Genomic DNA, 143227 nt, shown 5'->3' on the forward strand with positions numbered 1-143227 from the left:
CAGACATGGATGTTGGTGGAAGGCAGCAAGCAGCTGTTTTTTTTGTTACCTTGTCTTAAGGATGCAACTGTGTTCTGAGTTAAAGAAAATGTCTTTAGTTTTAGAGGCCTGTCTAATTAATCATCACTAAACAATTCCCTCTTTTAAATAACAGAAATCCACACAGTTTTCAACACAATCAAAGCCTCCTCCTGGTATTTGTTAGCAATGGTTTTGCATGATTTATGATTTCATAGTATCCCTGGTATTTTTTAATTTTATGGGCCTATAACTTATGTAAGTTTCTTGGAAAGAACAATGTGATTTGGTGTTGTTTAAAGGGAAAATGTCTAGAAAAGGCACCTGTTACATTTAAACCCAAGTAAAATATTCATGCATTAGTCTATTATTGGAAACTTAACTCTCCATATATGCTGGATTGTATGCTGACACACATGTTCAGCTGTTCTGCTGTGACTCTTACAGACCCTAGCAATAAATTGAAGTGCACTAATTGAATCCATATCCATAAATAGTATGAAACTACATTGTTCTTTCCAGGACACGAGGAAATTACAGACCTGTAATATAAAGTGTTTCCTTTGTCCTAAATCAATAATATGGAATTGAAATTCTTGTATAAAACTGTAAGAGTTAATGGAGTCAGGCCCTCACTGAATTGCCAACATTTTAGTTGCTTAAAAGAGTATCAAAATATATCAGTTCAGCTATCAGTGGGCATTATTAGTGATCAGTAGGGCTTTGTATTGGCAAGAATCTGGTGATATGATAAATATCACGATACAGAGGTTACAATTCAATATATTGCAATACTGTAAGCAAGGTAATATATTTTGATTTCTTTCTAATTTAATTGTTGGAAAACTTTCATTGTATAAAGAACACACCACCTAACCCTCCCATCTGCTATCTAGCAGCTGGGGGTTTAACAGAAGATGAATGTCATGGTTCAGTCATTGTAGGTTGTCTTATTTTGAAGTTATGTTTGTATGTTTCCTGTTTTATTTTGTACCTTTCTTTCCCTCTTGTTTCTGATCCTCTCACTTCCTTTTCCTTGTGCGTTTCCCACCAGTGGTAATTTTTTGCTCTGCCCTCAGTCACCTGCACCTGCATCTGATTACCTTACACCTGCTCACTATATAGTCTCTGTATTTTCTTGGCTCCTGTGCCAGTTCGTCTTTGTCTACGCAGTCAAATGTACCAGCAGTATTTCTCTTGTTCTTATACTTTGGTTTTCTGTTTTTTTGCCTGCTGTTTGACTGACCTTTTTGGACTTGTTTGCCTGTTTTGTGGATTACCCGTGTACCGAACCTTGCTTCAGTAAAAAGGAACTGATTTACCTTTGAACCCTGTTTGTGTTTTGAGTCGTGCATTTGAGTCCAGTTTCCAACAATAAATGCATGTAATTGTCTGACCAAAAAAGTTTTTTGCTAAATATTTGTTTGGAGATACTCTGGTAATGTCGATATGTGAGTGATATGTGCGATATGATATGTGTGCATTGTGCAAGTAATCAAGTTAAATGTTCAAATAAAGACACTGAGAGCATGTAATGAATCTACTGTTTATTTTGGACTTTAAATGTACCGCAGCAAAAACTAAATGAAAATAAAAAGTCTGTTTAATACAAGCCAGTCAAATAGATACATAACAGTATGCCTATCCAATTCAGCTTACATCAATGTCATCTAAACCAACCATTCATTCTACACGTGTAAAACATGCAAATATTATTATTGTCCAGTAAAATGAGATAACTCACCAGCAGAAACACTATCTATCTGTTTGATACACTGTGAAATAGCAGCTCTACAAGGAATCCTACCCTCCTGGTCGCATTGATTTCCATCAGTCATCAGATTAGGCAGCAATCAATAAACGATTTGACTTCCAAATTACATTCTTTGTTCTGTCTTCATGCAGAAATGCCCAACCTTCTTCCATATCATGCAACTGAAAGGGTTTAGAATTAGAATAGAAGAAAAGATGGTTTAGTCCAATATGTCAGTTTTAGCAAATGAGGCAGTTGCTCACTATCTTTACAGATAGAATTGGCACATTGGTGGTTAGCGTCACTGAGGTGCGCACCAAGGCACGACTTTGGTTTTCATAGTAAATGTATAGAAAACTTAATTTTCCTCTGACTAACACTGATTTAATCTATAACTGGTTCAACTCAAACTTCTCACTATTTTTATATTGGTTCCTCTCCAGATGACCAGGATTCACCCTCAACTTCAGACTCCTCAGAATGGACCAACTCCCCCTCAACAACATTTCTACACAACACCTGCTTCACCTCCGAATGCATCTGCTCCTGCTCCTTCTTAACGGCTAGGGCTTTAGATGAGTCAATATCTACCCTGGAGTTCCAGTTAACCACATTCGGGTTTTCCAAATCCCCCCAAACCATGTTGTCAGCAAAACCTATATTCTGATTAGTTTGCTCAGGTGCCTCATTACAGGCATCATCTGGTTGATAGGTGGCACCGGTCTCCAAGGAGGACACCCAGAAGTCATTATTTACACCAGAGCTAAAGAAGTCATGGAGGCTGTTGTCTTTGCCATTTGTGTTCAATAGTTCTGTTGAGTCCTTCACCACAAAGATATTATTTTCATCAGGGACAGTGTCGGGGGATATCTCGAGGGGCTCCTCTTTACATGTCATTACATCCTCACCAGAGCCTCCATCAGCTTGGTGATAACTTTCAACTGATTTAGGCACATTATCACATTCTTCATAATCTTCATTCTGATCTCTAATTTCAAAGTCCTCACTTGGGTTCTCTAGGACTTCCCATTCTGCTGTTTCTGGTACTTCCTGACAGTCTGAAACATCTTCAATGAGAGGTTCTTCAGATACAGTGGATGGTTCCACAGGTACAACCTCTTTCATCTCAGTGGTGACAGCCACATCCTGCAGGTTTCCCTGATCTGTTGAAACCTGACTGATGAAGTCACTAAAGAGAGAGTGATCTTCTGTTACATCAGCATGTGTCACCATGGACACATTGTTTTCAATCTCTTCCTCTCTTTTCTCTAGTGCTTCTTGTTCTTTAAGCTGGACAGACTCATCAGCCAGAGTGTCTGTTTGAGGCACTACCACTAATGAATCACTGAAATATAGGTTCTCATAATCTCTAATTGTAGTGGAAGACGCAAGTTCGTGGTTTCTCACTTCGGGCTCTACACAGGGAGTCATGTCCTCTGTTTTTGTTTTACCAGCCTCTTCTTGCTCTGTCATTTCCTCAACAGACCTGCGCTGCTGTAGCATCTCCTCACTCTCATGGGCCTGCTGCTGTGCAAAGTGAGCGCTGTAGCTGTCTGTGGCTAGGTTTTCTAATTCCTGTTCCACAAGTCTGTCTGTCTCCAACTCCTCATCGTAGTCCACATTTGTGGGTACCATGGGTTTGGTAAGTTTTTCGGTTTCTTCATCCGAAAGTCCCTCGCTGACCATTTCTTCTGCATTTTCTGTATCATTCACCATTGTAGCATGCTCATTTAGAGTCATACCATGTCCAACATCTCTGTCCTCAATATGAGTGTATCCCAGATCATATTCCACATCCAATGCTTCCCCTTCAACTTCTTCACACAGATCTTCCATAGTTCCAAATCTCTTTGACTTGTCTTCGCTCCACGTTCCAGTTCCCGTCTCTCCAACCTTCTTTTCCTGTTCACCTTCACTAGACTCGCTCTCGTCCAAGTGTGACGCTAGAGTATTGGCGTCAGTTTCATCACTCTTGTATCGAATCAGAGGACGAGTGTCAGCAAGAGTGTTATCCTGAGCATAGCTGTCGCTCTCCAGCTCTGTCCTCCATGACACAGAGACATTTTGAGAATCCTCCTCTTCATTGTCTTCTTCGTTATCAGGAAGCATGGCATGCTCTTGGTCTAACACAGCATGCTGTCCATCATAATCTACTTGTTTGTCCATGATTGAAGAGGCCACGTTGTCGTCTTGCACTACATCTGTGGCAACATCCTGCCCAATTTTTCTCTTTTCGTGCTCTTGTTCTCTTGCTGATATGTCTTCCTCTGGTTCAGCATGCTGTCGTTTTTCTTCATCCTCTTTTATGTCATCGTCTGTCTTCAGATCAACCTTCCTTTCTATCACACTGTCCCATGTATCCATCTCTTCCCCATCAGGGTACAACTTATCCTCAACATCTGTCTCATTTGTTCCTACTATAGAACAGCTAATTTCTGGCATTATCTCAACTGCATCCTCCTTTAACATGTTTTCATCTTGACTAGAGTCTGTCACTTTGTTAAACACTCTTTCTTCAGGCTCATATTCAGACACTGGACTGCTTGTCCTGGATTCGAAGTCTGGTCCAAGTACTGCCTCAGTTTCAGAATCTGAGGTTTCATCTTGCACATGCTCTACATCTTTGCCTTTACTCTCTTTCTCTACCCAGGCATCAACTGGCACATGTAGTTCTTGCATATCTTGTTTTATGGCAGGTATTACAAAAGACACCTCCTTATCAGATTCATCTGAGAAACCACAGGGCTGCTCTGTCATTCTGACATGATAAGGTGTAAGGCTGTGTGAGGTAAACTGATGCTGATTCACTTCATCATTGAAGGGTGTCTCGGTGCTGAGGCTAGACTCAACCTGACAACTGACAACTGACTCAACATCTGGTCTTTCCTCAGGAGGTTCATCACTAACATTGCTCCAATCCTCTTTACCTTCTTTGTCCCCTGATGTTTCATCCAGAGCCTCCTGCTCATTGGGAGGTGAGAGAGGCTCAGCATAGGTGACTTTCTCATGAACCTCCTGTGGTCGGAAATGTTCAATGGCTCCATCCTGCAGTATTTTTGGATAAGGGGTTTCCCATGTTGCTGACTTTGTTGTGTCTTGATATTCAGATTTCATGGAAATCTTTGGAGTTTCACTGAGGGTTACAGGTTTTCTACTCCAGACTGGCACTGCAGTTATCACTGATGGCCCTTTTCCTGTTATGTTACGGACAGATGAGAGGGAAGTGGTCTTGTGGCTAGCAAACAACTGGGTCTGGTAATTCTTTTTTACCCCTCGGGGACTGAAAGCTGCATCTATGGAGGACAAAGAGCAGAGCTCATGAATACACAATGAACAAAGCTACTGTAATAATAATGACTTGAATTGATGTCTTAAATAAAACCAACACATTTCTAAACTACAATTCTGCCAAATATACTGTGTCCTAAGATATTCTCCACACAGCATTGACTAGTATTTTAAATTACCTGTTAATCTTAATGTGACAGAGATACTGTGGAGAACCTGCCTCCCCAAAGCATTATTAAAACATATGTTCTCAATGGAGGTTGGACACTAATGGGGAGATATTGATCGTCATTTCCTTTCACTGTTGTCTAAGTTACTGGAAAGCAGAGCCATATGGTTCAATAACCTTTGGGGACTGTCTTCGGTGGCTTACATTACAGGACCCAAAGTGCCTACCTCAGCTACCTCAGCCACGCCAACCACCCACCCAGCCCAGTTAAACTAATGTCATTACAAATTGTATCAACCATGTCCCCCACTCTGAGGGGTTTTACTTGAACCAGTGAAATTATACCCTTACAAAGGGGGAGATTAATGTAGCAAGATAAAGGAGAGTATTTATGCAACATTTTGAGGTTTTAAACACTGCAGTAGTGAAGGCACTGCTGATGGATTAATGTCATTTACTTTAATTACCTGTGATGGAAATGTTTCTTGGCTGATTTAACAAAGAGATGTCTCCCCTGAGGCTTTCACTGTCCAGCAAAGCTCTGTAGAGACAGACAACAAGAGAAGCTGGTTAGATTCTGTAACAACATGTGAATATTGTGATGCTGACCATTTGGATGAGCCATAAATGGGTGAATGCCGATATGATGCTGCACACAGAGCAGTGGGCGGGGAGAGGAGAGAAGGGCGACTTTTGTTGCTCTTAAGCAGCAGGGACAGACTGAGGTCTGTTGTTATGGTAATGAAGGAAAGGCCCCGCCATTGAGGAGCCATCTGCAGCGCACAAACCTCTGCAATCAATTCCTCACACACACACACACACACACACACACACACACACACACACACACACACACACACACACACACACACACACACACACACACACACACACACACACACACACACACACACACACACACACACACACACACACACACACACACACACACACACAACACACACACACACACACACACACACACACACACACACACACACAAAAACACGCACACACACACACACACACATACACACACACACACACACACACACACACACACACACAGAGGGGACACTTTTGCACACTGACACACATAATGACAGCAGATATTATGAGCAGTCCATGCAGCACTAATACCACTGTCTCCTTTCACACATGTGAACCACACCAGTCTCCATTCCAACACATTCTCTTATAATTAGCTGCATGTCTAGCAGTTTAACACATTTGTGTGTGCATTTCCTGACAAGATAAAATATCAAGCTCCATTTGCAGTGAATGACATTGAAATTTGTCCTTTACTTTTTCCTCCCCCTTCCCTCTCCCCTTTGCTGTTATTCTAGACTCCCATAGCTCATAAATTGGTAGCTTCTAACTGAAGGGTGAGGGTCAATATTGTGAGGAGGGGGGAAAGGAGAAAGGAGACACCACTATAGAGCTCCATAATGGATAAATTGCTCTGTCTAAGACATCAGAGGTTGCTGTTTCAATGAAATGACCTTTAGTCCAGACGGCTGCACCCACTGTGAACGGCTCTTGATATTTTAGCTTCTCTCACAGACGCAAGGGTGTTTGTCTACAATGTTACTGAGTAGCAGTGTTAGAACGGGTTAAACTAATCATTTAAATCAGTGTTGACATAATAGTGATGATAGTTAAGATATATGCTTGTGAGGTTTCACCCAGCTTGTTTTTATAACAATTGTTCATAATTTCAATATCATATACACTTGTGATTTGATATTCTGTAATCTGTATGGATGACAAAAACGTGTCCATACTGCTTACTGATCCTACTAACATTTCCAGTCTGAGCCACATGGTGAACTAATATGTAGAACCAAATTTAATCTTGAGGCATCATGGAACGTCTATATCTGATTCTAATGAGATTTCCAACAAAGGAAAACAGCAAATCAGCCTATATCCATTACGTGTTTAGTTTAGCTGAGCATAAATACTAGAAGGGAAACTGTTTGCCTCTGTTAGAAGTTGCAACTCCAAAACTGCTTTATTTACATCCTGATACCTTGTAAGCTAGTCACCAATAAGGCTGCAATTTGTGCAATGCATGAGGAAGACTTATACAATAATAGAGTGTCAGAACGAGTTAAAAACTCCTTGTAGCATGTTGGATCTGAGCATTAAGGATTGCCATGTGAGCGTGAGCATAAATTGAATTAATGATTTTTTCACAGTAGTTTTAAAGACAAAGGATGTTGATTTAGTCAGCTCCCATGACGTTGTGAGTGAGGTGGCTTTAAACAAACATCAAAAACAGTGCCAGACTTGATTTTTAGCATGTGAAATTAACATTAAATGCAACATTCACCCCACACCTGCCTGACATCAAACAGGTGGGTTTCTTGGATCACTAACTCTGGTGAAGTTTTTATGCTTTTGCAGTTTTTACTGTGTTAGGCCAAAGTTTCTCCTTTTTCACAGCAAATTGACTGACACTAATATAAAAAGTTCCTTTTTAGGAAAAGGTTGACTTCTAAAACAGAAATCTCTATCAATGCTCCATCTGCTGTTTCATTTTATATGACAATGATCAAAACAGTAGTTATAATGGATATGGATTTTTCACCCATTGGTCACAATACTTTTGAACGGAAATGTTAGAACAGAGGATACAAAGCTGACATCTTAGACAGTCAATACCTGAATTGCTTTTTACTGGGAATGGAGAGAGTATATATTTAGAGCTATGAGATTCCGCCTGCCCTTGTTTTTAAAAGCAACAGATGCAGTATTACATAAGTAATAGTACATAATGCAATGTATGTTGAAGCATGTTAAAAATGTGTTCGGATACAGTAAATTCAGTCTGCCGAAACAGAAAATTCCAAATTTAAGCAAGTCAAGTTTTTTTCACAATCTGATAAGAATCCCTTAAAAATAACAACCCCAGACGTCATTAGGGAATGGACAAAAAATCAATATCTTATTGTAATAGATTGTCACCATCTGGCTCTAATATAATATCTTCTGCTCTGTTACTGAGGCACATGTGCTTTATTCTTTCATGTAGGTCAAACGTTGGCCTATTTATGGCAATTAGACCAGGAAATGATGTTGCTAGGCTAATGTTGCTGTATGTGTCGAAAAGGTGTGAAAAGACTCTGCCCTTTGTTACACACTGTTTCTTCTCAGCTGTGCATAACTGTGCTTCCACAATGTTCAGTCTTTATGCTAAGCTGGACTAAATAAACATGTCATCTCCAGCTTCGTACTTAATACACAGAGATAAGATTGATTGCCTCATCTTGTTAATTTTCCCCGAATACAAACAAATGGAATCATGTACCTATTTTCTTAGTATTGATCAATGGCTGGTCAGCCCTGGATCAATATATGTAATTATAAATGTACAAGGGGGCAGAGATAGTAACTGCTTTGCTCAGGGACCTTGCCCTGTATCTTGGAAAAGTCAGGATATGTGATTTGCCTCCTCTACTCTCCTCTCACCCAGTGCATGTTGGGATAGGCTCCAGCCCATTTCACCCTGCAGAGGATAATCAGCTATGGAAAATGGACCGTACTGACAGTGTAGCGTACCTGTACGTGGCGACCTCCAACCCCAGAGACATCTTTATCTGCAGCAGCCCTCTGTTCTCCAGGAGGAGACTATCAATCTGCTGGCCCAGCTCCTCTTTCTCCGCCTCCAGGCCCTCCAAGTGCTCCTGCCAAAACAGGAAGTGTAAAAGGAAAAGGAAGTGGTTTAAAAGAAGCATTCTCACAGTGAAGTATATGGAGTAAAAATAAACAGCATTTGTGCTACTGTGTGTGTTGTTCAAATGCTGCTAGAGAACTTGCAAATAATTACAGTCCATGCAACCTTGCTGCTAGCTGTTCAGGACCACACTGGGAGAAAGCGGCATTGTCTGAAAAAGTGCTTAATTTGAGTGCTTAACCCCTCAGACTTCACTGTGACCCAGTACTAATCCCAACAGACCCAACCTATAAATATGTAGCCCCCCACGTCCCTTTCAGACCCATAGGTTTTCATTCCATCAGAATATTAAGTGAGCATGCTGAGGGAGGAAAGCCCCTGGGGGACGAACTCTCAAATGCTCCTTAAAGCCTTTAGTGGGACATCTGGCATATTACTAAAGGCCTTAAATATTTTCAGAAAATTAAATATTACTTAAAAGTTTAAAAAATATCAAACATTTCTGTGATTATTTGATCTTTTAAAACTTGACCAGTCATGTAATTGACATGCAATAGCACGACAGTAAACTCCATTTTGTGTGCAGATGATGATCAACTGTTCATATTCCCCTGTGGTTTGACACTTTCATCATCTGTGTCTATTTGTGCAATGTAAAACTATAGATCGCACGTTCTCAGAGCAACTGCGAATGACCTTATAAACTTACTCAACAGAAGTTCCTCAATTTGCAAGAATTATTTTTTACAGCTTCTCTAAAAAAAGCTAAATTACAAAGTTTCAATCCGTTGTTAGGGGCATTTGTTATTTAGCATAATAAACAATAAAAATATTTAGTTATTTATTTACAACCTTTGTTCACTGCAAGTTAAAGTATGGGGCCCACGTTTTAGGATGTATCCAAGTACAGTGAATACGTGAATATCTGTAGCATCCCGGTAGGTATGGATGTTCTGCTCTCACCTGGAGTTGCTGGATCTCCTGGCTGTATTTGTGTCCCTGTTGGGCTGCAGTCTTCTCCAGATGCAGCCTGACGTCCTGAGCTGAGGCGATCTCCTTCTCCAGGGATTGGAGCTTCAGCTGGCTCTCTCTCTTCTCCTGACCCACTTGGGTTAAATGGCTCTTGGTCTGGTTAAGGGACTCCTCTAGCCGGGTTAACTGCACCTGATAGGCCTCTGCTGCCTCCTGCCATGCCTTGGTGGCCCTCTGGGAGTACTCCTGTCCCAGCTGTAGGAGGTTTGGTGTCTGGTTGCTCCTTTGAGCCAGTGTGGGTGGCATTGTGACTCTGGAATGGGTCAAAGTGGCCTCCAAGTGAGCCATATCCTCCTGATGGGTTTCAGTTAGGTGCCTCATCTCATGCTCCAGCTGACTGACCTTCTCCCTCAGCCAGATCTGTGCCCTCTGTTCCTCTTCCAGCTCCTTCCTGCTGTGCTCAAGCTTTGTCTTGGCTGTCACTTCGGCCTGAGCCTCCCTCTGCCTCTGCGTGTCCAGGGCTTGGAGCTCCTCGGTCAGCCTGCCAACCTCCAGCTCTGTGTGGACCCTGTCCCTCCAGGCCGCATCCACCTTCAGTCTCGCCTGCCGCAGCTCTTCTTCTAGGCCCTTCCTTCGTGTCGAGGCTCCGTGATTGCTGCGCCTCAAAGCTTGGATCTCTTTTGCAAGCATCGCATTTTCCTCCTCCAGGAGTTTGACCCGGCTCAGGTAGGTCTCCAGGCGTTGGTTCAGGTTCAGCATCTGGTGCTTTTCTTCACCCAGGTGGCTGTGGTGAGAGGTTTTATGCGCCCGGTGGAACTCCATGTCAGTGTTAGAAATAAGAGAGATTAGACAAACTGAGGCCTCACTCAGAGGTATGCTGATTGTGATTTGGCAGCCAAACTCCGTGTCCAGGCCTGAGCCAGTGTTTGTGGCAGATCTTTTTTTTTGTCTGAGTGAGGCTCCTGTGAAGCTCTGGTAGTGTGACTGCCAGCCAGAGTCTTCCCTTTCATACTAGAGTTAATGAAGGGGCCGGGCACATGGAGAAGAGGGGAGGAGGGATGGAGAGGGAGGAGACTGAATGCTGGAGAGGGAGGGGAGAGGAGATGAGGAAGGATGGAGAGGGAGAGAGTGGGCTGAGGGAGAGAGAGCAGAATGGCGAAGAAGAGATGAGATTAGAGGGGTGGAATAGGAGGGGTGGAAGAGATTGGAAAGGGCAGAGAGAGGCAGTGATGTAATTTCCAAGGTTAACTCTTTCCCCACTGGCACTTTTTCCAGCTGAGGAAATATCTCTGCTGGACCGAAAGATTTTACACACAAACAATTCAAACGTCATTAACAGGAAGCCCTGCGTAAAAGAAATCAGATTACCATTCATTGACAGTATATCCAGAAATGAAATGAAAGAGTCGTAGAGGTTAAAGACTCTAAGACCAGGACGAAGACCAGGGAGCTTTGTTGATGTCATCACTCCTCTCCTCTCATTTCCTTTCATGCGTGCTCTGCTAGGCTCACATAAAGGCAAAAATGCCTGTAAAATACATCTAAAATTTAAAAAAAGATCAGAAATAAAAGCAATAAGAAACAAATATATATTGATCAAGATGTCTAGGTGCAAGGTGGGAATGGGTTAATGCCAGAGGTTCAGTCAAAGGCAGTGAGAACGTGAAAGCTTTGGTATGTTAAAAGACAATCGGAGATGTATTTTGATCCTAAACCAGAGCGTTATCAACAAGCAGTAGTAATTTAAACTCTATTAAATATGAAACCTGACAAATGGTGTCACCTTTCTTTGTCTTTGTGGGACTTTAGCAGCAGCTAAAGCTGAAGAGAGTTTTTAAAGCTAGACATGACAAATAAATATTACAGTAACCTAACCTTCCAGAAATGACAGCGTGGTTAGTTGATTGAGAAAAGTAGAAAAATTAAGTAATGCAAATGATTAATGATGATTTTAATGATTAATGATAAAAAAGGAATATAATGCAATTAGGACAAATCATGCTGACAATCAGTAATGTGGTGTTCTACTCAAATGTAACAAAACAACTGTAGATAAAGTGAGAATTCACTGATCTTCTAAACATATGGTATGAAATTCAGCTTGACACTTGAAACTTGAAAAGCAAGCAAACCTCTTTACCTGTAACTTAACGGTGTTTTTGGAAACCATAGTCACAAACAAGCAGACACAATAACAGTTTCTACCCACAGGCCATCACTCTGAAACCACCTGTTAACTCCGACAGTGTCAGGAACAGTCCCTGTGCAATAACCCGCATCCACTGTTCCTGTAAATGATTTATTCTCGTTGTTTAAATACATCACCCAGACACAAATCTATGCATGCCATGCCTACTGTCATATCCACCAACCTCATGTATATAAAGTAAAAGATGTTTATCCCAGCATCCTTTGCACTCTGCACTGTTGCACTATTGTCTTACTGTCTACAAGTGTGATGATTGTTGTTGTTTATATAATTTATATCTGTAAATCTGTTCTTGTATGTATGCCTAATTCTGTACACTGAAAGCAAAATTAAACCAGAGTGTGTACACATACCTGGCCAATAAATGTGATTCTGAAGTTAGAATATGTTGGGAAAGAAAGAGACCACCAACTCTGGTGGAACTGCATTTAGAAATGTTAGTTAATGAGTAAGCCAAATAATGAAAAGTGTTCCATAACCTTATCAGCACACCTCAGCAAACAAATTTTATTTTTATGTGCGTTTCACTAAGGATGGGCACATGCCAGGGGAAGGTTATAGCTTGACCTCCTCATCTCCCTCTAGTGGGCATCGCTCAACACTACAAAAGCCTGCTGTTAGCCAGTATTACAAGTTGACACTGCTAAGTGCATCTTAGTCTGAAATAACAATGGATCTTTACAAATGTGTGCTAAAATCTATAAAGGTATGAAATAACTTCCAGTGCTCTGACATTGTCAATGCTTGCGTACTACCTGTGCTTTTTTTGCATTTATTGCATCAGTCAGAGATACAGAAAAAACCTTTGTATATTAGTTTCAAGGAAGCATAAAGGTTGTAAGCAGATTGATTTGAAGTCCCCAAATCTATCATAATCAGCTACATTTACCAAGCTGAAGTACCTTTGGGTAAGGCCTGCCCCAGAGCTCTTCTTACATGACTGGGCCTCAATAGGTACCACAAAATGTTGAAACTTCCTCTACTTCACTGCACAGATGAGCCAAAGCTGAGCTGTCACAAAGTTCTGCTTTTATTAGTTATGTACTCGTAAAATGCAAACTTTATTGTCCCTTGATGATCTGAATGCTGTTTGACAGGCCATGTCAAATTGAAACAGCATATAAACAGTTCATTATGATATAATGATATTAAGATATTGGTAGCAGCTTTCTAAAACTCATAACAGTCAAATCAGAAAGATGAATTACGAAGCTGTACTGTACATAACCAGGGACTACATCTCATCTTCACCAGCTGTGTATAACCGGTATGTTCATCTACAGAGAGGTATCTAACCAAACTGGAAATTAAATCTTAATACTATGTCACATTTTTAGTTTACTATGCAAGACTGTCAGCAGAATTTATACTGAGGGATTTAATATTTCAGGTATAAAAGCAAACAAGACAAAACAACACATTAACAAGTTTAGGAAACTGCTTTTGCATATTTTACTTCCTCTTTGAAAGCAGAATCACTCACTTTGAAATTGATATTTGTAACTGGAATCCACTTCCATGTTACTGTATACAGATAACAAAGCGAAGGTCACCAAAACAAATCCAATGTATGTTCTAGTCACTTTACATTCAAACTGGAAATCAAACTTTTGAGATACTTAATCATAGAGAAAGGTGTTCATTAAGGGGATATTCTGACCTATAAGTAGTGCTATACATGAAAAATAACAAAATCATTATGAATCATCACTTGAAGACCAAGAATATCCATTTCATAGTATTGTGGCCAGTAGTTACCTTAATGTTTTGCCCTGTAGAAGATTGGAGGGGGGATTCTCTTCCCATATGTAAATGTTGTTATACATTTTGGTTTAAGATCTAATTAGGGAAGTCATACTGACCACTCTCAACGGAGACCTGGCCTAGAAAACTGCAACATGACAAGCCACAAAAAGTAAAAAATAAGATAATATCCAGTTAAAATCTCATAGTAGGAACGATCAAAGTCCAAATTTGCTCTGTAAGCACTCATACAGCCATTAGCTCGCTAGCAAGCTCAACAAGGGACCAAATATACTGAATATAAACTTGGCTGAACAAAGCAGACACAAACCGTACACACAGACCACAGGCACAAACTGGACTTTCTTTAATGACATTTGATATGAGCACTGATGAGTACAAATATTAGCTCATATTGGAGCAGTCACGCTTGAAGTGTGAGAAAATGCGAGTTGCAAATTTCCAGAAGTTACGTCAGTCAAGTGTCAAAAGCACTACAAGGACACTGTGTGTGGGTTGATTTGGTTGTGGTATGAATTGTGTTTCCTGATACTACACAAAGCAAACATGCAAAGTTAAATATTAGCAGACCTCTTTCTGTAAGTACACTGTTTGCTGGCACTTCTTTATCAATTTTGTTGATGTTTCCTTCACACAGGAGCACACTGTATATGGTCTGAAGTTCATAACCAGCCATTCGTGTATGCAAATGATTTTTTCAGCAAAAAAGCAGAAGTTCTTAATTACAAGGCAGTGAGTGACAGACTCAACACAACAGAGGAAACAACCACTTCTCGTATAGGGATGCTCCGTGGTTCAATTACAGTGGTACTTCTCTGTCTACAAGTCACAGAGCACTCAAGAGAACGACTGTAGCGATGGCAGAGGAGGAGGTTAACTACGCTTCAGTTGTATTCAAAGCTAAAAATAATTCCCCACCTGAAGGTAAGTTTAGTTTGTCAAATTGTGCAAACTTGTCACTTTACTGGTTTGTTTGTGTGATCATCCTCATAAGCAATGTTCATTTCTTGGACTGATATTTTCTTCAATAATCTCAGAATGTGAATTTGATTTTTTTTACCGATCAGAATGTTAAATCCGAATAAGTTTAAATTTGTAGTGTCCTGTGAAAGAGACATTTGTGGTGCAACCAGGGTTTAAAACAGGAACATCTGTAAAACTCTGTAGCATGACGTTGTTGAATTGCAGCTTTTTTTAAACTGCAGGAAGACAGTGGAAATTAGATGTTGAGCTAACCCTGCACATTGGCACTGATGTTCAAAATGTTGATTATTATTAGACAAAGAAAACCAGTAAAGTAGTACATGCATCACTGTTAAACTGTTAAACTGTTAAACTCTGATCTCACACTTTGAATCCTTTTACCAACTGTTATTACCACTTCCTCAATGTATATTCCAAAATGTAAAATGATGATGTTATATTGGAATTAGGTTCCTAAAACTCGTATTACAGTTATATAGGTTGAAGTTATATATTAAATTGTTGCAATCTGCTGCCCCCCAACGTGTTTTTTATTTATTTTTTTTGACATATTGGATGTAAACTGATGGTCTTTTGTTTAGTTTTGCACATTTCTGCAACCCACAATAGAGAATCCACTCTGACCACAGCTAGCTAAAACCAGTCAGGCAAATGGAAAATGAAATAGTTGCTTTAAAGTGTTTTCTTTTTAAAAAGGGAGAGTTTCCCTTTTCACAGGATGTGCTCACTGCAACTGTGACAATGTCATCATCTTGTGTTTGGCTTTTGTTACTTTTAAATAATATAATAAACTTTTAAAGTCCCTTGTCATTTGAACACTGTATAGAATTTAATGATTATGTCCTTCAACCTTTCAGCAAAAAAGGAGGAGGACATTGTGTACGATGAAGTGAAGGTACGAAGTGAAACAACCCAACAAACTGGTGACACAGACGGTAAGTTGAACAAAAAACATAGTGTGCAGTGGACTCTCTGGGACGATCTAGTGAAAACATGCTATCACATTGTATTATGGGGTGTTTAACCCATATTAGGAAATGAATATGTCTAGTCATTTTGAATCTGTCTTTGTCAGCACAGTGTTAGACGAGTGCTTCAATTGCAACTAATGTTACAGCCACTACTACAGAAGTACTGCTGTAACTACCACCAACACTTCCTAATAGGGATGCTCCATATTGGCTTTTCTGCCGATATCCGATATTCCGATATTGTCCAACTCTCAATTTCCGATACCGATATATGCAGGCTTTTTACACCAAAACTGTTCTTAGATAACAACATAACATATCTCCTATTGTGGAATTAACACATTATGCCTAATTTTATTGTGATGCCTCACTGGATGCATACATAAATGCAACATGGCTTTCCAAATGTAAACACTGTCTGTGCAAAATAAGAGAACAACGTCAACTTTCATTGTATTAATACTGAAAAGAGCGCTAATGCTAATCACTAGCTGAGCACTAGCTTTGGTTAATGTGTTTAATTGTATTATGCACCTGAAGGAGTGCTAATGTAAATTAAGGAACAGCTCATAGCAGGGTCAAATATTTAAGGTGCATTGCACTTATTTTGTGTTAATATTAAAATCATTCAGCTTTAAATTGTTTGCTTGTTAGCCACGGTTAGCAACCAACCAGTCTAGTGTAGTTGTTGTTATTATACGTCATCTAGCGCTCGCCAGTAAACGTCCCATGCTGCGTTCATGCAGGCTCTGAATTGCTGAAGCCTACAGAACAAACATCGGTTATAAAAACCCGATACCGATAATTCCCGATATTACATTTTTTAGTGAATATCTGCCGACAATATCGGAGAGCCGATATTATCGGACATCCCTTCTTCCTAACACTTCCACTATTACCGCTTCTACTTTAAGCAGTGGCGGTTCTATCTTGAATGACACTCTGGGCTAGACCCCCTTCGAGTTATTTAGAAGAAAGTCGAGGTGTGACTGACTTACAGTTGATCCCCCGTTCCCCCCCTTGTCCGTTCCATTAGGAGACCCAGAGGTGAACTGTCTAACTCTTATATTTTGTTGTTTAGCCTCAACAGGAATCTTGCCAGACAAGAAAGCAAACAACAGACGTCGCCGCTATCAGCAGTTGGCTTGTTGTTTGGGGGTTCTTTGTGTCATTTTGCTGTTGGGCGTCATAGCAGTCTGCGTCTACCGTAAGTATACAGAACAGGAAGTCCGTGCATTAACTGTATTATCTATAGGCAGTTTGTTTTATTCACATAATCTGCCTCAAATTGTTGTTTTAATCTTTTAGGAACAGAGTTAATTTCTAGAGACAAAATCTGATGTAGAAATGTCTGCAGAGAGTAAAGGATTCATAAGACAGGGTTCTTATTTACATGATTTCTATTTTCAATGTGCAACCATTTATTTATTCTTGGAGAAGCCCACTGTATCACACTGTAAAGCATATTGTTGTGTTGTTGTTGTTGTATGTAATCTTAATAACTTTTATTCCCATGTTTTATAGCTTTGTGGTTATTTAACCAAAATGAAACAAAATGAACAAATATAAATTTAATGTTTATTTTTTCCCACTTAAATTTGACTTCAGAATAAAGCCTTTTATCGATCATATAGTTGGTTGAATATGTGAATTCATTTGAAGGCACATAACAGCAGTGAAAGGTTGGTGACAGAATTAGTAGAAACAGGAAGGCATTAAAGGATAAGTTAAATTATGGTATATATTTCTTCTTATTGCGAACATATCCCATGATCAGACCCAAACCAACACAGCACTGATCCTTGGAGCTCCAATGTTATCTGTCAGCTTCTGACTCAGTCCCACACACACCATCCTGCTGCCAGAAAATCATCCCAGACAAATGCACGGTCCACTCCTGTTTGAGTAATGTTTACTTAAAACTACAGTGCCCAGCTGATTTAGGCAACGTTAAATGTTGACTTAAGTAAGAACCAATTGGGCTCTGAGTGTCACAGAGGAAGTTCGAAAGTACTGAGATTCAGATTAACACGTTTGTTTTAGTCTTTTCATGGGATTTGTTGATCTTGTACATTGAAGAAACACATTGAGAGTCAACGACTTCCAAACGCTGGAAAACCTGAAGGAGAGCAGACAGGAATTGGCTTCCAAATGTGAAAAATTACAAAACAAATGGACGGGAAAAATTGTGTTATTATTTTCGTTTTGCAGTCACTACATTAAATCATGAGGGTGAGCTGAACCAATTAAAAGAAAACCAAACGTCTCTACTGGCTGACAATTACAACCTGACAAACCTCAACCGCAATCTGAGCTCAGAAAATGAAAACTTGAGGAGGGACCACAACAACCTGACTAAATCCTATACTGCCTTAGAAAGCAAGATCACAAACCTGACTGCAGAAAACCAGAACCTGAAGACAAAAAACCAGAACCTGACGACACAAAACCAGAACCTGACGACACAAAACCAGAACCTGACGACACAAAACCAGGAGCTGAAGACGCAGAAGAAGAACTTAACAGAATTAATACAAGACATGGAGACAAAGCAGAATGAGCTCAATGTCAGTCGAGCTCAGTGGAGCATTAATGCCTACTGCCCTGTAAGAAATGGAGGTATGTTCAGAACCCATTAATTAGTTCCAAAAATAACCAATAACAATAATATCAGAATGCACTAATGCTGTTTATTGGTTGGTCTCTGTAGGTTCAGAAAGACAGTGTAAACGTTGTCAGAACGGCTGGGAAAACTTCCAGTCTGGCTGCTATGTGTTTCATAACGCTGAGCCTGATAAACAGATAACCTGGGATGAAGCTCGAGAAAACTGCAAAGGAAAGAGTTCAGATTTGGTTGTTATAACTGATGAAGAAGAGAAGGTAATGAGAAAACTGTGGGAATGTATTTGACAGTCTATATGAGATTCAAAATATTTTCTGTTAGTCTGAGCACACTGTGAGTCTGTAGGCCACAGTGTGTTTATTTAAGTCCAGTCTTTAAATGTCTGATAACTGTCTCTCTGCTGTCAGAGCTATATCAGTGAATGGAATCACAGGAATAACGTGTTCTGGATTGGACTGAGAGTTGAAGATGGGCAATGGAAGTGGGTCAATGGAAGTGATCTGACTGAAGAGTAAGAGACACATTCCTAAAAATTTGAATCATAAAATCTATCAGCCTTGATCTAAACATCATGTTCTTCCCTCAGATCCTGGAAACCACAACCTCCTCCTACTGAAGGTCTCTGTGCAACTTTTGTCCAGAACAGAAGACTGATCAAATCAGTGAACTGTAGTGAAAAACGACAATGGATCTGTGAACAGAAAGCTTTAACTGTTTAAACACTGCAGTCAAACTTGAGAATGTTACTGGATCCTCTGTAAAGATTGATTACATGTAAGATAATATCAACTGGTTTATAAATACCAAACTTCACAATTTAAATTAAATTTTTTAAAAAGATGTGAGGGCTGGGATAAAGAGTGGGTTAAGTTATAATTAGGATCATATGAGGTTTAAATGGAGTTTGGAAAACATTTATAATTATAATTTAATTGTATTTGAAGGTTTTGCAAAGGGCTTAGAACACCAATGTGCTTATCTTGAGTTCTCCTGGTTAGACAGTACTTTTTGTAGATTTCACACCGATTGTATTTCAGTCCATGTCACTATGTGAATGTAACTTTATGTATATTTATAAAATATATGTGATTACCTTGGTGAGTAGCTGTTTAGATGTGTTATGCAATGTCTACATAATATTTTAGTTACTTGATTTTTATAAATAATGTCTTCTTCATAATAAATGCATAAGGGATCATTTTTTTAAAAGTTCTATGTATGGTTACTTTAGCTGTTTGTTGCTGGTAAAAACAGATCTACTGTATATGTGCAGTTATACAGAAGAAAATAGAGTAACTGGCCTAAAGGGGATTTAAGTGTTAATCATTAATAACTCTGATGTGCTTTTCTTCTACTTAGAGATGCAGTTCTTACAGTTTGTATATCAGCAGATTGATGAAAGAGACCAACAAAAGTGCTCAAAGTTTCTTATTTGTTATTGTCATGTAACATTTGAAATGGTTGCTGCTGATTGGCCAACAGGGGGCGCTGCATCACTTGTTCTCAACAGAGTGATCCCAGAGCTGTTTTCTTAAGCATTTGTGTTCTGATGTAAAGAATATTATTATGTAGAGGAGACAGTTAAGTGTTATTGATCTATCTAGAAGCAAATTCCTGTTTCAGTCCATTATATTAAATAAAAATACTGTCACACATTCTTGTTGTCTGTTTTTAACATATTGCTCATTGAAAATATCAGTAAGATTTCATCAAGTGTGAAAGAATAACATTATTCAGGATGTTGTAACATGTTTGAACCTGAACAGGATGAGACAGAGGCAGATCTGGCCTCAGTTCAGTCCATCTGAAGCTCACACATCAGTTACACACACAGTCAACATCAGCACAAATACAGCATCATAGCTCGGTGCAGTGAGTCTCAGTTATCAGGGAAGTGTCATATTGTGTGTTTTACAAGGAGGAATTTCATGGTTTTATTTGTGATATCTTTAACTTCTTCGTTTTGTAAAGAAAGAACTAAAAGAAGGTTGTGAAATGTCCATGTGATAAGACAGAGACTGTTCATTGGTGCATTTTTTATCATAGCTTGTGATTCATGATTAGATCTTTCTGATATGTCAAACAGTGTTGGAGCACAACAGAAGGAAACACAACTTCAGAAGCAAAACTAACTGTTTAATTTAATAATTACTGAATTACTAAATCAATGAATATATGCACTCAAACACTACATAGCCATAACCAACAGAACAAACACACTCTCATTCGGCAGCAGAAGTCACAGCGTAGTAGTGGCAGTGGGCCCCCACCACCTTATTCCCCTATAGCAGAGCCCTGGAGCTCTTCTACCAAAGGCCCAGAAGAATAGAATAAAAAATCTACTGTTCACTTTTAAACAGTAAACAGTATTTTCGTGTTTCAAATTTAAATTTTTCATATTAATATCTACAGTTAATGTCGAAGCGTAAATTAAGTCACTTAAGACACACGTGAATAATCGAATAATCAATAGGATAATGATTCGAGGTCATTTAGAGAGTATTTCTCCTATCATTATACAGCACTAGCCAAATGAAAGAAAATCAATGTGGAAAGCATCAAAACGACCTAAGCATATAAAACTACTATATTGAGCATAGCGTTAGTTCAGGCAGGGCACGAAGTCAGGCTTAGCTTTCAGTTACAGCTATACAACGATCAAGCTAGTCATAAAATACATCAGATTCTCAAGCTTCCCATGGATACCATGCACAGTCATGACAGCTCACCTGATTTCCAAGCATCCAATTGGCTAACATCACAGGCGCCTTATTTAACGCTTAGCCTGCCGCCTATCTCGCTGCCCTCACAAGCCTTTGCACCCACCTCCACCCCAGCTCCTCCTTTTATATTTCTAATTAATCAATGTCATTTTCGATTGCCATTGATGCTTGCTCTGTTCTGTACCCTGGGGGTCTCTGCTGCCGCTCTCCTTGTCTTAAACTTTCCATGTATGCACATGGAAGGGCAGGGAGGTGTGCTCTCCTGCCTTAAGGTTTTCCACGTAGGCACGCGAAGGACAAGGAGGTCCCAGAACAGAGCCATACCGCCAAATGTAATTCTGCTTGGGATATAAGATATTTTGACGAAAGTGGTCCTGACTGAACTAATAGTTGTGTAGTTGGTCCCCAGTGGGCCTCCCCAACCACTTTTGTCTTCAGGCTTTTGGGTGTTTTTTTTATTTACTCTGGCTTTTCCAACTTCTGTACACAGACAAGGTAATAATAATGGTCAGAAATGATGTGAAAATGCATATTTGTATTGAAAAACATGATATTTGTGTACGCAAATGACTTTTTTCAACTAAAAGCAGAAGTTCTTAATTACAAGGCAGTGAGTGACAGACTCGACTTACCAGAGGAAACAACCACTTCTCGTATAAGGATGCTCAGTGGTTTACTTACAGTGGTACTTCTCTGTCTACAAGTCACAGAGCACTCAAGAGAACGACTGTAGTGATGGCAGAGGAGGAGGTAAACTACGCTCCAGTTGTATTCAAAGCTAAAAATAATTCCCCACCTGAAGGTAAGTTTAGTTTTTCAAATTGTGCATTAAGAAAAGATAACTTAAAATTGTCACTTTACTGGTTTGTTTGTGTGATCATCCTCATAAGCAATGTTCATTTCTTGGACTGATATTTTCTTCAATAATCTCAGAATGTGAATTGGATTTTTTTTACCGATCAGAAGGTTAAAACTGAATAAGTTTACATTTGTAGTGTCCTGTGAAAGAGACATTTGTGGTGCAACCAGGGTTTAAAACAGGAACATCTGTAAAACTCTGTAGCATGACGGTGTTGAATTGCAGCTTTTTTTAAACTGCAGGAAGACAGTGGAAATTAGATGTTGAGCTAACCCTGCACATTGGCACTGATGTTCAAAATGTTGATTATTATTAGACAAAGAAAACCAGTAAAGTAGTACATGCATCACTGTTAAACTGTTAAATTGTTAAACTCTGATCTCACACTTTGAATCCTTTTACCAACTGTTATTACCACTTCCTCAATGTATATTCCAAAATGTAAAATGATGATGTTATATCGGAATTAGGTTCCTAAAACTCTTATCACAGTTATATAGGTTGAAGTTATATATTAAATTGTTGCAATCTGTGATCCCTTTTTTTTTTTTTTTTTTTTTTTTGACATATTGGATGTAAACTGTTGGTCTTTTGTTTAGTTTTGCACATTTCTGCAACCCACAATAGAGAATCCACTCTGACCACAGCTAGCTAAAACCAGTCAGGCAAATGGAAAATGAAATAGTTGCTTTAAAGTGTTTCCTTTTTAAAAAGGGAGAGTTTCCCTTTTCACAGGATGCGCTCACTGCAACTGTGACAATGTCATCATCTTGTGTTTAGCTTTTGTTACTTTTAAAATAATATTATAAACTTTTAAAGTCCCTTGTTATTAGAACACTGTATAGAATTGAATGATTATGTCCTTCAACCTTTCAGCAAAAAAGGAGGAGGACATTGTGTACGATGAAGTGAAGGTACGAAGTGAAACAACCCAACAAACTGGTGACACAGACGGTAAGTTGAACAAAAAACATAGTGTGCAGTGGACTCTCTGGGACGATCTAGTGAAAACATGCTATCACATTGTATTATGGGGTGTTTAACCCATATTAGGAAATGAATATGTCTAGTCATTTTGAATCTGTCTTTGTCAGCACAGTGTTAGACGAGTGCTTCAAATGCAACTAATGTTACAGCCACTACTACAGAAGTACTGCTGTAACTACCACCAACACTTCCTAACACTTCCACTATTACTGCTTCTACTTTTAGCACAATGGCAAAAAGCCTTTTTCTTAAAGTCTGTTTTAAACAACAGTCTGTTGCCCATATGAATATATATTGAAATGTGTTTTACTTGCTGTAATCACTCCTCCTGTTTATAGTGGCCCTTAGGAGATCAGTTTCTAATGTGCATCCAACTTAAGAGATGGTGGACAAACTGTTCAGTCCTCGTTCTGTGTAAAAATCTAATTTTCTGCTGAAGCCGTCCACCTGCCAGCCAGCTCCCTGCCTCTCCGGCCCGCTTCTGTTCCAGTTTTGTTTTGGATTACTATTAAAGTATCTTCAGTTCCCACTCACCAGTTAGTGTGTGTCTGTGCTTTGGGGTCCTAGTCCTAAAAGAATGTAACAGTTGAGCTGCCGTTGAGGGATAGAAACACCAGAGATGGTATATCTTTGAAAGATGGTCTTAACTAACTCCTATATTTTGTTGTTTAGCCTCAGCAGGATTCTTGCCAGACAAGAAAGCAAACAACAGACGTCGCCGCTATCAGCAGTTGGCTTGTTGTTTGGGGGTTCTTTGTGTCATTTTGCTGTTGGGCGTCATAGCAGTCTGCGTCTACCGTAAGTATACAGAACAGGAAGTCCGTGCATTAACTCTATTATCTATAGGCAGTTTGTTTTATTCACATAATCTGCCTCAAATTGTTGTTTTTTTATTTTTTAGGAACAGAGTTAATTTCTAGAAACAAAATCTGATGTAGAAATGTCTGCAGAGAGTAAAGGATTCATAAGACCGGGTTCTTATTTACATGATTTCTATTTTCAATGTGCAACCATTTATTCTTGGAGAAGCCCACTGAATCACACTGTAAAGCATGTTGTTGTGTTGTTGTGTTGTTGTTGTATGTTATCTTAATAACCTTTATTCCCATGTTTTATAGCTTTGTGGTTATTTAACCAAAATTAACAAATATAAATTTAATTTTCATTTTTTTCCCACTTAAATTTGACTTCAGAATAAAGCCTTTATTATCGATCATATAGTCGATTGAATATGTGAATTCATTTGAAGCCACATAACAGCAGTGAAAGGTTGGTGACAGAATTAGTAGAAACAGGAAGGCATTAAAGGATAAGTTAAGTGATATTATATATTTCTTGTTATTGCGAACATATCCCATGATCAGACCCAAACCAACACAGCACTGATCCTTGGAGCTCCAATGTTATCTGTCAGCTATTAAAAACACATCAGTGAGCCAACCTTGTGCTTCAATTCATTTTTATTTGTATAGCACCAATTCATAACAGAAGTTGTCTCAGGACACTTTTCAAATAGAGCAGGTCTAGACCGAACACCTTTTATAACATTATTTACAGAGACCCAACAGTACCACCATGAGCAAGCACTTGGTGACGGGGGCAAGGAAGAGAGGAGCTCAGTGCACCATGGGAAATCCCCCGATAGTCTAGGCCTATAGCAGCATAACTAAGGGATGGTTCAGGACTCACCTGATCCAGCCCTAACTATAAGCTTTATCAAAGAGGAATGTCTTAAGCCTAGTCTTGAATGTGGAGAGGGTGTCTGCCTCCCGAACCACAACTGGAAGCTGGTTCCACAGGAGAGGAGCTTGGTAACTGAAGGCTCTGGCTCCTGTTCTACTTTTAGAGACTATAGGAACCACAAGTAGCCCAGCATTCAGAGAACGTAGTGTTCTAGAAGGGTAATAGGGTACTATGAGCTCTTTCAGATATGAAGGGGCCTGACCATGAAGAGCTTTATAGGTGAGGAGGAGGATTTTAAATTCTATTCTACATTTTACAGGGAGCCAGTGCAGAGAAGCTAGTACAGGAGAGATGTGATCTCTTTTTCTAGTTACTGTCAGTACTCGTGCTGCAGCGTTCTGAATTAATTGGAGCGTCCTTATGGACTTATTGGGGCAGCCTGATAATAAGCAATTGCAGTAATCCAGCCTAGAAGTAACAAATGCTTGGATTAGTTTTTCTGCATCTGTCTGTGATAGTATGTGTCTAATTTTTGTAATATTACGGAACCTGTTCCTTTAGAACAAAGAACATGGCTACTGTAGCTTCTGACTCAGTCCCACACACACCATCCTGCTGCCAGAAAAACATCCCAGACAAATGCACGGTCCACTCCTGTTTGAGTAATGTTTACTTAAAACTACAGTGCCCAGCTGATTTAGACAACGTTAAATGTTGACTTAAGTAGGAACCAATTGGGCTCTGAGTGTCACAGAGGAAGTTAGAAAGTACTGAGATTCAGATTAACACGTTTGTTTTAGTCTTTTCATGGGATTTGTTGATCTTGTACATTGAAGAAATACATTGAGAGCCAACAACTTCTAAAAGCTGAAAACCTGAAGGAGAGCAGACAGGAATTAGCTTCCAAATGTGGAAAATGACAAAACAAATGAAGGGGGAAAAAATTGCATTATTATTTTCGTTTTGCAGTCACTACATTAAATCATGAGGGTGAGCTGAACCAGTTAAAAGAAAACCAAACGTCTCTACTGGCTGACAATCACAACCTGACAAACCTCAACCGCAATCTGAGCTCAGAAAATGAAAACTTGAGGAGGGACCACAACAACCTGACTAAATCCTATACTGACTGCAGAAAACCAGGAGCTGGAGATGCAGAAGAAGAACTTGACAGAATTAATACAAGACATGGAGACAAAGCAGAATGAGCTCAATGTCAGTCGAGCTCAGTGGAGCATTAATGCCTACTGTCCCCTAAAAAGTGGAGGTATGTTCAGAACCCATTAATTAGTTCCAAAAATAACCAATAACAATAATATCAGAATGCACTAATGCTGTTTATTGGTTGGTCTCTGTAGGTTCAGAAAGACAGTGTGTACCTTGTCAAAATGGCTGGGTTAACTTCAAGTCTGGCTGCTATGCGTTTAATAACCCTGAGTCTGCTGGTCAGAAACCCTGGGATGAAGCTCGAGAAGACTGCAAAGGAAAGAGTTCAGATTTGGTTGTTATAACTGATGAACAAGAGAAGGTAATTAGAAAACTGTGGGAATGTATTTGACAGTCTATATGAGATTCAGAATATTTTCTGTTAGTCTGAGCACACTGTGAGTCTGTAGGCCACAGTGTGTTTATTTAAGTCCAGTCTTTAAATGTCTGATAACTGTCTCTCTGGTGTCAGAATTATATCAGTAACTGGTATACAAAAAGTGGTCATTTCTGGATTGGACTGAGAGTTGAAGATGGGAAATGGAAGTGGGTCGATGGAAGTGATCTGACTGAAGAGTAAGAGACACATTCCTAAACATTTTGAATCATAAAATCTATCAGCCTTGATCTAAACATCATGTTCTTCCCTCAGATCCTGGAAACCACAACCTCCTCCTACTGAAGGTCACTGTGCAACTTTTGTCCAGAACAGAGGACTGAGATCAGTGAACTGTAGTGAAAAACATCAATGGATCTGTGAACAGAAAGCTTTAACTGTTTAAACACTGCAGTCAAACTTGAGAATGTTACTGGATCCTCTGTAAAGATTGATTACATGTAAGATAATATCAACTGGTTTATAAATACCAAACTTCACAATTTAAAGTTTTGTTTATAAATATATTTTTTTAAATGATGTGAGGGCTGGGATAAAGAGTGGGTTAAGTTATAATTAGGATCATATGAGGTTTAAATGGAGTTTGGAAACATTTATAATTGTGATTTAATTGTATTTGAAGGTTTTGCAAAGGGCTTAGAACACCAATGTGCTTATCTTGAGTTCTCCTGGGTAGACAGTACTTTTTGTATATTTCACACCGATTGTATTTCATTCCATGTCACTATGTGAATGTAACTTTATGTATAATTATAATATATATGTGATTACCTTAGTGAGTAGCTGTTTAGATGTGTTATGCAATGTCTACACAATATTTTAGTTACTTGATTTTCATATAAAATGTTTCTTCCATAATTAATGCATAAAGGATATTTTTTCTTATAAAAAATATTTTTTAAGTGAATTATTTTAAAAAACTGTATGTATGGTTACTTTAGGTGTTTGTTGCTGGTAAAGACAGATCTAATGTATATGTAGAGTTATACAGAAGAAAATAGAGTAACTGGCCTAAAGGGGATTTAAGTGTTAATCATTAATAACTCTGATGTGCTTTTCTTCTACTTAGAGATGCAGTTCTTACAGTTTGTATATCAGCAGATTGATGAAAGAGACCAACAAAAGTGCTCAAAGTTTCTTATTTGTTATTGTCATGTAACATTTGAAATGCTTGCTGCTGATTGGCCAACAGGGGGCGCTGCATCACTTGTTCTCAACAGAGTGATCCCAGAGCTGTTTTCTTAAGCATTTGTGTTCTGATGTAAAGAATATTATTATGTAGAGGAGACAGTTAAGTGTTATTTATCTATCTAGAAGCAGATTCCTGTTTCAGTCCATTATATTAAATAAAAATACTGTCACACATTCTTGTTATTGTCTGTTTTTAACATATTGCTCATTGAAAATATCAGTAAGATTTCATCAAGTGTTAAAGAATAACATTATTCAGGATGTTGTAACATGTTTGAACCTGAACAGGATGAGACAGAGGCAGATCTGGCCTCAGTTCAGTCCATCTGAAGCTCACACATCAGTTACACACACAGTCAACATCAGCACAAATACAGCATCATAGCTCGGTGCAGTGAGTCTCAGTTATCAGGGAAGTGTCATATTGTGTGTTTTACAAGGAGGAATTTCATGGTTTTATTTGTGAAGACTTTATCTTTTCTGTTTTTTCAACACAGAGACTGTTCAGTAGTGAATATTTTATCATAGCTTGTGATACATATCATATCATATCATATCATTCTCATGATATGTCAAACACTGTTGGAGCACAACAGAAGGAAACACAACTCATAAATGTTTAAATTGATAATGACTGAATTATTGAATCAATGAATACACATACTCAAACACTACATCACAAACCAGAAAGACATATTTTATATCTTGTTTTTCTTGACCACCTGTTGTTGTGCTGCCATCCTCATTTTTATTAATTAGACTAAACGATACAACCGACAGACCAAACACAATCATTTCCCTGTCTGCAGTCTCACTGAACAAAGCTAATGATGACGCTTTGGTAAGAACACACAAGCACACACAAACTAAATGTCATACAGGACTGAAGATTCAGCATCAGCAGCAGCTACAGTTCATCAACAGTTTTAACTATTTATACATTTATTTATAATATCAACCAGCATCTTTATAATATCTATTAGAATATGTTCATGCAGGGGAAAACCTACAAAAGGACCCCACACTCTGGTACAAACACAGGACCCAGTTCATGAGACATGTGTGGCACACAGTGGAGATCAATGAGGCCTCCACAGTCTGACACAATTGTACTGGAGTCCTTACACCCCCACTGGCTTTACATCATGTAAAAGGGTTCAGGCTGGGTGGGCACAAATTAAATAAAAACATAACTTTCCATGAATAGACTGTATTAAGCAAACATGTGTGTATTAACATGTGTGTATTTTAGGCCAGTAGAACAATGGTATGTACATTTCTGACTCATGAGTATCACCAGAGACAGTGTGCCAACAGCAACAAAAACCACTAGACTTCTCTTCACAGCAACACATTATTAGCTTCTAAGGTGCAAAAACAACACTGTCACAGCCTCAAAGCAGAAGTACAGTAAAGACCATCACAGTGGACCAGAGAGGTTCCCACACCAGTTACACTCTGAGACTTTCCTTAAAGCCTTCATACAGGACTGCAGCAAGATTTTAAATCTTTATTCAGGATGGACAGAAAACCACAGGATGAAACTGGTATTTTAAACCATTCTAATGTTTACGTGTCTGCATGTAACACTTTGTCTGCTCTATCTTTTTATTGGCCAGTATTCTGTCTACATTTGTTCTTTTTTGCAATATTTGATGTTTCTGATGATTGACAACACCTTCATTTCTAATTATATCTTTTGCATCAGGATTGTTCCTCTCTGCTCAACACATTGGGAATAATAAGATTTAATGATGTTTTCATTAATAATTAGAAAATCCATGTTTTATATCACGGTTTCCCAACATGGTGGGAGTCAGTCTGTAAATAACATTCAGTTATAGAGACGTTTGTGTTTGATCTGGATATCTTTCAGAGCAAATCGAGGAAGAAGCTGACTATCTTAATGCAGCAGTACGCACTGTGGATAAAAAGGAAGCCACATCAGGTGCATTAAGAACACAGTAACTGTCACACATGTTATATTGTTAAACATAAAATATATGATCAGTTATGATGTTAAATATAATTAATAGTTCCTTTTTCTTTATTGTAAAATGTATTCAAAGCGCCATCTACTGTTAATCAAGTTGTTGACGTGCTTTAACTGAATTCTTATTTTTCTTTCAGGTCAGAAGTTTCTCTCCTTCACTCAGTCTTTTCTACCAATGGCAGCGTGTTGGGTGATACTGTTAGTAATCATGTCCCTTCATATTTACTGTGAGTACCTTCTATGTCAATCTTATATCAAATTAAAGCTTTTTTTCTTCTTTACTTGCTGTTGTTAGTCCACATTTAAAGGACAGGTTCACATTTTATCAAGTCTGTAATAAAGCAATAGTCAGCTGCCCATATGTACACTGTAACAGTTTTTGCTTGGTGTAATCCTTCCTCCTGTTCATGCTGGCCCTGTGCAAACATGTATTCCAATGTTTATTTGAAGGTAATAGGAGGCTTCAGCAGTCTGACTTACAGAAATCAAATGTGAATCATCTGAACTTACAGTAGTTTTACTACAAAGTTGGAGTACTTTCTTTTTGGCTGTTATTGCCCTCTAGGAGATAGTGACAGCTTAAGAGTGACGGGGGGGGGGGGACACGCAGCAAAAAGCCACAGGTCTGACTCGAACCCTGAGCCGCTGCAGTAGGGACTCACCCTTGGCACATGGTGCACAAGCTCTACAAGGCGAGCTATTAAGGCCCCAGAAAGAGGACATTTTGAAACAGTTGACTTAACAAAGTTAGAGCACTGAAACTTCATATTAGCTTCAGGTAAAGTTTGGGATCTGTGTTGCACAGAATGAGGACTGTGGACTGTGTGTCCCATCTCTTACAGTGGAGGTGCATCAGGAAGAGATTTCTGATTTGCAAAAATAAAGAGGATGACAGCAAAAAAAAACATCAGTTAAACACAGTTTCAATGCTCATAGGGGCACCTGACTATTGTTTTAAGATTGATTGGAAACATGTGAACCTTTCTTTATCATGTTTTTGTGTTATATAAGTAAATCTGAATTTGAAGTCTTAAAGTCTTAAAGCCCAACACCTTCCTCTATCTGTCACTGTAGTTACCTCAGTCATTTCTGAAAACAACGCCAAGCTGACTGCAGAAAACCAGAACTTGAAGACACAAAACCAGGAGCTGGAGACACAAAACCAGAACCTGACGACACAAAACCAGAACCTGATGACACAAAACCAGAACCTGACGACACAAAACCAGAACCTGATGACACAAAACCAGAACCTGACGACACAAAACCAGAACCTGACAACACAAAACAACCAACTTGAGACACAAAACAAAAACCAGGAGCTGTCGACACCAGGATACAAGGATTTTAGTATATTTATTACAGCCAATACCAATACTAGTAAATGGTAAATGGTAAATGGACCTGTACTTGTATAGCGCCTTTATAGTCTTTTGACCACTCACTGTCCCAATCCAGTTTTTTTTGCCCCTGAGCCACATTTAATATCTGCTGATACTGAGTCCTGATCCAATACTTGTATTTTCTTTAATAATATAGGTGAATGGCTCTGCATTACTTTAAGAAAAGAAATGCACTCAACCAAGCTGTTCCTTAATGTTTTTTATATTTAAAATATTAATATAGTACATTATATACATATATTTTATACTGAATAACTAATAAACAAAGTAGGCTATGAAATAGCTCTATATAAACTCTCTCTGTAATATTTTTTGATCTTGTCGATCTTGTCTTGTTGCTGTCTACAGGGAATTTCTCTCTCCCTTAAAAGTGTCCTGCAGAATCGTTGCTTCAGTGCAGTCTTTACCTGAGTTACCTAAATTAACTATATTCTGCTGAATGCTACTTTTCCTTCTCTGTACATCTTTTGCATGGATTACATTAATAAATGATTCCTTTTCTCTTTATGTACGTGGGGCTTTTGTTGCACTTGCAGTGGCGTGGTGAGTGTGAGAACATTGTTTTTAAAGGGATTTATTTCAATTCAAATTTTTCGTGGTTTACTTTTTTTTCGAGTGATGTAAGCGCTGGGATAAAGAGTGGGTTAAGTTCTAATTAGGATGAGGTTTAAATTGAGTTTGTATTGGGATTTAACTGTATCAGAAAGTTTTGCCAAGGACATAAAACACCAATATGCTTATCTTGGGTTCTCCTGTGTAGACTAGGTTATTTCTATATATTATTAACAGTGATTCATTTTGTATTTCATTCTATGGCACTATGTGAATGTAACTTTATGTATACTTATAATATATATATGATTGCCTTTGTGAGTAGCTGTTTAGATGTGTTATGCAATGTCTACACAATATTTCACTTGCTTGATTTTCATATGTAATGTCTCCTTCATAATTAATGCATAAGGGATCATTTTTCTTATAAAAAACATTTATTTTAAGTAAATTATTTCAAAAAGCTGTATGTATGGTTACTTTAGCTGTTTGTTGCTTGAAAAAAACTGAGTTACTGTATATGTGCAGATATCCAGAAGAAAATTGAGTGACTGGCCTAAAGGGGATTTAAGTGTTAATCATTAATAACTCTGATGTGCTTTTCTTCTACTTAGTTAGAGATGCAGTTCTTACAGTTTGTATATCAGCAGATTGATGAAAGAGACCAACAAAAGTGCTGAAAGTTTTTTATTTGTTATTGTCATGTATCATTTGAAATGGCTGATTGGCCAACAGGGGGCGCTGCATCACTTGTTCTCAACAGAGTGATCCCAGAGCTGTTTTCTTAAGCATTTGTGTTCTGATGTAAGGAATATTATTATGTGGAGGTGACAGTTAAGTGTTATTCATCTATCGAGAAGTAAATTCCTGTTTCAGTCCATTATATTAAATAAAAATACTGTCACACATTCTTGTTATTGTCTGTTTTTAACATATTACTCATTGAAAATATCAGTAAGATTTCATCAAGTGTTAAAGAATAACATTATTCAGGATGTTACAACATGTTTGAACCTGAACAGGATGAGACAGAGGCAGATCTGGCCTCAGTTCAGTCCATCTGAAGCTCACACATCAGTTACACACACAGTCAACATCAGCACAAATACAGCATCATAGCTCGGTGCAGTGAGTCTCAGTAATCAGGGAAGTGTCATATTGTGTGTTTTACAAGGAGGAATTTCATGGTTTTATTTGTGGTATCTTTAACTTCTTCGTTTTGTCAAGAAAGAACTAAAAGAAGATTGTGAAATGTCCATGTGATAACACAGAGACTGTTCACTGGTGCATTTTTTATCATAGCTTGTGATACATGATTAGATCTTTCTGATATGTCAAACAGTGTTGGAGCACAACAGAAGGAAACACAACTCCAGAAGCAAAACTAACTGTTTAATTTAATAATTACTGAATTACTAAATCAATGAATATATGCACTCAAACACTACATAGCCATAACCAACAGAACAAACACACTCTCATTCGGCAGCAGCAGTCACGGCGTAGTAGTGGCAGTGAGCCCCCACCACCTTATTCCCCTATAGCAGAGCCCCGGAGCTCTTCTACCAAAGGCCCAGAAGAATAGAATAAAATAAATTGCTACTGTTCACTTTTTAAACAGTAAACTAGTATTTTTCTGTGTTTTCAAATTAATTTTTTTTCATATTAATATCTACAGTTAATGTCTGAAGCTGTAAATTAAGTCAATTAAGACTCATGTGAATAATCCTGAATAATCAATAGGATAATGATTCTGAGGTCATTTAGAGAGTATTTCTCCTATCATTATACGTGCAGCACTCAAGCCAAATGAAAGAAAAATCAATGTGGAAAGCATCAAAACGACCTAAATATCCCAGATCTAATAGCATCAAAATAAAAAAAAGCATCATCAATAAGCATTAAAACTACTATCTAATAGTTGTAGTTGGTCCCCAGTGGGCCTCCCCAACCACTTTTGTCTTCAGGCTTTTGGGTGTGTTTTTAATTTACTCTGGCTTTTCCAACGTCTGTACACAGACAAGGTAATAATAATGGTCAGAAATGATGTGAAAATGCATATTTGTATTGAAAAACATTATATTTGTGTACGCAAATTACTTTTTTCAACCAAAAGCAGAAGTTCTTTATTACAAGGCAGTGAGTGACAGACTCGACTTACCAGAAGAAACAACCACTTCTCGTATAAGGACGCTCAGTGGTTTACTTACAGTGGTACTTCTCTGTCTACAAGTCACAGAGCACTCAAGAGAACGACTGTAGCGATGGCAGAGGAGGAGGTTAGCTACGCTTCAGTTGTATTCAAAACTAAAAATAATTCCCCACCTGAAGGTAAGTTTAGTTTTTCAAATTGTGCATTAAGAAAAGATAACTTAAAATTGTCACTTTACTGGTTTGTTTGTGTGATCATCCTCATAAACAATGTTCATTTCTTGGACTGATAGTTTCTTCAATAATCTCAGAATGTGAATTGGATTTTTTTTACCGATCAGAATGTTAAATCTGAATAAGTTTACATTTGTAGTGTCCTGTGAAAGAGACATTTGTGGTGCAACCAGGGTTTAAAACAGGAACATCTGTAAAACTCTGTAGCATGACGTTGTTAAATTGCATCTTTTTTTAAACTGCAGGAAGACAGTGGAAATTAGATGTTGAGCTAACCCTGCACATTGGCACTGATGTTCAAAATGTTGATTATTATTAGACAAAGAAAACCAGTAAAGTAGTACATGCATCACTGTTAAACTGTTAAATTGTTAAACTCTGATCTCACACTTTGAATCCTTTTACCAACTGTTATTACCACTTCCTCAATGTATATTCCAAAATGTAAAATGATGATGTTATATTGGAATTAGGTTCCTAAAACTCTTATTACAGTTATATAGGTTGAAGTTATATATTAAATTGTTGCAATCTACTTTTTTTTATCTTTTTTTTTTTTTGACATATTGGATGTAAACTGATGGTCTTTTGTTTAGTTTTGCACATTTCTGCAACCCACAATAGAGAATCCACTCTGACCACAGCTAGCTAAAACCAGTCAGGCAAATGGAAAATGAAATAGTTGCTTTAAAGTGTTTCCCTTTTAAAAAGGCAGAGTTTCCCTTTTCAAATAATATTATAAACTTTTAAAGTCCCTTGTTATTAGAACACTGTATAGAATTTAATGATTATGTCCTTCAACCTTTCAGCAAAAAAGGAGGAGGACATTGTGTACGATGAAGTGAAGGTACGAAGTGAAACAACCCAACAAACTGGTGACACAGACGGTAAGTTGAACAAAAAACATAGTGTGCAGTGGACTCTCTGGGACGATCTAGTGAAAACATGCTATCACATTGTATTATGGGGTGTTTAACCCATATTAGGAAATGAATATGTCTAGTCATTTTGAATCTGTCTTTGTCAGCACAGTGTTAGACGAGTGCTTCAATTGCAACTAATGTTACAGCCACTACTACAGAAGTACTGCTGTAACTACCACCAACACTTCCTAATAGGGATGCTCGATATTGGCTTTTCTGCCGATATCCGATATTCCGATATTGTCCAACTCTCAATTTCCGATACCGATATATGCAGGCTTTTTACACCAAAACTGTTGTTAGATAACAACATAACATATCTCCTATTGTGGAATTAACACATTATACCTAATTTTATTGTGATGCCTCACTGGATGCATACATAAATGCAACATGGCTTTCCAAATGTAAACACTGTCTGTCTGTCGGAGGGCCGATATTATCGGACATCCCTTCTTCCTAACACTTCCACTATTACTGCTTCTACTTTAAGCAGTGGCGGTTCTATCTTGAATGACACCCTGGGCTAGACCCCCTTCGAGTTATTTAGAAGAAAGTCGAGGTGTGACTGACTTACAGTTGATCCCCCGTTCCCCCCCTTGTCCGTTCCATTAAGAGACCCAGAGGTGAACTGTCTAACTCCTATATTTTGTTGTTTAGCCTCAGCAGGAATCTTGCCAGACAAGAAAGCAAACAACAGACGTCGCTGCTATCAGCAGTTGGCTTCTTGTTTGGGGGTTCTTTGTGTCATTTTGCTGTTGGGCGTCATAGCAGTCTGCGTCTACCGTAAGTATACAGAACAGGAAGTCCGTGCATTAACTCTATTATCTATAGGCAGTTTGTTTTATTCACATAATCTGCCTCAAATAGTTTTTTTAATCTTTTAGGAACAGAGTTAATTTCTAGAGACAAAATCTGATGTAGAAATGTCTGCAGAGAGTAAAGGATTCATAGGACAGGGTTCTTATTTACATGATTTCTATTTTCAATGTGCAACCATTTATTTATTCTTGGAGAAGCCCACTGTATCACACTGTAAAGCATGTTGGTGTGTTGTTGTTGTTGTTGTTGTTGTATGTTATCTTAATGACTTTTATTCCCATGTTTTATAGCTTTGTGGTTATTTAACCAAAATGAAACAAAATGAACAAATATAAATGTAATGTTTATTTTTTCCCACTTAAATTTGACTTCAGAATAAAGCCTTTATTATCGATCATATAGTCGATTGAATATGTGAATTCATTTGAGACCAAAGCCACATAACAGCAGTGAAAGGTTGGTGACAGAATTAGTAGAAACAGGAAGGCATTAAAGGATAAGTTAAGTGATATTATATATTTCTTCTTATTGCAAACATATCCCATGATCAGACCCAAACCAACACAGCACTGATCCTTGGAGCTCCAATGTTATCTGTCAGCTTTTGACTCAGTCCCACACACACCATCCTGCTGCCAGAAAAACATCCCAGACAAATGCACGGTCCACTCCTGTTTGAGTAATGTTTACTTAAAACTACAGTGCCCAGCTGATTTAGACAACGTTAAATGTTGACTTAAGTAGGAACCAATTGGGCTCTGAGTGTCACAGAGGAAGTTCGAAAGTACTAAGATTCAGATTAACACGTTTGTTTTAGTCTTTTCATGGGATTTGTTGATCTTGTACATTGAAGAAACACATTGAGAGCCAACAACTTCCAAAAGCTGAAAACCTGAAGGAGAGCAGACAGGAATTAGCTTCCAAATGTGGAAAATGACAAAACAAATGAAGGGAAAAAATTGCATTATTATTTTCGTTTTGCAGTCACTACATTAAATCATGAGGGTGAGCTGAACCAGTTAAAAGAAAACCAAACGTCTCTACTGGCGGACAATCACAACCTGACAAACCTCAACCGCAATCTGAGCTCAGAAAATGAAAACTTGAGGAGGGACCACAACAACCTGACTAAATCCTATACTGCCTTAGAAAGCAAGATCACAAACCTGACTGCAGAAAACCAGAACCTGAAGACACAAAACCAGAACCTGACGACACAAAACCAGAACCTGAAGACACAAAACCAGGAGCTGAAGACGCAGAAGAAGAACTTAGAAGAAAAAATACAAGACATGGAGACAAAGCAGAATGAGCTCAATGTCAGTCGAGCTCAGTGGAGCATTAATGCCTACTGTCCCCTAAAAAGTGGAGGTATGTTCAGAACCCATTAATTAGTTCCTAAAATAACCAATAACAATAATATCAGAATGCACTAATGCTGTTTATTGGTTGGTCTCTGTAGGTTCAGAAAGACAGTGTGTACCTTGTCAGAATGGCTGGAATAACTTCCAGTCTGGCTGCTATGCGTTTAATAACCCTGAGCCTGCTGGTCAGAAACCCTGGGATGAAGCTCGAGAAGACTGCAAAGGAAAGAGTTCAGATCTGGTTGTTATAACTGATGAACAAGAGAAGGTAATGAGAAAACTGTGGGAATGTATTTGACAGTCTTTATGAGATTGAAAATATTTTCTGTTAGTCTGAGCACACTGTGAGTCTGTAGGCCACAGTGTGTTTATTTAAGTCCAGTCTTTAAATGTCTGATAACTGTCTCTCTGGTGTCAGAGCTATATCAGTAACTGGTATTCAAGAAGTGGCCATTTCTGGATTGGACTGAGAGTTGAAGATGGGAAATGGAAGTGGGTCGATGGAAGTGATCTGACTGAAGAGTAAGAGACACATTCCTAAACATTTTGAATCATAAAATCTATCAGCCTTGATCTAAACATCATGTTCTTCCCTCAGATCCTGGAAACCACAACCTCCTCCTACTGAAGGTCACTGTGCAACTTTTGTCCAGAACAGAGGACTGATCAAATCAGTGAACTGTAGTGACAAACATCAATGGATCTGTGAACAGAAAGCTTTAACTGTTTAAACACTGCAGTCAAACTTGAGAATGTTACTGGATCCTCTGTAAAGATTGATTACATGTAAGATAATATCAACTGGTTTATTAATATCAAACTTCACAGTTTAATTTTTTTTTTATATGATGTGAGGGCTGGGATAAAGAGTGGGTTAAGTTATAATTAGGATCATATGAGGTTTAAATGGAGTTTGGAAAACATTTATAATTGTGATTTAATTGTATTTGAAGGTTTTGCAAAGGGCTTAGAACACCAATGTGCTTATCTTGAGTTCTCCTGGGTAGACAGTACTTTTTGTGTATTTCACACTGATTGTATTTCAGTCCATGTCACTATGTGAATGTAACTTTATGTATATTTATAATATATATGCGATTACCTTAGTGAGTAGCTGTTTAGATGTGTTATGCAATGTCTACACAATATTTTAGTTACTTTAATTTTCATAAATAATGTCTCCTTCATAATAAATGCATAAGGGATAATTTTTCTTATAAAAAACATTTATTTTAAGTAAATTATTTCAAAAAGCTGTATGTATGGTTACTTTAGGTGTTTGTTGCTGGAAAAAAACTGATTTACTGTTTATGTGCAGATATACAGAAGAATATAGAGTAACTGGCCTAAAGGGGATTTAAGTGTTAATCATTAATAACTCTGATGTGCTTTTCTTCTACTTAGTTAGAGATGCAGTTCTTACAGTTTGTATATCAGCAGATTGATGAAAGAGACCAACAAAAGTGCTCAAAGTTTCTTATTTGTTATTGTCATGTAACATTTGAAATGCTTGCTGCTGATTGGCCAACAGGGGGCGCTGCATCACTTGTTCTCAACAGAGTGATCCCAGAGCTGTTTTCTTAAGCATTTGTGTTCTGATGTAAAGAATATTATTATGTAGAGGAGACAGTTAAGTGTTATTTATCTATCTAGTAGTAAATTCCTGTTTCAGTCGATTATATTAAATAAAAATACTGTCACACATTCTTGTTATTGTCTGTTTTTAACATATTACTCATTGAAAATATCAGTAAGATTTCATCAAGTGTTAAAGAATAACATTATTCAGGATGTTGTAACATGTTTGATGAGACAGAGGCAGATCTGGGGAGAAGTGGCTGCATTGGCTTCATCTGACTGCAGATCAGATAAACTAATGGATGTGTGAGAATAAACCTTTATCAGTAATCATTGTGATCAGTTATCGTGGGACCACACTGCTGGTATTGTCATCTCATAGCAAGGCCACTTTAAATACTAGAAAGCGTAACATTTCTGAAAATATTTCCATGATTCTAATATTTCAAGGCCTGAAAACCTGCTCTCTCATCAACCATATGTACGCATTTGCAGGTACCTTTGACTTTTGCCATTACTGTGTGGCAAAAAATTACATACATACAAAAAATACATGTCTTTTTATTTCATTTTTATTTTTTATTTAATTACATATGAACGGGTAGTTTAAATGGATATGAAACAACTAGAAAAATATACTGATTTGGACATTGATGGCAACAGGGGAAGTTTCAAAGCATTCTGGTCGGCTCCACCTTGAACACCTGACTTTTACTCAACCCCTGAAAGATCAAACAAAGGATTTCTGAAATACCTTTGCATTCACTTGCAATAAGTTTTGCAATCCCTACTGTCAGTACTACTTCAGAAGCCAGTGCTCAGGCCCACCCTGTTGTCCCTCGGACAATAAAAACAGCACATGGGACACAAACATACAGTGTCTGGGACACTAGCATTTTTTCTGCCTCATACAGTCACCTACAGTGTAAATCGGATTGTGTCAATGGAAAGCAAAACAGTTGGCAAACCCCTAAAAGCCATTCACTCAACATTTTACAGAAAGGAGCAGGAAGAGAGGAGCCTCCTGGCAGATAGCTCCAGTCTGAGCCTTTGAGCTCTGGGGGGCGCTATAGAGTCCCTCTGGCAGCTAAGAAATGATCCCAAGTGCCACTGATATTCTTTGACTGATGAAGTTTTTTAACTAATAAATTGTTAGGTTAATATGCCTTACAGAAATTATTGGATATATAAAACTACAGCACGTTATGGCTTTTTAAAGTTATAACGCTCATAACGACTGAACTGCCAGCGGCGCTGTTATTTCTTACTGCACCTGAATGCAACACCGTTTGTTTGACATTATCGCCCTCTACTGCGACTGCGCGAATCGAGTCTCCCGGAAACAACAACAACAACGTACAGTAGCCATCTGTCAAAAGCTAAAGCGAAACTTTTACTCGGCACTTGTCTCCCCGGGATTGAGGAGCATCTGTAACGTTACTATGCTGTGTCCGAGTGGATGAAACGAGTTGTGTTCCGAGTGAAAGACAGACACTTTATTTTTTTTTTGGGGGGTTAGGTTTTGGTGATTTACGGTAAAAGCTAGCGGTTAGCTGAAACGGAGTTGAGCATGGACTGCACGGCGCTGGAGCTCGATGCGGTTCAGTTCGCCAAAACAGCCGTCACCTATGACCAGAAGGCCAAATACAACGAGGCTGTGTTTTATTATAAGGTAGGTGGGTGAAAGGAAACATTCACTTTCACTTCCAGAATGCAGCTCGGCCCACTTTGGGACCTAAATACTCGTTTGTGATGCATGCATTTAGTGAAGTACATTAGTTGGCCAGTTGATAGCTGTGTCTTTTGTTTTAACGTCGGGATCTTCTGGGGTTTGTGCTTCCAGGAGGCAGCCCAGGCCCTCATATATGCTGGCATGGCAGGGTCCAAACTGGAGGGAATCCAGGACAAAGTGAATGAGTACTTGGATCGGGTCCAAGCCCTCCACAATGCTGGTAAGCTCACCTGATGAGAGACACAGGAGATGCACTGTTTTATTGTCAGCTCCAATCAATAGTGCCATGTGCAAATGGATGATAGGGTCAGGTGATGTTGATATGATGTCACGTTTCTGCTTTATAAAATCCTCACTTTCAGTTAATTTCTTTGAAGTACCTGAGAAATGACTCTGCAGAGACATGGCCCCCTGATTTCCATACTTGCACTACTAGACAGTTGAAAGACAAACACCTTTGCATTCACAGTTCATGCTGTTGGGAAAACAAAAAGTTAACATCGATGTAACTTTATTGTACGTGCAGCATTTGGCAGGTTCTGCTATGTTAAATGAGCCACTGTTCGTCTAATTTAAATCTAAAGAAGTTCTTGTGATTAGTAAGTTAGTAAGAAATTCATCAGGGCTGTTACTGAATGGGCCCTGAAGACATACTTTCTCATTTGCTGTCTGATGCCTTGTTTCCGTGACTCTCCTCACTCTATGGGTGTGTGCACATGGGTGTGACCACAGAGACTGTGGGAGTGTCTCTGTTTAGTTGCAGAGTCAGTGGATGACGTTTAGTACCGTGTGTGACTGTTTTCTGTGGAAAAAGGAAAAGAGAGATTTTCTGTAAGTGTAGTGGATTGTTTTTTTGAATCTCATAACATATAATGAATACAGTTTTTCACATTACGTTATGTGAGCCTGACTTTTAAAACTAAAAGGAGTCTCCCCTCATTGTTATAAATGTAGTGAACAACATGTCAGCACTGGAAATTAAGGATTGTCCCGTTGTCCAATAAAAATAAAACCTGGGACACAAAGGTAGAGTGTCTGGGAGAATTATAGTACCATTATAAATGAAATCATTCTCTTTATGCGTCACATAATATAATTGAACTATTAGGTGTTCAAACTGTCACTGGCACAAGCTCTCCACTACGTCACACACACACTGATACACACAAAATCAAGTCGGTGTTAATAACTTGGCAACTTTCTTGCAAGATTCAGCCCTTTGTCAGACCCTCTTAGTGACTTATGACAAGTCTAGTGACTTATTCAGACCATCAGGGAGAAGAAGAGAAATATATTCAATCATACATTAATTCATTCACATGCATGCTGTTAAGAGTAACTGCAGCGCCAGGGTCTCTACCTCTCCTCTTGTGCCGTGTGCAGGCTGTCAGTAGGTGTGACGTTTGGAGCACATTTGACCTTCTCTCTCTCTCTCTTTTCTCACCGGATCTCTGGATTAGCGTGTTCATTTAGCGTGTACTTAAATACTTGTTTTGTGCTGGTAAATATTTGAACAGTTTGCTCGATCTTCTCCCTCCCTTTGTAAATAAAAAATAAAAGTTTGAGTTTGTGATTCTTTGGCTAAATAATAATAAATGTACATTTCCATTGCCGTATACCGATCAGAAACAGGTTTGCATTCACACTGCAGTTTGCAGTGATGCATTTATTGACCGAACATTTAGAAATAAACAAGAAACTCAACCAATGATTAAACGGATAATGAAAACAGAGCGAGTCAATGAAGTTACCGAAAAATAGTTACGAACCTATATTCAATATGTTCAATTTGGAACAATGGTTGTTAAGGGTTAGGGTTAGGGTTAGTCTGGGACAGCTGAAAGTAGAGTTCAGAAGAGTTTTGGGACGCAAAATATCAGAAACAACCTCTCAGTATAACGCAATTAAATTCAGCAGCAGCACAAACTACAGCCTCCTAAAAGACCATACCGCTGAATCAGCACATCACTTCAACAGTTCCATCAGTTCTGCCTTGATGGACCTAAAAAACTGGCACTGCCACTTAAATATTATTCAAAAGATTAAATTCAATTTCAGCATCCCTTCTTTAAGTATAGTGTACTGCTAAAGCAGGAGAGCCGTATGAATAGAGAGACTGTGGCTTGATGGCAGACTGTGGCATTTTGGGTGAGGCTGATAAAAAGACTGAACAGCATCAAACATCCCTTTTAAACTGGATCCCAGCCCAACCAGCCACGATCGACTGAATTAGTTCCAGAAGCCAAACATGGATATAAAAAACCTCTGTGGAAAAGATGCAACAAACCAGTTTGTAGCTGTAGTGCAGTTGATATTAGAGTTATAACAACACTAACTGATATTAGAGTATTAGAAATCAGAAGGCTGAACGTCTGATCTCTTAATTTGGGCACATTTTGACGTTTGCCACCCTCTGTCAGCATAGTGTCTCCTGTGTGTCCTAACCATTGCTGTGACTCCAGGCCAGGCACAGAAGATTGACCCGCTGAAGTCCCGGCAGCAGGTGGACCTGGAGCGTGCCCACTTCCTGGTCACCCAGGCCTTCGAAGAAGACGAGAAGGGGAATGATGATGAAGCCATTGAACTATACACTCAAGCTGTGGAGCTCTGCATTAACACGGTAGGTCTCTCACTCTCTCTTTGTCATCACTCTCTCAGAGACAGTGACTTTCACCTGATCTTCCCTCACATTATTCCCGCTCGCTTCCACATTTGTCTCTGTTTTTGTGTTTGCGACAGTCCAACGAGACGTCGGACCAGGCGCTGCAGACCAAGCTGAAGCAGCTTGCACGTCAGGCTTTAGACAGGTAAATGTTCCTGAATGTTAATGCTGTTGTCTTGTTGTAGTCATGAATGTCCAATGTGGATTTTATTTTAGGTCAATAGATGGATTTTGTCTTTGGTAAACTTCCACCCTTAACCCTTAAAACCTTTTATTAAATATAAAAACATATGTAGAGTATAGATGTGCCACATGACTGTCCAGTTTTATTATATATTTATATTTTTGCGATTTCTTTTCCTTTGAAAAAAAGTGATAAATTATAATGAATTAATTGAACTGTCTCCTCCACTATATTCTTTCAGGGCGGAGGGTCTTAAAGAGTCCCAGGCCAAATCAACTGCAGCTCAGACCGGGCCTTCTGGAAACAAGCCCAGCAGTGCGGGCAACTCTGGGGGACCGGTCCGCCAGTATTTCCCCCTCGGCCCAGACTTCAGCCTCCACGACCGACCACAACCCCAGCCGGTCCGGGCGGTCCAGTCCAGCGAGCCCCAGGGTCAGCGCTACACGTCTGAGGAGATCGAGGTGCTCAGGTGAGCCACGAGAAACTCTTTAGTACAGTTTTCCAATCTGGTAAAAGGTCCTGAGGAAAAGACAAAGTTGATCGAAAGGTGTGAGAAATCACTTCCTGTAAATGTTTTAAATCTGCAGTGAAACTGAGATTCTCACAGCCACCAGTACAATTTTGTTTGATCTCTGTGATTATGTGACTGTCAAAGGCTGTTAAATGTGGCCCTGAACACAAATAATTCAGACTCAATGTGACTAGTTTTTACCTAACTTTCTTTTCTTTAAAGAAAGAAAGTTTATTTTAGGCTAAAAATGTAGTTTTTTTCCCATCTTGTGGAATACTCCACTGGTGTCTGTGGCACAGACTGACCTGTTTCCACCAAAATTAAAAAAGTAGTGGGTCATGTTTGAAAAAAAATGTGAACTCCTGTTAAATAGGAAAAAGTGCAAAAGAAAAGAAGAAAATGATTTACTTTGGTGCCATCTGGTTGTGGTGTGATGGCCACTACAACCCCATTCATCACACTAAAAAACATGTTTCTTTCTTTCACATCACAAGCCACTCTCTTAGCTGCTTCTGCTGCACTAATCTTGTCCATTTTAATTGTCAGGAGTACATCTACAATCAATGGCATAGCCTATGTGCCCTTCATGAGTGTGGACCTGAGGGAGAGATTCGCCTTCCCTGTCCCTTTCTCGTAAGTTTGCTTTCCATCATTTTATTTTGAAGGTCACACAGGCCAGTTAAAGATCAGCTTCACATTTTGGATTTCACTGAGTTGTTTTTCCTCAACGAACTGTAGCACTCTGAATCTGTGTTCGCACTGTTTATTGTAACAAAGCTACAAGTGAGAAGGATTCTGTAGTTCTGCTACCATATCTGTCAAATCTCAGTTGAGGTTTAAGTCACTGACACAAAAAGTGGAAAACTCAGATAGGAAAAATAAACCTGGGATGGCAACTTTTCCCACATGGAAAGAGGTTGTCAAATACTGTATCCGTGGTGTCAGATATTTGTCCTTTTCACATTTGTAAAGTTAAATTTGTCATGTCATATCTGTATATTTTGTACCAGTACAATGTAAAATTTGGGTTTTATTGGAAGGCTTTAGCATTCTTTTCCTAAAACTCATACCAAGAGTAAAGCATCAGTGGTTCTAATAAAGCCTCCAGCCCTAAATCCACCCCAACCTCACACTGCTTTATAGCCATCACAGTCCTCTGAACCATTTAAACACAGCTCCTGAGGTACTGAAGGCTTTGTAGCCGGACAAAACCGTCTTTACTAAGCTCACTAATACAATGGGGAAAAATATTTTTGAGTAGGCTTCATGGGAAGAACACAGGATGAAATGGCATTGTTTGTATTGAGCTGTTTATTTGATTTCCTCCTCCACCTTACACAGCTCTATGTGCTTGTGGTGCAAGTGGGGGCCTCAATCAATCATTTTAGATTCAGTTTACATGCTCATCTGTTTTATGAGACCAAAGTTGCCTAAAATGCTTCAGAAATGCTTTAGGAACGCTGGCTTTGAAATATGGATGTAGTTTTAGTGGCTTTGCCAAGTCTGAGGTTATTGGCAAACTGAATACTCAATGTCAGCACAAAACATTAACCACCTGCAGCTTTGTTTGTTAACCAGGGACAAAACAGGGAAACTGGCACTGTCGCCCAAACAGAAAGCCATCTTCTCCCGCTGGGTCCGACCGGACGAGATCTGCAATAACCCCACCATGATCATGTCTGTGTCCAGTTTCAGCATCAAACAGGTGAGGTTAGCAGCTGGAGTCAGTGGATCTGGCTACTGTACAGCTTCTCAACCCTTTTTTAATTTTTAAGTCTGGGTTATTTCATAATTATAATTTCTAATTCTCATATTCTCTGCATTACGTCCCCTCTACCTCCTCATGAGTGTATAGCTGTGCTGTGTCTTTCTGTCCTGTCAGCCTGAGTGCTGATATTTTATGTTCTGTATTAACTGGTTGTAAGAACCTGTTTGAATTTAGCCAGTAGAGGGCAGCATTATCACAGATAAGGATCTTTATGTTCCAGAAAATAACCATTGTTACTGATACAGTATAAACATTCAGCCCTCCAAACGCAGTTAAATATGTTTATCTGTCATTGTTTTTGTGTAGATGTATGTGTTAATATGTAGGGATACGTTCACAGCATAATGTCATACTGGCAGCTTTATTACTGGTGTACACATATTAAACAGGAATGAATGTGATCCTTCTCTGCCTTTTGTCCAGACGGTGGTGTCTGACTGTTCGTTTGTGGCGTCGCTAGCCATCAGTGCGGCCTACGAGAGGCGCTACAACAAGAAACTCATTACCAGGTACTGTGTTTTAACTGGTTACCAGTTGCAGGAAGAAACATTTACAAGTGCCAGCATTTTGTGCTGTTGTTCAGTACCTTTTAAACTTCACCCATTTCAGAACAAATAAACTAAAATAATCTGTTTTCAATATTCCATATGTTGTTGGAAAAAATATATTGTTGTCACATATTGTCTTAAACATTTACAACCAGAGTAGAACTGATCACTTATACAGTACATATACAAAAAGTCCTATAATCATTACATTTGGGACTTTCATTACGTATTCAACTAGAAAGGCACTCGGAGAGTCGTCTGATATGCAAATCTGCACACCATTCACTTTAATTACGATGGGTTTGGATGCGAGATGAATTCAGTAAATTTCGTCATTGGAAACCGAAAGGTAATTAGTGTGTCCGCTCTGTGATTTGGATCTCTGTTGATTGGTTTTAATAAGGTGTGTGTGTGTGTGTGTGTGTGTGTGTGTGTGTGTGTGTGTGTGGTGTGTGTGTGTTACAGCGTCATCTTCCCTCAGAACAGACGAGGGGATCCAGAGTATAACCCCTGTGGGAAGTACATGGTCAAGCTTCACATCAACGGAGTTCCCAGGAAGGTAAAAGACAAATCACCAGCCGCAGTACGAGACACATAAACTACAGCAGGATATATAGCACCTTTATGAATGCACATTCGGCACATTTAGAGACATTCCTGTTTGTGAATGGAAAGAGTAACAGAGAAAAATGATCTCTGTTGCCGCCAACATAGTTCTTCAAGAAGTGAAGGTGAACATGAAGAAGATGAATCAAATAGTGAGAACGAGCTTATTTCACATTTCTCAGTCTGCAAATGTGATCTGTGTTTTGTCATTTAGCTTCAAATGTTTTTTACTTTTAGTTCAAAACGGTTTTCACTGATTTATTATTATTATTATTATTATTATTATTATTTATTATTACTAATAAAATCTATCTGAATATGCACACATTCATATCCACACATACTGTGTTCACAGACAAACTAATCATGATCTTTTTATCATCGGTCAAACTCATCTGTACAACCCTAAACTGCAAACTCCCGTCTGTTTCTCTCGCCGCTGCAGGTGATTATAGACGACTACCTGCCGGTGGATCGTAACGGAGAGCTGCTGTGCTCCTACTCCAGCAACAGGAACGAGCTCTGGGTCTCTCTCATAGAGAAGGCCTACATGAAGGTGATGGGAGGCTACGACTTCCCTGGCTCCAACTCGGTGAGGAAACTACTATTAGTACACATTAAACAGGCTTAGCAAGTCTGGACAATTATAATAAGACACATCTGATCACTTCCAGATCTTAAAAGCTTTGGAATTTGCACACAATCTATGTTTTGTCCAGCCACTCTCTGCAGACATCGTATCGAATACACACCAAAGTCGGATGTTTGCCGAGCAATGAGATTGTGATGATATTTGTTCTGCGTTACAGAACATCGATCTGCACGCGCTCACCGGCTGGATCCCCGAACGCATCGCCATGCACTCAGACAATCAGTCATTCAGCAAGGACGACACTTTCCGAATGCTCTTCCAGAGGTGAGCAACACACAAACATACACAGCAAAGTTACTTTGTAGTTTGAAACAAACACTGTTTTTATTTTTTCCTCTGTGTCTGCTTCTCTCTCTCTCTCTCTCTCTCTCTCTCTCTCTCTCTCTCTCTCTCTCTGTTGCCAGGTTTCACAGGGGTGACGTCCTCATCACCACGGCAACAGGGGTGATGACAGAGGAAGAAGGGGAGAAATGGGGTTTAGTGCCAACACACGCCTACGCTGTGCTTGACATCAGGGATTACAAGGTTAGCGTAATCAAACTAGCATTAGCATGTCATCATAAGCACTCAGAGGGAATATTGAAAATGTTACTGTTGATACGAAGCCAAAGTCTGGAACATTGTGGGAGTTCTTGGTAAATTCAGTTGAATTCAATTGAAACGTAATGGTAGGAATTCAACACTACTCATGAATATTAAAACTACAGATGAAGCTGTAGTAAAGAAAGTTAGCATTGTGTTAGCCTGAGAGTTAAATAAAACATAGAAACATTTGGATGTTGAAGCTGTTCGTGTCGGTAGAAACTGCTGAAGACTCCCAGCTAAAGGAAGCAGAAACTGCACTGCAGGGAATGCAGTACAACCAGTGTGATACTTATCATGTGGCATTATCAGCATGGCAAATGGAGTGCCGCCTTCCACCCAAATGAAAGCTGTTTTAAAGATGTTGAATTCACAGATTGAATTAGAGCTCTTCACGGATCCACCCAAGAACAGTACGGGTTTGAGTCCACATGCAACAAAACTTCAAGGCTCCTTCTAAAGGAGTCGTGTTTGCCATCCGTCACCGTGGCAGCAAGTGGACTTTTAAGCTGAAATAATGAGTGAATTAGCCAATGCTGTTGCAATCAGCGAGAGAGGAATAACAGAAAACAGATTTATTTGACCAACTTTCTTGGCGAGGAGAATGGATTATATGCGCCACGGCCAGGCATGAGGGAGAACTTTTAAATTAACGTCAACTTGTTAATTAGCTGTTATTGGTGCAGTTGTGTCTGTATCACTCGGACAGATTCAGGACAACATTTCTCAGTTCTACATGGGTCCACGTTCCCATTTTCAAATAATAAACTGGTCCAGGCTTGGTTCTGGGTCACTACATTTCCTGCCCTTCCATCTGTTGTATCGGTTGTAACTGACACCATGTCTGTGCTGTCTGTTGTTGTAGGGAATGCGTTTCCTGCAGCTGAAGAATCCGTGGAGTCACCTGCGGTGGAAGGGCCGCTACAGCGAGCGCGACGAGAAGAACTGGACACCCGAACTCCTCAAATACCTCAACTTTGACCCCAAGACAGCACAGAAGTTTGACAACGGTATTGCCTTTGTTTTTCCTAAATACAAAGTAAAGACAGAAATACTTCTGTCTGAAGTTGATATAGTGACAATTCCCTGAAATGTTCCATTGTCCAGTCATGGAAACACATCGATTAAAATGACCAAATACCCTGGAAATAATCTAAATTTAAAATAATAATTTTAATAATATTTTAGCCCCTCACTCAGATCACCTATGTAAATGTGTCAATACTAGGCCTACCGGTTTGTGAACTGTCAAGAAAACTGGCCTTTAAACTGGCCTTGAAACCAGTGCTGTAAAGGCTAGAAAAGCTGCGCTGCTTAAAATAGAAATGCTCCTGTATGCTACAGTGACTTCTGCACCTCAGCTTTTATGTTTTTTTATACCTTCATACTGCAGTGAAAGAACGATATGCAAAAAAAAAGATATGCCCAAGCCTAGTGGAATATCAATCAAAATTAAAATTAACATGATTAAATGTGTCTTATTTATATTCAGTGTCAGTTCCTATTGTAGTGTAGCATTACTGTGATGGATGGGTTGCACATGGTGAAGTAATCACCCACCACCATAGAGTCCAATCCCCAGCAGCAATGCTTCTGTGCTCCATCAAATGATACATGTATTTTCCTCGGTGTTTCTCTCCAGGAGTTTTCTGGATCGCATGGGAGGACCTTTGTCAGTACTATGATGTCATCTACCTGAGCTGGAACCCCGCCCTGTTCAAAGACTCCTCCTGTATTCACAGGTGGGTGTGTTTATTTGCCAGGTTTTGTTAGAGTATATAAAGTATATAAACTAAAGTGTTGTTCTGTGGTTTGTTTATCGGCTGCAGTAGCTGGGATGGGAAGCAGGGTCCGGTGAAGGACGTCTACAGTCTGGCCAACAATCCCCAGTACAAGCTGGAGGTCCAGTGTCCAGCAGGGGGAGCTGCTGTGTGGGTACTGCTCACCAGACACATCACTGACAAGGTGACACACAGCAGGGAGATAATGATAAAGCCATGTCATGATATATTTGTATTTTTTCAGATTTCTGGTTATATTGTGAGGCTTTACCTTTGTCTAATGAGTGTGATCTGTTTGTTTGTTCAGGATGATTTTGCACAAAACAGAGAGTTTATCACCCTTGTTGTTTACAAGACGGATGGGAAGAAGGTTTACTACCCAGGTAAGGTTTGAGAAGGCTATTTCTTTCTGTGGCACTGAGCTGTGAGGTCTGTACTGTAGATTATTGTTCATCGAACAAACCTTTTACTCACCTGAAAAAAAAACGAAAGTTTATGCCGAGTTCACACTGCGTGATGTTAGCCCTGATTTTCCACTATTTTGGAAGAGCGCACACTCCCGTGAGATGGATCGTGTTGTGTGAACTGTTCAACAGTGCCGAATTTACAAGAAGACTGTCGACAAATGACGGTTTTTAGCTCATGTTTCTAGAGTAACGTGCCCTTACATACATGTTGGGAATTGTTAAAATGTCATAATTCTTAATGGAGTTTGGTGCAGAGAGCTTTTAGTTGAATTCAACCTGATAATATGTATTTTATGTATTTTAACATTTTGTCATCCTTCAGTAACACTAGGGAACTGTTTAAGTATGATAATTCTGTCTGATGATGACTGCTGTTGGTTATTAGTTTGATTTATGGTTAACTGTCAGCTGCGCTCTGGTTATTCACTGTGAATAAACTCCCCCGGCTCCCTCCGCAGCGGACCCCCCTCCTTACATCGACGGCATCCGTATCAATAGCCCACATTACCTGACCAAGATGAGACTCACCAGCGCAGGGACACACACCTTCACCCTGGTGGTGTCCCAGTATGAGAAACAGAACACCATCAACTACACGCTGCGGGTGAGAGAGACCTTCTTTAATCTCCAGAGTTAGAGATCACAGAAAGCACATTGTGCATCTGCGTCGACACGATAATAAATTATTATTTTTAAGTAAATCTCTTGCATGTCAGTTTGTGATCTCTTCACTTCTCTTCTCTCTCTCTCTGTGCACGTGTATGTGTGTGCGCGTGTGTGTGCGTGTGCGTGTGTGTGTGTGTGTGTGTGTGTGTGTGTGTTTGTGACCCAAATATAATTTTTTTGTTATTTATAATTTATGGACTCCTCTTGCTAACTGCAGCGAGGACTGTTTATACTGAAATCGCTCATTAAAAAAAACATGTACCCTGTACACGTGTCTGCTGTATGTTTAATATTTTAGCTGATATACTGTGTGTGTAACAGCATCTGAACTCCTGTAATCACTGCAAGCTCTCCCTCTCACCCCCCCAGCTCAGATCAGCGTTTCTCTTTGAAAACCGTCTTGAGAATAAGTGATTGAACTCTCTTGTTCACTGAGTTTTCACCAGAGATCAAAGCAGGAAACGTGATTCCGATGTTTTTTTTTACCAGAGCGCTGATATGAAAGCTCCATTATGTGGGCAGATAGTCATATGAATAAATTAAACAGCTTTGTTTCAAAGTGTGATATCCACCATTTGGAAACATGTTTCACTTTGTCTCACAAAATTGCTGATAACCAAGAAGTAATATTAGGGTTTTCCTTTTTCACCAGCTTTTGCCCCAAAACACTGGCTGTTTTATATTTATATTTCTCTGTTTCTTTCTGGTTTATTCATTTTCTGACACATTGCAATCATACGCAACATCTGTCTACTGTTTAGATTTCAAACCTCATCTACCAGCCAGATTTCTTTTGTTAGACCTGCTCATGTTCAGTGTAAAATACCAGGTTTTGTTTCTTTCTGCAGGTTTACTCCGGATGCAAATTCACCTTCTCCAAGATCCCAAATCCTTTCACTCAAACCAAACGGGTATGTTATCCACACACCTACATACAAGAAAATATAAAAACCGAGTGTGAACCCATCATAATTTACTAAATGAACATCATACTGTATGGAATAAGACTTGAAACTAGAGATTGAGATCATAAACTCATCAGGAAACTGTTTACTGAGCTCATAAATCAAGTGAGAAGTCGGCTCATTTCTCCATAAGACTGTATGGTATCTGTGTTTTATTGCAGCCAGTGGAGCTGCCCCCTGCTGGCCATTATGTTAAATGCAGGTTTAAGACACTTCAGCATTGGCTTCACGTCACAGACCCAGAAGCTCTGTCCATTTTATATATACTGTCAATGTGTTTTTAGTCATTGTGTTTCTGTGTCTGTCTCCAGATCAACGGTCAGTGGAAGGGGATCAGCGCTGGAGGTTGTGGGAACTATAAGGATTCTTACAAACACAACCCGATCTATCAGATCAACCTGGAGCGCTCGGGACCGCTGCTCGTCGAGCTCCGAGGATCTAGGTCAGGCTGATGATACCATGGACAGATTAACTGATATATTAGGCCGACATCTCTCCAGTCCACTGACTGTCCAGCTGTTAGAATCCAGATGAGAGATGAGAGGAGTTGATCCAAATGTTGATAGATACATTATTCTGAGTCAGCTTCAGTTATTAACAGCAGTACCCTTTATAAACAGAAATTAGGGATTGGTTGATCACTTTTGCTCCAGGTTTTATGTCTCAGGTTATATACACACACACAGCATCAATAATGCAGTTATACTACCTTTTGTTACTTGCTACATTGATATAAATGTATAGAAATACAGGAAATAGAAGACCCTTTGACTTTATTGTGCCTCCACTAACGCCATTGTTCCTTCAGTAGCTGGCCATGTGTAGTTGATCTTAATGTTATGTTATATATTTCCAGAAGCTCCAATGAGACCACAGATATTTCAGTGATCTAAAACCTCGACTGGTTTCAGTGTCAGCTTTAGTTCCAGTTCTAAGTCTGGGTTTCAGGAATGAAATGAAAAATGAAACTGAATCGTTTCAATTTAATAACACAACATTTGGCCACAATTATTTCTAAAGAATTTTGGCCCAAACAAATCTGTAATGTTTCTATCAGCCATAAAAAACTAATGTCTGTTGAATGGCAAGATTTCTATCAATATTGTAGCAATATATATAATATATATGACATTTAGATGGATATTTGAGCAGACATGTTCATTCATCAAGCAAGGAAATGATGCCACCGCTGAGGTCATTACATTTCACCTCAATTTAAATAAATCTGGCCGACTTAATAAATGACTCATTAACAGGATGACTCAGTGACTTTTCCACACTGTGGTATTAGCACTTAATGATCTGCTGGAGCGCTCTCTCTCTCTCTCTCTCTCTCTCTCTCTCTCTCTCTCTCTCTCTCGCACTATCATACACACACACACACATACACAGACACACCCCAGGATGACTCAGGGATTGCAGTGTGTTTAATTCTTTCCTTCAAACTGGCCTGTTAAACATTTTGGAAGAGTAGAAATTTGCAGCTGCTGTACAAACAATAAAAAGGGTAAAAAGAAATAAAACTATTAAAAAAAAGATACAATAGTAGTATGGTAGCAATAAATTGACAGCATAAACTAATTTTACACTGTCTCCCATTATCTTAATGTTGCATAACTCGGTGTATTTTCCACAGTCACTTATAAATGAATGTGACCGTTCTGTGAGTGTACAGACAGTAAAGAGGTCAGGAACTTGTGATTGATGGTGTTAATGAGTTGTACTAAAGCCTGACTACAAGATGATCACAATAAATGGCTCCCCGTGTCACCCAGTTATATCCTGATCGGGACATCAAGGCACAATAAGGCGACATTAGTTTCCTTTTTAATAAGAAAAGGAATCAAAATCTTATCGTGTACCCAGTATTGTGAGGAAGATGAACAGTAACACAAGGTGAAGTTGAGGTTAAATGCAGGATTAAATATACTATTGGTATATAAAAACTAAAAAAGAAAACCACAGGCTGTTTAAAGTTCTGCTCAAGTTTTTACCGTCCACACAGTGTTGAAGCTGGTAGTTATTCCCTGTCTTTGGTTTTCTGTCTGTGTGTCTGCAGGCAGTACAGTGTTGGCTTTGAGATGGTGACGGTGTCGATGGTGGGGGATCCAGGCGCAGCTGCCTTCCAGAAAAAGACAAGCGGAGATTACAGGTACGGTTAAAAACTGACCACAGATCAGGCATTAGTAGTGAAAAGCACACTGGTAGCCTCGATGCAGAAAGCACTTTTCATATAGGTTTCAACATTGATGTCTGCTGGAGTGGTGAGACAAACTGACCTTCACACTCTGGTCATTTACAATCAGTGCAGAACAATAACGTGAAATTAATTTTCCATCCCGATTAAAGGAATGACTGGTAATAAATAATGACTGATTTGAATGCTTGTAGAGAAACGAGGGCATTCATAATTCCAAATAACCCAGTAATTTAAATTATATTATTATGAAACACACAAAGAAAAAGACTACTGTAACTGTATCATGATACATGATCTAAAGTGTATTTTTAATTTGTTTTCAAAAATGAGAAATGAGACCAGATACAAGTTTTTCTGTCACTGTGTTAATTATAACTTCAGATTATGCATAGATACATACTTTACAGTTGATTTCCCTCTAACAAACGTATCTGTATGACTGGTGGGCCTCATTGTCACAAGACTGTCTAAGACCTCTTCAGACAGACGGCTTAATGTGTTGCATGTTACGATACGGTCGCATCACACTTCCGTCCACGGGCGCTTTTCTGCTCTATTTCCCATTCACTCCTGTTGAAGCATGAAATGACGCAACAAAGTCAAGTGTGCGTTTCCTGTTTCAGTTTCCTGTTTCCTGTTCGGAGCAGATGTGCTCAGTCAGATGTGTTTGGAAATTATTATTATTATTATAACATATTTCATAACTATATTTAGTACAGTGTCACATTATTAGACTACAAACTGTAACATGGCTCTCATACACTGTTGTGACCACATTGTGAGTATGTGACCACATCGTTAATGCGGCATTAAAGGTACCCTGTGGAGTTTTCTTCCAAAGAAACACAGTGATGTTATCATTGTATTGATCATTTCCATGCTGCAAGAAACAATCTTTTCAGTTTTAAGTCTATTTTTTCACAGAGAGCAGAATTCTCATGAAAGAATGTGGAAAGTCTTGTTTTTGTGGTTAATAAATACATGCACAGCAATGTCAATTGTGTGTGCAACAAACACTTTCTACTTTACCCAGTAATGATGTAATAAAACTGGGTTAATCCTTTCAAGACAAAGTCTTCCAGTAAATTATATGACCGTTTATTATCAAGTGCTGTCCTGTATTGTCGAGACAACTTCTGGAAAGGTCCTGGAAAATGATTTCTTAAAAAGACATTACAGTAATATCGCCAATATATCAGCCCATATATATCGATACATCGATTTTGGCTGTTGATCGGTGATTCCTGACTAATTAACATTAATTGATTACTGTAAGCTGAGCTACTGAGCTCAGTGGTGCTTCCTGAAGTCATTATTTTTCATATTATTTAATGTTAAACTAGGTGAATTATTTAATTAAGTAGTTTTTTTGCACATTTGTAGAAAAAATTGCTTAACTATAGAATTTTTTTTTTATCCCATATATTGTGTTTATTATCACACTATTCATTACTATATAACTATAATAAAAACAAACAGAGACTTGATGTACATATTGGAAGTAAACAAACAAAAATAAGTGTCACGTCCTGTTAAAAAGTCGTGCTCTGAAAGATGACCGGCATATTTTAGACAATATTAGTCATGTGTTTATCTGTAATGTGAGAGCTACTTCATCAACGATTTGCGCGCACAGTGTGTCGATGGACTTCTGAGATACATCAGCAACAGTTCCTGACCGAGTCAAGAAGACAAGAACTCATTGTGACCACTTCCACAGAAAGTCCAACACAAATCAGCATGAAGGTGTCACATAGGTCGACTACGTGGAGATAACGTGTGTCTGTATTTACATGTTGTCAACTCTTCTACTGTGTAATTTAAAATTTTAGAAGTACCCGGAGTGTCTCCCCTCCTGAACTGATGTGTGTTAACTTCTGTAGAGCCTGAGCATCTCTCTCTCTCTCTTTTCCAGATGTGGCTTCTGCTACATGGAGGTGGACCACGTCCCGGCAGGCATCTACAACGTCATCCCCACCACCTTCTTGCCCAAACAGGAAGGACCCTTCTTCTTGGACTTTGCCAGCACCTCGTCCCTCAAGGTCTCCCAGCTCCAGTGAAGATGGAGCTGGAGAGAGGAGGGGGCAGGGATTGGCAGAGAGGTACTGTAAATGGACAGATTGCGGGCATGAACTTCATTGTTGCCACACAATTTTGGTGAAGGAATAAATGAGTGATAAGGAATCATCAAGAGGAACTTCAATGGAATGAAATCCATCAACAGCCAAGGGATTTTGGGACAAAATAAAATATACTTTCACCAAAAAATAAGCAGCCAACTGACAAAGTAATAGTGCTGAGAGCAGTATCAGAGAGCTGCTGTACCTCCTTAGAGTATCAATGGCGCTCACAACAACCAGATGGAGTAATTATCATCAACATTGTTGAATCTGATGGATCTCATGAGATGACAGTAACCATACAACCACATCCTGGACTCGATGGACAGATGTAACAGGGTTGAAATGAACACCAGCCAATAACTGCAAAATGTCAAGGCTGCCTGAAGCCAGCTAATTCTTCTCAGGTTCTGTTTTGCTGCAATGAGCACCACAAAAGTCCAAGAAAGTGCAAATGTTACAGCAAGTTCCTCAGATAACTAAAAGTACATCTGTGGACACTCCTGTCCACATACTTGGGACTTGATTTTGGCCCCTTAATTCTGCAGGGGCCAGTTTGTCCCTTTGCTGTTTGAACCATAAACTGCATGTAATTTAAATGCATTGGTTTCTGAAGAGCCGTTGTAAAGCTGAGTGTGGGCGCCTCTGGCTGTCACCATCCTGGCAGTCCTGACTCTGCTAATACGAGTGTGGGTGGAGCTGAGGCGAGCTGAATAAAGCCTGGTTCCTGAAAACAGCCGCCTGTGACGGCACCCACCTAAAAAGTTGCCCCTACAGAGGTTGCCCCCTTGGTTTAACAACACCCCCTGTGAGAGAAATAGTTTTCCAAGTTTGGTGTAGAAGAACCTGACTGGGCTGCTCAGAGTCCTGACCCCGACCCTGTCCAAGACCTTTGGGATGAAAGCCAACATCTCATTGAATGGGAGCAAATCCCTGCAGCCAGGTTCCAAAGCCTGGTTCCTGATGGAAAGTCTGAAACCAGAAGAGTGGAGGATGTTATAGCAGCACATTAATGCGTTAAAATGTCCTTACATACTTTTGACCATGTTGTGGATCTTTAGATGAGATTTGACAATGTTTCTGGAACAACCACTTTGGTTTCTCTGTCAGAAAAGCAGACCAGTGACAGCCCAGTGAGTGATGCATCCATCCAGACAGTTGGAGGAAAGGTTCCTGATGATGTCTCAGTAAAAGAGAGACCTGTCCATCACAGCCGATGTGAAATGACAGCTGTCTCCAGTTAATTCATACATGGCCCTGACAGGCAAAAACGGCGGGTTTACTTTTCCCGGCTGTAACTTCAACTCTGTCAATACGTGACATTATTGCTTCTCCACAGAAAGCCCAAAGAACAAGTGCTGTTCTGAGATATAAAGACAATTAAACAAGATCAGAAACCAGAAGAATAAAATAACTGGGTTCTAGGGTCACGATCATTTATTTTTAGTTATATGTACAGCATGTAACGGGACAGGAAGTATGAAAAAAGGTCCACTTGAGATGCTCACTACTGCAAAACAGCTTGAATGAGAAGGATTTGTCGACTCTGGCAGCCATGATGCAAAGCAGAACTTCTTTTTGCAGTGTGGATTCCACAAATGAATGAATTATTGGTGACTTCTTGTCATTCAGTCTGTCTCCCAGGAGTGAAACAGTCTGTCAGGTGGAAGGGACAGTGTGTCTCCTTAAATGACCATGAAGGTTTTTTTCTATTCTCAGGAGCAGAGCAGCACCGCAGGGAATCCAGTATGGCAGCAGTTGAATGATGTCATGTTGTCTGTAGCCTGATTTCACTGACAGGTATCTCTCACACACACACACACACACGCTGTATGTATGTGTGTGTGTGTAAATGTGTGACTGTCACTATCAGCCTTCTACAGGTGAAAATGTAAATGTATTGCCAAGTACCAAGTTTACCTTTTTGTTGATATACTGCACCTTGTTTTGGATCATTTCTCTTTATGTTTCTTGTCAAACACAATGTATGGAAGTATGTGGCTTTGTTTCTTCAACGCAGGTAGTTTTAACAGTTTTCTTAAGGCGGCTCTTCTCCTTGTTCTCAGTGTAGAAACTTTCCCTTTGGGTGACGTCACCCAACAGCAGTCATGTACGAAAGTTGCCGCTATATTCCGTGTTGCTGATCTCTGCGACACTAGCAAAGCTTTGCAAGTCGCATCACAGGTTCCTTTGCAATAACATCTGATGCAGTCGTGGATTTGCTGGATGAGATTCTGATCCGGGCTGGATGTTGTGGTGTCAACGTTAAAGGCCCAGTGTGTAACATTTAGGAGGATCTATTGGCGGAACAACCAAACCCTGACTCTAGATTGGGCTTTCACATTTTTCACAAATTTCACAGCCACCATAGTTTCCTACCACGCGCCTGGAAGTCGAGCGCTATTCAGTGGGTTGCAATCTGCAATGTCACCACTAGATGCCTCTAAATCCTACACACTGGTCCTTTGAAGTTAACGTAGAGTTTATTTTGCGTCATGTGGACGCAGTCAGCCAGTCTCTCACTTAAGTAACTGAAAGTGCAGACATTCATATCTGAATCCATTTCTAACGCAGTCCAAACACCGAAAGACTTTCAGACACAAGGTCGGCGTGGCCTTTGAATCGATTTGCAACTTGCTGCTTGAAAATGAAACCACGTTGTTTTTCTTTCTCAGCTGTGTTGCAGTGATTAGACTGACCTTGTACTGGCCAATTCTTAAAAAAGACCTTAGTTTTGAGGCTTAATGCAATTTGACGATTTTATTAATAGGCTAATTGTTTCATGACTAGTTTTCATTGATTTTCACTTTCACTGCGCTCTGTATATTTAATTTATTTTGAGGATTTTGAAATCCAGAAGTCACATATTGTGAACACAGTGCAAAGAGAGCTTATCATGAAAAACCTGCCTCAGTTCACATTATTCCATGTGTAAGTTCTGTAATTCTGTAGCAGCTGGGACAGTGATTAACTGGTTCGCAGTAAATCTTCCGGGGAGCATGGTGACAATTCTTACCCATAATTACTGCAAATAATAATTCATAGTAAAGCCAGCACTGACTGGTTGTTGACTGTAAATGAACTAATAATGCTGATCCGTTCAGAGCGGAATATAGCTTTAAACATCCATTGCCAAGCACTTCTGTCAAATATCCACTTGTTGATTAATGATCATCATTATTGTTACGAATGCCACGTCTTTTTAATTTTAAATATGCAGCAGGACAATCTTGCAGTGACCTGTTGTATGAATGTTGATGTAACGTTTGCAGAACTTGCACTAAATGTTGGGTAGACTGACGTGTTCAAAATTTGAATACAGAAAATGATATCTGATGTCTGTCTGTGCTCTTTGATTTATTTATTCGGGAGGGGAGGGGGGCTTTTATTTTGATAGAGCAACATTCATCAGATTTTGTACAACGTGTTTCTGTCAGAAGACTTCTTTAAAAAGTGGTTCTATCAAGGATTTACAGGCTAACTAGCTAACTAAGGCTAATATTAATTCTCGCCGTTGTTGGTAACTTAGGCTACATAGCGGGACAGTCATCTGGAAACAGTTATTATTGTACATTAACACAGAATAAATGATCACAACAAATGACAACAAATCTCTTATGTGCTAAAGCAAAATAGAAGTTTGAAGATTGTTTGTGGAAAGGTTAAAATTGTAATTAAAGAGTCTAGTAGGCATGGAAAGGATACAGATAGAGAACTGACGTGATGGTCTGTAACTGAAATAAACATAAATTCAATGTTTATCACTGATCAAATCAAGCAGAAACGTAACAGAAATGAAAAAGGGAGAGCTAAAACAACCACATTGATCCCCTTGATGATGGTCATTCTGAGCCGGGGGATGGTAAAATATTAATAACTTACCTTTTCATCTATGATCTATAATATATTTCATTAAACACACGCAAGCACAAACACAGCCGTGGTTTCTTCAGCTTCTCTGGAATTTGCTGCCATGGAAACTCTGTGGTAAGTTGGTGATCTTTGATGTTTTCCCAGTTGTATTATTAACTGTCTGTATATTCACTATACAAATCCTTCTGATGTCATTCAGACAGCATCCAAGATGGTGGCTGGCGTCGACTTCTGTGATCGTAGGATACAGCTATAAAAAGAAAGGTAAGGTGGTTAAAAAGCTCCCAAGCCATAAGAAAATAATATCGTTTTTAATGATTAATGTTTAATTAAAGGGAACAATCATTGAAAATCAACCAATAATCAAAGCTCCTCTCCTCTACTGCATTAACATTTATATTTATAGATTTACACCGTATTAATATGCATTAATCTGATTCCTAACCCTCACCAAAAGCACAGAGGTCAAGGTTCAGAGGTTAATTGACAACAGCAAAACTATTTTCTAATTTACACACTGAACCCATGCAGAGAGAAACATTTTCTGCTCCACAGTGGCCACTAACACCAAAACCCTCCTCCTAAAGTAGTTATGAGCATAGTCACTTATCCTCAAATGAGCCATTAGAATTGCAGACATTAATTTGTTTTTCAAATATATCATATTCAAAAATAGTTTATTTGAGGATTTTCAGTCAGGATTTAGAGTTCATCACAGCACAGAGACAGCTCTGGTTAAAGTTTCTCTCAGGTGAGTCCTGAACCATCCCTTAGTTTTGCTGCTATAGGCCTAGACTTTCGGGGATTTCCCATGGTGCACTGAGCTCCTCTCTTCCTCTCCCTCTCTTTATGCACTCATTCATGTCCCATTAATGCATGTTACTAACTCCACTTCTTCCCCGGAGTTCTTGTGCTTTCTCGTCTCGCAGGTTCTCATGGATCCTGGTGGAGCCTCCTGCCATGGTCCTGCTCGACTCCCATTGCTAATATCACTGATATTATTGTTATTATTATTATTAATATTATTATTACTACAGTTACTATTATTACTATCATCACTGCTCATTGTCCCCCATCGTTGGTGTTGTCGTCATCTTCATCATGTTCATCATCATCAGTCACTACTATGATGTAGTTGTTGCTACTGTTGTTGCTGTGCACCTGTTTGTGTGTGTGTGTCTCTGTGTCTCTCTCTCTCTCTCTCTCTCTCTCTCTCTCTCTCTCTCTCTCTCTCTCTCTCTCTCTCTCATCCTAACTGGTCGAGGCAGACGACCACCCACCTAGAGCCGAAGGATCTGTCCTAGGTTTCTGCCTTTTTAACAGGCAGTTTTTCCTTGCCCCCGTCTCCAAGGTCTTGCTCATGGTGGTACTGTTGGGTCTCTGTAAATAATGTTATAAAGAGTTCGGTCTAGACCTGCTCTATTTGAAAAGTGTCCTGAGATAACTTCTGTTATGAATTGGCGCTATACAAATACAATTGAATTGAATTGAAATAGCATTAAATGATTGTTGGTTATCTTCCTGATGGCGCCGGCGCACTGACGGGACACGAAGGTTAGTCTGATGTTGTTATCCCTCTCTGTCAACAACACTGACAAGAAAAAAAAAAGGCTGAAAGGTCGATTTAAGTTTGTAAAGGGGAAGACTGTCATGGGAAAAACACTGAAAGGAGGAGTTGTGTAAGTGTATTCGAAAGAGCTGACTGGGCTGTTAGAAGCATGTGCATGAGAAACACATGCTGCTGCTGCTGCTATTCTTCAGGTACTCTGCACGGCCGTCTGTGAAGCACCAACAGTCCTTAATAAGTTTGGAAAGAATGAGTTTCTTCTCTAGAAGTGCATCAGCATATTTACGGTATTTTAATGATACAAATTCTATACTTTTCTTTAGAAGAAAATTAAGTTAAATTTCAATGTACTTAAAGAAGCTCTGCATTAATAGGATCTCTGTTTAATGTCAGACTACTTGGCTCTAGCAGTGAAGAGTATATGAGTTTCTGCACATTAGCAAAAGTAGGTCTTTCAACATAAATCTGTATAAAGTTTAAAATTAATGAGTACATCATTTATCTTCAATGCATTTTGCACTCAAAGCTCACTGCAATGGGTTCACATGCCTTTTAATTATTTGATCAGAACCAGATTATTTGAAGTTGTTGACATCAATCAGATCTATGACCGTTTTCACGTCCGGTTGAGGCTGGTCAGTAACACCAGGGACAGCTGCACGTGATCTCATTAGTGAACAAACTGAGTGAATAGTTAATAATAGGAAGTTTCTCAGATAGCTAATGTAGAAAATGGAACCAATAAATAAAAATGAACCACATAGGACTGACTGTCCTGATATCACAATCTCTACAGTGGAGGATGCACTGTGGATTTTCTCCAATACATTTCCAGACGTGTGTGTGTTTTGTTTCTATCTATCAGATCCTGCCTTACTTGATTGATAAAAGGAAAGAGTAACTGTAGATGTGTGTATGTATGCATGTATCTCATCCCAAACTATACGATTGATTTGTCTCCACTGAAATGACACAAAAGATGTGACATGTAGAAAGCCGATGGGAACTGTATCTTTGTAGATTTTTAGAAAAGGGATACCGTCCACTATAGATTCAGCGGCTGTCCACACATACGAGCACACAATAGGCACTGTATTTGAGCCAGACCTTCCACTGGCTTTGTTAGTTGTTTACAGTCTTCACACACGTCAAGCAATCACAGGAGTTCCTCATTAGACTGGGATTATGATAATTATGTTTGCTTATTAATGCTCTATCTCTTCTGGGGCTCCCTGTTCAGAACTTACGGCTCATGGTTGCCATAGTGTACCTTATTAGCACAATGTGACATTATGGGAACAAACCACATGATGAATGCAGTTGGGCTGTGCAGGTGTGAGGATTTGAGGGCCGTTTTTCACAGTTCACACTGCAATAATTAGGGAGACTGTATTCATATTCACGATTACTGCAATAGAGTGACACTTGGCAGATTATAATGAGCTTTGATTCTACACTTTTATAGAATACAATACCTGTGGAGTTTGATAGAAATTGGTTGAGACACTGTAGATGCATCCTATTAGCCCAAATGATCACTTGGTCACTTCTCTGCCAAATGAAAGTGACAATTTCTAACTTATTAGTGTCAAGTCAGTCAAATAGAGTTTACCATATAGCACACAAACTATTGTTGTTATTATTGTGTGGCACACACTGCTCCTCTCAAATGGTAGGTTGCAATAAACTGCTCACTGATCTTATTTGTTTGGGATGTCTCTTTTTTACATCGTATTTTCATTGTACACTAAAATATGTACAAATGTAACACTCATAATGTACAGAACAGATTTTTATCAGTTTCCTCCTACCAGTGTTTTAAGTTGTAAAAGACAACATTTATACAATCACATGTATTTCAAACAGATGTTTATTAGGCGTGCGTAAAGGGTGCCACCCCCCCTGCAGAGGGGCAGGAAGTTAGACTGTAGGGCTACAGTGGCAATACTTCACTCTTTGTCCATCCTTCCTTCACTGCAGCGAACACCGTAATAACGCGAGGAGCGTGTCACACCAAGTAAGTGTCAAACATATATGCGTTTATCACATCTAGACTGTCTTATAACTAACTTACACCTCTTTTATCTGAAGCATAAAAACACATCATACACAGATGCATGGTGCTGATGTAACCGCACAGCCTAAATACAATATTCCTTACAATAAAGAATACATAACTACAGCCTATATAATCTTCTGTATAATGACTGGTGGATTTTGAACTCAACGCTGCATTCTTACGGTATTTCCCCAAACCGACCTACTGTTATTTATGCGTATTTATGTATTCATTTATTATTTTTATTACCTTCTTTATTATATGGCATCAGCGTGAATGGAAACGCTCCAAATTCCTTCAATTTAAATGTATTTTTTACTTTAATGTATGAAACCGAGAACAATCGGCGCAAAATGTGTCGCCATTAGAATTTAAAAATAAACGTGTGTACATTTAAAAAATGCACATTTTGAACTTTTTTTTTTTTTCAAAGTAAAACGCTTGGAACATTCATGACGTCATCCCCACCGTCATTCCCATGACGTAGAAGCCACTTCAAAGGACTCCTTTGATGTGTGCCGCTGCAAAAATCAACCCCATGAAGCTCATTTCATCATCAACCTCCAGTCTGAGTAGATACAGTCAGCAATCCATCCGGATATCTCCCGCCTTTGCGCAGAGTCACACGATCAACGATAATTGGAAATCAGCAGGACTATCGTTTCTTTAACTCTTATCTCTTTAACTTTACACTATCGCTACGCCAACATGCCAATTTTAACTCTTGGCCTAGTTGTAGTTCCTTGGGTTGTCAAAACTGCTGGTCGCGTCATTAGAACTGGATTGGAGCGCATTCCCCGCAGTTCTCCCAGCGTTAACCCAGAACCCGTGCTACTAGAGTCACCTGTAGAGGTAGACCTAGCACCACTGGCACAGTCACATTTTAATGACAGAAGCTTCGATCTGAGCAGGCAGTGGAACTACAATGACTGCCGCTCTGAAGGCTTGCATTGTCTGGATAATGAAACCGAACAAAAGAAAGAAGAGGAAGAGCAGAGCACCTCTTCAGGCAATCCTTCTATAATTCACAGGAGTCATTCTGGTGGCGAGAGAGTTCACCTTCCTTGTCTCTCCCTCTGCCCTGATATCTCAGACCCAGTAGTTGATGTAGAGACATCACAGCCTGCTGACATAGAGTCAGGTGGAAATTCAGCATTTTCTTTGGTAGCTGTTTCTTCCAAGACCAAAGCACACATGTTAGCAGTAATCGGCAGGCTCAGAGAAATGGGGTACTTTGCCATTTCTCAAACAAGAGTTGTGGCTTTGTTTTCCATGGCTCGAGCAACAATTGTTACTTTTTTCACGGTGGCTCAAGCAAGAGTTGCTGCTGGTTTTTCCAGCATCAGAACTGCTGTTTGCTGCATTTTTCAGCGTATTTTCCGCAGATCACACAGCATTAACCCAAAACCGGCGCTACTTGAGTCACCTGTAGAGGTAGACCGAGCACCACCGGCACAAACACAGTTAATAGGCAATCGCTCTTTAATTAACAGGAATCACACAGGGTCAGATAGACATTCTTCTTCTTTGGTAGCTGCCCTTTCCTCGGTGGCTCGAGCAATAATTGCTGATGTTTTTTCCAGAATTAGAAATTTTGTTTGCATCATTGATATTGAAATTGAATTTGAGCCTATTCCCCCCCGTTTACCCACAGTTAACCCACAACTGGTGCTACATGAGTCACCTGTAGAGGTAGACGGAGCACCAGTGGCACAGACACAATTAATAGGCAATCGCTCTTTAGTTAACAGGAATCACACAGGGTCAGATGGAAATCCATTTTCTTTGGCAGCTGCTTCTTCCACGGTGGCTCAAGCAAGAAATGATGATGGTTTTTCCAGAATCAAAAAGTTTGTTTGCAACATTCAATTTGGGCGCGTTCCCCCCCGTTTACCCACAGTTAACCCAGAACTGGTGCTACGTGAGTTACCCATAGAGGTAGACCTAGCACCACTGGCACAGACACAGTTGATAGGCAATCGCTCTTTAATTAACAGGAATCACACAGGGTCGGATGGAAATCCATTTTCTTTGGCAGCTGCTTCTTCCATGGTGGCTCAAGCAAGAAATGCTGCTGGTATTTCCAGAATCAGAAATGTTTGCATCATTGATATGGAATTTGGGCGCGTTCCCCCAAGTTCAGCCAGAGTTAACCCCGGACCGGTGCTACATGAGTTATCTATAGAGGTAGACGTAGCACCACTGGCACAGACACAGTTAATAGGCAATCGCTCTTTAATTAACAGGAATCACACAGGGTCAGATGGAAATTCATTTTCTTTGGCAGCTGCTTCTTACACTATGGCTCAAGCAAGAAATGCTGCTGGTTTTTCCAGAATCAGAAATGTTCGCATCATTGATATGGAATTTGGGCGCGTTCCCCCCAGTTCAGCCAGAGTTAACCCCGGACCGGTGCTACATGAGTTACCTGTAGAGGTAGACGTAGCACCACTGGCACAGACACAATTAATAGGCAATCCCTCTTTAATTCACAGGAGTCATTCTGGCGGTGAGAGAGTTCAGCCTTCTCCTAACTCCCTCTATCTGTGCCCTGATATCTCAAACCCAGTAAGTGACCCAGAGACATCACAGCCTGCTGGCACAGAGTCACTCTCTCTCGCACGGACCAGTGCTCCTCACCACTTTACCAGACAGCTCACACGCAACCTGCGAATGTTATCCGGATCTGCTGAAAAAAAAAAAAAAAACGGCAAGCAAACAAAAACTCAAAAGGCCAAATCCAGGAACAAAACACTCCACAATCATTCTGAAATAGTCTACTTACCCAACAAAGCCATCATCCAACGCGTCCTTTCCTCTACACTTTGCCCCCAAAAAACTAGAAAACCCTAGAATTAGAAAAATCACCCAGAAAGTGGCCTACAACAATCTTTAAACCAACACCCTATCGCCTGGTGATATACTATAACAAAATACCAAATTTACAAATAATCGCGCAAAATTGGAACATCACGAGCCACAGAGTGGTCTCTGACACTGCCCTTATGGAGCAATACGATTACAGCCTCAGCATCTGTAGTCATTTTCCGTTCTGTATGTCTTTGAAGTGAACGACGGGAGCCGGATCCAAATTTTTTACCCGTTTCTTTTTCCCCCAAGTTCTCTCGCTCTCTCACGTCTCCCTCCCACCTGTCTGTGTGCTCACTGTGCCGTGTTTGTCTGTAACCCCCCCCCCCCTCCTGCTCAGTGTAGATAGACAGACGCCGCCACGCATCTTGACCAATCACACGGCTTTAACAGAAAAAAACGGGGAAAAAATCCAGATGCAGCTCCCAATCAGGAGCCGGCTCCCGTCGTTCACTTCAAAGAGCTGGCTCTTAGAGCCGGATTGTTCGCGACCGACCCATCACTACACGGCACAGTGAGCACACAGACAGGTGGGAGGGAGACGTGAGAGAGCGAGAGAACTTTACGCTACATTGACAGAAACACTGGAAAGGTGACGAAAATTAGTGACAGGTAACGTAAAGTTAGGACACATCTTAATATTCCTCCAGTGTCCTGTGGGTTTTCCCCGGGTGCTCCGGTTTCCTCCCACAAAGTACTGTTACTGTCGGGTGGCACCTCAGTCTCTGCTTTACGCATAGCGGGTGTAACTACACAGGACAAAAAAATGCAACAGGTCTCACATTAGCTTTCACTCCCCTGGTTTTAGCCATTAATACAGCACAATCTTCCTTCCAATGTCCTTTCTCATGACAATAGTTACAGATATTCCCATTGTCAAAATGATCACTTGCTTTAAGTTCAGGTTTGAAATGGCCAATTCTCTTTGAACGTGTCACGTCAAACGCAACGGCATCAAAACAATGTCCTCGCGCACTAACATCACGAGCCACAGAGTGGTCTCTGAAACTGCCCTTATGGAGCAATACGTACACAGCAGCTGAAACAGCAGCCTCAGCAGCTGTAGTCATTTTCCATTCTGTTACGTATGTCTTTGAAGTGAACGACGGGAGCCGGATCCAAATTTTTTGCCCGTTTCTTTTTCCCCTCTCTATGTAGCGCCAAGTTCTCTCGCTCTCTAACGTCTCCCTCCCACCTGTTCGTTTGCTCACTGTGCCGTGTAGTGATGGGTCGGTCGCGAACGATCCGGCTCTAAGAGCCAGCTCTTTGAAGTGAACGACGGGAGCCGGCTCCTGATTGGGAGCTGCATCCAGATTTTTTCCCCATTTTTTTCTGTTAAAGCCGTGTGATTGGTCAAGATGTGTGGCGGCGTCTGTCTATCTACACTGAGCAGGAGGGGGGAGGGAGGGGTTACAGACACACACGGCACAGTGAGCACACAGACAGGTGGGAGGGAGACGTGAGAGAGCGAGAGAACTTGGCGCTGCATAGACAGAAACACTGGAAAGGTGAGGAAAATTAGTGACAGGTAACGTAAAGTTAGGACACATCTTAATAATCCTCCAGTGTCCTGTGGGTTTTCCCCGGGTGCTCCGGTTTCCTCCCACAAAGTACTGTTACTGTCGGGTGGCACCTCAGTCTCTGCTTTACGCATAGCGGGTGTAACTACACAGGACAAAAAAATGCAACAGGTCTCACATTAGCTTTCACTCCCCTGGTTTTAGCCTTTAATACAGCACAATCTTCCTTCCAATGTCCTTTCTCGTGACAATAGTTACAGATATTCCCATTGTCAAAATGATCACTTGCTTTAAGTTCAGGTTTGAAATGGCAAAATCTCTTTTAACGTGTCACGTCAAACGCAACGGCATCAAAACAATGTCCTTGCGCACTAACATCACGAGCCACAGAGTGGTCTCTGAAACTGCCCTTATGGAGCAATACGTACACAGCAGCTGAAACAGCAGCCTCAGCAGCTGTAGTCATTTTCCATTCTGCATGTCTTTTAAGTGAACGACAGGAGCTGGCTCCTGATTGGGAGCCGGATCAAAATTTTTTGCCCATTTCTTTTTCCCCCAAGTTCTCTCGCTCTCTCACGTCTCCCTCCCACCTGTCTGTGTGCTCACTGTGCCGTGTGTGTCTGTAACCCCTCCCTCCCCCCTCCTGCTCAGTGTAGATAGACAGACGCCGCCACGCATCTTGACCAATCACACGGCTTTAACAGAAAAAAACGGGGAAAATCCAGATGCGGCTCCCAATCAGGAGCCGGCTCCCGTCGTTCACTTCAACGAGCTGGCTCTTAGAGCCGGATCGTTCGCGACCGACCCATCACTACACGGAACAGTGAGCACACAGACAGGTGGGAGGGAGACGTGAGAGAGCGAGAGAACTTGGCGCTACATAGACAGAAACACTGGAAAGGTGAGGAAAATTAGTGACAGGTAACGTAAAGTTAGGACACATCTTAAAGGGGAACTTCGGCAGATTTTTACCCTAGTCTTGATCACTAGAGGTCACCGAGTACTGTCGATAGGAAAAACAACGACCAGAATTGGTTCTAGCAAACTGGAGATCCTGCAGCTAATGGCCAGAGCTCCCAGTTAGTTATAATACACTTCTTGGGGGCATATCCTAAAGAGTGCCTTTTGCTCCTCTTTACAGACACAAAATGCAGTTAAAATGTGTGTGCAACATGATCAGTGACAACAACATGCCTTTTCAACTCATACGTTGTGCAGAAACCGTACAAATCAGTACTCTCGCCTACCTGTTTTTCCACCGCTCGCTTCACCGAAAGCCCAAAATAATCGATTACAGAGATAATGCCTTCGCAACGAAAAAAAGTTTATTTCCCCCCAAGAAATGTCCATGTCTTCACACACTACTCTCCGATTTGCACACTTCCTGCAACAATCTCTTCTTCTGCGTATCCCTGCAACAAGTGAAATCCCACGGGACTTCAGCGTGGGACTGCTCTGGCGCTGAAGTCCCGTGGGATTTCTTGTTGCAGGTAAATGCAGAAGAAGAAATGAGTGGAGATCGGAGGTGTTTACAAGTGAAGAAGCTTGGAGTAAGAATAACGTGTGTTTATCTACTGTGGAGAAGAAATGGTTTGTGCCTTTCCAATGGTGGCAACAGAATGAGAAGGTACAAGTGCCTACACTTTCACCGTCTACCTTTCCATGACCATGAGACACTGCAGTTGTGGCTAGTTGTTCTTCAGCTGGATGTGCAAACTCCCAAACAAGTACTATGCGATCACGGAGATAATGCCTTCACGACGAAAAAACGTTTATTTCCCTTCAAAAATGTGTTGCCGCACATCCCTTCTCAAGCCGTGTCTGCCAAAACGAAGCTAAATGAAGTTATGAATATAACATTACCTCCACAGTGGTTGCAGCAGTCTTCATCCTCGGAATGGCATTTCTCTTCAGCCGGCCCCGCTGTGTTGTGTCTCTGTAGTCATCCTCCTCAAAATGTTCGCTGCAAATGCGGTGATCATTTTCACATAGTACTTGTATGGGAGTTTGCACATCCAGCTGAAGAACAACTAGCCACAACTGCAGTGTCTCATGGTCATGGAAAGGTAGACGATCAAAGTGTAGGCACTTGTACCTTCTCATTCTGTTGCCACCATTGGAAAGGCACAAACGCGAACCATTTCTTCTCCACAGTAGATGAACACACGTTATTCTTACTCCAAGCTTCTTCACTTGTAAACACCTCCGATCTCCACTAATTTCTTCTTCTGCGTATCCCTGCAACAAGTGAAATCCCACGGGACTTCAGCGCGGGACTGCTCTGGCGCTGAAGTCCCGTGGGAAGAAGAGATTGTTGCAGGAAGTGTGCAAATCGGAGAGTAGTGTGTGAAGACATGGACATTTTTGAGGTGAAATAAAATAATTTATAATAATAAATTTTTTTTCGTCGCGAAGGCATTATCTCTGTGATCGATTATTCTGGGCTTTCGGTGAAGCGAGCGGTGTAAAAACAGGTAGACGACAGTACTGATTTGTTCGGTTTCTGCACAACGTTTGAGTTGAAAAGGCATATTGTTGTCACGTAAGGGTCCTGAGCATGTTGCACACACATTTTAACTGCATTTTGTGTCTGTTAAGAGAAGCAAAAGGCACTCTTTAGGATATGCCCCCAAGAAGTGTATTATAACTAACTGGGAGCTCTGGCCATTAGCTGCAGGATCTCCAGTTTGCTAGAACCAAATCCGGTCGTTGTTTTTCCTATCGACAGTACTCTGTGACCTCTAGTGATCAAGACTAGGGTAAAAATCTGCCGAAGTTCCCCTTTAATAATCCTCCAGTGTCCTGTGGGTTTTCCCCGGGTGCTCCGGTTTCCTCCCACAAACAAAAAAATACAAATATAATCTATATAAATAATGTAAATATAATCTATAAATAAATAAAAATGTATATATAAATCTATTTTATACATAAATCTATAAATAAAAATTCTAATCTTTAATAAATCGTGATCTGCATTATTTATTAATGCCATACATGCATTTTGAATAAACATTCATTATTAAGAAAAACCATGAAATTACCATGAAACAACAGCACAGCGTTACTTTCACTAAGTGTCTGCTCACAATAAAGGAAATGTTGCCTTGGTAAAAGATAGGAGGTAAGCATCTCCCCACATACTCTTTCATTCATTCTCATCCTCAATGATCCTTCAACAAGATTGGACGGCTGAGGATGCTAGTACATTCGTGACTCCCTCTTTACTCCACGGTATTGGTGGCTCCATCTCCATCAAATTTTTCTATTACTCTGAGTTTCTGGCCCAGGAGAAACGAGGAGAGCATCTGAGCTGGCTCTGCATGTTCTGGATGATCGGTGGGATCTACGCCTCCGCCATGGCCTGGGCCATCATCCCACACTACAGTGAGAAAACGAACAGATCACTCAGTCAGGAAATCATTGTTACAGACAATATGTAGTTAATGTGTTACTTTAACCATTTTATTTTTCACTACAAAATGGGATCATTGCATTGGACAGGGGTGGAATCTAACTAACTATATTTACTTAAGACCTTTTTCTAATTACAGTTTTGAGTTATTTTTACATATTATCCTATTTTATACTTCCACTTTACTAAAATTTCAGATGGAAATATTAATATCTACAAGACCTTTTTAAGTTACAGATGAACATTTAAAAAAATGTGATCAACTTCTAAAATATAATGCATTTTACAGGCTACTCAATTTTGATTGGCCCTAATCATAAAAAATAGTAATAAATATATAATCTAAGGAAGAGATACTATTCAATACTTATTCCACCACTGCCTTTTGATGCTTCACTATAGAACAACTACATTAGTGGCTCTCAGGGTTCAGAGATTTTCAGCTGTGTTTGAGTGGGCTGCAAAACAAGAATTACCTTAATTTTCATCTTGTTTACTTTAGTCACCAGCAGTTATCTTAATAAGGTTAGGTATAATCAGAACTTATTTGATCAGTGGTTTCAGCCTTTCTACTAACAGTGTGTGTTTGTGGTATAAAATTGCAAGTATACTGCAGCTCTTGCTTCGCTTAGAGGAGTTTTTGAAAATACCAGACTGAATGTTTTCAGCAGCTATACAAATAGTATAGCACAAAGAAAAGAACAGCTGTGTAATGAGCTTCTTTACATACATGATCCTGCTACGGAGCCTTCATCCAGAGAGAGTCTGTGGTCTAAAGCATGTATGTTTACTGTAGATGTTTCAAGGCTAGGCAATCAATTATTTTCATTATAGCAGTTTTGTCTGGGGCTATAAGACATCTTAGTTTCATTGTTGACCCAGTAACTCCCTCCATTTAGCATTTATAAGAAGTATATAAACACATAATAATGATTCATACCACTCAAAATGCAGGTGAAAGCTGATATATAGACATTTCAATTGTCATGAAACATCTGTACATCATGATTGATGACACATTGTAACATAGCTGTGATCATATTTAATTACTACACAAAGCCAAATCTGTACAGTCTTCTGACAAAGTGAATATTTTGAATGGAGTACATATTCTGTTGTAATAACTTCTTATTTGTGTAAAGCCTCTTTTCCAGATTTTTGACCTGCATAATGTACTGTATGTTATACTATAAAAAATATTGGCAAAAGGAGAGAAACCTGGCTAAATAAAATGGTGCACATATGATAAAGTCACTGCAATGCAGTTTTCAATCCCTGCATGAAACCAGAGACTTACAGCATCAAAAGGGGAGTCTTGCATCTGCCTCTTAGCTCTTGTTCTCTCTGACACCGCCTTTCTCTATCTCCTCAATTAGGCTGGAGTTTCCAAAAGGGCTCGGCCTATCAGTTCCACAGCTGGCGTGTCTTTGTGTTGGTGTGTGCCCTACCCTCTGTGGCAGCCATCTCTGCCCTCACCACCATGCCTGAGAGCCCCCGCTTCTACCTGGAGGTCAGCCTGTCAGCTCTCGCCACACTCAGTCCTTGTGGAAATATTAGTTGAAAATACGTTGCCTTCTTGACTGCAATAACAGCCTTGAAAAAAGAATGGATCACTTGCCAAGTGGAAGATGCTGTGCTGCAGACAAAGTGCTGCTTACACACTTTTCCAGAATATTTTAAATAAATAAATAAATAAATAAATATGTTCATGTATACATATATACATACTGGAGCAGGCAAAACAAGCTACTTTTTATTCAGCGTATCTTGAATACTGACACACGAAAAAATGAACAGAAAAGTGTGGTGGGACAAGAATGGACCAGAATCAAAGTTCAGTGAAAACCCACTAAGGTGGGTGCTTTATTTTTCTTGGTGCAGCAAAGCAGTGAGTGCAGCGGTGTAGGCCCCTCGTGGCGTGGCTGGTGTGTCGGGTTGGGTCAGGTCTTGGGGAAATCAGCTGGGTAGGCGAGGTGTAGTAGAGGGGCTCATCGGTGAAGTGGTTCAGGGAGAGAGCAGGAGACTGGCAGGAGTTCCAGTACAGCCGGGGGGGTCATTCGGCTCCAGTCCTCCTTGTGTTTGGTTTATGGGCCTTCTGTGTGCAGAAAATAAAGCAGTGGTTAGCTGGAGAGGCGAACACAGACTCACTTTCCTCGCTCGGTGTGGCTCCTTTTGTCCTGGCCTGACGAGAGGGCAAACGGGAGGCAGCCTGAGGTGGTAATTAGTGATTGCCAGCCGTGCCTTGTTGTCGCCTACTGCTTGGCCATGTGCTTGGGTTGAGGAACACAATAGGAGGCAGCTCTCCACCAGCCATGTCCTCTAGAGGGTGCTGAAGCGACCTTTGAAGGTGTGTACCCGGCATGGCAACGGTTCAAGTGCCATTTGGCCACAAAAGTTAGAGATAATACACAAGATGTTTTAATTTGATTCTTATTGATAATGTTTTTGAAATGTTCAATTCATGAAGGAATCTTTCACAGCTCATATACAGTATGACATCTAGTGCAGTGGTGATTTTTGCAGTCTAAGATCATTACCATCCCCATATCCCCCACAGTCTGTTTATGTGCTCATTTATTCATGTATTCACTGGTTTATACAAACAGAAACTCTTATTTCTGTTGTATTGTACCAAATGTTCCTGCATGGTTTTTATTGTTTTTGGTTTAACTTTGATGTTTTAAGACCCCTGTTGTCACCCACCCACACTTCCTTTGATACTCACCGACATCAGCAGCTGGTTGCAGAGATCCAGAGAAAAAAATCTGCAAATTTGTATGAAATAGTAAATTTTTTAATATTTCGACATAAAAGTACATCATACATTTAATTTAGTCCAGGTTTTTATTGCAAGATCACTGGTTTAAGTCTCACAATGTAATTGAACCAATCTGTGCATAAGAATGTATGTATGTATGTATACACTGACGTGTCTTTGAGCCTTAAAGGAGTAGTTAAAATGTTTGAGAAGACTGATACCTCTCTTCTGTATGTAGGGTGTAGGTTAGCTTAGCTTAGCATAAAAAAAAGGGGGAACAGCGTCCAAAGGTAACAAAATCCAGCTCTCTCTCTCTCTCTCTCTCTCTCTCTCTCTCTCTCTATATATATATATATATATATATATATATATATATCTTGTTTGAAGAATATAAAATAATGAGATATGAGATATAACATGTTAATTAGTCAATTTTAGAAGTGCTGGTAGGCAGATTTTCTTGCTTTTGTACAGAGCCAGGAACTGTTCCCCTTGTTTCCAGTAGCCTATTTGTGCAACACTATGCTAACTGACTGCTAGATTCATATTTGTGTGGTACAGTATCAATCTTCTCATCTAACTCTTGATAAGAAAGCAAATAAGTGTATTTTCCAAAATGTGAAACTATTCCTTTAAGCACTTAACCCACATATGCACCAGTGTGTGCATGTGAAACACAAATTGCTGAATAAAATTAATGTGTTGTATTTAAATAGAAGCAAAGCTTTTTTTTTATCCTGAAAACATTTTCCTTAATTGGCTGTTCAATATTTATTTTCAACATCTAATTTTCCCAAATGTGTGTCAAAGTTTTGTGGTGTTTGGCACTCATTTCATGATCGAATCAAAACATTACTCAGTCTTACACCACATCACTAACCAGAAAAAAACCAGAGGCGTCACAAACTATAGCAAGCTGTAAAGACATGTTGAATTATTGAGAGTGACTCAGCACATGTTGGTGACCTTTCACCCTCCCTGCTGTGGGTTTAAGTTTTTGGTTTTTCTCCTCCAGAATGGGAAACACGACGAGGCGTGTGCTACACTATTTGTTGGCCGAACTATTTCTTGTCTGGGAGCAGACCTGGAAGAAATTGGTTTGTTGGTTAATTGGTGAGTTTAAGAGGTGCTGGAAGCTGTTTCCAGTCTTTATGCTAAGCTAACTGTAGCCTCAAAGACATGACAGTGGTATCAATATTCTCATCTTCTCATTTTGGTAAGAAAGCAAATAAGCTCTATCTAAAAATGTCAAACTATTTCTTTATGTTGCCCACTAGACCAGTGGTTCCCAACCTTTTCTTTAAAGGACCCTGTTTTTAATCATTGTGTAAACTGAGGACCCTCAACTACGTGACCTATTTATCATTATTTCATATTAAAAGCAATGCATAACAATAGTACAGAACAACTTATAGTAGTTAACAACAATTGAGAACTTCTTTTGCTGAATGAAGGGTTTATAGAAAAACATGTTGATATTCCTCAATGTCAGTAATCAGAACTGGTTTTCTTAGCTCATAAAAAGTTTTTGTTCTGGATATAATAAAATCAAATGCAAAAATATGCAACGATTCTTTAACCATTCACAACTGAACTATAAAAACCAGGAGACCTGTGATGTGTTGGTTGGTTGTTTCATGTCTCCCAAATTGGAGCAAATTGTCACACAGTATAACCACAGCCATCAGCTGCAACACATTGTTTCCTCACATTGCAGGTCTTGATACTGCAATCAGTACTTCAAAAGTAAATGGACCTGTACTTGTATAGCGCCTTTCTAGTCTTCCGACCGCTCAAAGCACTTTTACACTACGTGCCACATTCACCCTTTCGCCAATGATGACAAAGTCCATCGAACAGAAACTAATATTCATACACATTCACACGCCAATGCATGGCATCGGGAGCAATTTGGGGTTCAGTATTTTGCTCAAGGATACTTCGACATGTGGCACCAGGAGCCGGGGATCAAACCCACAACCTTCCGATTAAGGAACAACCCGCTCTGCCTCTGAGCCACAGCTGCCCACTGAAGTAGATACTTCAAAGACAGTGATATATTTCCTTCTATTTCACACAGGAAATGGCAACTTTCTATCTAACTCCCATGATCCCACGCTACTTCACAACATTAGCAAATTGTCTTTTGGTATTGATTTGCTAAAAGACCCCCTAGTGGCAGAGATGACATATTGCACATTTAAATGTTCATCAACACAGTTTTAATTAAACTATGTGAACACTTTAGGGACATTTAGAAATTGTCACTGCAACACAAAACAGACCTCTGGTCCTGTGTAGTGTATGCCTGAACCCGGTCTTCAGTCTGTTTCGTGCCTCATTATTTGTTACTTTTCTTCAGATTCAGAGGGAAAGTATCCACAGGAAGGAACGTGTTGCAGTGATCCTATTATTCCAGGCAAGAATTCAAGCAGTTTTATTATCGGCTCATTCATGTCACTATAAAATGAACATAGCCTAAATTCTTAGGGTAGGGTATACAAAAATGTCTGGCCTCCTCTTGAGTGCTAAGGCGAATGCAAACCACAAACTTGCAGTTCGAAGAACAAACCAAAGTCACTCACAGTTCGAAGAAAAAATCAACATGTGAAAAATTCTCACAGTTCAAGTTTTGCTTGTACACTCTAAGAAAATGAACACAGAGCTAAATGACTTGTTGCTATGCATTAGTTTTCTATATATATATATATATATATATGAAGTTAGGAATGCTAGACAAATCACCCCTAAGGGACAATAAAGTTTGTTCGATTCTATAGCGTCATTAGGATGGTAGATTATGTTGGTAGTAGTGGAGAGGACTCCAACAACCAAGTTGATTTGCTTGTGTGTCTGAAATTTTCTGCAGGAATTAGGAAGTTTTACCCTTAAAATCATGAGTAATTAGTATTAACATAATTTAAGATGTCAATAATATTATGTGAGGTATTGTACATATTTTTTTTGTTCATGATAATGAAGATATGCATGCAAACGTACAGCAATCAGCAGCTGTTTAAAGCCTTTTCCTTAAAACTGCAGGTTATAAAGCATGTCTGGTTTAAGGGTAATAAATAGCATTTGTACAGACCCAAAATTAATCTATTGTAAATTAGTGTACAAAGACATTAAAATTATTATTTTTACAAAAAGATCTATATCATTTTATAGATTTCTTTCTGTGAAGTAGCATGGGAACATGGGAGTTGTTGTCTTCACCACCACTCTAGACAGCCACAGGCACGTAACCAATGACGCATTATTATTATAAATTAAAATGTAGTTTGTATTTGGTTTTACCATGCCCTGGCAGGAAATAAATGGCAATCTCGATCAATGTTCAGAGTTTAAGCTTTTGTGGTCCACGGTTTCTTTAATGACTTCAGTGTCTACGATATCGACAAATCTGCTTTACAATTCTTCAAAAATTAGACAGGACTTCATATTTATAGCACATTTTAATCATTATTACAAATGCATTTGGCCATCAAAAGCGCTGTGTTAACATTTTGAAAACAGATCATCTCTTGTTTACTGTGTTAACATAGAATTCTACAAACCAATAAAAAATTGGAATTCTAATATATAACTTTATACATAATACATATGATATACAGTATGAACTGACATTCAGAAACTTTGGGTAACATGATGGTAGTGTCCTGGGGCTCTTGAGTTCTGGATCTGGTAGAGAACATATATTTGTGGAGAGATGTTAGGGATACATTTGTCTGGATGGATAAAAGTTATCTTCTGTATTGTTGTTTTAATACATGCGAAGTGACCATAAGCAACTTACCCATTAAGGACTCCACTCAAACTCCGAAATGCGGGTGATAAGGGTCAGGACTTTCGGGTTCACTGCATTGCTCTTCTTCTTTTCCTGGCGCTCTACTTTGGAGCCCCGGTCGAGATTGATCTTGAAGATGCACCTGTAGGTAAAGGAGTGGTACCAAATACAGACGCTGTAAGATATCCACAAAACATCAACTCAGAATAACACACCAGTCTTATCAATCTCAAATAAAAGATACACAAGGGATGGCAGGGGAGACAGGTAAGAGCTTCAAAGAGAAGTATGCTAAATCTAGCAAGTTCCAGTTTTATTCCAGGTCGGTTATTATTAAATTTGATGCACAACGTCTATGGTATACAGTATAGGCCGATGATGCATGTTCCATCTGGCTAGCATGTGAGCAGTTAGTTTGCTCGCTGCAGTAAGTCACTACGTCACCACATTCTGTGCTTTCTGGTGGGAGTGGGTCTTTGGCAGTCTCAATACTCAAATTCTTGTGTACCATGTCTGTGGCTCTCAGCCCTGAGACCATTTTTATAATATATTGTTTGACATTGTCTTTGTAGTTTTTGGACAACAATAAAGCTCTGAGGAAGAACATAAATCAAACTTTGATACACAATACTTGTTAATATGGGATACATTCTGTGTTGGTTTTGTTTTTTAATGGGATATGTTGATTATAAGAATAACTTTTAAATATCAGCAGACTTTAAGGCATCAGACAGATTGAACTGCAGTTTTAAGGACTCTGTAATCTCTTTCTAAAGAGAAAATAAAAAAGCTTTCATTCGCCAGCATGCAGTGCACATTGACATATTACCTTTTCAGGATGTGTTTGTACTGTATTTCTAAGGTCTCTTTGTGTTGGTGCTCTCTTCTTTATTAGTAAAATGTGACTACCATTTGGACCAGTTTAAGCTTCTCTAAAGATGTGACAGATACTGGTTGTTAATGCAATTCCAATTCTGTTTTTTTGATTGCAGTCGGTTTGCCTTATCACCCCTTTTAATGACCTAAATCACTAACAAGATTAAGGAACAGTCAGTGTTTCTTAGAGTGCTGAAGGTCTCTCAGCTTATCAGATCAGAATCATAAACTCAGTCTCTGAAGATGAAGCTAATTTATTATAAGCATGTGCGACATCTTCCCATTCAAGCCGATCTAGTGAATTTCAAATGAGCCAGGCCGACAATGAAGTGAACATCTGTTTATTTTACTCTTACTCTGAAAAACAGGCACATAAGCTGCTGAGAGACGATGCAGAGGACTACACACCCACTGCACACACACACACAGCTATGAGAGGGAGGCCGGTGAGTGGTTTATATTCTAATTTCCACATCAAAAAGTGACACAGATATACTGAAATATACAGATATCACATTTTGTTCACACACATAATACACAAACTGAAGAAAGAAAGCAGGAGGCAAGAGGCTGAATTGTTACTACAGCGATGATGTGACAGATGTTGACCATTTGTAAATTCTCAGCCTTCTATTTTTCCCCAGTCACCAAGCACTTCTCTGTATAGCTGGAAGAAGTTTGATGATGAGTTGTTTCCTCAATCCAGTCTTTCCTACGCTCAGATTACTTATTTTGTTCCCTCAAATGAATAATTTATGACGACAAATACAAAATTGTGCTCTCAAATTACTATTTTTGTCTGTTTTTCAGACCAAAATTAAAGTAAAACTGTATTAAAGCCAAACAGTCCTTAGCAGTTGTCGAGGGCAAAAGTTCCATGAAAAGACCCAAAGTGACAACAAATTGATATCTTGTTATCTGATATATCCTCTGTGCCATAGAGCTCCACCACACCGTTGCACTGGGCAACATTTTCCTTCATTACTGTGAACACACACACTGTATCTTATTTTAACTCAGTCCCACATACACCGTCCTGCTGCCCCAAATACTCACTAGAGTGGACGAGACTGGATTAATCCAACGCCAAAAATAGTCCCCAACAAATGTACAATTTCCTCCTGTTTGAGTAACTACAGTGACTAGCTTTTTAAAAAAAAATAAACTATATATTTGTAACTTGTTTTTTAAGATGTATGTCCTTAGTAACCAATGGGCTTGAGCCTGAGAGCCACAGACAGGGTAGAGAAATCAGAAAGTATCGAGAGATAGACCAACAAATTAGTAGTTTGGGTCTTTTGGACTTATTTGTTGACAGAATTCCTTAAATACATCCTTAAATCTGAGGGAATAAAATAAGTATTTTAGGGTACAAGTTACTAATTTGAGTGCATGATTTACCCACTTGGGGGAACATACTAATATTTCAACCCTGATGCTTAAACTGCTGAAACCTTTTGTTCCTTTTGCTCCACAGTAAAATCAAAGATATTATTCCTCACCTAAACACAAGTAAAATACGTCCAAGCGAGAGGTTATCACTGGTTTCACAGAGTAATGTTAACTGGGGTCTGAAGCAACCAGCTACTTCTCTCATAATATGGCACCTTATCAGGCAGGAAAAACAATGGTTATCATCAAATTCTTCCTTTAACAAGTCTTCAAACATTCAGTCTGCTTGTAAAAATCTCCAACAACACAATCCATCATTGGATCAGTGGTTTTAAAAACAATCCGCTTTTCTTTCCACATTCAGAAAACTTGTTCTTTGTTCTTTTATTTATGTCCAAAACCAGTTTTTATCCATCAGAGGATGCAGTGTAAAGTTCCAGAGTTGAGTCCTCGTATTGCTTTGTCTTTCAATATGGCAGATGGCTCTTAGGAGGAAGGAGTTTGTAGGAAAATGCAGGGACTCCAGTACAGAGCCCTGAGGGACCCATCACGACGAGGAGAGGCTGAACATACTGGCTCAGTGTAGTGCAGAGAAGGAAATTCAAGCCTCTGTCATCCAGTTTTACACCTCTGTTCACAGTTAATGATCCACCTCCCTGTGTAGTTGTGCAGCTAGTTCGAGATGTTGCTATGTGCTTGGGTTTAAGATAGAGCTGTAGGCAATATGTTAAAGGATAATTTAGATTTTTCGGTCTTGTTTTTGCCAAAATAATGATTGTTTAAAAACCACTGACTTCATTACACAGCTTGTAAGTACTGCTGTCCACTACATTGAGCAGAGAAAATTGTTATTTTAACAATTGTTATATTGCGTAATTTTATTGGTGAGTAGTATAACAGCAGCATGTTGAGAAAGCGGTGCACATCCCGGAAAACCTTTTCAGACTAAAGCAATTAAAGAACAACTTAACAGAAGCTGAAAATCTTGATTTCGCTGACCTCCAGGGATTTAACCTCTCACCTCGACACAGTGATGTGAAAGTGTACTCCAGAGTGTGTTAGTACACTATGACATCACTGTTGGGTGGAGAGAATAAACTCAAAACTTTAAAGCAACACTAAACAACTTTTGCTCAACAGCTTGCTCAACAGTTTGCTGAAGTAGCCATTAGTCATATCAGACCATATAAGACTGCACCAGCAAAACATTTGAGTATAATTCAACAAGAATCTTTTTTTCTTTATTATGAACTAAACATTTGATATATAAAACATTAGCTACCATAATACTGTGCAGCCAATTACCAGAGAATTCAGCAAGTGTATTCTATTATATTTAACTTTCCATTACTTCTTCTTTCTAAAGTTACATCACTTTAAACCACAGTGAACAACTTCAGCTTACTATTAAGCCACTCTTTAAATACTGTGATACCACATGCAGCTATTTTTGTTTATCTGCAATGTGACGTTATTGTATTTTGTGTTTAAATATCAGTAACTTTACTGGATGTGCACCAAAAAGATGTCAATTCAAAACGCAATCATCATGGTGGCAAAAGCTTAAATTAACCAGAATTATAGTTTACGTAGCTTATGTGGAAAATAAACAGCCTTTTAACACAGAGGCTCCATAGTGCCTTGAACAATTTACATACATAGCTTCAGAAAATACAACATTGTACATAATACAGGAGTGTATAGCAGAAGCATAAGAGATCAGTATTTATTGAACATCTGTGTGACTTTAATTTGTTAAACTGTTGAAGCAAAAATCACCTCTGCATGGTTTACAGCATGCCAAGTGCCACTTAACAGTTATAAATTCTCAGTTTTGATAAACAATTATACCAATTATTTAATAGTTAGAGCCGTTTTAAGATGATTCCCAAGTCAAAGGTTACACACAGGCAGCTAGTATGCTTTTTAGTGGAAAACTAACATAAGAACATGAACAATTTCTTTCCATCTTTTTCTTTCATCGCCCTTAACAGTGCTCTTTATCTCCCAGGCACGAGAGTCCTTAGGTGCAATGTCCTTTATAAGGTAAATGGGAGTAACAATGCTGCAGAGATGTACAGGATACTTAATAGACACCAACTATGACATTCAGAGTCTCTCTTTGACCGCGGAGTTTGGAAATGGAGTGCAGTTGTGGCAGGTCGCTTATAAACAGTTTATCAGAGAGTTTAGATCAGAATGAGTCAAGGCAGAGCCAAAATCCCTCCAACAAATTCTCTTTTTGGTCCTCAGACTCATTTGACCAAGACCACAGTCTGCCCGGTCTCGGCCTTCTGGGAACAGTTGTCCGTAGTTTTGGTGTTGTCGGCGCGCGGGCGGCGCAGATTCAGAAAGCTGAAGCGTGCCTCCAGGCTGAAGCTCCTCTTGGTGCTGGAAGTGGAGCTGCTGCTGCTGCTGCTGCTGCTGCTGTTGTTGTTCGTGGTGGCGGCCGGAGCGTTGTCCAGATCCCCCTCTGCACCTTCTGCCCGGTCACCTGCAGCACCGGAGAAGGTCAGTGAATGGTTAATGAGACGTGAGCATGATTGGCACTAATTATTAAACAGATTAAACAGGTATCAGTGCTAACTGGATGTCCCTGTTTCTAGCCAATATCGCAAGATTTCGCTGTTGTTGCAACCTGCTGCACTCACGTGTTTAACATCAAAATGTTTGGCTGGAGAAGAGTTGGTGGAATGTCTTAAAAAGTGAGAATCCACAAAAAAGTAAAACCACATCTGCGAGGGAAAGACGTCATTCCAACAACACACAAACAACAGGTATACAGAACAATCTCATTTATGGGAACGAACAGGTGGACACACACACACACACACACACACACACACACACACACACACACACACACACACACGAGCACTCTCAGTTATTCATTAAGGCCGACAGAAGTGTGGAGAACTATTGCAGATGTTTTTCGGCTCTGCAGGTGAAGCGCTCGGCTCGCTGTCACTTTGACTAATAGGCTCCTGTGGCGGAGCAGGTGTGAGTCGAGCAGGTAGCGCCAGATCGTACGTCTTTCCCAGAATAGATTCTTAAACATCATCCATCTCACTTCCCAGTTTCTTTTCTTATTTGTGTTCCTCCTGTGTAACAGCACGTGCTGCACACAAATGCACCCATTTGCAGGTGAGCAGCCGTCACTTGCAGCCGAACATTTCGAACCCGATTTATACACCTGTTAATAAAACATATATCTCTATACTACTGCTACTTTAATGTTTATTAACGTCTTATTACCTTCTACTGATAAAAACCATTAAGGAACAGCTTACAATGAAACTTCCTCGGAACATCCCTTGTTATTTATATTTATGAAAATGTAGATATTTGAAACCTTTTAAAAAGGGGAGAAAAGTGTCGCTATATTCTGCTGTAACACAGAAATCACCCACCTCTCTCCAGGTCGCATTCTGGTGACGACGCTCCACTGCACTCGCTGCGAGGCCCGAGCACCGGAGAGATGAGGCCGAAGTCGGACAGCGACACGGTGCTGGGAAGGTCCAGGCTGCAGGGCCTGGACAGAGGAGACGGAGAGGAGGAGGAGGAGGAGGGTGTGGGCGACGGAGAGGCGGAGGAGGATGTGCAGGGGGAGGACGAGGAGGAGCTGGCGAAGGGGCAGGGCGACAGGAGCTCCTGAGGGCTGCTGGGAGATGAGCCCAGGCTGCAGGTGGAGCGAGTCTCCGAGTCTTCCTCCGACATGATGCTGCTGCCGCCACAAGCCTCGTCATCGAAACACACAGACGCCACTGCGGGCAGGAAGAGAGAGAGAGAGAGAGCAAGAGTTTAGAGGTATACGTGATGGGAGAAAGGGGGGAGGAAGAAATGAAAATGGTGCAGAGGGAGAGGAGAGCAAAGTGCAAAATGAGACAAAGAGCAAGACGGTTCCAAAAAGTATTGAAAGAAGAAGAAATAAAAGGAAAGATGGAGGGAAGGAAGGAGGAAATTGAGCGTGAAAGGAGACAAGAAGGAGTAGTGATGAGTGAAGGAAGGATGAAGGGTGAAGAAAGGAGAATGGGATGGAAGAGAAGAGAAGAGTAAAGAGGTGGGGAGAAATGAGACGAGGGAGGGAAAGAGAAGGATGTAGGGTTGAAAGAAAGAAGGGGGAGATAAAAGAGAAAGGAGGGAAGGTACAGAATGAAAAGAAGGAGAAAGGGAGTGGAGGGAGGGAAATGGGTAAGAGGACAAAGAAAGAGAGGACAGAAAGATGGAGGAGTGATGGACAAGGACAGGAGGAGGTATAATGGACAAAGAAAAAAGAGGGAAAGAAAGTGTGAGTAAGAGCAAATGAGATATAAAAAGAACTCTAAAGTGTCACATAACTCCCAGCGGAGGAGTTTCACTTCCCCCGACAGAAATCAAAGCACACGAACGCACCATCGGCTGTCGTTATATTCAGCCACAGATTCCACGGTGCCTGCTCTGGGATTGGACGCCTCCGCTGCTCTGCGGTTACCATGGTAACGCTTTTCTATTTATTCCAAAGTGAAGACGAACGTGATGTAGACGGCACGGCATCGTCTCAAGTAAACTGCAGCCCAGTTCTACACATGTTAAAGTGTTTGTTCACCGACTGCCTGCCGTCCTTTACAACCTCCGTTCTCTGTGTGCTCTGACGTAAGCAGCGCTCCTGAAGGGTCTCTCTCTCTCTCTCTCTCTCTCTGGCTTCCAGACAGAAGAGCCAGACAGCTCTTTCAAAAAACCAATTACTCTTTAAAAAGATACGTTTGCTGTATCTCGTTCTGTCTGTGCTATTCTAAAAGTTACTTCACTGACCCCCATTTATCACTAAAGGAAGCTAAATGACAGAAGAGCGATTGAATCTCGCTGCAGCTGACCCTGACATTTACAGTCACCGGGTGAGCACAGCTGTTACTGTGGAGGCTGACAGCAGAGCGGCATGATGGGAAGGTTTAACATTTACTAATTGGCCTTTTATCTCATCAGGAGAATCGTGCGATACGTTTCAAGGTTTGTGCTGAATAGAGTTTATGTAACAAGGTAAGAGGACCTGAGCTGAACAACTGTGGTTCTCTTTCACACACGTCCTTCTGTACTCACTGGATATTCCGTCCGACTCCATCTTAAAGTTTGAGATGTCGTCCCCGGAAACACTATCGCCCTCGGCGCCCACGCCGCGCCCCCGGGGGCCCATGGCGGAGTTTCGCCGTCGCTCGTGGATCTCGTCGGAGATCATCTCCAGGTTCCTGAGGGCCGTCTTATACTCGCCTTTGGCCTGAGACAGCTTGGCCTGCCGCTCGTCCACGTTCTTCTTCAGGTTCTGGAGGGGGGGAGACGATAGGATGAGCCCACAACCACACCCAGACAATGCTGTCCAACAATGCTAACAGCTCTCATTTGTGTTTTAAGTCACAGAAAAACAACTGCAGTCTAATCACAGCCTAAAGCACACACACAACCACAGCATCGTCGCTGCAGCACAGACATGGCGAGTCAACGCATTCTGAATGTTTGGACTTTGTGCTCAAGGTATTTAACCCTTGATCGAGCTCCAGCACGGCTACATCAACAGCTGCACCGAAAATTATCCTATCCTCCAGAGGGATTCAGAGGGGTCGAGAGGGGGAGTAAATTACAGCCGAGCAGCCGTCACGTACCTCCAGCTGCAGATAGTACTTCGCCTTCATCTCAAAGTAGGGCCTGCGGAGGAGGAGGAGGACAGGAGAGAGAGGGAGAGGGGAGAGAGAGGGGAAAAGATTAGATCAGAGGGGAAAAAATACAGAGTAACCCAGAAACTAAGAGCAGTACCCACACCATCACCATGGCAACCTGGAGGAAGAGAGGGAGATAAAGGGGTTGTGATGTTGGATGAGCGTACGGTGCAGAGCGGATTAACACCCTGCTGAGATGACACGCAGCCAGACTGCGGCTGATCATTCAGTAAAGAAACTAAATACAGAACCAAGTGCTGAGAGAAGATATGCACGTTTCTTACTCGGCACAGTTTTCAGTGACATTTCCTGTATCGACAATATAACAAATAATAATCTTCCATTAAATATGTAAAAGTTCAATTTGCAAAACCACAATGTAGAAATCCTCCACTAAAATATCATGTCAATAAAATCTGATCAAAGCGTTCCCACACAGTGTAACATTTACAGTGTGTAACATTTACAGTGCGTAACATTTACAGTGTGTAACATTTACAGTGTGTAACATTTACTGTGTGTAACATTTACTGTGTGTAACATTGAGGAGGATCTATTGGCAGAAATTGAATATAATATTTATAGGTATGTTTTCATTAGTGTAGAATCACCTGAATATAAGAATTATTGTTTTTCGCTACCTCAGAATGAGACGTTTTATCTACAGAGTAAGTAGGTGCTCTTCCACAGACTCCACCATGTTTCTACAGTAGCCCTGAATGGACAAACCAAACACTGGCTCTAGATAGGGTCTTTCATGGTCACCATAGTTTCTCTTACACAATGTGAAGGGGACGGTGAGTTGACGGAGTTGCAATCTGAAACTACACCACTAGATGCCACTAAATCCTCCACACTGGTCCCTGAAGAGATAATAAAAGTTCGGAAACTTTAAGTGAACACAACTGGGAGAATAGTAAGGGACATAGGACATGCATGTCTTTACTAACCCTCTTCTGGATGAATACTTTTTGTTCCCTTTTAAATACTTTTTCAGACATGTTAGTAACTGTTAATGTTTCAGCTCATCTGTACATTGACTTTACTTCTGCCTCTGGAAAGCGTTAGATAACGGCAGGAGGCTGACACGGCCTTCCACAGGCTCTGAGCAATAAGGTATACACATGGGGATTGAGGGAGGGTCTTATGTAATTTATCAGCTCTGAAACAGAAGTTTTACTGAAAGTTGGGTACAGAAACGTTACCCTGAGCTCCAAACGTAATCTTACTCAACAGGGAAATTAACTTCTTGACAGCCCATTAATGGAAACGGGAAAAAATAATGGCACTGAGATGTGATGTCACCTTCTTGCGTGCAGGGCGATTTAGAGATATTAAAGGTTTGAGTGTCCGTGGGCTTTCGGGCAGATGATTTACAGTTTTTATTTTCAATAGGTGATTAAAATATAAAATCTAAGGAAAAAAACCATAAAAATGGAATCCATTTGCTGAGTGGTGTTTGAAAGCTGAAACCCTGCCGTGCAAACAGTGTGTAGTTTAACAGTTTCTTTTTAAACTTGCGCAGAGGGAATCTTGCTGCTCATCTGCATTTTAAATACCAGAAGCATTTTCTGGGCTTCTTTTCAACTGTGGGGAAAATTGCTTTTAATTATCAGTGGCTTTTTTTTCAAATGTGGGTATTTTTTCAGTCACAAATCTGTGTTTCAAATTTGTGCATCTTTATTTGTTTTGAATAAAAAAGCCACCATGACGTAAAATCAAAGGATGGACATGTGATCTCTGGGAAATGCAAAAATACCTCGCCCAGTCATGCACAGAAATACCAAGAGACAATACTGCAGAGGGAAATTCTATGCTTGTTTATTCATTATATTTCATTTCAGAGTTATCACCTGGAACATGACTAATGCTGAGGTTTCGCTCTGACAACCGCATCATTGTGACATTACAGGAGCATCACCTCGTGACAGATTTCCCCTCAAACACCTGACTGTTTGGTTGTGGTTGTGGTTGAGTTTCACTGCTTTAGAGAGACACCACTTTCAGCAGAATGGGGAAGAGCAACCTGCTCTTTAAAAAAACGGCTCAGGTGCAAGTTAAAAAAATAAGACTTCAGACCTCATCAGGGTTAAACAGATGGATCGGGCTTAACCTGCTCGGAAAGCCAGAAACCACATCGTCTGGTTTCATTGAGGTCTGGTGGAGGGACAGCGAATGTCTGCTGCCGGACAGATTGATTGCTCTTATAATCAGTCCTGTGTGTGTAAGTGAGACTCCCCCTGTAACAGATGACATTATGCTGATGGGGACTTCTTTGTCTGCAGCTCAACATTTGGCTAACGTCACCCACTAGCAGACAGTCGTGTGCTGGCAGCTCGGCACCTCGCTGTGACCACATGCCAGTCCGGCAAAGAACACGATTAATGGCCAAACATAAAACCAGGCTGGAAATACTGCGGTATGAGTAATGTTCTGAGTATATGTGAACTGTTTGAGGAGGTACTTTTAGTTCTAAATACACAAAATAGTCTTCTGGTCAGCCCTGGTCTGTACTCGCGAAGGATCCCAAAATGTATACAAATCAGGCCACGGACCCATATTTAATAAGATTTAGTCTCAGGGACCCCTGTCTGAAAAGATTTATATGAATATTCTGTTTATATAACTGTTGATATTAACAGATAAACAGTACAGAGTGTTTAACCTGTGAACAGAATAATCCTTATCTCAGTGGGTTTACTTCTAGTCAATTAAATTATTGTGAAATTAAAATATTTCCCATTTTTCTAGTCAGGTTGAGAACCACTGCTCCAAAACACATTTGACAAAAATCTGACTATTTGACCTAAACTGTTGTCTTTAATGGCATTAGCTTGAACAAAACACACTAATCACAATTATATGAAACTAAAAATACAGTAATGACACTAGCTTCTATTTGACACATAACCTCGTTTGCTCGTCCATATTTGATTATTAGCGAGCTAAGAAACAGATTAGATTAAACAACAAGAACGCAGTTTCAGGCGAAATTATTAAATTAAGTTTGAACTTTGTTGAACGTATGACGATATCTTCATACAGTCATTAAAAGCTGCTGTCAGTCAAAGTACTATTTTGAGATAAAGCGGTATTATTTGTAAAAAAAAAAAAAAAAAGATTATTTATTTATTGTCAGAAATCTAGGACTCTCCCTAAAATCTTTTAACTTTATTCACTTTAACATCGTCCTAAAACTGCCAGAACAGCTAAAAGTACCACTGCTTACTGCTAACCCCTAACCCTGTTCAGAGCTGCTGAGCTCCGATGTGGCTGCCTGAGTGCACGTTAATCCTCTTTCCCTCCCTCTCTGCCACATTAATGAGCAGTCACAGTTGGTGTGTTTGTTGAGCTCTTACTTGGACTTGTTGATGGTGCGTTTGAGTTTTTTCTCCAGCTGCTTCATGCGGCCGATTGCTGCCGTGTATTTGGCCGCCGTCTCCTTGTGCACCAGTTCGCTTCTCGTCTTAGTGTGCTCCGCCTCCATCACCTGTAACAGCCAATCAGAACTCACCGTCAGCCACGCACAGAGAAGGAGAAGATGCAGAAGAAGGAGGAAAAGAAGAACAAACTTCCATTTCTGGTGTCAGCCCCCCCCCAACCCTCCTCACCCGCTGGGTGGCGTGGTTCAGCATCTCCTGCCAGGCCGAGTCAAACTGCCGGTTGTCCTCCTCCAGGAGCCTCTGCTCAGCCAGCGAGATGGTCTCCTTCGCCGCCCGCAGGACCTCAGTGGCTCTCTGGAAGTCCTGGGTGGCCTTCTGGGCCTCCAGCTGGGCCTGAAAGACACAGAGAGAGAGATCAATTATAAAAACATCACAGACCAGCTGATATACAATGGAGGCTTTTTATGGTTGTTCCTGCCTGAGGAAAACAATCACAACCCATGGTCTTTATTACGCCTTCGGGCCTATTTTACAGCTACAGTGTATTTATTATCTTCGGCAATTATTATTAATAATAATAACAACAATAATATTATTATTAGTAAGATTGTATTCACACGTGGTCAACAAGAGGCCGATGCAGGTCAGTCAGTCAGTCAGTCAGTCAAACAACCTACTCACATGTAGCTAATCTGAATTTCTTAATCTATGGAGAACTGTAGAAATCATTTTCGCCATGTTACATCTGCTCCTTATGAAGCAGTGATTCCACTATAAACATTTAGTTGTGAAACCAGTTTAATCTTCCCACCTAAGCTGTAAATTTACTCCCACAGCTGCTCCTCATGTCTTAATGAATTCACTGTGGGACTGCACACTTCAGGCACTCTTCATCCACAGAGCACTTTGCACGATACATAACTTGTTTTTATGTTAAAAGTGCTTCATGTCCTCTTATTTACTGACTGATTTTCTCTCCTGAGTAACTTGCCCTTCACCAAACCCTGCATTAAATTAATTAAATAAATACAATTATTGTCCCGTAAAAGTCTAAATTAACCTTTATGAATTTAGAAGCTTATTTAAGACGATTGAATCTTTTAGTCAATAAAATGTCAGAACATTTTCTCTGGCATGCACTGTAAATAAAGACTTATCAGCAGTAAATGTCATGTTTTTTATGTTAGGAGTCTCTACAGAGAAACACCAGGCACTTTTTCACTACTCTGCTGATCAAAATCATATCATATCATATCCATATGCATTTTTGCTTGAAATAATAATTAAGAATAATTAATTTTATGTTCATCAAGCATTAATCAATCAGTAGTTTTCTCAGATAAGAATTCACTTATAAACACGTGTTTGTCCCATTTCATTCAGGGAGCTGAGCATCTCATCCATTGAGTTCTTGTTGAGTTTAAATCCAGAACATATGACACACACAGGGACAAAAATAACCCAGATCAGTGTAAAAAAATAGAAACGTTAAAGCGCTTAAGGCCAACAGCAAAGGTCTTTGTTATCATGGTCAAGCGCCGCGCTACAAAAGACTTCACATGTCGGAATGATGTGAAACGCAAGATGAGACCGTCGTCATGCTTCAGTGGGAGTGAATATGTGTGAATGCATGTTGTGTGTGTGCCTCTGGGTAACTGGACAATAGAGGGTGGACGTGGAGTGTGTATAAAATCTAATAACTACATGTCACTGAGTAAAGTACGGCATAGTGTTTTGAGAGAACTTCTGTTATGATATAAAAGTACCACTGAATTTTTTCAAGGTTATGAAGAAAAACCTTTTTGCTGAATACTCTGACAGATTACTGGAATTAGGACAAGAAAGCCTTATTGCTCTCTCCCAAATAATGTTAATATAGAAAAGAATATAATAATATAAGAAAAAGTATTTTTGTTAATTGCCTAAAAAATATTTCTTATAATTTTCTTCTTGGTATTGAAGTATTTTAATTTACAAACAGAGCAGCCGCTGTTTCTTGCTGATTTTTTTCTCAGTGTAGAAAATGTAAAGATTTTCTCTGGTATGCATCCTAATGTATACACCTATCAGCAGTAAATGTTGTGTTTTTAATGTTAGGAAGTGATGTTAGGCACTTATTCACTACCTCTGCTTGTTAAAAACCCTCTAAATTCAGTAAAATCCTTTAACCGTGCACAGTAGCAGTGTTTATTCTGTCATCTTAGGGCGGCTGATGGCAAGAATCAACACTTTTACGTAGTAAGGTTTCTGGCATTCGCCCATAACCATCTACAGTCATTTACACACTTTATGATAAAGAAATGGAAGTTATGTGGTTGTATTTAAAATCAAGCGGGTACATTTTCTGCCACTGTCTGTTAGTGAAGGGTCACAATGCGTATTGTAAAATCAGTTACTGCATGAGGACGAGCTGACGAGGCTGTGAGCAATCCTATAAACTGCAGATGTCTTATTCACAAGCCTTCAGTGTGTGTGTGTGTGTGTGTGTGTGTGTGTGTGTGTGTGTGTGTGTGTAGGCCTGTGTCAGCAGCATTCAGCTGATCCTTCCTTTCGTCTGATGTGTAAACTGGAGCAGGCAGCACTGACTTTAACCCAGAATGAGGTGTTTTTCTGTGACTGAAAGTGTGTGTATGCAAACGTACAGTATGAATGTGATGAATCATCACTGATGTGCTGCAGTAAATTCCAGCTCATATCTCTCTCTCTCTCTCTCTCTCTCTATTTCTGTGAAAGCTGTAAAATGTTTTTTTAACAAACACGTGGACATGGAGGAAGAGCTCAGTAAGAAATAAACCAATGCAGACTGAACTGTACTCAGGCTCGGTGAAGCATATATATATGAAGCAGCTGAAGACAGTTTACTCAATATAAAATCAGAAGTTGATTCTACTGACCCAGTTCACTCCAACTGAGTTACTGTAAAAGCTTTGCTGTCTGTTTCTCCATCTCAGTATCTATACGTAGAGAGAGGAGCTGAACCCACAGCTTCCTGGTTTGGTCACAAATTCCCCAGCCACCTTCTCTATCTATAAATAAAAATAATAATCATAGACTAGTAGTATACATATTCGCATTAGTTGTACCAAAAAGGCTTGTATGCAAATTTGGGTTTATGTGAGCAACACCAAATCAGGTAAAGTAAGTAAAATGCCACTACAGGCGAGAAAATCCAGCAACTCACTGACGATGTGGTTGCTAGAAGAAGCTAAGGAGTGAGCTAGGGCTGCACAATTATTGGGACAGAAAGGATTATAACGAAATACTGTAGTTCTGAAGAGATGCCCTGGCCTACAAATATTGTTCTGCAGATGTAAGAAAACATGTTTGGTACAGACCTTAACCAATGTCAAATGATCCCAATTTCAATAGTTTAATCAGTAAAAATGAAAACTATTCCTAATTTTGTTTTTAGCTTTTGACATCGACCATCATGGTAAAGGGGAAAAAGGGAATTAGGGACTCAATATCAGGAGTATCAGTGCTAGAATGAATGAATGGATAAGGCTGATAAACCAGTTGGTGATCAATATTGTCTTTGTATTAGAAAGTGAATATCAGACTGTAAGGGTTGTCAGTCATAAATTGATGCAGTTTATTTCCACATTTACTGGATAACTGATAATCTAAACTGATTCCAATGCCACAGATGTATGTAATTAGTATGCATGAGTATTGATTGTTGTTCTATTTACATTATACTGATGCAGGCAATGCAAAATGAAAATGAAAACCCACAGAACATTTGTATTTATCAGCAGTTTCAATCCACAGATCCACTATCTGTCTCCCATCAGCTCTCTCTGTCAACCTCTAGTCTGCAGACGCTCTGACATCACCACATGCTCGCTGTAATTTCATTATGGACACTGCCAGCGCAGCAGGACGCAAACAACCTCGGCCTTGTTGCCGCCATGTGTTCGGCTTTGTATTCCACGCTGCCTGAATGCACATGCCGACTGAACGCTCCAGAGAGCGTGTGTTACCTACAGTAATGTCTCCTGTGGACTGACATGAAGACCGTACTGTAGCCAACATGAGCTGACATACATGTCTTTGTCTTTTCAAAGTGTCTCTGAGCAGCAAAAGTCAACTCACGCATGTTTGTGTTCTCAGACGAGAAGAGTTGCGTCGCAGCAGCGAGGTTTGGTGTTATCTGCAACAATGATGTTTAAATGAGAAACTAACTGCCAGCATTGATCATTTACTGTCCCCGGGAATTAATCCCAATCAATCTGGTAACCCCCTGACTTTCCTTTTAGTATCCCCAACTATTGGAAATAGGCACCAAGGGACGGGAACGACGGCTGTACGGCTGTATGTCCCACTGCGGATGAAGAGGATCAACTCTAACACTAACATGCTAAAAATAAGCATTGTATCATGCTCACTGTGTGCATGTTAAGGTCCAGATGAAATGAATAATGAAAAAAGATTACATCCCCAGCCTTACTGTGCATTCATCCATCTTCAGCTTTTAGCGATAAGATTCATTAGCGAGCGAGCTAGCTAACAGCATGGCTATCTACCGGAGTGTTTCTGGGGGCGACAATATGGTTCTCCCTCTCATGTCCTCGGGCTGCTCAGCCACAGTGGGAATGACGGGGCTGTGGGGGCAGTTATTTGCCTTCAGACTGATTCATGTTGAAGCAACACGTTGACTCCGACGTGTCCTGTATACGTCTTCCATACAGAGGATGCCATTTTCATTTGAACGTGACTTTTATTTTGGCGCCATCAAGCCAAACTTCAAACTTTTGCCCCACTAATGGTAAAGATCTGCAAAAAGCAAAGAAGTGATCTCTCCATTTGTCATCCTCCTAATGAATACAGCCTCACATGGCCACTTGAGCTGCAAAGTTTTCATCTTGTTTTCCTTCTCTACCTCCTCCTCCTCCTCCTCCTCCTGTCACGTTGCCCAAGAGAATCCCATCCTACACGTGCTCACTCCCTCCTCTTCCACCCCACCCCCCGCCTCCCTCATTCTGTCAGCACAAACATTGAACACTCGGCTTGGTCTACTTCAGTCAGGTCATAAGAAGTTTTCCCAGTAAACACTTTTACCAGACCAGAAAACAAACTTGCAGACTAAACAACTTGTTTATCGTCTAATTCATGTGACCAGCACGCTTCTTAACTGCAACGTCACACTCAGTCATACTGTTGCAAAGCTAAATGTCTGTTCATGTTTTTCATGGTTGAGTAGTTTCATAAATGGAACAAAAATGCACAAAATAAAAGCACATTCAAAACGGAGCGTGTCTGATTTTCAGACGCTCCGCAGAACAAGTGAAGCACAACAACAGACCAACAACTAAACGCAGCGGGAACACACAGCTTCAGCCTTTTTCTCCCATTGTCCCAGATTTTCATGGCAGCGCTAACATGTCAGCTACGGGCAAGAACAACATCAATGCAGTCATCGGTCAGAGGAGAGGGTGGGTGAGGGAGAGGATGGAAGAGGGAGAGAGATGAGAGGAAGAGAGTAAAAGATGCAGAAAGAGAGAGAAGAGATTAAAAAGGCTGTCACACATTGTCGATTTACAGTTTAACCAAAACAGCCTTGTTAGCATGAACAGTTCTGGAGTCTGTTCTCATCTCAACAGCTACACTACATGGCCAAAAGTATGTGGACACCGGGCTGAACATATTCCGAATAAGAAGATTACTTATTGGTGACTGTTGTTGAATCCTAAATGGAACCAGAGCTAACTTATTGGAACAGGGGTACTGCTCCATCATTTCCCCTCCGCTCACTATCTTGCCATCACATTTTAGCTCATAACTAATCATGGGTGTATGCGTGGGCTACGTGCATGAGCGTGGCGGTGTAGCACGCTGATACTGAAACAAAACATAACAGGAAATCACTTCAGCGACCTTCGTAGTATTTTCACTCAGAATGTTGGAGTATTTTGAAAGTATGTGTTTTACAATGAACTTATTTTATTAAAAGACATTCCTATGCGTACCACTAGAGAAAGCTTGAGTACCAAAGTATTTCAAACTGCAGCATTAAGATAGGCCTTCATTAGAAACTATGGAAAGCAGCCCTAGACCAAAAGTAGACAAAAGTATGCGGACAGGAGAGCAATTTCTCGAAATCTTGGCGTGTTCCTTTAATCTCTGTGTGGCTTCACAGTTCACAGCTACAACTTCTCTTTGGTCTGAATTTAGTCCAGAAAGGTGTCAGCACCACTGCAGGTCACTTCTGCTTTTAACAGAGTGTGAATGTTGACACTCTGAGCAAAATATCTTCAGGTCTCTCATTTGTCTGTTTTTGATCTTTGAGTTTCCCTCTCTTTCGACTGTTCCATTTCTTCCTCTCCCTCTCATAATCATCCCTTAGATTTCTGATTTGTTGATATTCGTTTCTCCAATCTTTCTCCATCTAGTCTTTCAACTGCCCTCCTCTCTCTCATCCCATCTCTTCAACAGTATCTTACTACCATCCGTTTCTATCTTTATCTACCTGTCTCCTTCCATCCATCTCCATCGCTCGCTACCATCTCTCCCTCCATCACATTCTCTCTCCTCTTCATCTATCTCCTTCTTTCCTTCCTTCCTCTCCTCTCCCCATCTGTCAGCTTCTATGTCCCACTTAATCTCTCTTGCTCGCTACATTTCTGCCTGCCTCTTTTACATCTCCGTCCCTCTATTTCTCTACACCTCTCTCCATCTCTGTTCTCAGCAGCATCTCCGTCGCTCTCTCTTTCTTGCTCTCATTTGCTCTGCGACTTCATATTTTAATCACTCTGCATGGGGCCCATGAAATTTTCAGAGAGACGACCCTCCAGAGGGAGGCCAATGTGTAAGTAATGCAGAACGTCAGCAACCGAGCTGCGACTCTCCCTGTCCCTGGAAGAAAAGGCACTTCAGTTATTCAAGAGACCCTTAAACAGAGAAAACAAGCTTTGTTAACTTGTTAACTGAAAGACAAGAATGGAAAAAAGACCAATGAAGACAGAGAAGGAAGAGACAGATGGAATAAACATAAGGTTGTGTCTTTTTTTGCAATCCTGATATCAACTCTGCTTATCAAATCTCAACAACAACAGTTCTTGTCATAATATTTGAGTGAGATAAGAAACTAAAAAATATGTCGAAGTGTAAACCACGCCTCATTTGGAGAGAATCAACATTACCTGTAACTCACTTATCTTCACTCGTCTGCGATTTTGATAATATTTCGATTAATTGTGCAGCTTTAATTATTACTAGTGTAGGAAGAGAAAAACGGCATATGCACTCCAGATGGGATAAAAGCTACAGACATGTATTAATAATATTAGCGATGTACCAATCCAACTTTTTCTCTCCCTATACCTCAAATAAGGCTAACCACCTGCACTGAGCACCAATGCACACCAGTACTCAATTCTTCCTTAAACTGAAAATCTGAACATTTTATGTGAAATAAAGTCAACACTGATTGTCGATCCACTTAATTAGGTCTGTATGCTACTGCTGACCCTGCATACCCCTAATTGAAGTCACCTTATCTCCTTTAAAGAAATGAATCCTGACCAAAACTTGGGCTTTGTGCTTCCAACAACGTGAAATGTTGGAGGAAAGACAAAAATGGTTACATTTTTAAGGCAAGGAAGATTGAAGATCTCAAGTAAACTCAAAGCTTTACATGACAAGTATGTACAGAAGAATATAATAGCTTTGTGGCTACTGAATATATATTATGTGTGACAGTCAAACAACCCCTAATGGCCTTTAAACCAAACCGCAGCAGAGAGAGGAAGACAAAGGACGAGATGGGAGGACAGACAAAGAGGACAGAAGTCTCATCATCAGTCAGAGCTGTCGAAGAAAGACGTTCTGGTGAAATGAGCCTTTAGATCATAACAGACTTTCCACTGACCTTCATATGGTCCCCATGACGATAAAAACAAGACAGGCTCCGACTTCAGAGTCTTTATCTAACACATTTTGTCTCTTTGTTTCATGAAATTCGCTGCCATGAACACAAGCTTCTCCTTCATTCATCCAAGGTGGAATGCCCCGTCTACCTGTCTTGTAGTTCAGAGGTCTGAGTCCAGGGGTTCAGAAATAACCTGAATCTGTTTGTCTGCCACAATTAACACAAGAGAAGAAGGAGGGGGTTTGGAAGGAGACAGTATCTGTATTCAAAGTGACCTGATTTGGCCAATTTTCCAGGAAATTCAATTATTTTTAATCTCAGTTCTCGATCCAGTCCGGCAATTAATTGCCTCTAAAGAGGAAGCACGATCTGGGACAACAACATCCATAACGGACGGCGGTTGAAGGCAATGCGAGCGCCCTTTTTGTCCCAGAATGCCAGACTAACCGCAGCCTTCAGCAGACCCACATTGATGCTGTTTATTGCAGGAGAGGTGAACAAACTGCAGCTGGCCTAGTTATGTGAGGGAGCTTCAGGGTTGAACGAATCACAGACGACTGCAACAACAGGGAGGCAGCCTCGGCCTCTGATGTCCACTTCACGGTCTTTAATAGGGAAATTAACCCAGATATATCCAGGCTGCGGTTGGGAGTTCAGGGAAAAGTTATACAATGGCGTTACTCAGTGAAACCAAAGACAGACTTGGTGAGTTGTGAAGCCATCTGGTTGCATAAAAATAAGGGTGCACCAATAATTGAAATATTATCGAAATTGCAATATGAACAAGTTCAATGCAAAACATAAGAAGCTGTAATTTTTTTTAATAAAAAGGTCAAATGTGTGACAAAATAGCATAATAATGAAGTACTGCAGTGCTACAGAGATCCCCTGCCCTACACATCTTGTTCTGTAAGAAAACATGTTTGTTGGTACAGACCCCAACAAATGTCACATCATCATGGTTTTAGAAGAAGAACTACTTTTAATCCCCAAAGGGGAAGTAATTTTTTTACTCAATGTTTAAACAGATAGGCCTGAAATACAACCACACACACGCTTATAGACAAACAATGTCAAGTGATGGTGTCGACACTCCATACAGATGTGGGCCGTGCTGGACTTGAACCAGCAATGCTGAGCTACAGCCGCCCCTATAATAGTTGTTATTGGTGAAAATTAAAATTGTGATGGAAAAATTATAATTTCCACTGATCGTTAATCATATCACAATTACAATATCTGTTAAAATAATCGCGATACGTCTTTTATTACCATATCGTGCAGCCCTTTAAACAGTAGAGGTAGCAGTCACCATGACTGCTGAACGGAGGGACATTAGGAGAAAATGGCTGGAGGGGGGTTAAATAATAACATCCTAAAACCCTGCAGAATGTAATTGCTCAACTTGACAATATTTTGTCTTAATTATGCTTTTTATCACATTAAATTTGTCCGAACCTTTAAGCCACGTAATGCCCAAAAGCTTGAGTCTTGCCATCCAAGAATAAAACACACACACACAACACACACAATTTTTACACATAATTGAACGTTCTTACTGAGTCACAGTCAAAAGTAAAAAAGGAAACCGGCACCCAACCACAAAACGCTGTCAGAGCTGTTCCAATGACATGCCCGCCAGAGACATTATGCAACAACTCACTGGCCAGTGGCATCACAACACAACAAACACACACACAAACAAACAGCGTCCCAGGTGGTCCAACCAAACCAGATGGCTTTGACCTTGCAGCTGCTTCCTCTGCCTCTCTCCCATAAATCTCCAAATCCCTCCATCTTTCACTCCATCCATCAGCACCAGTCCCTGTGGCTAATGTCTGATGTGACGTGCAATGCCTGCCAAATCTCCAGCAGGGGGAGGGAGGGAGATAAACAGAGAGGGAGAAAGGAAAGAAAATAGCAGATTCTGTGTTTTGTGTGACAATTTCATATTACATAATGAAATAACCACTTCCCCACACCCAAATGTCCAAATCTTTTATTTAAGACTAATTTCAAACTGAATCATGTATTAATTGTTTAGTTTTTAGTGTTTAAGTGTTAAACAAAAGATTCCGTTAGAGACAACACAATTTATTTTGATTCACATCTGAATCGCTGCGATTAGTAGATTTGTTCAGAGAATCAAATGCAAATGTTAGATGTCAACTTCAAATTGTTGAATTTCAGTAACAGTCAGTGGTGACCTTCGCGGGAACTGAGAGCCACAGAGTCCAAAATGGAGGAAGCTTTTGCTGCTCATTAGCTGAAACACACTTTTATTTAACCTCCTGTGTCAGAGTATAAACCGCTGCACAAAAGAAGGAGTTTATTTTTGCACCCCAAACAACCTCACCCCTCCAACTCAACCACAGTGCACTTCCTCTCTCTCTTCCTTCACCATCTCTCACCCCATCCTTTCCTTCCTCTCCCCTACTCATATCTTAGTCTCCAAATCCAGCATATCGACGTCTGAACGACCAGGATTCGCTCCTCGCTTACCCCCTTCACCTCCCTAATCCCCTGACATCTGTTCAAAGCCAGGCCACCCTCACGGTCACAGAGGAAATCCACACATCTAAACATCTGAGGATCACGAGCCGGAGGTGGTCGAGTTTAATGTCAACCCAAAAGAGCACGTTTTTAACAATATGATATTAGCCCAGGGTTTAAAAGAAAATCCCAATAACAAGCTTTTGGAAAGTGTTTTGAACTGATAAGTGATCTTTCAGGGTATCTCAGGGCATTTCTTTGAAATATTAGAGTGTAACATCCAACAGCCTGTCCTCATTATTCACATTTCCTTAGCTTGGGTTATATGTTTATCAAAGTGCAAAAAATTCTATCAGAAATGTAGTTGATATTTCAAGCTGTTCTAACATGCATGAATATGGGCCAGCGTCGCACGCCCAACAGCATGCACATCAGCACCTGCACAAAGACACTGATGTGTCTTCAGCAGACTCGTACTGGACTCTGTATTTGCATTTTCATGCATCACTGCATCAGCCTTATCACCAGAAAATTCTTAAAAATCATCCTCCCATCAGAAAATTTACTCCATGCTTGCTTCATCCCTCATCCAAATCCTTTGCATTCCAATCCTCAAACTCCCTCTCTCCTCTCTCTCACCAGACATCAGCTAACCTGTGGTGCTGCAGGCTGAGTGGGCTGCTGGTTTCAATCAGCTTCTGCAGTCGCCATATTGATGAGGAGGCACTGAGTCATCCACTTTACTGCTCCACTACAATTCAGACCCAGCAGCCCAATCGTCTGACCCTCATACTAACAGAATAACCAGCGAGGACAAGTGATCCTGCTCCAAAATACACAACTTACTACCTACTACTACCTACGAATAATAGAATAACACCACTTTCACAAACTCACTTTCCTCACAATATATATTAGCAGTGAGAGGCAAAGACAAACACATATCCTGACTGCTTTATTTCTATCTCCAGCCCTGAGTCTATGGAGGTGAAGTGGAATAAAAAATGAGCCAGATGCATATTTCATTACATTAAAAAAACTCTCAGCTGAAGGTTTAAGTTCAGATACAGCAGGCCTGCTCTGTCCCACCGGAGTCAGCACTTAAAAACGTGCGTCTTTGAAGTGATGTGCACTCAGGCAATCACTCCACAAACTTTTTTGCCTCGTCACCCTGACCCACTTCCTCGACTACTGTATGTTCGGGTCATTGGAAAGTGTTTTTCCTTTTTGGCACACCAGGGACATCAAAGCTTAAAGCTATTTAAGTTAATGGTCAGAGAGGCTGTTCACTTACAGAAAGGTCACACGTTGGATTCATAAAACTTCTAGCGTATCTGCCCCAAATCGTCAGGGCTCGGTCACAAAAGAAGTGAGGAGAGCAAAACTTCACACCGAAATCAATTCATTCCAGTGGAGTCAACACAATCACTGGATTCCCTCACAAAAGCGAAGGGAACTGACAGTGCGGACGCTTGAAGCAAGGTAGACCCGGAGAGTCCAGAATGCAGGAGTCACAGAACTGCAGCAGCACTTAATTCAGAAGATGTGTGGAAAAAAGTCAGAGTTACATTGATATTACCTTCTCTCTGTTGTTCATAATGAGGCTATTAGGAACTCTCGAACATCAACAGGGTTTCCCATTCTTTTAAAAGAATTAAAAGATTATCGGCCCGATTAGTTGGCCGACCAATTATTCGGTCTACCACTAGATGACATACTGATACCAATATGTCCAATATTTGGCCAATATTTGCTGATAATATTGGCTGACTGATATATCAGTCAGGCTCTAGACATGACAATGTCAGAAAAAAGGATTTGAGTCAAAATTAGACCAAAACCTTTTATGACACAAAGTCTGTCCAATCAAGAGGCGCTGAGGTGCACTATACATAAATTAAAAGTACCTTAAGAGCCATTAATTTAATTTTAAAAGCCTTTTTTTGTTTTCAAATGAATAAAACTCAAGGTCCTAGAGGAACTCGATGGGAAACCCTTTTTGTACTCCTGCATGAGGACTGACTCATGAATCATTAGCTGCCAGTGGGCTGCCTGATATGCAAATGTAGATTATCCAGAGTTATAGGTCTGTATTTATCTTCTATCTGGAGTCAAGGTCAAATCGAATCGTTTGTCTCCATCCACGGCTGCCACCACTCCCTGGGCGCTGCCTGCTGCTTTATCTGCAACCGCAAATAATGTGTTTCTTATCACACTGAGTGGGAGAGCGATGGAGGGATCAGAGGGAGAAAGAGACAGATTTTCTGAACGGGCAAACAAAACAGTGAGTCAAGCTTAATATTGTGTGTATACTGCGAGGATGGAATGACAAAACTAAACAAAGAGAAATGCAGAAGAGGAGGAAAGCAAGAAAGTATGAGTAGGAAAAGGAAGGTGAGAAGCAACCAAGAAAATGAATGAAGGACAAAATGGAGATGTAAAATAAAAAGGAGGAAGGAGAGGTTCGGATTGTGAGGAACACAACCAGAGGAAAGGTTAAAGGAAGAAATAAATACTAGTAAAATGCAAGAAGGTGAAAAAAGGAATGAAAGAAAATACGAGGTAAAGAAGGAAAGAGCAGAAATAAGGGAGAAAGGCATCAAATCTACCAAGAAAGAACGAACAATGGATGAAATGAAGGAATGAAGGAGAGGAAAGGAGGAAAGAAAAGCAAAACAAAGAAAGAAAAAAAGAGGGCGGAGTTGCCAAGATTTCCTTACCTCCCTCCTAAATTCAATAGTCAATAACAAAGCAAGATAAAATGAAAACCTCAATCAAACTTTAAGCAGTGAGCTAACGAACAAAAGCCCAACACTAGACTCGACAGTGTTGTGAACTGGACGCAGCACTGCACAAACACAGTGACAAAGAGAGCCAGTGTGTCTTTAATTTGAGATATTTTTAGCTGGCAAGTCATTAAAGCAACAAATAACATCAAGAAGATTTCTGTGCATTCTGCCTAATTGTGTCAGAGGCTATTTACAAGATTCTCTGATAACGGCTGTAATAGAAACATTAGAAACCCTCAGCGAGAAAAAAAATTCACCGCCTCCGACAAGCAACTGTTTTTCCTTGACTTCAGCTCTTTCTATTTCGGTTCCAAAAGCCTTTTTCACCATCTGTTCAGAGAAACTAAATCTAAATGGCTATAGCGCCGCGGGGAGTTAAAGGATTGCACCGTCTTCTCAAAGATCTCGATGCCTCCGGGGGGCAGCGCCTCATTTAGAGATATATTAGATATGAACGACAAGAAAAACAAGACAAGATGGACAGATAGTAAATCCCTGCGGAATCGGGGGCCAACTTGTTCATGCTGAGCAAGATGGAGATGCTTTGTTCAGCACACTTATTTTGGTTTACTGACCCAAATAATGCAATCCTAAACTTCATTGAAAATAAATGTTTACTTTCCCCCTTTCACAGCAAGACAAAAGTGCAGGGTCAGCTTCATAATTCCATCACTAGAGTACTAGGCAATAGGATAGTTACTGGCCATAACAGGGGGGTTGATTCCAGTCTTCCAGTCTCTTAATCTACCAGCCTGCTTGCTCTCCCTTTTGCATCTGGATTATGACGCCAAAAACAACAACAGCAATGAGTGCTCAATAGCTATGGCAAAACTGTAAAAGGCTTCTCATGGAAGTAGTGTTCAAATGATTAGCTTTCTCCAGTATTATATTACTGTAAATTGTATGTCTTTGGGATTTGGACAGCAAAACAAGACATTTCAAGATGTGACCTTGGCCTCCTGGTGATGGGATTCTCTGTAACATTTTATAGACTAAATGATGAATAAAAAAATAGTCTAAGTTTGATCAATTCATAATAGCTCTAGCCCTATATGTAACAATGAGCCCTATGAATCTTAACCAGAACGTTCCTTCCCAGACTTACAAAGCCTTGCCTTCAAATGCTTGGGTACTAGTGAAGCAGTGAATTACTGCAGAGATCTGATAAAAACTCCACTGCAGTCTGTAGCCATCCGAGAGAGGGAAAGACAAAGAGAAAAACTGAGTATGAGGGAAGAACAGAGAGACACGAGTGATGAAAAGATTTGAGAGCAGAACAAGGCTGGCTTAGCAAAACTGACATTTATCCTTCTCTGTTCACATAAAACACAACAAATGCTAAATCTGCCCTTGGAGGCATTTGGAGAGCAAGCACAGATAAATACGCCAGATGGAAAATGTTTATGTAGGACAGTGGATTCAGCTATGGCAAGGTTAGAAAAGCTGGCTGTAATTTCAAAGTCACTGGTTTCATACATCAGACCTGCTGAGAAAACCTGGACGGGGCAGGTATATCAGCAAAGTGCCCTTGAACAAGATGCTTCAACATTAGCATTAAAAAACATTAGCAGACTGTTTCAAATACGTGGAAAACAACGTAGTGGTACATTATTGCTTCTGTGGTTATCCATAAAGAGTATCTGATTTTTGCCAAGTAAATGTCAATGAATTATCAGTTGAGCCAGCGGTCATCAGAACAGATAATGGCTACGCTTAATGGAGTCTTGATCTGCAGTCCAGAGAAAATTGGACAGAAAACAGTCAGGACGAGATGTGCATTGTTAAGCTTCCAGTGCTCTGAGTTTTCAAGCACTGCAACAAATCCATCCTTCATCTGGCTGCTCAACATGCTCATTTCATGACAACAGGGCAACAGCGGCCTAGTTCAAACCGAAACCATCACTGTGTTTAAACAATAAAATGGACTGTGTTGGTGAGAGACTGGTATCGGTGAACGCTGCAGCACGAGTACTGACAGGAACTAGAAAAAGAGATCACATCTCTCCTGTACTAGCTTCTCTGCATTGGCTCCCTGTAAAATGTAGAATAGAATTCAAAATTCTCCTCCTCACCTATAAAGCTCTTCATGGTCAGGCCCCTGCATATCTTAAAGAGCTCATAGTACCCTATTACCCCTCTAGAACACTACGTTCTCTGAATGCTGGGCTACTTGTGGTTCCTATAGTCTCTAAAAGTAGAACAGGAGCCAGAGCCTTCAGTTACCAAGCTCCTCTCCTGTGGAACCAGCTTCCAGTTGTGGTTCGGGAGGCAGACACCCTCTCCACATTCAAGAGTAGGATTAAGACGTTCCTCTTTGATAAAGCTTATAGTTAGGGCTGGATCAGGTGAGTCCTGAACCATCCCTTAGTTTTGCTGCTATAGGATTTAGACTATCGGGGGATTTCCCATGGTGCACTGAGCTCCTCTCTTCCTCTCTCTTTCTGCACTCAATTCATGTCCCATTAATGCATGTTACTAACTTCACTTCTTTTCTGGAGTTCTTGTGTTTTCTCGTCTCGCAGGTTCTTATCGATCCTGGCGGAGCCTCCTGCTAGACTGCCATTGCTAATGCTGTCTCTCTGTCTCTCTCTCCAACTGGTCGAGACAGATGACCACCCACCTAGAGCCGAAGGATCTGTCCTAGGTTTCTGCCTTTCAACAGGCAGTTTTTCCCTTGCCCTTGTCGCCAAGTGCTTGCTCATAGTGGTACTGTTGGGTCTCTGTAAATAATGTTATAAAGAGTTCGGTCTAGACCTGCTCTATTTGAAAAGTGTCCTGAGATAACTTCTGTTATGAATTGGCGCTATACAAATAAAATTGAATTGAATTGAAAAACGTAATACAGCCAGTATGAGAGATAGATCCATAGGTTTGATGGCTTATCTGACACCAAAACACTGTACAATGGTTTATAACAATACTTCGAAAAACATATCACGCTGGCATCTGGCGATTATCTTTTGTCATTAATCAAAAAGTATACACTGTGATATAGTTAGTATACACCTCCAACCAAATTTAAGTGGGTGCCAAACTGTCTCTGTCTTTCCTCCCAGACCTTCACTCTTTCCTTGGTGAACAAGTGGAAATAAACCTTAGCCTTACCTACCCTACCTGTGTCTTGTCTCACACCTACCACTTAACCTTTTTCACATTTTGGCTTTCACTGCAGAAAATATATTTTACCTACCTGCCATAGCAACTAATGGTCAGAACTACAATCTGATAACCCTCCAACCATGATGACTTTGATTTAAACCTGACCCTGAATTCAAATTTACTGGCCATCTACCATTTTATATAAGTATCACGTAGCAAGGCAGCAGAGCTGAACACCGTACCCCTTTATTGTCAAACCGTAGCATTTTCATATTGCCAGCAATTAACGAAAACCAGTAATGTTCTCATCTCAAGATTATTTCGTACCTTGCACATTTCTCTAATGTGAGGAAAAGTATGTTTTCCTAATCTTAGACAAAAGACGGTCATTCAGGTTACTTTAGTAAACTTAGCAAAGATAGCAAAAGTGGGTCATCTGAGTGAGGAGACAAACTAAAATCTTCTCCTAAACTTTAACTGATTATTTTTGTCAGACTGATGTCAAGCTGAATTAGCTGTTCATGCGGAAACGAATGGTGCAGTATAACTGCCAGCCAAATGGTTTCCCTTACAGAGTGAGAGCGATGGATAAAAATGTTTTCCCTCCCTGCAGTAAAGCTTGAACCCTGCCTCAACCTTGATCCTATCCATTTACAATCCTCCTCCCACTCACATTTGTCCTCTTCTTCTTCCTCCAGAATTGCAGCCCATCATCTCACCCCCTTTGTCTTCTTCCATTTTTTTTATTTATGGCTCTAACACCTCAACATATTTCTGCACTTCCCATACCAGACATTTCTAGAGACAGGTAAAAACATCCATAATAAATACAGTATTTCTGCCATCTGAGCACTGTAACCCACTCTTCACAAAATGTTCAATCTAGGACTTGCAGCTTATTTTGTACAGTTGTTCCAAATACATGCTTAAGAAGTGAAAGTAAATGTCAAGAGGAGACAGATATGAATCAGGCTGACAGGTGAGCGGACAGGTAAAAGGAACTAGAACAATCACATGCTGTACATCCTCATCTCAGTTCCCCCGAGGACCCTCTCAATCGAGGTGCTTGGCACACCACGACAACAGGGGACAATTCCTTACTTATTATACTTTTACAAACACTTAAGTTAGCCGTTTCTCTCATTTACTGAGTGATTGAAAGGTTTGACATAAATGAAGGAGGGAAGAATTAATGGACTGTCTGATAGCTATGGAGCCGTAGCCAAAATAATAAATTCCAACAAGGTTGGTGGTTCAAACCCCTATGGTAACCCCAGGTGCTAAAGACAGATCTGCATAACTTATATTTTAAGGTTTGTTACAAATACAAAGACACAGGTAAAGGCTAAAGAACAAGCCAAAACTCTGTATTTTAATCTTTAAGTGTCTGAATGTCAATGATTTCTTCAAGGATTTTCTATTGTTGGCCACAAATGTGATTAATCTCTACTTCAGCATGCCTTAATCATAATAAAAGTAGCAGTGGCCTCAGAGAACTTAGTTTAAATGGGTTAAAAAAGGACAGAGCTGAAAAGGGGAAGTCCAACTGCAGTGTCACTTCACAGAAACTCTTTCATCATTGCCTGTATTTCAACACACCGTGGAAATGTACCCCTCATATTTATAGCGATTTTTTAATCTCCTTGTGAAAACCTGAATACTGGCGACAGCCTCCCTACACGAGCCATATCAGGAGGCTGAGAGGCAAGAAAACTACATAATGAAGCCTTTTAGAGTCTCAGTCGATCCCTGCACTTCCTGACTGACTCTTACAGCTGTGTGGTCTCTTATCGAAATGTGCAGGTGGCTGCTTCCCCCTTTATTTACACCGCACACACAAACACACAAACAGAGTGCTGAGGCTAGGCTGAAAAGGGAACTGAGATCATGGTCTGAAATAAGCGTATAGTTCCCCTCCCTAACCAGTTTGAAGCCGTGTCCAATTTCTGCATTTTACTGATCAATTATACTGAAAACTGTTCGAGCATGAAAACTCTCCTTTCTCCTCAATCCGAAACTTCGAAAAGCTGAACATATGTTATAAAACAGTGAGGGAATTAGTGACATGTACTTTATAGAGCAGTGAAAGTTGAACCATGCAAAACACTTACAGGGAAACAGGAAAACTTGAACACGTATTTAGGTCGGGTTACTTTGGTAATTCCACAAAGGAACTCAGTTCTTACTCATCCGTTGATTGTCAACCTATTATCACCATCATCGATTCATAGAGAAGTATAGCTCAATGACAATTTACCTGAACAATTCACTAGCTTGCTGCTTTAAAACATCTATCCATCTATCCCATCTTCTACCAAACGATCAACCACTTTCTGAGTGAATGACTTGGACTCAAGTCCTAAAAAAGGAGAACTTGTCTTTCTAGAGCCTATACATGACTTTTGACCTGGTTAAATCCCAAAACAATAGATAAATGATGAATGAAACAAAAAACCAGGCCATGCACAGCTACAGTGAACACTGAATAGGTAATTAGTAGGCCTGTGTATGAGAGGACTTGGTCTCAGCTGTATAAAAACACACTAGTAATACAGCTTTTAAAAAGGAAAATTATCAAAATGCTGAGTTATTTTAACTGCCAGCATTCAGAGACCTGACTTGCAAATTGCTGATATAGACCCAGAGGTCTTCATGGGTTCAAAATGTTGGACCCAATCCGAATTGGACCCATGGAAACCCTACCTGAACCCAACAACACCAACACCTGCATCAGCATGATGATCTATCAATTAACAAGCAGCTGTGTCAAAATAAGCAGCAATAATTAAAAAAAATAATTGATCTGCTTCGAAGATTAATTTAAAGATATCATTTTGCAAAAACCCCATTTTGACCCTTTGATTCTACCACCCATCCCTCCATCCCTCCCTCCATCCCTCCCTCCAAGCGCTGTTAACTGACCTGTCTGGCCAACCTGCGGGCCTCCCAATAAGGCTTGGACTCCTCCACAGCCTTGCCGATCTTCTTCACCAGTTCGTCCAGTTTCACGGTGGCCTCTACCAGGACCGAGCGGAACTTCTGCCTCGCATCCTGACACAGAGAAAGAGGAGAGAAGCTTCAGTAATTCAAGTCAACACAAACTAGCATTCTGCACAAAATAAGGATACCATCATCACTTGTTGAATGTTTGAGGACTACCATACTTTATATCACCACACACACACTTTATGCAGGGATTTAGTGGCTATTCAGCCTTTAACACAAACAGTTAATACTATCATTCCCCTAAGCTCTACACCAAACACACCTAATAAAAGCTGAATTTAGCAACTTCAGACCTATGCCAAAACCTCACTTAGTGAAAATCGCATTAGTGTTCATTGATTTAAACAGAAGCAGTTATGTAAAAAGGTTTCACAGAAGAAAATGATCTACAACAGAGCTCAGTGCTAGATTAAATCAGATGTTTCTCAAATTCTGCCCAGCTTTTAAAAAGGTTTGTTTTATATCGACTACTACTTCTGAACACTTGCCACATGTGTTGACAGGGCGATGTAGCTCTCAACCCTTGACCTGCATCTTACTAGCTGCTTAATAGTCAAGGAAATGAAACTTGCTCTATTGCTGCCTCTGCTGTGAGTCACAACTGGTAAGAACTCATCATCCCCAGAGTTCAAAGATAAAAACTCAAAAAAGTAGGTCTAAATAATGGATAAGAAACATTATCTACCAACCATTAAACTGTATCTAATCTGGGCAAAGTTTTTACACCATGTGCCAGATAAAGCTGACACAGTTTTCCTGAGAACAAGAGTGTCCCAATAAACAGTGAAAAACAGACCCAATCCAATCTGTTGACAGGCGCCTGTGAAAAATGAATGTCTGATATAATTTTGGTAACTGGTATGATAAAAACTGTGTGTTCCATCTTAGAGAGATTTGTTTGTTCATTTGTACTAGTCATGGGGAATTTCTCAGACTGATAAGCATTCAGCTTTGAAATTTAATCATGGTTGTCCAATTGGCATGACGGTCATAGAACTTTCTAAGAACAAAAAGAGCAAGAGGAAGAAAAACAAGTTGGAAACTCCTACAGGGAAATGCTCTTTCATGTCTGCCATCCTTTGCCAGGGTCAGTTATACAAGTGACGACATGTTTTGGTGGCACTGTGCTCGATCCAAGGTCCTTCTGTTAAAAGACAAGGCCCATCTTGTTTGTAGGGTTTCCTTTTTTAGAAGCTAAACAGTCTTTCTTCATCTCAAAGGCTGAATAAGACTGCAGCTATGATCTTTGTTTGTCCGAACACGAAAAGGTTGCGTTTGATGCAACTAGCATCCAGCTGAGAATAAGCCTATTAAAACTCAAGTGGCACCAAATAACAACACTGAAGAGGAAATGACCACAATAGACAAGGTTTGATTCTCAGGTGCATCCACATGCAGTATGATTAGTACTACCTCAATGGCCATTCAGTTTGCTGTTCATGGGGGCTACTTCAGTACTCTGTATCCTCAGACTAGTGGGGAGTTCCACACATCTTAATCTCTTGGGTCATAGGTTTCAGGAGATAGTTGTTGGCATGTCAGAGCTGAACGTCAAATTCCTCCTTACCGATAAAATCACTAACCTTATGGCTTGAAAGATTATCAGTCCAAAAAACAGCTGCTTGTGAGATAACAACATAAAAATTCAACAAGGCCAGTCTTTCCACCATGATTACGATTTCACTTGTCTGATTCCAAACCTCTGAATCAGTGCCCAGATCCCAAATCTCTTCTGTGTTCAATAGGTTCGGACATTGGGGGGTGGAGAAACAATTGAGCAGCCAGACCTCTGTAAACAGGATCAATAATGGGGACCCCTTTTTTGTACATAGCCAAATAGCTGACTGCCGGTTTTTCATTGTGTAGCCTATTTCTAATGTTGTTATTTCTGGATGAGCACTTATATAAGGTTTGTAATGACTGAACACATTTAACTGCTGTGCTCTGTTTGTGTTCCTTTGAACTAAACTATGCTATGAACAATTCCCCCTAACTAATTCATATCTACGCTACTGTAAGAATTTCATACAATAACTTCAAAACTTCATCCATTCAACTTTCAACGGCTTTTATTAATGACAATGCTTCTGCAAGTTTGTAGTTTGGAAACGGGTAGTCTTGCACATTTAAAAAAAAAAAAAAAAAGTCTGCAAAGTTACACATAAGTTTAAATTCCCTAAACATGTTGTGGAGGGAGGATAAATGACCACACATTTCAAGTGTGCAATCATTATAGTTGTAAACTGCCTCTGTGCAGTGTTAGAATAGAAAGCCATTCTTCTAAACTAAAAGGGGGCAGTCTAACTGAAGCGTCCATTGCTTTAACTTGCACACGCAATCGTTTGCATTGTCAGACACCAGGTAATCCATTTAGGACTGGATCAAAAGCTGAATTCAATTGCAGCTGTTCAAAAACATGTTTCACAGTTAATTTGTTGAACTTTGAAAAACAGTCTAAAAAGGAAGCTCATGACACTAAAAGAAAGCTCGACCCTATTTGTCCCACTGGAGACCTCTGCCAGAACCCATTTAATGGAAAATCGTGTTAGCGTTTCATCGAGGTAACAACAGGCTGCAACTTTGAGGCTTTCAAACTACAAAACACAACAAAAAGGCTGCAGGATTTCACCATCAGATACATCAGCACTGCTCATTCATAACACATTTATGTTCTAAATGTGTTAATTTCAAGTCATTTCAAACTGGATGTCATTTAACTATTAAATCATATAGGAGTGGATATAGTAGTTCATCGAATTAAACTGTCAATGTTTAGTCAAGTCTGCACTCGTACATCACACAGAGTGGCAAAAACAGGACGTTACAACCATTTATCCATTACTTTATGAAATCTATTTTAAGTTTAACATATACTTTTTGCTGATTATTTCAATTGTTTATCCATCTTTTACTTCAAGCTAACTGTCCTTTAATTGCAATAACACTTACATGAATTGTTATAGCTGACTCAATATGTGGAAATATTTTGTTAATCAAATCATTAATTCAGTTTTCTCAAATGTGTCTACATTCCCTCCATGCACCCCCTGGCAACAGCAGATGTAGCCACAAGTAGCCCTGGTTGGGAATCCCTGTTCTAGGACATAATAAAAATAGTAGCAGTAACAATGTACAAGTCGTAAGACACTTTTTAGAGTGTCAGTTCAATATATGAATAAAACGTGTTAAAGACAGACTGTCCTTATCGCAGTACTGCATCAAACTGAACACCGTCATTGTGGTAAGAATACCCAGCAGGCCTGAGGCTGTGAGGAGGCTGCGGCAGTCCGAGGTTTTAGATCTGCACAACTGAAACCAACGTTCCTGTACAGTTTGCTTTTACTGATGTCTGCAGGTTTTGATCTAGACTTTGATCGTATCCTGCCCTCCAGGCCCATAGACATCAGTCAGTCCTCTCTTTTCCTCTCCAATCTGACTTTTAGCCCACAGATGTTCTGTCAAACTGATGTTTTAATCCTTCATGCAGCTTTTTTATCACTCCTTCGAAAAGACCCTCTTTCCCATCCATTCATCTTCTCTTGACCTTCACATCCCACAGCATGACCTCCATTTCTACACCAAATGCATTAATGCTGTAGTGTCAAAGAAATCTCCTCTTTCACTGCACTGATGCAATGTCAATGCATTTTCTGATATTATTTTAGTCATGCTGTAGGGATTAGTCACAACTTTGGCTCAAACTAAAATGTCCCAACAAGTACTATGATGAAATGTTTTATGATATTTAAGTAAATATTCATGGTGCTCAGAGGATGAATCCCACAGACTTTGATGGCACCCTGACCTTTCCTTTAGCACCCTCTGTGGTGGTTCCCCACAGGATGTGATAACTTTGGTGACCCATTAACTTTCTGCTAACATTTCTGACCAAATACCTGCAAAACAAATGAAATATCCTGTTTAAGTCCAAAGGCCAATGGACAATTATTTATTTATTTATAATATTTTTCTTATAATATTATTTCAATTATCTTATTTTAGAGTGTTACCAATTATTACCATTTATTGGTGTTTCTTTTTGTTTGTTTGTTTGTTTGATTAATAGATTAATTAACTAATCATTTTAGGACTAAAACACACAAACTACCTTACAGACAAAAAGAGGAAACTATACAATTTATAGTACAGTTGTTCCAGCACACTGGATCCAGTGAAACAGTGACTATGGGGGTGTGCAAAGTGCTGACTTTCAGCTTTAAGGGAAGGAAGGAATCATGACCCTTTCACCCTCAGTCACTGGCCCCCAGTTTGTCGAATGTGGACGTAAACGCCCTCAAATAAGCTGAAAGTCAGCAGTTTAACTTCAGTGTCAAACCCAACACAAGACTGTCCATACACTTACAAACTGCAGTAGAAATGACATATCAAACATGACAAAGCTATACACCCAACAATTACAAGAAAGAAAGCTTCTACAGAGCCAGAAACACGTCATTGCCCCCTTCCCCCCTGTCCTCTCCTCTGTATCTCACTGTCTCTGTGATTATACTGATGTTGATGCAGACTGCAGTGCAGAGTCTCTGTCCTCCCGCCCAGGGCTCGGACGCACACACTGTGACGCACTTCACCTTGTCCACACATTAGCACCCTGAGGCGTTATGTCTAGAACCTCTGCTAGATTAAATACAATTTGAATCACTGCTATGACAGTGAATTAGCTTCTTCACCTTGTGACACTGGGCTCATTTTGACTCCAGTCACTCTCCCCTCTCCTCTTGTCAGCATCATGATGAACGCCTCAAATCAAAAAAACTTATCTTTGGGTTAAATGACATGATCTCGCACTAATGCTGCTGCTGGCGGTTTCAATCCCTGAACCAAACTAAAGGGAGCTCTGTCAAAACTTTGGAGGGGAGAGATTAATCCTGGCAGGGGATCAGCAATGATTTAAGCACTTTTTATGTTTATGTGAGCAGCTGATGAGTAAACAGAGACAGAGACAGCAATATCCAGGGTCAAGGTCCTGCAATTACAAGCATCTGTCCTCCTTCAGTGTCCTTTAGCAAAACATTTCAATCTTTGACCTCCCTCTAAAGGCTGAGGAAGCTAAGGCTGCAATGCAACACAAAGCTAGACTGCTAATTATTTTCTTGTTTAAATCGAATAGTTTAGCCCAAGGTGATGTTTTCAAGTTGCTTATTTTATCCAACAACCAAACCCAAAAGATTTCAGGAAAGTATCATAGAAGAGTAAGAAAACTATTGATACAAATATTGACTTTGGAGAAGCTGGAACAAGATAATTTGGGGAATATTTGCTTAAACTGACTTAAAGAATGAATCGATCATCAAACTAGTTGCTGTGAATTGACAAATCAATGAAACAATCAGTCATTTTTAGCGCTAGAGAAGGCCAGGTTAATACTGATAGAGTATTCTATCATATTAATCATATCAGGTTATGATGGGCTTTATATTACGGTATTTATACAGTAGGGTTGCAACTAATGACTATTTTCATTGTTGATTAATCTGCAGATTATTTTCTGAAGTACCCAATTTGTGTAGCAAATAGTGGAAGATCCCAATTATAAGAGTGCCGTGAAAACCAGAAAATGTTCACATTCAAGAAGCTGGAACCAGCAAATGTTCTGTCCATTACTAATCAATTCATTTAAATTGTGGAATAAATGCTTTAAGTGCAGAACTAAAACACTGTTGAAGGGCATTTCCTGGAGTTGCTGTTGTTAGACTCTTTGACGTCATTTAAAATGTGTGTAAGCTATCTGTCCACATCTTTATCACTCAGTCTCGCTCCATCTAAGACAATATCCAGTGAGGGATGTTTGGTTTTCATCCGTGCCGTGACTATTTTTTAGATTTTTTCCCCTCTGACAGCAGACATAGTCCTGTCGGATAGTCCCGAACAGTGGATGTCTTTGTCAGACATGAAAACAACTTGACTTGATTTTGTAGTCCATGGAGGCATAAAGAAAGGTCAGTCAAGGATTAACAATGGGCAGGCATATGGCTCGGTACCTACAGGAGAAATGGGAGTAGGATGAACTGATCTGACAGGTCCCAAAACCACAGCTAAGGAGATAAAGACTGAAGATACTCTGTCCTCAAAACAAACAAAGGGAATATTCAATTTTGCAGGGGGGTTATGTTCAGAGGGCCACAAACATAAGACCCAGCAGATGAAGCACAGAAGGATGCTGGTTTCAGATGTTTCTAGGGTCTTTAGTTTAAGAGCAAAACTGAAAAACACAGGCATATACTGTAGATTATACACTTACAGTGAGGTTATGATGAAATAAAATAATATATATATGCTCTGCTCTTGGAACAACAACAGTGGTCAACCGCTGACAGCTTTGCTAAAAGGGAAATTAATCTGCCACTGTTTCGCTATGATTATCAGGTATGGGAATTAAGAACCGGTTCCACTTGAGAACCGGTTTCAAATTGTCCAATTTATCGGAATCGTCAAAATGATCAATTCCTTTCAACTGATGTTTTCCTGAGTGTATTGCAAAACAATGACGTCAAACTGCGCCTGTGCTGCTGGAAACTTGGAACAAGAAGAAGTCATGGTGGAGACCAACAAGCTAGTTGTAATGTCTGTAAAATTATCATTTCATGTTAGGGTGGAAACACCAGAAATAGGCTTATCTGTGCAAACATGGGCTTGAATTCCAGAAATGGCATGTCTTTGACACCCTATGCATGGGTGCCACTGCTTGCCACCCGAGAAGCACGTTTGTTACTACCAATGGTAAATATGTTATAATAACAAGGGACAAATCAATAAGGGAATCAATATAGAACTGGAAAGATTTCATATCAATGCACTGGTATCAATGCAATCTTATCAATTCCCATCCCTAATTACTAATTTTTCCAAGAACAAATGCCAATTTACTTCTATGCAGCTTGTCAGATGTAAGGATTTTCTTTTTTTGTCCAATATGTATGTATGGCTTTGAACTAACTGGCAGAATATTCAATGATGATTAGAAACATTACTCGCAGCTCTACATTTAATCAACATTTCTTCAGCTGTTCATCTCATTTTCTGGTTGTAGCTGCGGGTTGTCAATGATAATTAAGCTGCCACTCAAAACTGTTTCCACTTTCTCAGCCAACAAAATGTGATTACAGAATTGGAGTTTATGCTATCAAACCCTAATCGTGTTTCTGTTTCTTGGCATGCTGTTACACATCAAAGCGGTGTTAGAGCAAATTCTTCTGCATCATGGAGCCAGACGTGGTTCAGCTGAAAAGCACAGACTCTACAAGACTGTGGAGAAATGCTGAAGAACAACCGACCACAATTCTTGCTGTTAATTTAATTTTGTCAGAGTAAAAATCACTTTCTCGCCGAATAATAGATCTGTCATATAGAACTAAATCCATGTGCAGGCACAAACTAATGAACTCCTGTTCACTTCAACCTCTCAGCTGCCTGATTAACACAGTTCTCAAACTGACACAACTTTGGACTTTCACCTCTATAAAGCTACATATTGCTGACCTACATAAATGTAAGCCATCAGATTTTACTGGGTTTTGATGGGATTCAAAGATCAGTTATGCAAGTTAAAACAGCCTTGATGGCCCAAGTAACTGTCTCCGACTCTGCAGTGCATTATTTCTGCTTTTGGTCACAGGTTCAGAGAGTCCATTTCTTTATGTAAAAGTCATTGAGTGAGACTCTGAACTTGAACTCTGCCTACAGATTGCTCTGAATACAGGCGTCAGTAAAATTGCTTTAAATGCCTAAATGACTTTATTGTAACACAGTATGTCACAAAACTAGACACAGGCCAATTCCTCGTATGTTTAAAGTTGCTGACACGGAGCAAAATGTGAACTTCACAAACAGTTCGGACAGAGCAAAGGTCCAGCTGTAAGTCAGAAAAAAAACTGCTGTATCTGCACAGCGATGCCTTCAAAACAACGTTACAACTGACAGCTAGATTTCACAGACACAGTGAACACTTGGGATTTTAAGTCTTATCTTCTGACAGCCGTTACGTGCACATGATTACATGCACATCAGTCAAATTAGTAAAAAAGTGTTTGAGCACACAGATAACCTGCATGTACATTCAATATATGTGTGTGTGTGTGTGTGTGTGTGTGTGTGTGTGTGTGTGTGTGTGCAATGGACTGACCTCCAGCGCCGTCTCACATCTGTTGATGTCGTCGGTGGACTGGTTGAGTTTCTCCAGCTCCCCCTGAAGGAGAGGGAGCAACAGAGTGAGGAGGAGGAGGAGGAAGGAATGTAATATAATATCTGGAGGTATAGGAGGAGGAATGAACAACATCTGGAATGAATTAAGAATAACACAGCACCCTATGGAATTTTAAAATATTCATATTAAACTGAGGCACAGTCTTTACATTAGTGAATGGTTTTTAAGAATAAAACAACTTAAACTGAGTTAAACACAGCACTAAATATCAAATATGAATTATAATCAAATATTAAAGGACCCATCTGTAGGATTTAGTGGTATCTAGTGTTGTAGTTGCAACGCCCTAGCCTCACTCTCCTGTTCCAAGCTTGTCGGAGAAACTACGACTGCAAATCTCTCGAAAAACATGAATGGTGTTTCAACATGGCGGGCTTTGTAGAAGACGGCCCGCTCATTTCGGCCCATAGATCCTCCTAAATGTTGTCCTAAACTGTTAATCTGCCCATCTACAGGACAGACAGTTATACATCCTGTCAGACAGGTTACCTGAGACTACATCTTTTTTAAAAATGGCTTAATGTATATACATTTTGGGGGTCCTTAACACCAAAAAGCTTGAGAACCACTGTTTTAGATGACAATTTTGTTAACCGATTAAGCTTTTTCCCTCCCTCATTTTTTACAGTCCATAATCGATTCTGTCTGTTCCATTATATCAGCTGTTCTCTGTTTTTTATGCAGTTTATGCTTGAGACTAATTTTAGCTCATTATTCTTTGTACTTTAGTGAAAGACTGTAACTTAACATTGAAAAGCTCTGCATAAACATACACTCTAAACTAATCTCTCATATTATGTAGATCATTTTGATTCTGTCTTTTTCTCCGCTAATGACCAAACTCTCAGTTTTTGCTATGTTTACATGCATATATATACCTATGTATGTATGTTATGTATGTATGTATGTAAAAACACAAATGTTTGTAAATCGTAAATGATACAGAAGATTTTCACAGTAAAATATGATTTTAAATAAATAAATAACATCAGCATGACTGAACTGGTTTAGTCACATTTGCATCAGATTAGAACTGTAAAGAATTATGTTAGAAACAATATCAGATGTAAACTGAACAGGTAAAGTTGAATGTTTCTTATATTTCAAATATATAATATTGATATGATTGAGGAAAAGCAGAGGCAGCATCCTGCTGGGACTTTGTTCTGTGGTAGCTGGTGTGGGGACAACAACTGGCTGGACTACAATGAACCCGAATCGATGAAAACCAATAATCAATAGTGTGGCTGTGAGGATTAGTTACCTGGATTCTGGGGTCCACCTCCTCGTCTTCATATTCGGTCTCCTCGTCCGACCTGTGCTCCTTCTCTACATGCTCCATGTTGGAGGTGAAGGAGGACAGATGTCACACCACCGAACAAAGACAGACGTTACTACCGGACACAGAGAGACCGCAGACGCATCTGTCTCAGCCGGTCACAACACGGTACACTCACGATATCCCCGCCTAAGTCCCCGAGCTTAATGTAGTTCAAATGTTTTAAAAGGAGGGGTTCTAGAAGAGGAACATCCTGGCTTGTATCCACCGTGGCCGAGCAGCTACGTCTCTCCCCGCTCGCCTCTCCCTCCACACTGCGCCCGGTGCTGAAATGACCGGAGCTCTGCTTCAGACCGGGAACGCCCCCTTCAGTAAAGCTGAGCAGTGTATGAGGGGTAATCAGTGCCACAATACTAAAGTCGAGATTCCATTTAAAAAATACATTTGAACCCATTTAGGTCACATTGTGCAACAACATATGTCCAAATAAATGACAACAAATTACATTTCTTTGTATTCTTATATCAAAAGCTAATTATTTTCTTCCAGTAAGACAACATGTGCTTAAGTAAGCTTAAAGCAATCATTTAAACCAATAATGATATCCATCCATCAATCGCTCTTCAATTTTAACACACTATAAATTGACATAAAGTCATTTCAAGTATAAAAGTATTCAGATAATCAGGAGATATTTCTCACATGTTCTTCTGCACAAGAAACAAATAAGTTACAGCAGTTGTTTCAGCTCTGCAGTGGCAGTGTATGAAAAATGTATATCATGCAGGAAATTAAACTGGTAGGCCTATATCGGTTCATCTGATATATCGGCCAGCATTACCTCACTAACTTTATCACTGATGAAACCGGATCATATTTTATGGAAAAAATATTTGCTGTTTTTTCCATCTGATGTCCTCTGGATGCTCTGCCTCATCTGCTGCTGCTGTTGTAGTTGTTGTTGGTGTGCAATGGAACCGGACTGAGACTGAACACAGACGGACAGACGGAGGCTTTGATATAAGATAAAGAAATTGACTTTTGTTGTTGTTGTTGTTGCTGTATTGTTTTTTGTTGTTGTTGTTGTTTGTTTTTTGGCAAACATTGTTAGAAAAGTGTACAATATGGCTGAGGTGTGATCTAAAAGGCTAACTAATTTTATCCTATATGGTATACACATATATGGTACCGCATCACATTTTCTCTACTCGAAGGTCACCTTAGAGGGCACTTTATCGTGTTTATCATGTTTAATTTACAGGCTTCCAAAAGGGCACTTTTGCTCCAGTTAGGTTGGCGCCAGATTTTTCTGATTATGCTCAGTTTTACGTAAGTAAAATTTTCAGAGCAGGACCTGTAACAGTCATGTAACACAGAGGATGAATTCCAATAACTTTGTTGATCCCCTGACTTTTTATTCAAAGTTCAACAAGTGATGTACATTTTGGAAGTTTTATTTAACCACTGTTATTTCAGTGAATTGTGTATCATATTAACATTTTTTGGCATCATTAATAAGTTTTACACTTTTACTTAAAATGGTCATTTTTATGAATATATTTCACAATAAATGTCTCAAGTTACTTTCCAGTGTTCTATATCCTGATAAATAATGTCACTCTCACTGTGTGATAGGTCCTGCCCTTTAAACTGATGGTAATGTTGTCCTGCGTATCTGTGTCAACATGTACTGTGACACACATCTTTTCTCTGACTCGATGACAGATAACATTTTTGTTATTTGCCCTCAATACTGCCGCCGCTGTTCTTAGAAGCACTGGTCAACGAAGCTGCACATAAAGATAATTTTATTAAGTTAGAACCTATACAGAGAAACCGCTCGTAATGTAATTATCCTGTAGGTTCGATATAAAGCTTCACATACTGCACACAGTTCTGCGCTTTGAAGTAACAGAGAGTTTTTATTTAGCGGCATGCTTGATGAGCTAAAGAATTTGATTAGTTTATGAGTGTGTGGTGCATTTTTCATCAAAACAAATTCAAATTTAGATCTTCATCTAGATGGCTTTTTATTGCCTCCTAATTTAAGCAGCAGCAAATGTTGTTAAGACAGTTTCCCAGAAGAATTTGTAGTTAGACAAAAGCTTGTCTGTTGGCCTCAAAATGCTTATAGATGTAGGACTTTGCTCTTTCTTTGAATAGCAGACCCTGTTGTTATATACCAAGCAGTTATAATTCCCATTCCCTCCCCTCTTTTTATACCCTGTGAACATATTTTTTATTTTTTTTTGTCAACAACATCCAAGCTAAAATGTTGCTATTGTGCAACTGTTCAGTAGAAAGTAGTTCCAATGAAAATGTCATAGTGGGTTATGAGGAATGAAGTTAACAGTATATGTATATGAGATTTAGAACATTAAACAGTAATGATAAAGTCCGGAGTGAGCGACAGCAATATGGTGGTGTTTATGCTTAAACAAAAAGGACCTTACTCTCTAACAAAAAGGCATATCTCTATAAGGATCCTCTCCATAATCTCAGACACATAGAATAACAATCTGAGCGTGTCACTGGCAAAATCAAGCACTTTTAGTGGCCCTACTGACCGGGATGTTTGTCCCCAGGGAACCCATTTTGAGCTATTTTATCAACTAACTGGTGATATAGATAAAGACTAACAAAGAAAAAGAAAAAATGCCTAGATATAGGCCTATTAAGTATATTTTTAAGATTTTCTTCCACCTGTTAAACTCAAGAAGGCCTTGGGACCCTGGAGAAGCTTTGGTGCCCCCTCGTAGGGATCCCGACCCCCTGGTTGGGAACCACTGCTTTTGTGCATCTTCTAGTCTGAAAGTCGTACAGCACCTTGGAACACAAACTCAAATGGAACACAAAACCTTCATATCACTCTCAAAATATTTCAGATATGTAGAAGGACAGAACGTTTCTGCAGAGATAGATGCACACTTTCTTTCGACATACTGGCATCACCCATTTAATCTTTTGTTTTCATTCCCCCTGTTCACCAGAGGAGAAAGTACTGAAAGCACCGAGATAAAAAAAGAGGCCTGAGGTGACGTTGCACAGGTTGCATAACTAACATAATGTGCCTGTTTACCTCAATGAGCAGCTGAGATAGAAACAATTTAGATACTTAGGACACTAAGGAAGAAAGAGACAACCAGGATTCACTGCAGCATAAAACATGGACACAAACACAACACAAACTACATATACAGAGCAAATAAAATAAAAAGTGCTATGCATCAAATAGAAACATGACACATCATAAAACTAAATTATTAATTAATTATTATTAAATCTAATTGTTATTTTCACCCCCAAAAAGTTCAATTATCTTGTTAAAAGCTTTGAAAGGACATCTAATAGTGTGACACTCTGGACCATTACATTTTGATTTTCAGAACACACCCTGCAGTGATTCAACACTCTCATTTCAGATATATAAATCTGCTTTGTCAGCATTGCATGCTGGGATTTCAGATTTAACAGGGCTACACAGCTAACATGGGAAAAAGCAGGTCAAACTGCTCTGTATAGAAACTAACAGGATCAACCAATCACATGTATACAACCCTCCATTCAGAGTCATTGCTCCCCTGTGGTAATATAGCTGTGAAAGGGTGGATTACACCTACTTAAAAAGCCTCTTCTAGTAACACTGAAGGTCAAGCTGTAGATATGCTGACATGTCACATTTTTAGAGACCTACTTTCCCCGCTCTCTGCAGGGCTGCAACCTGATACGCCTGCTGAAAAAGACCACCGACGCCCTGCAGACCCTGAAGGATATCCAGAGTCACGTCAGCATGTTCTGGGTCTCCTCGGGCTGATGGTGATTTGTCTGGATAACAGGATATGTCAATGTCATACGTCCTCTCACTGCTCCTAAACCTTGGTCACAACCCTGGCTTACTGGCCACTATGTGAGTGTAGGTGAGGGTGTCTGTCTATGGCTATTAGTTTACTGTCAACATGATATATTGCTACTCCAGACAGGAAGATCTGTCTTCAGAAAGTAAACTGGCATTATATTTGCTTTACTCTACTGGAAACAAAATGAAGACTTGCATAACCTTTTATTTTCAAATATATGAATAAAAAGTATAATGGATTGGTATGACACAATTCAGATTGCAGTTCATGAATACTTTTCCCTTTGTGATTTACTACCACACTGTGTGGTAGACTGAGCTGCACATTAAGTTTTGCGTTTCACATTTTTCTTTGTTCTGAATAAAGGTCAACTGAGGATTGCACCAAAAATGTGTCACTTGTACTAGTTTTAATTGAAGTAACTGGAAGATGGACTCAAGTGTTAGGATTTATTGGCAGAAATGGAATATAATATTCCGAACTATGTTTTTTAGTGTATAACCACCTGGACATAGGAACCGCCGCAGGTTGCCTTCCATGAAGTCGGACATGCTGGACTGCCGTGTTTCTACATTAGGGACAAACAAAACACCAGCACCAGATAGGGACCGCCACGTTTTTAATGCATAATTTCTCCTTCACGCTTGGGAGGGGAGGGTGAAGCGAGGGAGTTGTGATCTGCAACTACGCTATTAGATGCCACTAAATTGCCACACTGGACCATTATTCAATGTGCGAATTAATGTTACAATATTAAGTGAAAATACTGGGTATAGATAAAAACTTGACAAAATAAAAAAGGGAAAACATTTTACATGTATATCCCTGAATAAGACACATAGATGCAAATTTCCAAATATCTGAAATATTCCAGCCCTCATGTGGACTTGCCAGGACAGGACCTTGTCAGCAGATTCCTGATATCCACTGAGAACATGGAGGTTTTGTTCTGATAAAGGACACATTTTCACTGAAGACGTTGCCTGTGTTGCCTCTGAACCTTGCGCCTGTACCTGGCACTCCCTCCACTATCTCCACAGTAGATTCATTTAGTCACTGATGTCTGCCTTGTAACATTTGCGATCTAAGAAATGAAACTATTACTCCTGCTCGTGTCCTCATTGTGAATAACTTTGGATAAGAGTGTCAGCTAAATGGCTAAACCTGCGAATGTAACTCAGTGTGGACCGCTAACAATGTGTTGTTGTAGCAGTCAGACAGTGGTCAGATTGTAGCTGTTTAAATTCATTTAAGATCGCTCTCCTGAGGCACTCGTTGTGGGTGGATAAGAGTGTCAGCTAAATGCCTGGATAGTTGCGGAAAGGTGCCAAATTTGATAGTAGAGGAGGAAATACACAGAGAATTCTCTCAGTTAGGATTCCTTCAGTGTTCTTCATTCAGGAGGTTTCTACTATCCACAGAGGTCTTCTCCTCTCCAAAATAAACAGACCCGCTGATTAAAACCAGTACAAACAGTGAATAAAGCAGTTCCACCTTAAAAATATGTGTTTCTTTAATGCTGTTCAGTAAAGGATGTCCCAGATATTAAGAGTTAAAAAAGTGGATGGTAAAAATGTGGCCTAAAACTGGATAAACAGTCAATGTATCACAGCTTCTGGCAGACAACCACAACGCTGATGCATGCACAAAGGGGATATGACGCCACTGACAGGAGACCGGTGAAATGCAGCGTTACCTGAATAAAATGATACATTTCTCTAATTTTGAACATTATTGAAAATATTTGGTATAATGTAAGAACACAGCTCAACTACATATAGACCATAGCTCTAGAGTTTATAGACATTTTAATGCGGAAAAACATATTATATCTTTAAGTCAGGTGACTAAAACTACTTGGTTAATGCGGGTGATATTCCACATATTTCTTCTTGTCATAAAAAGGCCCACACAGCGACTACTGTGCTACTAACAAGTAGTGTCTGTTTTATATTCATTATATATGCATATGCATCCAAAACATGATGTATCTTATTCCACTGTGCCAAAAACCTTTACACATGGCTCACCTTCATTACCATGAACACACATTATTTAGACTCAATCCTACATACATCGTTCTGATGTCCCAAATACTCACATGTGTAAAAATCCACAGCTGGAAATAGTTCCAACAAATGCACTATTTACTCCAGTAAATAATGTAAATACAGTGCCCATGTATTAAAAAATGAAACTATATATTTGTGAGCTGTTTATAAAGATTTATATCTTCATTAGGAACCAATAGGGTTGGGACTGGGTGCCACAGACAGGGTAGGGAACTAATACATAGTTGGGTCTGGAGTGTTCATGGGATTTGTCATCAAGAAAAATAAAGAATAACAACCTTATCCTTCCTGTGCATGATGTTATATAACAGCATGGAGGCAGAGATGCAGTACATGGTGAAGACCTTGATGCAAGGCTGGCCACCTGACCTTTCCGTCCCTGTGTCTTTAACTTCCTTTCTGCTTCCTGACGACAGGATGAGGAACTGGGATGTGCTGTTCTTTTCAGGGACAGCTCACGAACAGCAGCTCAGGATGCAACAGTGCTCAGAACATCTATATTCCACATTTCAGTCCTTTAGCTAAACCTATCCTATCCTGTTATTGACATAAAGTGTTCAGACATGGCAGGCCCCGACGGTGTATTTCCCAGGGTGCTTAAAGCCTGTGCCCCCCAGCTGTGTGGAGTACTCAGTCATGTCTTCAGCCTGAGCCTGCACCTCCAGAGGGTCCTTGTGTGTGGAAGACGTCCTGCCTCGTTCCTGTGCCAAAGACGCCGCGTCCCAGCCGGCCCTCAGGACTACAGACCGGTGGCTCTCCACATTATGAAGACCCTGGAGAGGCTAGTCCTGGAGCAGCTAACTACCAGCCCCACCTGGGAGTTGAGGACGGCATCATCTACCTGCTGAACAGAGTCTACACTCATCTGGATAAGCTGGCGAGCACTGTGAGAGACATGTTCTTTGACTTCTCCAGTGCTTTCAACACCATCCGTCCGGCTCTACTGGGTGAGAAGATGGCTGCGATGCAGGTGGAGGCCCCCGTTGTGTCCTGGATTGTTGATTACCTGATGCGCAGACCACAGTACGTACGCCTACAGAACTGTGTGTCTGACAGGGTGGTCAGCAACACTGGGGCCCCACAGGGGACTGTCCTCTCTCCCTTCCTCTTCACCCTCTTCACCTCAGTCTTCAACTACTGCCACCTTCAGAAGTTTTCTGATGACTCAGCAATAGTTTGTTGTATTGAAAAGGGTGATGAGAGTGAATACAGGACTGTGGTGGGCAACTTTGTCACTTGGACTGAGCTGAATCATCTGCAGCTCAACGTGACAAAGACGAAGGAGCTCATAGTAGATCTGAGGAGGGCAAATACACCTGTGACCCCTGTAGAGGAGTATAAGTATCTGGGGGTGTACTTTATGATAAGTTGGACTGGACCAGAAACACAGAGGCGGTCTACAAGAAGGGCCAAAGCTGACTCTTTTTCTTGAGGAGGTCCTTTAACATCTGCCGGATGATGCTGAGGATGTTTTATGAGTCTGTTGTGGCCAGTGTGATCTTCTTCGCTGTCACATGCTGGGGCAGTGGGCTGAAGGTCGCTGATACCAACAGACTAAATAAACTGATCAAGAGGGCCGGTGATGTCGTGGGGGAGGAGCTGGACACTCTGACGACCGTGGCAGAGACGAGGATGCTGTCCAGGCTTCAGTCTATCTTTGACAATGTCGCACACCCTCTCTACGACACACTGGCCCAGCAGAGGAGCACCTTCAGCAGAAGACTCCTCTCACCCAGATGCACCACAGAGCGCCACAGCAAATCATTCCTGCCTGTGGTCATCAAACTCTATAACGCCTCCCTCAGAGAGTCAGACACCCCCCCTCTGTAATCTGACCTCAAACACGGACAATAATGTTTGCACTTTTTGCACATTTTAAACTGTACATTTTACCTTTTATATATATTTATATATATGTTCTTAATATATTAGATGTTGTATGTATATCTGGGGTTTGTAACGAAAGTAATTTCCCCCTGGGATTAATAAAGTATTTCTGATTCTGATTCTGATGGTTGCTGCTCTCTTTAGATGCTTCAAAATATTAAAACACCACCCTCTAGTGGTTACCAGTAATTGGCACAACTCATTACTTGCACAAAGTCCTCCAAGATTTAAGGGTTTAATTATATTTTATTGACATTTTCAATGCATTTTGGGGATTAATCAATTTCATGAATAAAATACATTCAAAACCACAGTATAGTTTGAGAATAAACTGAACATACTGAATTGGAATTCTGCAATTCAGTGGTATTGGCTTCAGAAGCACAAAAGGTAAATATTAACAGGCAACCTGCGGCTCTGGAGCCACATGCGACTGTTAAGCTCCTCTTCAGTGGCTCAAAAACATTTTCCTTTTCATTTATCATTTTTTACATTCTCCATTTATAAAAACGTTTAACTATTACACAGTGAATGAAAAAAAAAGTTTTAACATTTCAGCTACTAAAATGTGACATATGTTCTAACACAGGTGAAATCCAGAATTATGGACCCTGTACATAGGCAGTATCTTTGTGGGCCCTCCTCACATGATGGCCTTGTATATTCAGTCCCCCTTTTCACCCCTGAGTCCTGACCTGACGCCTTTTTCCAATATATTTTGCTGAACCTTAATAGCAAGCCGGTAGGTGCATTAAAATAAAGAAGTCATAGAAAATATGATAGAAAAGTAAAATCAACAATTACAACTAATAAAAGGTACATATACATTACACACATTACATATATTCGTTTGTGTGTATGATAGAGGAGAGACTGAGTGCAGATGTGTTTGTTGTGTGAGTCTTATTGAAGGAAGTTGGTGTGCAGCTCCTTCTCACACATCCAGTGGTGGTGGTTTTCACACGAGTCCTGGAACAGGTTATTCAATGGCTGTTGACAGTGTTTAACATATGCACAAGCACAATAGTTGCAATACTGGCAATTGTTCCCAAAAGGTAGCGGACGATTCCTGTCATTAGAAAACAACACAAACTAAGGTTAGTGGATTTGGTGAGTGTGGAACAGTGCAAGACGGTTATGGGTTGACTATGTATTCAAGTCAAAAATAAACATTCCTTGTAGCATTTACTCTGCTAGAAATTCATTATAAGACTTTTGCTGAACGTTCCTTCCTTCTTATAGACTCCAAAAGTCTTCCAAATTTAGATTTGATGGTGCACTGTAAATTGTGTCGGCCTTGTCGGACATGTTTGTTTATGTACCGACCTCGCAAGCCACTCTGCGCTAATAGTACTCTCACTACTCTATAGATGTACTTGCATTTATAACATTAAAACCGAAGTCTGTATTGGTAAATCTTTAAAACCCTAACTGAAAGTCATCCCAATGATATTGCTAGCTACTGTCGTTGTGGTTATAGTTGTGATGTGGACAGCCTTTTAGTCAATATCATCATTTTATTCATAAATACTTAAAACATTTTTTACCACATTGGTTTTCCATCCACCCATGTCCACGTCCACAACTGCGCATCTTGTTGACCTCTCAGGCCTATCCACATGCTGACATGACCTCCAAAAACACGGACAACATCCTAATGGGAAGGAAGTGTAGTAGAAATACGTTATCCAATGTGGTTAGTGGGTCAACCAGGTAAATTGCCTGCAGGGTAATACAGTATATTAGATTTATATAAGACAAATCACAAATACCTCTTCAAATTTATCATTGAAAATCACCAAATGAGCTCTTTTGCTCACACAGTCTTGTTTGGCATTATGCCAGGTGCTTATGCCAGAGGAAAGCTGGTAACAGGAGTTCATGTATCTCCACCATCCCTGGGGACAGCTTGGGACATTTTGCGCTGCTCAGGAATAAACACAGGACAGGACAAATCAGGACAAGATAAAAACGTATTCAGTGCATAATGATCATAAAAAATAATCCTGATGAAAAGCATTAGGGTACCCTCCCCAAAAACTGTTGTGCTTCAAAGCCTGAAAATTTAGATGGCTGTAAAAGATCACAGTTTCTCTGAAAAATACATGAAACAGCCATGCAAGCCACAGTGGTGCTTTGAGCTAAATGCTAACGTTGACGTGCAATGACAATTCTAACATGCTGATGATCAGCAGGTCTATTGTTAACCACATTGTCCATCTTAGAGAACATGGTAAACATGTTCATTAGCACGCTACCCTTCGCTAATACGGTAAGCACGAAACACAAAGTAAAGCTGAGGCTGATGGGAATGGACCACTAAAGTCAGAGGGACTCGTCCTCAGATCTGTGTTATATGTTCATCTTTTGTATGATTTATAAACTCCATAAAATGGTCATGGGCCACATCTCTTGCCTACGTCCAGACATTGTCTCACTCCTGCTTGCAATTCTGTGTAGTTGTAGCTGCTATGACAAACAGTATATTAATGTTCAGGTATGCTGTTTGTCAGTCTAAAATTGATGTAAAAAAAAAAAGAAACTTACTCACCCATGTCTATTTTTTTCTGAAGGTCACTGACCCTCTCATTTAACCTCTTATTAAGTTCAATCAGGTGACTGTTATAATCTTGCAGTCGACTGTTCACTTGGAGCAGTTGATTTTTCTCTTGATTCAATTGATCTTTCTCTTGGAGCAGTTGATTTTTCTCTTGATTGATTTTGTCTTTCTCTTGGAGCAACTGATCTTTCTCTTGATTCAATTTATTTCTGTCTTGTTTCAGTTTGTTATTCTCTTGGAGCAACTGATCTTTCTCTTGGATTCAATTTATTTTTTTCTTGCCGTTTGTCATTCTCTTGTAGCAGTTGATTTTTCTCTTGATTCATTCATCCTTGGAGCAATTGATGTTTATCTAGATTCAGTTGATTTTTCTCTTGATTCAATTGATCTTTCTCTTGGAGCAGTTGATTTTTCTCTTGCTTCAGTTTTACTTTCTCTTGATTCAGTTGATCTTTATCTTGATTCAGTTGATTTTTCTCTTGATTCACTTTGTCTTTCTCTTGATTCAATTTATTTCTGTCTTGTTTCAGTTTGTTATTCTCTTGGAGCAACTGATCTTTCTCTTGGAACAGTTTATCTTTCTCTTGATTCAATTTATTTTTCTCTTGATTCCGTTTGTCATTCTCTTGGAGCAATTGATGTTTATCTTGATTCAGTTGATTTTTCTCTTGATTCAATTGATCTTTCTCTTGGAGCAGTTGATTTTTCTCTTGATTGATTTTGTCTTTCTCTTGGAGCAACTGATCTTTCTCTTGATTCAATTTATTTGTGTCTTGTTTCAGTTTGCCATTCTCTTGGAGCAATTGATTTTTCTCTTGATTCAATTGATTTTTCTCTTGATTAAGTTTGTCTTTATCTTGATTCAATTTATTTCTGTCTTGTTTCAGTTTGTTATTCTCTTGGCGCAACTGATCTTTCTCTTGTAGCAGTTGATTTTTCTCTTGATTCACTTTGTCTTTCTCTTGGAGCAACTGGTCTTTCTCTTGGATCAGTTGATTCTTCTCTTGATCCAGTTTGTCTTTCTCTTGATTCAATAGATTTTTCTCTTGATTCAGTTTGTTATTCTCTTGGAGCAACTGATCTTTCTCTTGGAGCAGTTGATTTTTCTGTTGATTCAGTTTGTCTTTCTCTTGATTCAGTTGATTTTTCTCTTGATTTAATTTATTTTTGGCTTGTTTCAGTTTGTCTTTCTTTAGATTCAATTTATTTCTGTCTTGTTTCAGTTTGTTATTCTCTTGGAGCAACTGATCTTTCTCTTGGAGCAGTTGATCTTTCTCTTGATTCAGTTTATTTTTCTCTTGATTCCATTTGTCATTCTCTTGGAGCAGCTGATTTTTCTCTTGATTCAGTTTGTTATTCTCTTGGAGCAGTTGATTTTTCTCTTGATTCAGTTTGTCTTTCTTTCCATTCAGTCTGTCATTTTCTTTGAGCAGTCGATCTCGCTCTAAAACCAGGTCTCTGTTGTCATCAGCTGACATGATGGTGAAATTGGTAGTCGAGTTGTTGTTGAACCCGTTGGTACACCCAGCTACAAGGAAAGGAAACAGATAAGAAGGTTGTGGTTTCTTATGTTTCACACTTGAATGAGTAGTTCAGTGTTTTGGGACCTATTTTCTTGAGTCTTGAGTTAGACCAGAAGATCAATACCCTTCTTATGTGTGTTGTGAGTATTGAACTACAGCCAGAAGATGATTAGCTTAGCTTTGCATCGAGACTGGAAGCAGACCAATGGAAGTAGCCTTGCTAGTACTACCACTAATGACCTAATCTGTTAGCTAACCACCACTGGCTGTGCAAGCCATTACAATGTTATCTACAGTAATGCTAATAAGATTTTTATATTTATTTTAAAAATATTACAAGTGACACATTTCGGCAGAAAATTTAATTTGTGGTCCTCCGCTTTTTAAGATTTCTTCAGTATCAAAGTAATTCAGTGATAGTTATCAGTACATCCAATGGTACACAGCAAAGAATCAACTGTTAATAGTTAATTTGGTAAACTTAATTTTCCTTTTCACTTTTAACATGACATTTTCCAAAATACTCAAGCTCATATTCATACATTAAATCAAGCCCAAGTGTATTAGCTGCAAAGTTACACTATCAAGTGCAACACACAACGAGATCAGAGCCCAGCTCCCTGGGCACACAAATCGGACAAAATATCCAAAATATCAAAATCAAACTTGGTCCTTGGCCCTTTTTTTCCATTACCTATCCTTGACTTTTGGATTCAGTGCTGAACATAAAAAAGAACAAATGATACACAATGTTTTTATCCAATTCGTGTGTTTGTTTATGAGGTGTGATGTGGAAGGTCGGGGTTGATACTCACCGGCTTGTTGCTTAAGTAAAATACTGACAGCGCATTGAATAATGACCAGCAGGCCAAGGATGATTCCAACCAACCGTAAGACTTTGGGACCTACAGGTAAACACATGCATACCACCCATCATAATTCTATTATCAAAACTAGGGTTAAAAATTAAAAAATAGGTTTTATTAAGCAGCTTAGTTTAAGCCCCTTCAATTTTCAGTCACCTCAAATATCCAAATTTATAATCATATTTATTGCTTTATATTATATTGATATTATTATTCTTTGTGTATATCTACTGTGCATATTTTAGCACTTTTCTTTAGCATGACAGAAACAGGAAAAGCTTCTAAAGAAAGTACGGGGATTAACATACAGAAGTAAAAAAAAAATCTTTAAAGAAAACATTTTATGATTGAAGATATTCAGACCTGAAAGACATTTTTCCCTGTGCTCCTCTCTATTGCTCGTTTCATCAGGTGGATGGTGTCTTATATCCATTCTTCTTACAGTGATAGTCTGGAACTGAAGTTGCCAACCGACCACAACTGCCTCTCTGGTTTTTGTGTGGGGATGTAAGGTCATCATTACCTATTTATGTCAACTGATCATGACACAATGCAACAATGACAACATTGACCACAGTGGACAAAAAAGGTGTTAATGCAAAATACATACAGTGTTGACAAACTAATACAGTCCTATGGTATATTTCACCATAAAAAGATGAACTATTATTAACTCCTCTGCCAAATTGACACTTTTCACTTGCATTGAACAACAGCAGATGTAACGTAAGTGTTTTCACCTAAAGAATTTAACTTTACTCTTTTGTCTGTTAGCGTGCTACAGCTCTTTCTCTGGGAAAAAAAAGTAGAGGAAGTCATGTTATTTAGGTGGCTGGTTTATTGGTAACAAACAGAATAAGAAAGAAGAACTTGCTGTTCAGCATCAGTGGGATCACTTATAGAAAGTCCTAAAGAATAGTACAGTATAGTACCGCAGCAGTACCTCCCATGCTGAATGACAAGTGATCACAGATCTAATCTTAGCCACCACTAACTGTTGGTGCCAATGCAAAGGCGTTACGAATACAGTTCCTTAAATGGCCATTATGATAAAAAAAAACTCACTTAAATATGGACACAGGCACGCAATTGTTATTTTTAAGTTCTTTACGATAGACTAATTTGTTCTCTCACATTATCTAGCTGCACAACAGCAGGAAGAAACAATTAAAGGTTGTTAGTAGTAAGTAAGTAATGCTCTCATATTAACATTGTTAACTTATCCAATGCAGTACACTGGTTTTAAGTGAAATTTCTTTTCTTTATTGGATGGCTCACCATCACATTCATTCATTCAAAATTCATGTCTCCTTATGGAAGAATGAAGAAAGAACTGTAGTGACTTTTATCTAGGTCAAAATGTAAATTTCCAAAATGCTTCCTGCATACATTCTGTTGGGATCCAAGGATACCTTTAAATATGAACTTGTTCATTTGAAGTGTTTAACTGGACCAAAAAGGGATGTTGGGCCTGACCACGTGCTCAAACAAAGGAACTGTCCTGGGGCCTTGTTGGAAGTCTAAAAGCCTGTTGCAATGCAGCCAAGGTGTGGTTTAAAAGCCATAAAACGCCCAAACACCAGCCTTTCATTGGTCAAGATTCCCTCTGAGCCCAGACCTGTCATCAAGGTTATTTCAGCCAGAGAGATGCTCTTCCCGCTCTCCTCTCTTCTCCCTTCAATTCGCTCACACCCACACCTTGTGATAAGTTTCAGACCTCGGTGCAGCCTGCCCCGCCGACTACGCACGACTAAAGATTATAGCACAGCACAAAAGCCTGCTTTTTACTGCGATACCTGCACCAGCGGACATCGCACAGCAGAGACTGTTTGGACTTCAGAACCACAATTCTGATCAGCCTGGCTCACAGGACCGCCGGCTGACACCCGTAGCTCACCCGCAACTCTTTTTCATCTCCATTGGACATTTGGTAACGTACTGGGCATAGACAGACAACAGTTAACGGCTAAACAAGGACTGTTTAAGTATTGTTAATGTTGCTGATGTGTTTTATTCAGGTCACTGTGGTATTGTGATGTTGATTTGATTAACTGAGGTTACTGTAGTAACTGTAGTCTCTGAGACAGTGCTAAGGTGATGTTAGTTTAATGCTTCACACAGATATCGTCTTTGCATACACTTACTCCATTTTTAAAGGCACCGTTAATCTAAGATCACACACATACATATTCGGTGTAACCCTTATCACACACACGTGGAGAGGGATTCAAAACCTCCCGCCTCTCTATTGCCTAAACCTTTTACGACCCCCATGCATGCATGCACGCACGCACGCACGCACGCACACACACACACACACACACACACACATACACTCCTTTTTCCTCTAGCTTTGTTCCTTTAAGTTAGATTGTATGTTTTGTATTCTCCTCTGTTTGCTTTTATTATGTCTGGTTGATAAATGTTTGTGAGTAATACCAACCTCTTCTATGTAACTCCAAAAGCTCTGGTTTGTAATTATTAATTTAATTATTAATCTGACTTCTGAATTAATAGTTTAGTGTAATTTTTATGAGACTGATCAATCGATTATTGGTTATCATTCCCTTATTTAGGGGGGTGCCCCGAGGATCTTTAATATTAATTAAAGTCATTTTCTATTATCTTTTGATAATTATAATTTTTGATAACCATTAATTGATTAAACTAATACAGCTAGACCACTCTTACACCCTACGTCGTAGAGCCCGACAATTCCCATAAGTCTCGGCTGTAATTTAGTGCTTGTGTTTAGTGCTAATTAGCAAATGTTAAAATGCTAAATTAAGGTGGTGAACATTGTACCTGCTATGTTTAGCATTGTCACTGATTGTGTTAGACAACAGCATCTTTTAATGGACTGTTACAGAGCTTGGGAAGTCTGGGACGGATTGAAGGAGTTTGGACTAAACCATGATCCCTGTTGGAAGTCTGTGATGTTTGGAATCATTGACAGAAACAATAATCTGACCACATTGAACTGCTACAACTCATAATAAGCATTGTTTGTTTTAAACGGTGGAAAACAAGATCTGTCATGGTCATATATCAGACTATTATAGACAGTAAGTAAACTAAACAAATAATCACTGAACTCCGGAGGACGAAAGCCCTGGACAAAAGTCAGCGCCTCCCATGAGACATTCTGGACTTTTAATACAGCAATTTATAGACATTGAACTCCTCTGGACTCTCTGACTGTATACACTTTATACATGTTTACTGATGCACTTACAACAAAAATGGTAATGTAATGTTTTATGATATATAATTTGTAATGAGTCAAATTTAATAAAGTTGATTAAAAAAAAGCAAGGGAGTTGTAATCTGCAACTATGCTGTTAGATGCCACTAACATCCTACACACTGGGCTTTTATATATCTGTTTCTTGGTCCTCATAGAACTGACTCACAGACACACTGAACAGGCTGAACATTCTCCATAAGGGGAACTGTTTGCGTTCGTCATTACTAAAGAGATTGCAAAGAAACAAGATGTTAGCTGTCACATTACCCACAGAAAGTGACATCATGGCTGAAAATAAACAGAAGAAAAAGAAAAAAGGAAGAAGTAGTTCACACTCCCTAACACATCAGTTACATTTTGCATCAGCTTCATGATGCGGTGACTAAAAGTTGTATGTTGAGATCTGCATTTCTACTTGGGATACTTGCTGTAAATATAAAGGATTTTCAAAACTGTATTTCATCAGATATTAATTTAATGGTAGCTTATTCTTAATATAGCATAACACACATATGCACACTCTACCTCTCCACACTTCCCTTGACGATTTCACATCCTGCATTAAAAGTATTTAAAGCCCTTTCTCTTGTTTGTTGAAATTTTATTTTTAACCATACTTCTTCTTTGTCTGTTATTTTTAAAAAACCTTTCTCCCCTTTTGTTCTTATCTTGTGGTCCAAGTTTTTTTTTCTTATGTTTTATCATTGAACCTCAGTCTTATTCTTTTTTTTAAATGTCTTTAATGTCCCCAAGGAGCAATTTGGTTCACAACAGGTAGCCAACACATACATGTTTGCACAAAAGCACATAAAAACATGAAATGATAAATAAATAAAAACATAAATACACATGTACATTTTTTTTTTTTTTTTTTTTTTTTTTTTTATTAAAAAAAAATTTTAAAAAGGCCCACTCTGGCCCACTGCAATTAAATGTGTATATATCCATGAATTAAATTATTTGGGTTATTGTCCTTTTACAGAGAATTAAATACTCCAGCAATCAACATCACAGATTGAGGATTTTTTTTTCTTGTTTTTGTGCTAAATACAACTTTAAACAGTCAAACCTAACAACATGGTGTGGAGTGTTACTCAGGTTTGATGGAGTTGGTGTATCACTTCAGCTCCTTCTCACACATCCAGTAGTGTTGACTGTTACAGGTATCAGAGGCCCAGTACACAAACTGGTTGTTTGCAGAATAGGCGCAGGGAAAATGTTGAGCATCTGGTAGGTGGTGGTAGCTGGTAGGACTACAAAACATTTCACATAATCAATATCATCAATAATCTACATCAAATGTAACAATTTATGTGTTCAACTGGCATTATTATGAATTAAAAACTTAAACTTGATGATTTTAGTTTGGGTGAATTTGGCACCTTGCTGCTAATGTACTCTGCTGGATGCGTAAACAGGTTTGCTAATGTGTTTGACTTGTTAAAGAAATCGTTAAAAGCCATCTGCCGCAGTCAGGTTAGCTGGACCATATACCAAATAAAGCACTTGATGTGCTGCCTTATAGATCGCTGGAGCATCGAACAGACAGAACATTTAGTGCAGTATTTGTAAAGTTGTTTATAATAATAGAAATATTAATACATTTTATTTATAGAGATTTTTTTCTATAGAGATATATATACAAAATTGGGCCAATTGCATTTACACACTGTCACTTGACTTCTGCTGCTTGAGTATGGATCCTAAGGAGCAGATTTTGCATCAGTACTGGCCCACAGATGGGTGAGAAAACTAATTGTGCATTTTGAGTGAACTATTCCTTATTTCTTACTCCATCCACTCATGAAAATTGGACGACTATGTCATGCCTTCACCATTCTAGGAAAATTAAAATCGGCTTACAGAACATTACTGAATGATGCTCATCAGTGAGGATTTAGAAGTGGGTATACCCAATGTTGACTGAGAAATAAGTGGATATACTCAGTATACCTGCATATACCCTGCCCTTACACAACGTTCTCCTACCTAAAGAAAAAGAGAGCATCTCAAACCATTGTCTCTGTAACCCTGGATTGCACCTTAGGAAACATTCAAAAAGCCTTAGGGATAAGTGTACCTGGTTCCATCCACCCATGTCCATGTCCATTTTTGATGCCTTTTTTTAGCCTTCAAGCCGATCCATACGTCAGACCTTCCCTTAGTAATGAGAACGCACTGTGGGGAGGGATTTGTGATTTTTATATGCTTTAACAAAAAGTGTTCTAAAAGATAAGAATGTGTTTATCATTGCAGTGAAACTACAACAAGTAAAAGTAGCTGAATGGATGCAGGAAAATGTAATAGAAATCATAAATACCTCTTCATTATCATCATTTAAAATCACCAGATGAGCTCCTTTTGCCTCACAGTCTTTTTTGGCTTGCCACCAGGTCATTTTCACAGGAGACAGCCAATAACAGCTGGACGTGTACTGGTACCATTCCTGGGGACAGCTTTGGAGGTTTGTTACTTCTGGTCGGAAACAGGACAGGACAAACAGAAACAAGACAGAAGATAAGACGAGGCGGGACAAGAAAGAAACAACATGAGAAGAAAGGGCAGGAAAAAAATCCAGCTCTGAAAAAAAATATGAACTACTTAACATTTAGAAAAAAACCCTCACCTGTTTCAGAAAGCCTTTCTTTCAGCAATTCCTTTATGTAATTTTCATATTCTCTGAGCTTGTCATTTAACACATCATTCTCTCTGGCCTGGTTGTTGTTATCGACCTGTAACTCTCTGTTTTCCTTTTCTAGTTGGTCTTTCTCTCGAAGCAGGGCTGACATCATTGTGATATTTGTAGAGCAGATGAGGTCAGAGTTGTTACAAAACCCAACTAGGAAAAAAAAAGAAGTTCCTCCTTTTGGGTCAAAATGGGAAACGTAAGAAAAATCAGCAGTAAGAGAAAAAGACAAGGTAATCAATTCAAGTCTAAATCGAGTCCAACTACAAACATTTCTTGTAGTCAGTGTTTTAAATGGGTTTTCATTTGCTGTGTGCCTTTAGTTTATGCAATCTGCAATACTCTGCTGCTTTATTTGGCCTTTGCTCTGCGATGTGGAAGGTGCAGGCTGATACTCACTTCCTTGGAGCCGGAGAGAAACATTGAGCGCTGACTGTACGATGCACAGCAGGCCGAAGCTGACTCCAACAACCAAGAAGACTTTGGACCATCCTACAGGACAACACACACATACAGCATCTGCATGGTTGTATTACATCCTATAACTACTAATAGTTCAATGGAGAGCCTGTCCTGTAACCACTGTTCGACAAGTTCGATATATGGACACTGATACAGCCTCATTTGTAAGCTAAGGACTCTCCAGAGCTCTAAATAGGTTAAATTTACTAATTTTATAGAAACGTATTTCAAAGTGCTTCAAGAAATGAATCCAATGAATCCAATGAACACACATAACTAAATAAAAACATTGTTCAAACCTGATTGGCAATTTTCTCTTTTCTCCGAACTATTCCTCCCTTCTTCAGCTGTTGCATTGACGTAGTCTGCCATGTCTATTCTTTTGACAGTGACCCTGTTGAACCATCTGTTAGAGATAGTGATGTGCTGTCCTACTGTGTGTATTGTATTTCTAGTCACCAGCTGCCTTTTCTGGTGTGGGTGTGTGTATATTTCATCATTGTCCATCTGTGGCTAATGATTTCACAATGACTGTTGTGTCAGAAAAAACACAGATAAAACAGCGATTGTCAATGTTGTGGCAACAACGTTTTGGGAGAATCAATTGGCTGAAATGGAATAAAATATTGTTTTCAATAGTGTTTTATCACCTGAAAATAAGAATCTTTGTGATTTTGTTACCTGAATACAGAAGCCCTAAAGGGCCATGTATTCATACATTTTATTTCCTCCGTTTTCCCGTGATAACCAGTTAATTTTCTCGAGATCTCAAGATAACGAAACTCTGTTTTCACAAGATAACAATATAATTAATTTGAGATCTCGAGATAAAGACTGTGATATCCTTGGTCCAATCAGCCGCGCTTAAATTTACAGCGTATTAACTTCCGGTTTTCAAAATAAAGGTATTAAGAACAGTAAGCTATAATTCGAACCTACATTTAAAATAAAATATGTTACATGAAAGTGTTTCATGCACCCATGATGAATAAAAAACATACTTAATATCAAGCATTTCTACTGCACCAATGTGAAGAAATGCCAAAACAAAAGCAGGTAAGCAGGTACAAATATGGTATTTTATTGTTGAATTTCTCCAAATTGGTGCAGTAAAAATGCTGTCAGTGATTCAATCTGATCCAAACATTCAGTGTCTGTGGGCTTTCCCAGACAGAACACACAGGAAGCAATGACTTGCATGTTTCCTGTCTAACATGATCAGTCACTGATAATTCCACGAAAAAGATGACGGCTTATTGTTGAAGGCGGTGCAAAGGTGTTACAGATGAAGTTGCTCAAAATGCCCCAAAACAGTGAACAAGCTACAAGCCCATTCAGATATTTTTCTTAGAAAATGGTCGACTCTGTTTTTCAGAGTAAAGAGTCATTTTGTTGAGGATTGTCCCTCCTTTACTTAGCAAATGTGTTACTTACTTACAGGACAGGCTGGCAGATGATTCTGTTAGATAAGTTAAAAGTTTAAGTAAAGTTCTGTCATAAAAACATTGTCAAAAAAATGTAGCACGATCATAACAGTCACATCCCATTCTAGTACATTGTTAGCCCGGTAGCATAGCCAAGGAGTCTTCATTAGCCTGTTGGTGAATTAATTAATAAGCAGATGATTTTTTTATTGTTTTACGTTGTATAACATATTGTGTGCAGGGATTTTTTTGTCTGTGATTGGCTTGGCTGCATATATCTGCGTACAGAGTTTAGTCATAAATCTATGAGTGAATATGAGTGAATATTTGCCATTAAAAGAATACAGAATACAATTCCAGTGCAATTCTCATGTTGCTGAATCTGAAATTAGCCAGTTTTTTGCTTAGTAATAAATAAGCATTGTGTTTCTGTTACGGTTCTTTTGGAATTGTTCTGCCGCAGTGATAAAACAACTAAAAGCAACACTTAATAAATAAAAGGTCTATGTTATGGTCATTTTTGTGTTGCTTTAAAGGTTTCACCTCTTTACCTACACTTTTTTATTTTCTGGCTATTGTATGGCAAAAATTGCAGCAATCTTCAAAAATGCCCTTCAAAAACCACAGGGTGGCGACAAATGTTTAAACTCATGTTTAATCTGAGGTCACTGTATTAGAAATAATCATGTTTAACTGCTCTGACAATAATGGACAATAATCACAAGCTCAAATTGTGCAGTAAAGCTTTGTGCAAACCCAAACAACTTTATTTTACAGTCAAGATCGAGCAGATATCAAATAAGGCACCATTAATGGAAAACAGCTACAAAATGATGCAAAAGACATCTAAAATATATATAGTGAATTGATGTAAAGGTGCAGCAGTCTCAGGTTTATATATATTATCATATACTTTTTCTAATTTCTAAAGATAAATATAAACTTCAGGAAAATCTAGGGGGAAAATCAGGGTCCAAGTGCTGATACCCCAAATTCCCCTGATGAAAACTGTTCAGTGAAGCAATCAAGGCAAAAATATTTTATTGTTCAATGTGTTTAGGTGGTGTGCAAAACAAAACTCAACAATGGGAAAGATATCTATCTAAGTTTCTAGTGGTCAGAGGTAATGGAAACACTGGTGTATAACTGAGCACAGAGATACGTATCCTCCACCCACACGGCAGCAGACACACATCATGCAGATCGTGCACCTCAGTGAAGTATACTTTCAGTTTGCCTCTGCAATTTTGAACTCATGCTGTGGTCCTCGTGTTTATCTTTAATATAACCTTCCAGTGTAAGTGTTGGAGAATGACTTGGCTTACTCTACCTACAGTGCTGTTGTTGGTGAATTTGTGTGTGTCGTCTGCCCAGGATGGAGGTTAGTGAACAACTTTCTTTCTTGGTTTTCTTGATACAAGATACTGTCATTGCTGGGAGAACGTCTCATGGGGTATTAATAGAAGACACAAGTAACACTTTAGTCCTCATTATAGAGTAGAGTTGATCACGTACAGATAACACATTTAATCTAATCTGGTTTCCCTGGTTTGAAGGGAGCTATAAGTATAGTATATAAAAAGTCTATAAAAGGTGTTGTTTTTTTCTTAAACTTTCATTACCAAGAGAACATTTTAAATATGTATTTTTATGTATTTGTTCAATACTTTTACTTCTAATCTCAATCTACATTCATAAGGTAAATGCATGCGCTTTAATGGATGAACTGTGTGCGATGCTCTACTGAAACATGCAGCCTAGAGTAGAGCTGCAGGTGAAAATTACTTTTCCCCATTAGAAAAACACTATTCGGCTCAATATCCAGTTGGCAAAGGCCCTCCAGTGGAGTACAGCAGGAACATAGGTCTCCATCAGAAATTATTAGTTGTCCTTTTACAAATAATTTCACTCTTTGCAGTCTTGATACCCAGACATTTGTACATATTCAGGGTTTGGAGGGTTACTTTAAGGGTGTAATCTGATACGATAGCTAATTACCTGTTAAAGAAATTTAGCCAGTAACCTAATCCAAGTATCACAATAGTACAGTAATGTAACATGATTACTTTCACTTTCACCTCAACACCAAATATGTAAATAAAGATGAGAAGATATTATCAATAAGACTACTTTTACTATAAGAAACAATTTAATCAAAAGAAAAATCTAGATTTTTAGCATCAATAATGTGTCCTCTGCTCAGTGTTTTTTAAAGAAAAACTATAGTAGCCTGTAGTCCATTTTCAGAACTGGAAGGCCAAACTTGCACTGTACTGTGATGCTGTTCCCTTTTCTGCTTTAAAGACAAAATAATGGTGAAATTTCCTTCCAGTGAAAGAATGTTGTTTCATTGGAGGCCATAACAGTGAATTAGCAGCAGTAAGATAAGCTATGGTTTCACTCCAGACCAGATGAGTCTCATGAAGCGTTATAACATGCATGCTGCACTGTATATCATTATTTATTTTAAAATGTGAGGGATTTCAGTTACCTTTTTTATAAATTAAATGTAATCCTTTACTCTTCAAGCCTGTACATATTAAACATATAAGATTTAATTTGAGTTAATTAGTAACCTTTAGAGGTGCTGGTAGTTGTATTTTGCTACTTTTGGACTGAGCCAGGTTAGTTGTTTCCCCTTGTTTCCAGTTTTTGTACTAAGCTAAGATAACTGGCTACTGGCTGTTGACATATATTTACCGGTCAGGTATGAGACTGGTATCAATCTTCTCATCTAACTCTTGGCAAGAAAGTGAAAATGTTGAACAATTCCTTTCAGCTACTTAAAGTAAATCAATGACTTTATAAGACTAAAACAAGGTGGAAACTGTCTAGTAACCGTTCTTTCTTTCACATTTTTTCCTTTGTGCTCTAGCGAACGACACCATACAGGTCTTTTACAAACAAAAAACCCTCACTCCTGCCAGAGGCTCATCGGTCAAACTATCATGTGAGGCACATTATGACTTCGAGAAATGCAGACTGCTGCAGGTTGTTTGGTGTAAGCAAGGTGTCGAGCTGACGGACCCCAGCAAGTACTTCACCACAGTAAACGAGACAATCTCTGATGAAAACAAGACATACAGACGCAGACAGGTTGTGACAGAGATTCTCGACCTGACATCAAAGGACAACGGTGACATTTCAATGCAAGGCCTCATGTGACAGTGACACAGCAATGGGACATTTCATCTGGATCAGTGTCAAAGGTATGTGGTGATCAAGAAGGGAAAATTAAATTAACTCACATTATTGTCACAGTATTGCCATGAAACTTTATACACACATCTATGGTCCCCTGAGGATGGATATTATTTTCTTTGTCTTGCCTGCAGCATTTATATTACCTTCTTGGTTACTTCTTTCAGTGGGAAAGAGGCCATTTTATACTGATGATGCACACTGATGCCTGTCCTGCTCTGTTATGTTCTCTTGCAGACTGATCATCTGACCGAGACGGCTCCTTTCACAAAGGATTAAAATGGATTAAAACAAGATGAGTGCATCAGGCTGCATTCTCCAAAAGCATCTTGAGAGAAATGTATGCTGTATTCTAAGTCTATAGAATAAATTGAACAAAGGTTTACTCCAGGTTTATTTTGTTATCTTTTTTCATCATCTGTTGTAACTGCTTTAATGGCCTTTGGTAAGCAGATTAAATTTCTACAATATGACCTTGTCCCCAGACCTTAGCAAAGACAGCTGATGTTACTTACACTGTAAAAAATGTCTGTAGATTTTACGGGTGAAACACTGTCAAACCTTGACAGCAAAAGACTGAAAACTCCAAATAGGTTAGGTATATACAGTTTATGTGACATTACAGAATTATTACAGATGGTCAATTGCACATAAATCTCATGACAAAAACTTTTTTATACAGAATTCATATAGTATTTTCGTGTGGCAAAATCACTTGTTGGTAAAAATGTATATTTATAAGGTAAAATATGGAATAAAACTTCAACTTTAACTGTAAAATCAACAGTACTAATATCCTTTTGCCGTAATAGTACAAAAGCTCTATTGTATTTATTACAATAATGTTCTGGCAACCACAGTTTTTGCCGTAAACATAACTTCTTTTTTACAATGTAGATGTTAGTTGGTGACTTTTGGGCATATAAAAACCCACTCTGTACGAGTCATTTAACATCATCATTAATTGTGGTGTACGCTAAATATTAATATATATTTTGATAGGGAAGAAAAAATAAATAGTCTTGAAACAATTTCATATTGATAATAGAGGTTAAATAGGTTTGTTAGAACATAAAATCCTATTTGCATATATTTAAGTCATGTACATTGAGAGTGGGTGATATGCCAATATATATACAGTATACTGCGAAACAATATAAATTTGTCAACCACATTGCTGTGTACATATTAGGTTGAATGCATGGTAAATATTATATTTTTGATTTTTCAATGAACGCACTGAATTACTTTGCATTGTCAGAAACCAGTGAACTCAAAGCTGATTGTGTTGTGATATGCAGAGCCACACCAACTGCAACTGGTTTGTTGCACTCTGCAGTCTGCCTTCAAACGGTTTCCTTCGCACTGTGTTTATTTTCAGGGCCATGCAATCCCTACAACATTAGAAAATGCCACATCTGTTAAAGTAACAACAACAAGAATAAGCCTACACTATATGGCGTTTGGCAGTTTATATAATGCTGATAATCCTCACAAAGCATGGCACTTCCTACTTTATTAGAATCAGTTGCTGTATTTATTTTGAGATCTGGTTGGAAA

The 143227-nt window shown here is 39.7% G+C and overlaps 9 protein-coding genes and 2 long non-coding RNA genes across 28 annotated transcripts; 6 read left to right on the plus strand and 5 right to left on the minus strand.

Moving 5' to 3' along the window:
- Positions 1-1550: 1550 nt before the first annotated feature.
- nes (nestin) lies at positions 1551-10891 on the minus strand. The gene is made up of 4 exons (XM_051407399.1): positions 9871-10891; positions 8793-8917; positions 5696-5769; positions 1551-5064 (listed from the first exon to the last, which is right to left on the minus strand). Exons 1-4 carry the CDS (start codon positions 10699-10701, stop codon positions 2195-2197), a joined length of 3900 nt encoding a protein of 1299 aa, XP_051263359.1. The 5' UTR covers positions 10702-10891; the 3' UTR covers positions 1551-2194.
- A 3474-nt stretch (positions 10892-14365) lies between these two features.
- On the plus strand, positions 14366-38620 carry LOC127367401 (CD209 antigen-like protein E). 15 transcript variants are annotated; one of them, XM_051407189.1, is made up of 9 exons: positions 14492-14776; positions 15694-15771; positions 16889-17014; positions 18019-18426; positions 18518-18598; positions 26122-26210; positions 26361-26464; positions 26541-26556; positions 37536-38620. In XM_051407189.1, exons 1-9 carry the CDS (start codon positions 14710-14712, stop codon positions 37647-37649), a joined length of 1083 nt encoding a protein of 360 aa, XP_051263149.1. In that variant the 5' UTR covers positions 14492-14709; the 3' UTR covers positions 37650-38620. The 15 variants fall into 15 exon arrangements, 13 of the variants coding, with proteins under 13 accessions (XP_051263146.1, XP_051263158.1, XP_051263157.1 ...); XM_051407186.1 differs by lacking the exons at positions 26122-26210; positions 26361-26464; positions 26541-26556; positions 37536-38620 and adding exons at positions 14366-14430; positions 18838-18941; positions 19017-20085 and having other exon boundaries at positions 14554-14776; positions 18518-18687; XM_051407193.1 differs by lacking the exons at positions 15694-15771; positions 16889-17014; positions 18019-18426; ... (2 more) ...; positions 26361-26464; positions 26541-26556 and adding exons at positions 22889-22966; positions 23672-23797; positions 25652-25728; ... (1 more) ...; positions 37017-37186; positions 37337-37440 and having other exon boundaries at positions 14488-14776; positions 37517-38620.
- On the plus strand, positions 28883-31229 carry LOC127367403 (M protein, serotype 6-like). Of its 2 annotated transcripts, XM_051407200.1 has the most exons (4): positions 28883-29023; positions 29353-29424; positions 29607-29696; positions 30544-31229. In XM_051407200.1, the coding sequence occupies exons 1-4, from the start codon at positions 28996-28998 to the stop codon at positions 30858-30860; spliced, it is 507 nt and encodes a 168-aa protein (XP_051263160.1). In that variant the 5' UTR covers positions 28883-28995; the 3' UTR covers positions 30861-31229. The 2 variants fall into 2 exon arrangements, with proteins under 2 accessions (XP_051263160.1, XP_051263161.1); XM_051407201.1 differs by lacking the exon at positions 29353-29424.
- Positions 38621-39816: 1196 nt separating the features above from the next.
- capn7 (calpain 7) lies at positions 39817-59276 on the plus strand. The gene is made up of 21 exons (XM_051406578.1): positions 39817-40168; positions 40340-40448; positions 42691-42848; positions 42968-43035; positions 43316-43543; positions 44132-44218; positions 45164-45290; positions 45777-45862; positions 46367-46460; positions 46953-47099; positions 47317-47423; positions 47564-47684; positions 48607-48751; positions 49384-49483; positions 49571-49706; positions 49830-49905; positions 50448-50593; positions 51504-51566; positions 51932-52062; positions 53680-53772; positions 55736-59276. Exons 1-21 carry the CDS (start codon positions 40067-40069, stop codon positions 55878-55880), a joined length of 2469 nt encoding a protein of 822 aa, XP_051262538.1. The 5' UTR covers positions 39817-40066; the 3' UTR covers positions 55881-59276.
- An 11331-nt stretch (positions 59277-70607) lies between these two features.
- Positions 70608-74243, plus strand: LOC127367071 (synaptic vesicle glycoprotein 2A-like). The gene is made up of 2 exons (XM_051406600.1): positions 70608-71211; positions 72616-74243. Exons 1-2 carry the CDS (start codon positions 70992-70994, stop codon positions 72798-72800), a joined length of 405 nt encoding a protein of 134 aa, XP_051262560.1. The 5' UTR covers positions 70608-70991; the 3' UTR covers positions 72801-74243.
- A 4745-nt stretch (positions 74244-78988) lies between these two features.
- Positions 78989-118213, minus strand: sh3bp5b (SH3-domain binding protein 5b (BTK-associated)). The gene is made up of 9 exons (XM_051406585.1): positions 117868-118213; positions 116523-116585; positions 108299-108427; positions 89354-89518; positions 89102-89232; positions 85689-85731; positions 85132-85351; positions 83466-83819; positions 78989-82549 (listed from the first exon to the last, which is right to left on the minus strand). The coding sequence occupies exons 1-9, from the start codon at positions 117943-117945 to the stop codon at positions 82311-82313; spliced, it is 1422 nt and encodes a 473-aa protein (XP_051262545.1). The 5' UTR covers positions 117946-118213; the 3' UTR covers positions 78989-82310.
- A 7711-nt stretch (positions 118214-125924) lies between these two features.
- LOC127367070 (killer cell lectin-like receptor subfamily G member 1) lies at positions 125925-128364 on the minus strand. Its single transcript, XM_051406599.1, has 4 exons — positions 128250-128364; positions 127471-127622; positions 127246-127352; positions 125925-126767 (listed from the first exon to the last, which is right to left on the minus strand). Exons 1-4 carry the CDS (start codon positions 128251-128253, stop codon positions 126602-126604), a joined length of 429 nt encoding a protein of 142 aa, XP_051262559.1. The 5' UTR covers positions 128254-128364; the 3' UTR covers positions 125925-126601.
- A 220-nt stretch (positions 128365-128584) lies between these two features.
- On the minus strand, positions 128585-131172 carry LOC127367300 (trichohyalin-like). Its single transcript, XM_051407052.1, has 3 exons — positions 131011-131172; positions 130597-130686; positions 128585-129786 (listed from the first exon to the last, which is right to left on the minus strand). The coding sequence occupies exons 1-3, from the start codon at positions 131165-131167 to the stop codon at positions 128585-128587; spliced, it is 1449 nt and encodes a 482-aa protein (XP_051263012.1). The 5' UTR covers positions 131168-131172.
- A 3578-nt stretch (positions 131173-134750) lies between these two features.
- On the minus strand, positions 134751-137498 carry LOC127367064 (killer cell lectin-like receptor subfamily B member 1A). 3 transcript variants are annotated; one of them, XM_051406592.1, is made up of 6 exons: positions 137342-137498; positions 136980-137072; positions 136521-136757; positions 136215-136366; positions 135975-136072; positions 134751-135147 (listed from the first exon to the last, which is right to left on the minus strand). In XM_051406592.1, exons 1-6 carry the CDS (start codon positions 137412-137414, stop codon positions 135012-135014), a joined length of 789 nt encoding a protein of 262 aa, XP_051262552.1. In that variant the 5' UTR covers positions 137415-137498; the 3' UTR covers positions 134751-135011. The 3 variants fall into 3 exon arrangements, with proteins under 3 accessions (XP_051262552.1, XP_051262553.1, XP_051262551.1); XM_051406593.1 differs by having other exon boundaries at positions 136215-136369; positions 136521-136733; positions 137342-137497; XM_051406591.1 differs by having other exon boundaries at positions 136215-136369; positions 137342-137497.
- Positions 136764-137345, plus strand: LOC127367074 (uncharacterized). Its single transcript, XR_007885434.1, has 2 exons — positions 136764-136813; positions 136904-137345. It is a non-coding gene; the product is annotated as an uncharacterized LOC127367074 (long non-coding RNA).
- Positions 137499-139692: 2194 nt separating the features above from the next.
- LOC127367072 (uncharacterized) lies at positions 139693-142052 on the plus strand. The gene is made up of 3 exons (XR_007885432.1): positions 139693-139847; positions 141342-141675; positions 141905-142052. It is a non-coding gene; the product is annotated as an uncharacterized LOC127367072 (long non-coding RNA).
- The last annotated feature ends 1175 nt before the right edge of the window (positions 142053-143227 follow it).

The sequence above is a fragment of the Dicentrarchus labrax genome, unplaced genomic scaffold, assembly GCF_905237075.1.
Source record: "Dicentrarchus labrax unplaced genomic scaffold, dlabrax2021, whole genome shotgun sequence".
In the NCBI taxonomy this organism is placed as follows: Eukaryota; Metazoa; Chordata; class Actinopteri; family Moronidae; genus Dicentrarchus; species Dicentrarchus labrax.

Excerpts from the sequence above, each read along its gene's own strand:
- LOC127367403 (XM_051407200.1), top strand. The coding sequence starts at position 28,996 with ATGGACAGAAAACCACAGGATGAAACTG. Across the intron at positions 29,425-29,606 it reads TAAAAAGGAAGCCACATCAG|GTCAGAAGTTTCTCTCCTTC; the intron begins GTGCATTAAGAA and ends TTTTTCTTTCAG. Across the intron at positions 29,697-30,543 it reads CATGTCCCTTCATATTTACT|TTACCTCAGTCATTTCTGAA; the intron begins GTGAGTACCTTC and ends CTGTCACTGTAG.
- sh3bp5b (XM_051406585.1), bottom strand. The coding sequence starts at position 117,945 with ATGGAGCATGTAGAGAAGGAGCACAGGTCGGACGAGGAGACCGAATAT. Across the intron at positions 116,586-117,867 it reads AGGTGGACCCCAGAATCCAG|GGGGAGCTGGAGAAACTCAA; the intron begins GTAACTAATCCT and ends CCTCTCCTTCAG. Across the intron at positions 82,550-83,465 it reads AGAATGCGACCTGGAGAGAG|GTGACCGGGCAGAAGGTGCA; the intron begins GTGGGTGATTTC and ends CCGGTGCTGCAG.
- LOC127367071 (XM_051406600.1), top strand. The coding sequence starts at position 70,992 with ATGATCCTTCAACAAGATTGGACGGCTGAGGATGCTAGTACATTCGTG. Across the intron at positions 71,212-72,615 it reads GGCCATCATCCCACACTACA|GCTGGAGTTTCCAAAAGGGC; the intron begins GTGAGAAAACGA and ends CTCCTCAATTAG.
- LOC127367401 (XM_051407186.1), top strand. The coding sequence starts at position 14,710 with ATGGCAGAGGAGGAGGTTAACTACGCTTCAGTTGTATTCAAAGCTAAA. Across the intron at positions 18,427-18,517 it reads CTGCCCTGTAAGAAATGGAG|GTTCAGAAAGACAGTGTAAA; the intron begins GTATGTTCAGAA and ends TGGTCTCTGTAG. Across the intron at positions 18,942-19,016 it reads GGAAGTGATCTGACTGAAGA|ATCCTGGAAACCACAACCTC; the intron begins GTAAGAGACACA and ends TTCTTCCCTCAG.
- LOC127367300 (XM_051407052.1), bottom strand. The coding sequence starts at position 131,167 with ATGATGACCTTACATCCCCACACAAAAACCAGAGAGGCAGTTGTGGTC. Across the intron at positions 130,687-131,010 it reads CAGGGAAAAATGTCTTTCAG|GTCCCAAAGTCTTACGGTTG; the intron begins GTCTGAATATCT and ends GTTTACCTGTAG. Across the intron at positions 129,787-130,596 it reads TTTACTTAAGCAACAAGCCG|CTGGGTGTACCAACGGGTTC; the intron begins GTGAGTATCAAC and ends CTTTCCTTGTAG.
- capn7 (XM_051406578.1), top strand. The coding sequence starts at position 40,067 with ATGGACTGCACGGCGCTGGAGCTCGATGCGGTTCAGTTCGCCAAAACA. Across the intron at positions 43,036-43,315 it reads GCACGTCAGGCTTTAGACAG|GGCGGAGGGTCTTAAAGAGT; the intron begins GTAAATGTTCCT and ends ATATTCTTTCAG. Across the intron at positions 47,685-48,606 it reads TTGACATCAGGGATTACAAG|GGAATGCGTTTCCTGCAGCT; the intron begins GTTAGCGTAATC and ends CTGTTGTTGTAG.
- LOC127367064 (XM_051406591.1), bottom strand. The coding sequence starts at position 137,414 with ATGGCAGACTACGTCAATGCAACAGCTGAAGAAGGGAGGAATAGTTCG. Across the intron at positions 136,758-136,979 it reads TTCTCTCCGGCTCCAAGGAA|GAGGAACTTCTTTTTTTTTC; the intron begins GTGAGTATCAGC and ends TTGACCCAAAAG. Across the intron at positions 136,370-136,520 it reads AGAAAGGCTTTCTGAAACAG|AAGTAACAAACCTCCAAAGC; the intron begins GTGAGGGTTTTT and ends GTTTCCGACCAG.
- nes (XM_051407399.1), bottom strand. The coding sequence starts at position 10,701 with ATGGAGTTCCACCGGGCGCATAAAACCTCTCACCACAGCCACCTGGGT. Across the intron at positions 8,918-9,870 it reads AGGAGATCCAGCAACTCCAG|GAGCACTTGGAGGGCCTGGA; the intron begins GTGAGAGCAGAA and ends CTGTTTTGGCAG. Across the intron at positions 5,065-5,695 it reads AAGAAACATTTCCATCACAG|ATGCAGCTTTCAGTCCCCGA; the intron begins GTAATTAAAGTA and ends TGTCCTCCATAG.
- LOC127367070 (XM_051406599.1), bottom strand. Across the intron at positions 127,353-127,470 it reads TCAATGATAAATTTGAAGAG|GATGTTGTCCGTGTTTTTGG; the intron begins GTATTTGTGATT and ends CCTTCCCATTAG. Across the intron at positions 126,768-127,245 it reads GTGGATGGAAAACCAATGTG|GAATCGTCCGCTACCTTTTG; the intron begins GTAAAAAATGTT and ends TTCTAATGACAG.